Below are 144,179 nucleotides of genomic sequence, written 5' to 3' on the forward strand. Positions count from 1 at the left end.
TCACAGTGTGGAACATAAATGATGCATATGAACAGTCAACTCTACTGGGCTAATGAAAGCTGTTTAACATCAGGATGCTGAATACATTTTTAAGTCTGGGTTTCGCAAAGCAACCAGCAGTCGGGGGAGTGAATGCAGATTGAAATAAAACTTAACTGCAGACAACTGTTATCTTACAGAAGAACAGTGTGCTGCATGATCACATTTGCATTATCTTCTGTGGAATGATTTTTATCTGCAGATTTTTTCCTCACTACTAATACTAGTTATTTTTTCAGTGTCTTGTTACTCATTAGACATTTTGACACTAAGCAGAGTTCATGGCCTCAGCACAATTTAAGTTTCATGACTCAATTCATGGGTGTATTTTTTATTATGTACACAAAAGAGGGAAATTGTGTATGATATCAAACTGCATTACAAGTTCTGCATCACCTTTCCAACTGCTGGAAGTTTCCTCTGGTTGATTCTATAAGAATCCCAGGAAAGAGCTCACGTTGTTCCCAACTACATCCTGACGTACTTGGCCACTTAACAACTTAGGTTTCAAAACAGCAGTTCTTACTGATTTATTGATCTAAAGGTGGATTTTTGATACCTTCTTCCACGCGATGTAATAGTCAATAGCTCCAAAGTGGAGAGGACAGTGTCCCTGTGCTCTCACTTCTGATGAGAAGGTAGGGAAGGGAGATATCAGGCCTTTGGGGGACAGCACAAGGGACAGACCAGACGATGGTATAGTTCAACTTCCATTGTTTTTGTGAACTGTGCAGTTTTGTCTCTGTCAGGTCAGAACAAGCCCCCAAATAAGTAATTTCTGGCTGTGGGCATTGGTTTTGAAAACCAAGATGGAAATAGCAGATCTCTCCCCAGAAAAGGCCACACACTCACTTGCAAAAACTGGGGAGATGAGAAGACAGCACGGACTGATTGCAGTTGCTGTGGATTCCCATGTGTTCAGAAGCTCTTGCCAAGTCCCTGGCTAGCAATGCTCTCTCTTCATGCACTGCAAAGTGCATCCACACCAGGGCTCCACACAGACCTCCCCAAACTGCTTGTAACACACCCAGATCATGACAGGAAGATGTTTCCAGTGAAGAACACCTTTGCTAAAGCCAGAGCATCCCTGAGGAAGAGTTTGGTTCGAGGCATTCCCACCTTCTGCCAGGGAGATCAAAGCAGAGAGGATTGTGCCTCTGCTCCTCCCAGGATGTGAGACCCACCCTGCCTCCCATCCACATGGCGAGGGGCATGCTCCTGTACCGCAACTCTCGAGCCCCATAGCCTAGGAACAGCACACAGCCATTGCCAGCAGCAGGGCAGAGGCTCTGCATGGAGTGCACAAGGCCTCCCAGTGGAAGCTGCTCAGGCTTGCTCTGCCACAAAGTGGCTGGGCTTTCACCAGGCTGAGCTGCCACAGCACTTTGCTGACCAGGTGGCCACAGTGCATTCATTGCACTCTTGCTCATCTTGGTAGGGTAGAACCATGGTTCTACACAGAGACTAGCATGAAGATGTGTTTCTGCACAGAAGGAGGTATCGGGTGCAACTATACCAAGGTCGTAGCAAGCAGCAAAGGCTGGCAGGAGACCAGAGCCTCAAGACGTCAGGGCAGAGAGTGAGATGTGGAGGAGGCCAGGTCTGGGCTAATGAGAGATGGGGCACAGGCTGGACCAGGAGACATCCCCACCCTGGCAAAGCACTGCATGGCTGTACCCCTCCCACCAGACTGGCCCCATCAACCTCAGGTTGCAGCAGACACATGAGAAGGAAGGTGTGCTCAGCACCAGGAGGAGAAAGCATCACAGGTGGGGATAGCAATGCCAACTGCACTGTTTGTAATGAGAGACTAAGACTTTTTCTGCATTTTTCATAGTGTTATTTTCTTCTTTTATAATTAGATTAATAACAAGTGCCTCCAAGTCCCCTTGGGGGCCAGCACATGCCCCAGCTGCTGGCCCACCCCTGGTTTCACTGGCTTCTGGGGCACAGTGTTGTTGCCAGAGGCATGGCCTCTTGTGGGCTGAGGGAGCCTGGGAGCCATTGGCCCTCCTCTTTGGGGGACGCTGGGGCCACCCAGGTGAGCTGTCCCTGCCCTGGCCAGCAGTGGAGGGATCTGCCACCACCTGCTCCAGCTCCTCATGCGGCTCCTCCTGCTCCCTGGGGGGGGTGGGGGAAGGAGGTCCCACCAGGGAGGCTGCAGGACCAGGGGTGGCCACGGGGCTGTCTTCCTCCTCCTCGGTAGCATAGGAGTCCAGGAGGTCCAGCTGCTGGAGGATCTCACTGCACCAGTCTCTGGCAACATTGATGAGCTGGCACACGGATGTCACCATCAGGTTTTGCAGGAAGGGCTGCAGCTCCCAGACGAAGTCCTCCTCGTCAAGCCCATAGTGGCACAGATTTACTATGACGGTGCCCTGTGCCACAGCCACTTCCCACCAGTGGGCCCCATACGGTTCAGCCAGGGCAGCAAGGGCTCGAGGATCTCTGAGCAGTCCCAGAAAAGGACCACCCAGACCTTGGGCTGGAAGCCAGCCACCTAAGCCTTGGGCACTGGCCCTACAGCCCCCTGCTTGTCCTGGTGGCTGGCAACCAATGGATCTGAGGGGTGTTGAACAACCACCTCCAAAAAATTGTCCTCTAGCCACACGGAGTAAATGATGGTGTTGACAGCCTGCCTGCAAAGGGGACACTCTGGCTTCCTCTTTGCCCTCCACACAATGCACCCCAGGCAGAACTGGTGGAGACAGGGGGTGACATAAGCAACATCATCTTGAGTGTCGCGGCAGATGGGGCAGCTCCACTCTGCCTCCATGTCCATGTTTCCTTGTTGCAGCAGGCTGGTGAGAGCTGAGGACAAGGAGCTGCCCCCCCTTGCTGGCACTACAGCAGCTGGTGTCACATACTGCAAAATGAAGAGAGGCCATGGTCATTAGCTGTCCTGGGGAGGGAAGGGCAGGAAGAAATGCCCAGCTCCCTCAGGAAGGACACCCTCCTGGCCCTCTGTGGCTCAGGCTTTTCCCAAGCACTCCCCACCCAGTCAGGGCCAGGCATCGTCTATGGGGCCAGGACCTCCCCAGGCCTCATCGCCTGCCCCATGGCCACCCCGGGTGGATGTTACCCTGCACAGCTCACCTCCACTGCTGCAAGCATGCCCTGTGGTGCCCAGCTGCCTGAACCAGGAAGGACCGGGGGTAACACAGGCGATGGCTCCAAGGACAGGCACTGACAGCTGCCAATGGCAGCACCCAAAGCATGACCCAGCACCAGGAGAAGCCTCACTCAACCCTCCAGACCTCGCAGGCATGCTCAGCAGGAGTCCAGGCACAAGCCAGGCTGGGTCAGGCTCTGCCAGCACCCGAATACAAGCAGTGAGGGCCATGTGCTCACAGTCCATCACTCGGTGATGTCACCATCCGTGGCTTGGGCCGTCTGCTCCTATCGTGCTCACATGGGTAGCACTCTGGCTGGCACTGACACTCATGCCTCTGGACACACATCTGAGGCTACTGCCACGCCACTTTCTACTCCCTTCCCTCACCTTGTGTCTTCTGTTTGCCATCAGTGTTCCAGGCCAGTCACCAAGGCCTCAGCTGTGTCCTCCCACAGTCCCAACAGGTTGCTCTGGCCATGGCGCTCATCTCAGGCAGAGCTGAGTCAGAAGGTTATTTAACTCTAAAAGGTCTCACTAACCTCAACAACCCCACAGTAACTATTTCCAGAAAGCAGTATAGACCACAGCATATAAAAGAGAGCTTGTTTTTTAACCATTGCCCCCAAAATGTCTCAGGTCTTATGAAAATGAAAGAATTTAAAAGGTTTGTTTCTAGTTGAAGCTTTCTGTTCACACTTGGTGAGTTAATGGAGACTCAGCAGAAGGAAAGCTTTGCCATGATCAATGAAAAGGCATTAATAGCACCACTAACCCCTTACTCAGCAGGGCACTAGTGAAGACACCAGGAGAAATACCAATGTGAGAGAATCACATTCAAAAGCACTCTTTTTGAGCAGTGCACCTTGCACCCCACTCCCTGTTCAGAAGTGTACCTACAGCTGGCTGTGCATTTTAATCAGCAAGGATGTTCTAAGTTATAACTGACTTAAGCAGATAAAGTTTTCAAGGGGATAAAATTTCATGATAAGTCTCAAGTCAATCCCTCGCAGAAAATCTGGTGAAGCATGTGTAGGAATGAAGATACTTTCATTTTTGGTTGTTCTGATGCCTTCAGGCCCTGCCTGGAGCTATACTCTGCAGGACTTTCACCATGATGGGCAAGACCATCACAACCTTTTTTTACACCAATTACAGAGAGGTGGAGAATTCTACAGTAGCTTAATTATAGTGAGGTATTTCCTCATAATGTGTAAGGATAAGACAAGACCCAGCAACTAGTATAGGAAATCTCAAAACAACTATTCCACAATTTTTTCAGTTTTCAAAAAGTGAAGAATAAAGTGGGCTTTCTTGAAGGAACACTCTTTGTATTAAGGAAAATCTAAAATGCTAGGTTTATGTCTAGCTCCTGCACTACCTACCTAGTGAGACTGTACGGAACTACTGAGAAGTGGCTGTCAGAGTGCCGAGTATAACGTGATGTTACCGTATTTTTCAATTCATGCATAAGGCTAGATAACAAAACACCATAAGGAGGCTGATGAAATATGTAATCATTCCCGTATTCCTTGAACTTAGAAACTAGCCACTCTTCTACGGCTTGAACATGTTTGATTGCAAGCAGAAGTTGTCTAGAGATGACATAGCTGAAGCATGACAGTTGAGTGGAAGCCATCAGTAAACTTTATTGCCTAAGAAGCCAGGTTAGGAAGCTCAAAAGCAAAGGCACAGTTTGCACAGAAAATGGCCTGGATACGTCAGAGGCACAAATCTCACTTTCAGAGATTTGCAGAGAGCTGTTCACTACATGAAACTGATGCCCAAAAAGGTTTTCTCTGACTTTCTTTTCCTACTCATCATCCTCAAAAACTGAAATACTTAGGCAAATAAGAACAGCTACTTTTTGGGCATCTCAGATACACTTCAATGGAATATATGACTCCGTTCAGCTGCCAGTAAAGAAGCTCCTAGAGCCATTTGAGATGCCCTCAGGTACTGAACCTGGCCTCCAGCTGCTTCTCCAGAGGGCCATGTCATATCTGCCAGTATCATAAATACGTGAGCATTTTACGTAGCACTGAAGACGTATGTGTGGGTGTCTCAATCAAGCCTTGTACTGACATCATAAAAAAAGACTCAGAATACCAGCTTTCCACAGCCAAGCAGCTCTTAAAGTGCCTGCAGTTTATAATGTCCAAATTATGAACTAAAAATTTTCTAAATGTTTAAGCCTAGTGTCTTGCTCAGAAACTGTGGGCATGTAGCTTTGTCCTTAAGTCTGCTGCGGCTTAAGCCTGAAGTGGGGATGTGACTAAACCATGTCAAAGGCCATAAAAGCAACTGCACTGTTAGTTCGTAGCATCAGTGCTTCTACATAAAGAGAGTTCAGCATCACGATTAGGTGGATGTATGTTCTTACTCAACAGCTCCGGTGGCATCCTGCTCAATGCTGGAGCAGAGAATCACCCTTTAAGGAATCTCAGTCTTCACTGACTCTGTGATGCACGTAGCTGCCCTGAATCACCTCACTAAAGCAGGGAGTTTCCTTTCAGCCCATCAGTACTTAGCTTTGGCAACTGAAATGGTCACTTTAACAGGTCCCTTTGTTGGGATAAACCAAAGTACACCTTTAAGGATTACAGAAGAGCTTCCATGGCAAAAGCAGTGAGATAACACTCAATTTATATAGAATCTGGTAACAGATAAATAACCAAAGTGAAAAGACTGTTTACTGTAGCATCTTATTACATTACACATTTTAGATGACTATATGACAAGAAGAGAATTTTGGATCTCTGTGAGATCTGGCAGAGGAATTCATAGGCATCATATTTCAGTAATAGTAAAAATATTATGCACAATCAGGCATGAGTGTAGGAGGTTCTTTTGACTACAAGACAAGAGTATTTGAACACAGTATCATGTTAGAAAAATAAAGCTTCGAAGTCCTCTGTTGTGCTTTTGTTATGCCATCAAATTGCAAATACCAAGCACAGCAGAGCATCTGTCAGACCACAATTCTCAACTCAGAAACTGTGAAATATAAATAATTAACATACTTTTCCAAAAAATAAAGCTAGAATTTACCTCAAAATTATTTATGTCCTCAATTGAAATTGATATCTGAATGAGAATATCATCCTCTGAATGTAAGACAAGTAAGTTTTTCATAATTTAACATTTTAATTATGTAACTTAAACTGGAACATGTACATAAACAAGCTAACTCCCAAGTAATTTAGAGATTAATTTATTGCCCATTGATTTGTTACATACCAAGTTTTTTAGCTGATAAATTCCAGCAATTTAACAGGCTAAAAAGATTTCAGAATGGCATTAATAGAAAATAAAGAACAATTTAATACAACTGCAAAAACCTGTGTAAGTCATTATTTATGCAAAAATACCTTGTTCACAGTATATGTCCACTTAAACAGGTCTTATAAAATTAACATTTTGATCTGTTCTCAAGGAGAATGAGATACCTTAACCTGTGGTGTCTTCTAAAATGAAAAACAGGTTACATTATTTTCTTTAGTACGCAGACAAGTTGCTTATTCTCTCTACTTTGTCTATATTTAATATATGTAAGATTAAATATATCAGGCGTACATACATTTATACAAAAGAAAAACATTGCTTAAAAGCTGAACTGATTTAATGATCCTATACACTAAAAACAATTTTCAGTTTAACAGGATAATTAATTTATTTGTATCTCAGCCTGAAAACAAACCCAATACATACAGGCATTAGCACTAATGAGTGAAAGAAACTTTCAGTGCTTTCTACCAATTCCTACTGAAAAAGTGAAATTGATAATTCTAGAAAGGGAATTAATTTCAGGCTGCTCTCATGAACTATATAACACTGGAATAAAAAAAAAAATTGCAGAGATTTAATTTAGACAATGGTAAAACAGAAGATGATGCTGGAGTCTTATGAAAGCTAAAACTTCACCAAATAGAAATTACTGTGCAGAGCTGTTCAGAATGTTTGAATGACAGCAGCACTGAAAAAAACCAAACTCCTTTATATCCCTTTTGAAGGATATAAAACGTATTTTTACACTTCTCAGGAAATTTTATTTTTATATACATATTAAGCACTGACAAGGCAGTGCTTCTCATGGGACAGGAAAATCAGGACTAAGCACACACTCAGTCACAAGGTAGCAAATTACCAAGGATAATCTCCTTTTCCCAGAAAGTGTAAGACAAAAAAAACCCCAAAACAAACAGCTGGGAGTGTAGTAAGAGAGGACTGGAAAGAACCTTCTAGATCTTCAAGTTCCACCACCAACTGCTGTAAGCTTTATATCATACAGCTGTACTTCATCTTCAAGTTAGTTGGTGTTTTTCTCCAATCCTTTTCTTAGCAAGCTCTTCCAGTAATGTCCCTGGTGGAACAACTACAACTTTTCAACTTCCACCCTAAATTTCTTAATGGCCAATTCATGCCTAGTTTTTTTATATACATTTTCTATACTTCTTCTATATAAGGCTGTCCAAATCTTTTCTTTCTTCACTGATGACCTATCAAGAAAAAATTTTTTGAGCATTTGTTTTGCTGAACTGAGTAAGCAAAGCTCTTTCTGTCTTCCCATACAGCAGGCCCTATCCATTTTGATCCTTTTAGTATTACTTCTTTGTGCCTACTCTAGCTCCAATTTCTTTCTTGAAAAATGGATTATTACAACTATCTGTATTATTTCAAATAAAGAATTACCACAGCATTGATATTCCCCTGTACTGGAAATACACCCACAGTCCAGGTCACAATTTGCCTTTTCAGAGCTGTATCACACTGCCAATGCACAGACATCCTGTGACCAATTAGTATATTCCAATACTTCTCCTCTTTATTGCTTCCATTTAATGAGTCCTCAGCTGATAGGAGAAATTCTTGTCAGCAGTCTCCAAGTGCATAACCTTGCACATTATTCACCTGCATTACATTCGTTTTCCACTTCTCTAATAGGCAAGGTTGTAAAGTTCTTTCTTAATATTCCTTGCAAGTTCTAATTCAGCTTTCATTTAAGCAGTTTTTATTCCTGCTCTACCTTCTAAGACATTACTTTATTTGCTGATCAGGGTTTTTTTAATTCCTTTCTGTTCTTTTCTGTTCCTTGTAGGTGTTCATGTATTTCTAAAATCCTTCTTTAAGTAACTATCCATTTAGATCTGGCATTATTTCTGAAAGTCTTTTCCTGGCTTGGATATAAATTCTTGGTATTTTAAATAAAACTAACTTCAATTTCAGATATCCTCTCCATTCACATTCCTGAACAGTTCAGACTGGCTGAGTTATCACTGCAGTTTCTTTAGCTTATCTAAGCTCACTCTTCCAAGTCAAGCACTTTACTTGAAGACATACTTTGTTTGTGTTTCCATTTAATCTGAACTGCATCAACTTAATCAAAAACTCTGATCAAAATTTGCAATGACTGGCTTCACAGTAATGTCCTTATTATTTACCCAAACTAAATACAAAATAGTACAAAACCCTCTTCAAAGCATTGTGAATGTATTTTTACATGTCTGCTTAGTGTAAAACACTTGAGTTGGTCCTTGAAGATCCCTGAAATTCCCTTTCCTACGTGAGTTCCATAATCGACATACAATAAATTCTTTGAAGCTGTGCCACTGTGGAGAAAAAGAAACTGTACTTTTATCTTTAGCAGAGTAACTAGTGTGTTCTCCCAAGTTATGGGAAATGTGGGATGAATAAGCAAGTTGTAGACAGAAGTGACCTTAGGTCCCTTTTCTATATAAATACTTCCACTTCTAGTAATTAGTTCCCAAGAGGTGATAAACAGAACACATCTAATAAACTTCACAGATCTTACTCATCTGCAGAATGTGTCTTCTTTACGGCATTTTCTTTTATCTTACCTCAAGATTGCAGGATTCCTTCATCAGCAGGATTCTGAAGCACAGAGAGGATCCCTGCGTTTAACACAGTTCAGGATTCCATTCCAGGGAACAAGTGACCACAAGTTAAGAAAACAGTGTTAAGAAAACAGTATTAAGAATTATTTTATTAGATCTAGTCCTAAGTGACTTAAAAAATGTTTTCCCTAGCTCTAATACAGCCTATGACCATACACAGCAATTTTAGACTGATCTGATTGTTTTTCAAAAAGGAGCAAAAGGAAAGCAAATGATTCATTAACTCTGCATAGGCTTTAGATTTCTTACAGGAGTATGACAAGCTTTACAAATCAGATTCGGAAACTTAACTGAAAACATAAACCATTATCTTCAAGGGAAAGGGGGAGAAATGTCATTTTCTTACAACTGGTTTTGCAATAGTGTCCTGGTTTGGGCTGGGATAGAGTTAATTTTCTTCCTAGTAGCTGGTATAGTGCTGTTTTGGATTTAGGATGAGAATAATGTGATAACACACTGATGTTTTAGTTGTTGCTGTGCAGTGCTTACACTAAGTCAAGGACTTTCCAGCTTCTCATACTGCCCTGCCAGCAAGGCGGCTGGGGGTGCACAAGAAGCTGGGAGGGGACACAGCCAGGACAGCTGACCCAAACTGGCCAAAGGGATATTCCATACCATATGACGTCGTGCTGAACAAAAAATCTGGGGGTGGTTGGACAGGGGGGAACAGCCACTGCTCAGGAACTGGCTGGGCATTTTTTGGCAGGTGGTGAGCAATTGCATTGTGCATCACATGTTTTGTATATTCTTTTACCACTATTATTATTATTTTCCCTTCCTTTTCTGTCCTATTAATTTGTCTTTATCTCAACCCACTAGTTTTATCTTTTTTCCTGATTCTCTCCCCCACCCTACTGCAGGGGGAGTGAATGAATGGCTGTGTGGTGTTTAGCTGCCTGCCAGGTTAAACCACAACAAACAGCAAAAGCTCTTCAATGATAAGTTAAATTGAAAATCAGGGTATATTTTTGAAAGGACAATAAAATGCAAAAAGATTATTATCTCCATGCAGTGAAAAGTTATGCTTTATGGTTATTGTAATGCTTAGTGTTACCAAAGTTTTTCCAACAATGAATCCTATAGAAAAGGGTGAAACAGGCCAGTGTTGCTCATTGGGCTTATCCTAATACAATGCCAGTCAAGTATGCAAGCTGCTTAGAAAAAAAACAGGGAATGGCAACAATAAATTTCCTCCTGTGCTCAGTATCAAGTCCCAAAAGTTCTACCCAACATCTTCCGTTTTTTCACTCATTTCTCCTAATGCTCCCTCTCTGGCCATTTTCTAAGGTATTTTCCTCCAGCACAGATGATCAAATAATAGATATGCAGGTCTTGGAGATGACCCCAGCTGATGGGGACAGCCTAATGGGTCAAAGAACCAGGGATTATGGAACTCTGTTAATTCCTAGGATTGTCATTAGTGCACTATTGAATATCTGGAGAAAATGTATTTTTTTCTATTGGAGAAGATGTATTTTGGTAAAGAAAGGAACTCTACAAGAGTGAAAGTCAGGACATCCATTTTTCTGGGCAGCTACGGATTATCTTCTTCAGCTTCATCAACACTACTGTCAAGGAAAACAACGCCTCCCTGCTGTGGCTATTGCAATACACCACCACTTGTCAGAAGTGTTCATAGAGCACCTGTGAACTGGATATACTATACTTGTGCCATGGACATGAAAACGGTACATGCCACTGACTATGCACAAATCACTACACCACTGCAGTGTGTTTCAGTGTTCACTGATGCACTGCATACAGCCTTTGATACAGTCTTCCTGCTATACCTCCTTGTCTCAGAGCAGCAAGTCAAAAATACTCTCTGGTTTCTGATTTACTCTGTGTCAGTTTGGCACTGATCCTTGGACTGCTCACCACAAACACAAGGGGCTATCCCAGTAAAAAGAACAACATATATATTGGGCCCTGGATTAACGTCTGCACCAGGCTGTCATGTATCCCAAAGCCACAGCACAAGCAATATCCATTAACCTTCTTAGTGATCACTTTACTCACTCTTAAGCTTGCACAGGCCAGCTGCTCTGTCCTCATCCTGTGAAAGACAAACACTCTCTATAAGACAATAAATACAGCTAACCACACAGCTGAATGGCACATTCACCTTGCTTAATGAAATCAAATACACTGAACAAAATTCTCAAAATATAATCTTCTAGCCAGTAGCAAGGTTTTATTTTTCCTCATTGTATTTGCTGTTGCTGTGACATGAGTCATATGGCGGCTTTCATTTCTTTCCCCCAGTGCCACCTTCACTGCTATTTCTCCTTAAGCATGGGATGCCATTAAATCCAAATAGTCCAACCCTACATCTTACTTAAGCAGAAGCAAATGAGATTACAAAATTTTAAAAGAGTAAAATCTCTCTCCCCTAATAATTTCAATATTCTTTCATGTCAGAAGGTGAAGGCTTATATTAGCAGCCAGTTATTTTAACCTGTATTTTAGTTTCTCCATTCATGTCCCTATTTCTCTTGTTTCTATATGCCTTTACCAATTGAGTTTGCTAGAAAATGCCTTATAACCTGCAACTCTTTCTGACTGATAAACAGTGCTTTTTCTAAATAGTCCTTTCAGTTTAAATTTGAGCACACTGCACCACACCAGAAATTATTTCAAAATAACAATCTGCCTCTTCTACTTAAAGTTACTGTACAATCACGGTAAAACAAAACAGAATTTAATTATTGTGAGCATCCTACTTGTGAACTTCTTTATGTAGACCTTCCTTACTGGGTCTACATTAAGCAAGAAAAAGTAGCAATTAGTACAACATCTCACCAAATGTAATGATCACTAAAAAGACCCTAACAATCCTCTCCTCAAAAATAAAAACAACTGCTTTTCTAACCATGGAGTGGGAAAATGGTAAGACAGGAAAATGGTTCATCATAGCATAAGGTAATTTGCTGTTGGTTTTTTTTTTTAAAAAACACCACATCCGTACAATTATAGTCTTTAAGCACAAATAAGTATAAAGTAATTTAATTAGCTGAAATTACTGGAAAACGTAAGGCTCTCTGAATGAATATTGTTGTATTGTCACTTAAAACATTTGTATCACACTGGTGTTTAAAAACTTTTCACATGAATAGCACTGTAAATAGCAGGAACTGAATAAACATATACTCTCTCCCAAGAAAAAACAGACTAAATAATTCTACTGTTACAACGCAGTCTGTTAGAATAATAACAGGGTACCAAAGAGCAAAAACAAGCAAAAAATTCAAGCAAATGAGAGGATTGGAAAAAAAAAATGGTGGTAGTGCACTTCAGCATCCATGAGAGCCCAGATCTTATGGTGAGTCCTACATCGTCCAAAATAGCTACCTGATAACAAAACCTTGTCTTGACCTACAGGAAATGTGCATTGAAATGCAAGAAAAAGCACAGAAATTAGATATCATAAATGTAGGAGAAGCAGTGGAATGGAGGTTTCAGTGTTTCAAACCACTTCCACAGGCCAAAAAGTGGGCAGACTCTTAAGTTTTCCTCAGCAATCTTCCAGCCTTTCTTACATTCACATTACTTTAATAACTCCGGTCCCTTCCTGTGTTTGAAGCAGAGCAACTATTATTAGCAGATTGTCAGCTACGAGCACGTTAGCTCCTGCTCAATCAAGAGTATCATCACGAAAGGCCAAAACACTACTGAGGTGGAAACACAGCCCACCTAGTTGACCAGCTTTTATTCACTACCAAGGTACAGACGCTGACCAGCCAGGGGCCCACGACGCTGCCCTCCGCTCTCTGCTGCCCAGCCTCGGAGCAGTATCCCTGCCTTTTCTCCCGTGCAGCCCTGCATGATTTGCAGCAATTCCCCACAAAGGTTCACAAGTTTACTTCATTCCCCCTCCCCCCAATATTTCATTTAAAGCTTCCTCTTTGCTCTTGCTGCCTATCAACACAGTCGGGGAGTACTGATGACACCCTGCCCGGGTACTTGTGCTTGCTGGCGCTCCTCAGTCCCTCTGACGTCCCTGGCCCCGCTCTTGGACTGCAAGCTCTCTGGGTCAGGGCTTGTTCCTCGGGCGTGGAGGAATGTATGTTTTTGTCTCAGTTTCTACTGAAAAGTTTTCATTCGGCTCCGCGGGATTCACTACCGCGCCTCTTCACCCTTGTCACAGCTTGCCGCCGGGGCTGACCCCACCCCGGCTCCATCTCTGCCAGTCAGGAGACGAGAGGACGTGCCACCCTCAGGCCTCGGCACAGCGAAGGCTGGCGGGCCCGCTGCCCTCTTCCCCGGCCCCGCCGCCGGCGATGGGCCCGGCCTCCCGCGGGGACGAGGGACGCCGCAGCCGCTGAGAGGACTGGCCTGCCCCAGGGTGACTTCCACGGCCGGCCGGGCCGGGTCGAGCCGGGCAAGCGCCGCGCTAGCGGAGCGCTTTCCGCCGCCGTTTGTCTCCCGTCTCTTCCCGTTCGCAGGAGCAGCTGCTGCTGCGCAACCCCTTCCCCGCTCGCCCGCTCGCCCCAGTGGCGTCGCCTCCTCCTCTCAGCCTCGCACAGCGCGGCCCGGTAAGCGGAGTGGGGCCGGGGCGGGGGGGGAGGCGGCAGAGGGAGGCGCCGCCGCAGCCGCTCTTTGGGGCGAGCCGGGGCCTGGGCTGGGGCCCGCCGGGCAGCGGGGCGCTGAGGGCGCGGGGTGAGCGCTGAGGTGCGGACACCTGCCTGGATCTGGGGGGGGCGGCGGGGCTGCCCGTCCCGGGGCGAGCCCAGCGCCGGCCTGAGGGGGCGCCGAAGCGCGGCGGCGGCAGCCCCGACTTCTCGGAGTTAACTTAGCGGTGCCGCCGCCGGCTGTCAGCAGCGCCCGAAACGCGCCGGGAGCCCCCCGGCCTGCCGGGCAGCGCGGGGCTGCCAGCCCAGCCCGCCCCGCGCCGCTCGGGGGGCGGCGGCCGGGCCCGCCGCGGCCCCCTCCCGCCCAGCCGGAGGCGCGCCCGGGGCGGCGGTCGGTGCCCGGCTGCTGAGCGGGCTCGCACCGGCGCCGCTGCCCTGCGGCGGGGCCCAGGCGGGCGCAGGAGGTGTCCGGGCACCGGCGGGGGCGGCCGGGGGCTGCTGCTGCGGCTGTGCTGCCTGGTGACTTGCGATCAGGAGCTGGTGTTAAGCTGGGACGCGGGCACCGTATTCCTGCCTGTTTAGTCCTTTATTTTGTGCGACAGCTGATGTTTGTACATGCAGAGTATCAAACAGGCAGTATTGGTCTGCGGGTTCTCATGCAAGAAAGAGATTACGCACTGGTCCATGGTTTTCCATTGACCTGTTAGGTCTGTTCCCTGTCAAAGTGATTTAAACGCTCCACGTTCTCTGCTAGACCTGTTGACTTCAGCAGCACGCAGTAGGGTTTTTTAGCAAGTTAAGTAATACGTTGCAAGTCACATTATTTCCTATTTTTATGTTAACTGACTTTTAATTACATGGGCTACTCTTGCTACAAGAGAAAGAGTATCACACGCTGGCCACCCTCTCTCGTCAACCAGTGGTCCCTGACATGAAGCTGATCACACAACAATAGCTGAACTGGTAGAACAGTTCATAATCGAGCAGGTGCTGGCACAGAAGCAGATGGCATGGCTCTTCACGCGTCTTGCTGCTTTGCTGCTCTGGCAGCCTGGAGGCAGTTCTTTAAACATTCTTTTCTGTCTTCCCACCTAAGTGCTACTTATTGAGAAACACTGGTTAAGTATGCTTTTAAAAATGTCTCTGTAAGCAGAAATACTTTGGAGATCAGAAGCTAGCAGCAAGTTTTTATGGGTACCTGAATGCTTTCCCTTATTGTTTCTGTGTCCAGTGAAGCGTCAGTTCCTCCCTTTGCGGGAGCAGGAACTTCTGGTATGGACACTTGTTGGCTAGGACAGCTCATCTAGCTTCTCTCTGTCATAGTCCTTCAAAGCTGCCACTCATCTAATATTTTTTCAAGACTCACGGTAACTAATGCTCAAATTTCTGTGCCCTAATTTCTTGCTGCAACCTAATTATTGTTGCAGTCTTCATCACTGCAGTGTTCTGAAGGGATCACAGGTGACTTTTGAACAAAAAGGCATTGAGAACCACTTGTCCTGCTGTACTCATTTTCTTATTTTCATGCATTTGGGGATCAGGGGCAAGCTGGTTGAAAAGAAATTCTAGAGGAGGTTTTCAACAGAAATTTAGTTTTTTGTGTTTAGTTCTTCACTTTGAACATTTGAGAATGTTTTCTTGGGGTTTTGCTTCATGTTTTCTAGCAATCCTTTTGAAGAAGAAATGGCCAAAGCTTAATACATTATACAATTTGGATTGTATAAGAAACATAGATATAAATATCAAAGGGGACTTCCTACTAGTGTGAGGATGCCAGAAGGGAAAGCGTCCCATTCAAGGAGTGATGAATAAACAGGAAGCTGATGAGCTCTATACCATTCTCTGGCTGCGATGTGTGGTGCTTGATCCTTCACCTATTTTTGTTGTTTTCTTTGTGAGTAGTTCCACTAGCTTCCTGTGATGTTGCTCGTAGGTTTTCCAGACAGAGTTGGAGGAGGGGAAAAAATACAATTCCTGTTTCCTCTTTCCTTTACATATTGATGAGCAGGTATGAATCTGAAAATCTTAAGGATCTCATGCTGAAATTACTTAAAAATTGTTTGCTGCTGGGGAGTTGTTCTTTAATCTTCCAGTGTTTCCTGCCCTTATAAATGTACGAAACAACATTTTCAAATGGATCTAGTGAATTTTGTGTAAGTTTCCACCCTAGTAAGGCATTCTCCATTCTTTTTTTCCTTGAAAATGTACATAATCTGTCTAGTCTAATCAGTGCTGGTAAAACTTCATTTTGAGTTCTGCATCCAGATTTGAACACTTCTGTCCAAGGATAGCTGACCCATTTGAAAGATTTCACAAAATAGCAGTGACAGCTGGAGATCAAAAAAAGCATCATCTGTGAGGAAAGAGGGAAAGAACTGGATTTATTTAGCCCAAAGACAAGTTTGAAGGGGAGCTAATATAGAATAAGTATTTGAAGTTGTAAAATGTTCTTGCACGGAAGAAAAGGAACCATTTTGTTCTCTGTAGTCACAGCGAATAAGGGACATTGCAAGAAAATTCAGGTTAGATGTTAGGGGAAAAGTGAAAATAATAGAAGATAAGACGGTAATTAAATAGTTTGGGAAGGCTGTGAAATCTCCATCAAAGGTCTGTAAGAGAACATTAGGCAAATGGTTTTCAAGAAAGGAAACGGAGACTCTGACTTGGGAAGGAAGTCTTAGGACCCTCTGCTCCTGGCTTTTCTGGGACTGAATTGTAGAAAAACATTTAAAGGACATAAAACAAGACCCACAGAGGAGCATAGGCTTTTTAACACTCGGGTATGTCTACATACTATTTTGGAGGCAAACATGAGCTCTCACAAAGAACTGATCTGAAAGCAGTACAGCCACAACAAAATGGCCCAGTGCCAAGCTGAAAAGGCCCACTGAGAGTGACACTGTCTAATTTCTGAGTGCCAAATTGGAATCCTTTGTCTTTATGTTGGCATTTTTTGCTGAAAGACAAAGCAAGGAGAGAACAAGATGCCTTTTGATAGTTTTAGATGCAAAACAAGACAAATAAAAACTTATTAAAATATATCCAGAACACTATGGTTAAACTGCATTTCACTATTAAACCACTTCAAAATCCTGTGTTTGTATGCTTTTATTTGAGTTCCAGTTGAAGTTATGTGCAAATCAAAATAAAAATGAATGCTTATGTGACAAATCAGAAATGTCTCATTTGCTGTTTTCTAGCGTGGTACATGTAGAAACTTCTGTGGTGTGCTAGTGTGCATTTGTAGCGTTTTTTCTGTCCTCTGTAAGAACTGCAAAAGGCACATACATGCAGAATTTTAATAGACCTACAGGAATTTTCCTTTTTAAATTCTGCGAGGCCAGAAGAACACTTCAGCCTACTGTAATATAGCCTTAAAAAGTATTTGCACTTAGAGTTTGCACTTAGAGATGTTTTTTTCCATGTAGTTCACCATCAGCATTCTTGGTTACACAAAATACAATCTGTGCTGTGTGGGTTATTACATATATTATACATTTATTTCTCTTATGAAAGTGTATTTTTAAATGAAAGGTATATGCAGAACCAATAAGAAACTTTTAAAGTGTTTAACAAAAATAGAGCCTTTATTTTGGAGTAAAACAGTGCTTGCTTGTTAGATACTGTTCAGGTGAGGGGGATGTTTACATCACTTCAAATGCCAGTGATCCTTACAGAGCCCTTGTTTGCATGACTTGAATCTTGTCTTTTAAATATAGCAAGTGCATTTATCCATCAGTCCTTTTTCTGTTGGTTCAGAGGTCTATCAGCAATTGTTTTATACCTTGCTCCAGTAAGCATCATCAGCCTCAAATGAAGCAGCTGTTGAACAGATAGCAAAACAGCTTTTTCTATAACAATTAGCGTAACAAGAACAGAATGTGTACAAACGTGAATATATACCATTTGAATACACAGATACAGCATATAAGGTGTGCAAGATGTATATCACTTAACTGTAGTATGTTTCAAGAATGTATTTTAGTAGATGGGGATATGTCTGTACCTGAAAAGCACATCTGAGCTAGCTTTATGCACGAAGTCTTTCATTCTGTCCTGCTTGGTCTTAGATTTGAGGTTCTCACTGAGCTGTTGTAAGATTAAATTCATTCTAGAAGTGTGTTATGAAATTATGAAGAATAAATTAATTAGAACAGCTTTAAGGTGTTTGAGTGATACAAACAAATTCGTAACAGGTAATCATTCTTTCAATACCCTGTGAAGTCTAATGCTGCATTTGTCACAGCAAAGTGATACACGCTGCTTGTAAAAACCTTTCAGAGCCTGAATTTACTTTTAAGAAAAAACAAAAAAGTAATTCGTAGACAGGTCCAGCATTTTTATACATGGCACTTTCGAAATGTGACTGGTACAGGAAGTAGCAGCACTGACATAGCAAGGTTAATAAAAACTTGAGAGAGATTCTACTTAAGTCAAGGCATTTGAATCATCACATTTTTGTCATGAACAGGACAAATTTCCAGTGTAAATTATGCCTTTTCTCTAAGTGTCTCCTCCATGATCTTTTTCTTGGCTATCTTGACTTATGTTAAAATACAATAATGGAATCTTAAGAAAAATTCATTTTAATTTATTGTGACATTGCAAGAAAAGATTTAATGTTTGCCTTAATTTCACTCTCTAAGCTTAGTGTGGTTATTAAAAGCTGCATGTACACTTGAGCTAGGAGTCTAATGTATGCACGTTGTTTCTGTTCTTCCTTGTCAAACTGTATTTCGAACTCTTTACATATGTACAAGAAGTAGGAAATCTGCTTAAAGAAGACCTCAGATATAAATGAAAAAATATTAATAACCTCTGTGTGTGTGTTTCATACGTAGAAATGGGGAAAATGGAGAAAATGCAAAAGTCTGTACGGCTCAATAAGCCAAACTGCTCTTCAGACAGCCTATACTGAGGACCCCAGAGTTTCTTTAGTTAGTGAAAACTAAATAGAAATTAAATTGTTGAAATAATTGGAAAATCAGATGTTTGGACTATGAAAGGACAGAGATTGTTTCAACACTGGTTTTAAGGTTTATGCCCAGCTTCCCCGTCAGTCAGCGCTGTGCACGTTAGCACGGTGAGCAGGCATAACCCTAGCATAATACTTGAGTTGAGTGTGTAGATGTAAAAGATTTTCTTATTTTTTTCATGTAGCTAGCACAAGAAGCAGGTAGAAAGAAGAGTTGGAGGACATTTGGAGAAAGCATAGTGAAAAGGGAAGGCTTTAGAAACAGGTTAGAGAAGACCAGAGAGACATCAGAACGCAGCAAGACACAAAGAGGGAAAAATATTTGTCTTGTCCTTCTGGTTGTCTTAATTTAGGTCTCTGTTTTACAAGGAGGTTGATTCAGGTCTGTGAAAAGCTCTGTCGCACCAGTAGTACTGATCCTCCCACACAAATTAATTTAAGGGAGCAAGCTTCCAAAGGCACATTGAGAAAACAGTCTTTGTCTTCTGTGCTTTTATGTCAGCATTCACCTTTGTTATGTGGCATTGCATATATGTGTGTGTGTATTTAATGTGTAGGATAGCAGGGACTTATGGACGTATTCTGGGAAAACTGGAGTTCTCTTTTGTCTAAACATTGAGGAAGTTGGTTTATTTTTTTATTTGTTTTGTTGTTGTTGTTGCTTTCTAGTACTTTATGCAACCTGGAAATAAAAACAACTTTCTCTTTGCTATTTGAAATGTCTAGGTGGCATGCTATACAAGATCAGAGAATGTTTTTAAATAAAGTGTTAGTCTCCTCTATATTGAAGAGACTACTGATAGACTTCTGGGTCGCAAGAGAAAAGCATGTGTGGTTTCAACAGGTGAGTGAATTGTATGTTTTGTGATCTTTACAGATAGACATAGAGAGCTGAAGAATCACAAGTTGAAATGAGTAATCAAGAGGCTGATGTTCTACATTGCTGGAGATGTAGAAAATATATAGCAAATTCTGTCTGCCTTGCAAAATGTCCTGGAAAAGAACCATCCGAAGTAAGTATAGCATCTGGAAGGAGTTTGTAACTTTTTCTGGTGCCACTGGTTTAAAACAGAGGAGAACTATTAGATTTCCCTCACTTAGTAGTTAATCTCCTGTGGAGATAAGTACTAAAATATGGACAATTCTGTAGAGAGTAATGTAAGCAGTAACGCTAGCGAAGCCGAGTAGGCAGTGATCACCTTTATGTTCTGCGACATGAAGGCTGGTATTCATGATACATTTGTATATAGTGCATATAGTGTATATAGTGTATATAGTGTATATAGTATATAGTGTTATCATTTTTAATATAAAAATGGGTTCTGTTTTTGACAGTTTTAATGCAGTAAATTTTGTTTTAGTATCTCTTAACAGACAACTCTTTGTTTCTAAGGTGTATTTTAACTACTAATTTCCACTGCGGTAGTTAACTGTGTGTCAGATAGTCCTACATCAGAAACTTTTGCTCTTCATTTTGAAGAAGTGGGGGATGGTTTGTGCACAAAAATAGTTCATAAGATTAGCCTTCCCTGAAGGGGGGGGGGATGCCCTGCCAGGCTAAAATACCACTTAGTAATTTACATCATCTTTATTTTAAAAAAAACAGAAAAATAATCATACCAAATAAAACAATGACAGAGTATTTCCTGCTGCTTTATGGTGGCAGTTAGTAATCATAAAGAGTTAGAGTCTTTCCAAATATGCCCAGAAGACTGTGCTTACATCCTATGATCTTGAATAAAAGCAAAAAAGCCAATAGAAGGGAAGGTGTTGATCTTTTTTATTAAGGCACTAGAAATGCAACAACATTCTTTTGGCACTGGAGAAGGGTATAAGCAATAGAGGCAGAAACAAAGTTATTATTTTTTAAGATCCTGATATAATTACTGTTATTAATGAATCTCATTTTAATCACTCTGCTTACAGAGCTTGAGGTTCTGGAATATTTTTCATGCTTTATACTTGAGGAATTTTGTTTTGTGCATAGTTTGAAGTGGTATTTTTGGGGGGAGGTGGAAATTTCAACTCCTTTCATGGAAAAAATGTAGTGAAAAGAAGGAGGTATCTTTGTGCCCCATGGTGGAGCTTTTAATTGCTAGTGGAGATCTGCCATCATTGTGCACAAGACTGAAGTAGCTCCTTCTCTAATTATGTAGATAGCAGATAAAAAAATGTAATTTAACCCTACTTCCTGAGACACTGGGAGGCACAGATTGTACTATGAGGAGAAGAGTTATGTTTTCAGTATGTTGGCTTTCCCTGGTGAATTTTAGACCTTCAGTCAAAGACATAACTGAAATATGAGTAAAAGAGAAAAGTCTTAGAACAAATCTTAAAACCAAATGTTGAAGTTACGAATGCAGTGTAAACACTTTAAATCAGAATTATATCCAAGTTGAAGTACAGGTACTGTCCACAGATAGGAGGAAAATGATAGCATAGACATGGCAAACGGGTCTATCTGTCTGCTGTCATTACCTGGAGAATTTCTAAAAGCTTCTGTGTTCTGTGTATAGCCCCACTTTCAATTTTCAACATAAAGAAACTTTTATTCCCATGAGTTTCATAGCATAAGGGTCAGTGATTTTCCATATTCATAAATTTTAACAATTGATTTTAAGACTTTAACACTCACCAGAATTTCCTTATGTTTTTAGCCATCTTTATAATTTTACTGACATTCTAAACCATATTAAAAGATTTAATTACACTTGTATCACTTCTGTGCTGAAAGGTAGTTAGGTAACTTTTTATTTTAGTATCACTGAAATGCTGCGGTTTTTCAGATTTTGTTTTCTCTTCAGCTGGTCACATCATTACAGTAAAAACTCAAAAGTTGCTAGGAGTCCCTGGTTTCTCTGCTAGTTATTCTAAGCATTAGAAAATGAATTTAAAACTATTTGTGGCATAGTTCTGCAGTAGTGACCAGAGTCTTCATATAAACTAGAACTGAAATTTGCCTGTCTTTACTGGAAAAACGTGCCAGCTGATAGTGCTTCTGAAATCAATTTCCTAATATACTTGGAAGATCATCAATGGCATACTTTCTGTTCTTGTAAACAAAACAAAACCACCTCCAAATGACTCCATCTCCACAATGGAGTCTGTCCAATGTCCTTAGATTCAGAAATAGAGAGTTATTGACAGCATCTACCTGATTTTTAGCTTAAAGAATGCACCAACATCTTTGAGTTTTATCATTTGTTAATAAAATAGTTACTGAATTTGGGAAGCTGACTTCTGGCTATATTAAAACTAAAAAAGCTTACATGAATATTGAATGTAAATACAATAATTCTTTTTTTAACAGACATCACAACCTTCAGCTGCTGCTCAGGAGTCTTGCAATGTATGGCACGTGAACTTAGAAGCCATTCCAGAGTGGGTGAAATGTGTCATTGAAAAGGTAGATCTTTTTTTGCTTGCATCTTTGTAATTCAAAATGTGAAATAAGTAAGGGGAACAAATTTCAAGGGCACTTTTTTGCCAAGGTCCATGTATATTACAGAGGCTTTCTAACTGAGGGCATTTTTCTCAGTAACTTCTAACATTACCATTTACAGAGGCTTTTTACCCTGTTAAATGTTTTTTTATGTATGCACAAAACCTACAAGTGATACATTCTGTTCCTGCCCATTTATAGATGAATGTATTTATGTTTGTCCAAATAACTGTCATGGGCACCTCTGCATATTTTTTCCATGCTTAAAATTACATTAATTATCTAGGCTTCGGATTTTGGTTTGTCTTAATCATTATGTCTTGCGATACTAATGTATGTTGACAGTGACAGTAAGAAGCATGTTTCTGTGTAAAACTGGACTGGAGGTTTAAGAGATCAGTTGTTGGAATATGATGTGTTGTCTTTTATTTTTAATGTGCTGTTATGTCATATGCATAGAAATTAGTTACCTTCCTGCAAATTCAAAGGTCTGATGACAAGCCAATGTCATTGCTTTTGAGTTTTAACTGCCCATTTGAAATTACAAACCGTCTCATAACTTTCCTGTTGCACTGATTGCTTCAGTTGAGTGTTTTCTTCAAGTTATTTTAGGTCTAGGAGTTAATGTTGTTGCGTAGATACAATAAGCAGAAACAGTGCTTTTCTTTTGCCCTACAGTTTTTCTTTGATGAGTCTTTGATTTTGAGAGGCAAATGATACCTGCGTTCCTTTCAGTGTCTAAGTTTTACTATATTGCAAGTAACTTCTGATCTAAGCAAATCCACACTGAAAATGATACACAAAGAAAAAAACTGTTATGACTGTAAAACTAAGCATTCAAAAATTAAGAAAAATTGTTTCATCTTCCTTCATGGTTTTGCTCTATGTTTTATTTTGTTAAACATGAATTAAACTCTTTTTAAAATTAATCATCTCTTATACTTCAATAGTGCATGACAAATAGTGTATCTGTTTCAGAAGCATTAAGGGGGGGGGGGGGGCGATTAGGGGTGATAAGGTATTTCCCCACTTTACAGGATTGCCTGATCTTGAATGCCTGGTAAAAGAATGCAGTTTTTTACAGTACTTTGCATGTTATATTATTTCAGTAAAATTGGATTCAATATTGAAACTAATATTATTCGTTTCACCTTTAGCTGTAAATGGCCAGCCTTCTGCATCTGGAAGCCTAGAGGGTCAGGTTGACGACCTTGGAAATACAAAACCCATAGACAGCTCAGAAAAGGCTTAACATACTTACTCAAGATTGCAGAGGAGCAATGCTCCTCTGGTGGCAGAGGCAGAGAATGCAATTCTGAACACCTTCAATATCTTAGCATTCATTTTGTCCTTTAATATCCTGGGAACTCTTGCCTTGTTCACTTCTGACTTCTCTGGAAAGATCCTGTGGGTTTATGGATAAATGTGTGGGTTTTTTAAACAATTCTGACTTATTCCCAAATCCTACTGGCCTCTGAATAATTTTGTGATCATGTGTTATTTTCTTCTGTATGACTCCTAAATCAAAGGCTAAATCATTTTACATAAGCACAAAGTCTATTTGCAGGCTGTAAAAACCCACTGCTTCCCAGCCAGTTCTTTTTTGCCATCTGTCCCTGCTCTTAACAAATCTCATTGGGTTTCATGCACACATTAGTGTATAGATAATCTTCAATAATTTTAAATATCTAGCTAGTGCTGCTAGTGACCTTTATTGACTTGCATTTTCTTGTCCCCATCACTCATCACTTGTTTTAGCTTCTTTGGCTAACCCTTCCCACTTTTTCCTCTTTATGTAGTCCATCATTAAATCTGTATACCCTCAGCTCCTTTTCAGATCTTGCTGATTTTTCCCCTGCCACCTCCTCCACTAGTAGGCTGTTACTTCTTTTACTGAGTCAATGCTTCCACAGTCCATTGCCAAACTCATGCTAAATGAGTCCTGGACTCCCTTGTACTGCACCTCATCTCGTAGTCTCTGTGCACATAGGACATAGAATCAGAGAATCAGAGAATTGTTTAGGTTGGAAAAGACCTTTAAGTTCATGAAGTTCAGCCATTAATCTAGCACTGCCAAGTCCACCACTAAGCCATGTCCCTAAGCACCACATCTACCTGTTTTTTAAATACCTCCAGGGATAGAGATGTCCTTTTTCTTCCCCACTGTCCCTTGCGTTCCAATTTTTGCCAGGCTCCTAGTCTTCTTCCCTAACCTTCATGAATCACTCCTCCTCTCCATTTGGAGATCCAGGTTACTATTCCACAGTGCCTGAGTGCTATAAAGTCTCACTAAATGCACTAGAAAGTGCTTTTTGCTGTGTTTTAGTGCCTAGCCCATGGCATCTAGGAAATGCAGTGTGGGAGGCTTATAGCAAATCTCTGAACCCGCTTAATTCTTCTTGGGGAATGGCATATGCACATGTTGGTCAGCCTTATAAACTGAGAGAGACTGTGCATGTTCAAGGAATTTTCAGGGATTTGAAAGCCTTTGGTATATGTAAACTGAGATTTTTTTTTTCTCTAAGTTAAAAACATGTCCAGATTTAAACAGATTTTCATAGGTGCAATGAAAGGCACATCTTTGATACTTGGTGAAATTTTGAGGTTTTAACCCACAAGGCAGGCGTAAGTTTCTCAAAGAAGTGTTTCCAGAACTTTTTCTAGCATTGCATGTGAAAAATGACCTTTTTTCTGCACCTTTTTTTTTTTTCTGAAACTGCAAAACTGTTTTTTCTGAAATTTTCTGAAGGTTTCAATCAGACAAATATCAGTCATGGAATCATCTTCCCAAACTACCTTGGAAGGCATTTGCAGCTGAAAGCAATGCTTTAGCTAGAAACGTTGGGCAGCTTCTGTATTCATGGCTCAACCCCACTTTAGGCACACTAGTGAGTGATGTGTGACTGAAGTTGATAATGTTTCTCATCTGGGCTTTGATCCTACAAATGCTTGCATAACTGTAATCCTCAAAAATGTTTCTGCTGACAGATGAATATATTTACTGAAAATACTAATAGTTGTGCAAATATGTAGGAGTTTATAGATCTTTGATACATATTTTCTTTTGAAAAAGTGCCTTTAGGATTGAAATGAAATTCATAGAATTACAAATAATGAAAATAACTGTCTCCTTATAGATAGAGTATTAAAGATTTGTCATGGTATCTGCACACAGATTATGTTGTAATACTACATACACCAAAATAGAAGTACTATTTCAAGCTTTCATGGGGTAAGCAAAGTAAAAAGCTATAGTCTCTTTGTAAGAAATCTCCTTCCACTGTACTTAGTATGCAAGAAATGTATCAGCACTCAGAAGACTCAGCTGAGAAACTGTGCTTGCCAATTCCAGATTAACATGCTAAATTGATTTCACCGCTTTAAAGGATCTAATGTTTTCATTAGTTTTGCAACATTGTTCTATCTATGCACAAATTTTAAATGTTTCAAAGCCCCTACATTTTGAAATGTGTGTTCTAGATTTCTTAGAATTAGTTATCACTGCAGCAAGCAAAGTTTTGACCAGAACATTATTTATGGTGGATTTTCTTTCTGCTGTGAAGTCTCTTTTATTGTGTTTGAAAAACAAAATGTAAACCCTTTATTAAAGGAGAAAAGTAACTGTAGTAATGATTTCTTAATCATTTATTTACAATGAATGTGTTGGGTGTTTTTTTTTCTTGTCAATAGGCACAGTGGACAATTGGGAAACTGCACTGTCCGTTCTGTGAGGCCTGCTTAGGGGGCTTTAACTTTGTTTGCAACACAAAATGTTCCTGTGGACAGTTAGTAAATATACATTTCTGCAAAAGTCGGACTGATTATCAGCCAGCTTTCTCTGTTAAGTTGGAAAAATCATCAGGAAAACACTTACCTCTCCTCAAAATTCAGTCTGGTTTTAGCAAGGATACCTGCCATGAAGTGGTAACTGCAACTTTGGAAATCAAAAATCAAGGGCTTTTGTACATGGCCAGAAATAATAATGATTCTGGAAGATTAACAGAAGCACTTTGTCTAGAAGTAAGAGCTCCCAGATTTGAGATGAAAAGTAAAAAACTTCCCTTAAAGGCATTAAATCAAAAAAGAAATCTTTCTGCTTCCTGTCCCATGAATGATGCATGCACTGTAAAACCTTTTCACAGAAGATCACATAGTTTGGATTTAGATATCAGAGGGAGACTTGTTTTGTCACCTGCATTGTATGAAACTTGCAGTATGGGAACAATTTACCATGGCCAAAATGAAAATCCACTTGTTTACACACAAAGTGGTTTGCAATTGGAGTCCAATAGGAAAGATGGTGGTTCTTTTCAGGACCTCTTTAGTTCCAGTGGTGACAAACTACAAAAAAGGTTTCAAGTTACTTCCTTTACCACATTACTACATAGAGAAACAGAAAGTGAGTGTGATTTTGAAGCTACTGGACAATCTTCTGTGAGTGCCACTGCTGATGGGTCGCCTTTTGTGATGAACATTTCTTCATCTACAAATGCTGTAGAAGAGGAACAGTACACCACACCTGTTCATCTTGTGCAGCCTACGAGTATTTCCTTCAACCAAAAGCTGAATAAGAGAGAAAAAAATAAGTTGAAAAGCTTGAGGAGAAAACAAAGAAGGCGAGAACGGTGGCTACAGAAGCAAGTAGGTGTTTAAAATGAATTATGCTACTTTTTTTTGTAAAGTTTGACTTGCTTTTATAAATCATTCTGACTTTTTTGATGCTGTCTCTTAATACTGGTTTAACATGGTACTGTCTAGGGTCAGGTATCCTGCAAACAAGGATTTATGACCTCTTCCTAGATGTAGTTTTTCTAATTCAATCCAATCAGGTTTTTCCTGTGTAAAATCAAACCTTGGTGGGTATATATAACTAGTTTCTGTTGGTCTTCTTATTGTTTTGTGACGTAATAATAAATTCAAAGCGGGAAAAATACAGTAAAATTCAATCAGTATGTATAAAGGAAAACTAAACATTCAAATCTTCTAAATAAGAAGCATTTCAGAATTTCCTAACTTAAGTAATGGCATTTTGAGTTAACTTTACAGTTAAGAAAAAGTTATATTTTAAAAGATGTTTGCATTTATTATTTATTGTAACACAAATTTTTTTGCTTTGAGTAAAGAATTTATTGTTTCTATTTAAAATATTAGTCTTTAGTAGGCAAATATTTTATCTACAAATCTAACAGAAATGTTGCATATTCTTATCAATTATACAACCATGGCTTCCTTCTTCAAACCATCTAAAGCAGAACAGAATTAAAGACCATAGATGGTCATGCAGGTCTTTTTGTAGAGGGGGAGAAAGACCAGGAATGTATCTTAAAATGAATAACACAGGTTTTGTTTGGTCTGAAATTCAGTAGAAAAACTAATGATATGTATGCCTTTAAAAGAAAATACCTCATCATAAACTTCCTGCTACAAAATACTGTGTGGCCAGCAAGAGCGAACATACTATCTCTCATCAGAGTAGTATCTACTCAAGAAATCATTCCTGCTTTGGGGTAGGTATGTCATTGTGATAATCTCAGAATATTCCATAGATGAAGTGTAGTGACATATAAAGCTCATGTAAACCTTATTTCACAGATATTTTTTTAATGTGATAGCTTTACATTTTATAGCGGTCAAGTCTAATTTAATATTTATGCCTTATTGAGAAATACTAAGCTTATTTGAATGCACTATGCTTAGGTTAGTTATTAAATTGTTTTCACTGGTTTGCATTTAATGCAATAGGATATATAGGACCAATAGTTCATGGATAGATCTTCCATTAGTCCTTCGTACCTAAATGATTTTCACCCTTAATATTCTGCTGTCCTTATACTGACAGTTTCACTCTGCTCAGGCACCAAGTGACTTTGAGCTCTTTCCTACATACAGTCAACAGAGCCTTTAGAATATAGTACAGAACTGAAGCAAAGCAGTGAATTCAGGATCGAGAGAGAGATACATAGAGGCTATCTCTCTCAAGTAAATGTAAGAACCAGCTTGAAAATGTGATGGGACATTACGAGGCTTTTCAGTATGGCGTGCATATATTCTTTTGTGTTTGGAAAGGCTTTTGTTTTGTTTAAAGAAAGATTTAAATTGGCATTGTGATATTTTGAAAACTTGTTCTCATTTTGTAAAATGCTTCTCTGAAACTGACAGTAAAGAATCTTTCCAAGATCTGGACGTCTTAATATTGAATACTTGTTTTTTAGTAAGTCTAAAGATTCTTAGGTGTCCGAGTGACTAAGATGGCTTTAAAAATTCCAGGCCTCATTGTTTCTGTTAAATGAAGTGACGATGCAAAAGCACAGTATATATGAGCATATGCACAGTTGTGTCATCTGCAGTCTCTCCAGCCACTTCGATCTTTATTAGATGTTACTGTCAAGAATAAAATGTTGTACAAATTTTCAAAATCTGTGATACCTAAGAAAGGAAAATATACTTTCAGATCTTTCTCTTGTTAAACTATGCTTAACCAATTCCTACATTATTTTTAAGCAAATGATATACAGTTGTTAAATCTGGTACATCTAATCAGTAAGCATACGATTTACAAAGTACAAAAATGAAAAAATAAGTATGTAAAATAAATCATCAGGTTTCGAATAGTAGTTTTGATGGAAAGGTATTTTGGTTTTGCATTGATTTCTTTAACCTTGGTGAAAGTCTGTGATCGTGGCATGGAGTATTTAAATGGGCCTACTTCTCAGACTCTGTGTCAAGCAGCACGTATGGCTAGTGAAGTGGTGTTTCCCATCACTGTGGTATATTCCCAGGAAAATGTGGATCTAGAAAATCGCATCCTCTGTACAGTCTGACTTGTCACAAAAGGGGATGCTCCTCTGCCACGCACTCCTTTTTGTGGCTGCTCCTCTCTTGTGTGCCAGTCTAGGTACTCTCCCTTTTCTTACAGGTTTCACTTGCCGTCCTTTTTCTTCAGCATTCTGACACTCCTCCTTGCAAAAATGTGCATTTTGTTACAGTGGTACTTACAATAGGAAGCTGATCTGTGGTACTTTGTAACCATGATTTCCAGCATACTTAGCTCGTACGCTTAAGCAATCAGGTAATAAAATTTCACTAAGAGGAAAAAGCATAAACCTATGAATGGATGGAGTGGAAGAGTTTTGATAAATGACAAGGGGAAGTATTTAACTTAAGTAGTCTTTTAAGAAGTACTTTAGTGCAGCAGAATCCTCATGTGAGCTGAATCTCTTCTAAGCTCTCTCTGTTAAAGGTACTGTGCATCTCATTTTTATCTTTAATTAAAGCTTTTCTGGAGAGCAGTGCAAGAGAACAGATCTGTTCAGACTTCGGAATTTCTTTGTAAATGCATAGGCTGCTTCTCTAAGTTTATTCTGTAATGTGATAACTTTATGTGTCAAACGTTTTTTGTGCCATACAGTAAGCAAAAATGTGCCCATAAACGTTGTGTTGTGGCAGAATGCGCTCTATTATTAAGTTGAAGCATATATACCTTGGATTGTAAATAGGAGCGATTCTGTGAGCTCCTGACCTGCTCTTGCCCCCAGAGGCCTGCACTGACGCGGGCTCTGTGGTGTAGGTGTGGGACTGAGCTAGCCTGCTAACAGCAGAGGGACCCAAGCTTCCTCTGTCTGCTCTACGAGGGAAAGCTCTTAATGCCTGTGAGGGGAGATACTTGCATTTTGTGTGTGTGTGTGTGTGTACATGCACGTTTGTGTTCACAGGGGATTTTTAGATTCTGGCGTATTTTTAGGGTATGATAATAACTACTTAAGTCTAGGAATTGCCAATATTAATAATGGTTCTTGTTATTGCTATAGCTATATTTCTATTATAAATTCCCTTTTCTGTATATCTTGTTATGTGTTTGCATTGTTTGGTAATGTCTGAAGCTTGTAATAATTTTCTGAAAGATCTCAGAAACACCATTTGTGGTTCCTCCAGTTTTATTTCATTTGTCTTCACAGTCATTTTACATAGATGAAGACTATGTAGCCAGCTTCAAAACTGCAGGATCCTCTCGGAAATGATCCTGAACCGTTGGAAAAAATACTATTGCCCTTTTTACTTCATTTTATAATTTGACACATCACCAGTTCTTTTGTATCTTTTTTAAGACATGAAAGTTTTGTCTTACAAAGGTGACTGGTGGTCGCTTTCCATTAAGTGAGTTTGCTTTCATGCTCCCAGTGTTAATCTGAACTCGGGATACACAGGTGGGTGGAATACTGCATTGTTTATCCACACTGTCAGGTGCTGTTTTCTTGCCCTGCAACCTTGAGCTTTCAAGTCCATACTGGTGTTCTGTAGCAACTGATAGTCTTCTAGTAAAGGTGCTAGGCTTCAAAGGTTTAACTTGTGACCTAAGTTCACTTAATCTATGCTTGTCTCTTTTTCATGTGTACATTGGTTTATAATTCTTTTTCTTGTGCTGTCATGTTTGTATTTAAACTGTAAATCCTTCAGGTGTCTCATCATACGTTTATGTACTTGGATTTCAGTCACTCTTTCTATGATGAAACTTGTAACAAGAATTATCCTCAGACTGCTTATGGATTCGTCAACTAGCTGTTGGAGGGCTAAAAGCATTAGGTAGTGTTGGTACCAAAGTAAAGCAGGAAGAGAAGGAAGTGAAATGAAATCACAGCTGGAGGAGGCAAGCAGTAACTACAAGGTCTCAATTGTGACCTTTGTTAGGGACATATGAGGCCCTGGAGAAGTTGCTTAAAGTAAGGAAAGAGGAAAGAGAGGAAAAGGGGCAGCCCTACTCCCATACCCTGAGATCTGTACCAAAAGATAGTGGATTTAATATGAAGTAATATTCAGCTGCAGTGACTAACTAGCTGTGAATCCCCAGAATGAAGACTGAGGGATGCAATAGCGGGAGAGCATTTTGACTCTGTGCGGCTCATACTATATACACACCAGCTTTACAGAGTGACTGTAAGAGAAATGAAGATCAAATACTAATATAAACCCTTCCAACTTGGGAAAGGTGGGAACTCTGATTTCAGTGTTCAAAACCACTCCTGCTCTGGATAAGTTCTCAAAATAACATAGCAATTTTTAAGTTCTATACTTAACTGGTTAAACTTACATTTAAAGCACAATAAACTCTGAAATAAAGAAGACTGTAGTGCTTCTGTGTTAACGTGCAGTTGCAGAGTTCATGGTCCCTGGCCTGATACATTTATGATTTACTCTTTCTGAAATAGTTGTGTTGCACTGATGGTGCTATAGCATTAATGGTTTAAGAGCCATTGAGCAGCAAGGCTGCAGGGTGTTACATCTTATTTATGGGCGAAGAAGAAACACATGTTGTGTATATAAAGCCAAGAATTTATTCTTCATGCAACTGAAATCTTAAGAGTGTGATTATTGGTAGTCCAGATTTAATTGTTAAAGAAAAAAGAAAGAATAATATTGCCATTGAGACTGTTGTACGCACTCACTTGTTCCTCCCAGGTTCCTGTGGTTCTGCCCATGGCGCTGCACCTCGGGGTCTGCAGGCTGGCAGCGGACCTTGGGGTCTAGTGGTGACGGGTGCTACTGCTGCTTGCCAGCATCTGGAGTTCTTGCTGGGAGCAATATGATGTTCATGTTGATGGTTTCTTTTTCTTTACCCCAGAATCCACTTGAGGTCATGTTTGTGTGTTTGGTAACACACTTTCATGCTTTTGCTCTTTGTTCACTGCTCTGCAGCTTCATCCTACATCCAGATTGCCTTATGTGGTGCCTTTTATGTATGTAAGATACAGTTTCTTTGTTCCGTTCGTTACCCTTGAAACCAGTTCTGTCCAGGCCCAAGTCTGCATTTCTTTAACAGACCCCTGGGAAGTTGCCCATAGCTGTTGTGGTCTCCAGTGCCAACCCAGTGCCCCATCTCAGCTGACCCCGTGCCTGTACTCCTCCATGTTGCGTCCTGGATCTCCATTTCTCAACGCCTCTGCTGTCTTTAGCAGGCCTGTATTTCTTTACAGTACATCATTATATTAGAGTTGTAAGTCTCATTCTACATGGAATAACTGCTGCCAGTGGTTGTACCATACAAAGATAACAAAAGTAAAACAAATTAGCCACAGACATCTGGGCAGTTAGAGAAATTGCTGTCACAGCTAAACCAAGTAAAACCAAGCAGCAGGCAGGGCGAGGGAAGCTCAGCCAGAGCAGGCATGGCCAGCCTCAGCCCTGAGGCCTCGCAAGATCAGTACAAAGCTCGCGGCTGTTCCTGGCAGTAGCAATACTGCATTACAGGGCTACGTGGTTACAAGTAAGAAGCAGTACCTTTTTTAACTAGCTGATACAAGGAGGGGAGAAATTTCAGTTACTGCATGGTGACTTTTGTAACTGATTATAAACTGGATTAACAGGAAGGTATTACTAATGATGGATTCGTGCCCAAATGTATGACTTACCTTTGTTAAATTGCAGTTGTGGTTTCTGTGGAAGTTGTATCTGAGGGAAACAGCACGCAAAAGCTACTGGTTTCTGAGGTACATCTGGAGCTCCTGTTGCAAGCCTTTAAACCCCAACACTTTAAAGTTTAATTACTTTTAGCTGCAGTCTTTTCATGCTGTTATTTGTGATTACAGCTTTTGAGGGTGTTGTCTGCCCTGACATTTTCTACTGTTTGATATGTCTTTTACACAATTTGGTGTTAATAATAACCAGTAGGATAAACAGCCTTGCAAATTTGCGAGGGATTTGTCAAGAAGAAACTCTGCTTGCCTTTTGTCATGGATTGTATCGTAAACTACTTAATGCTTCACTCATATGTTGGAAAGGAGGGAAAATTCCTCAGGGAGCTATTGGATAAATACAATGTATCAGGATTGTCTCAGTGTATCTGTATGTGCTCTAAAATTTTTTTATGATCATCTTGAAGCCGGAATGTATAGACTAGAATATAGTGTAACTACACTGTCATAACATAGCTTTACTGAAGGCCAAAATAGCTGGCTGTGCTGTGAATAGATTCCTTCATTAAGTGAAAAATATATATATATATATGAATAAGCTTCTTGTCTGCACTTCCAGAATGTACAGATACTATAGAGTAATCTCAGCATAGCACAAGTCCATGAGCTGTTGTGTGTGCATTAAGAGCCCGTCTTGCAAAAGAGGGGATCATCTGCTACTTCATGTCTCAGGCCACCTTTGGTGGTTAGTATGCTAAGAAGAGGCAATGGTTTTCACAGACCTTTTTGTGCTTTTCCAGCATCCTTGGTAATGTGTAGTTTTTCTGAAGAGAGATGCACAAAGGCTCCAAATGCAGCCACCTCTACCTGAAATAGTAATGTTGTGCTCCTAGTACTACAACCCTAAGGATCAACAGCTGGGGTAATGTGCCATGCCACAGATAAGATCCTGATTCATCCTCGCAGACATTGTACCTTGTTGGACAAAAGCAACACAGGAAAGAAACTAAGCCCAGTGAAGTGAATTAAGTATTTTATTGTTGACTGTCTGCCAAAAATAGTGAGGTTTTTTAATAAATAACATACAGATCATTGCTGCTGTTCCAAGGTTATATTGATTGCTATTCCAATAAAATATTGACGAACAGCCTAGAACTATAGAAATAATGTACGCTTTTTTCTTGTATAAACTGTAAGTATTAGAAACTATTATTTTAGTTTTTCCAGAAGCCCACAGACAATTTAGATCATAACAATTTATGAGACTTGCTGTCCCTCAGCTAAGACAGTGGCCCTGTTCATGGAGGTAGGTTCAATGGTGTGCAGTTAGGTGCATCCCGTAATGTCAGTGTGGATTCTTATTACACAGACAGAGTGAAGAGCAGACTAAATTGCAGTTATATAAGATGACTCGTGGCAGATAAAACTCAAGTTCAACAATGGTATGAACAAGAATACAAGAGTACTTTCACATTTATGAGATTTGCTGTGTATTACCAGAAGGACCACAGCAAATACACAGTAAAGGGAGAGTTTAAGATGAGACTTTACATAAGAAATGAAACTATTCTTATGAATTTTACAGAATTTTGTGCCCCAGGCCTGTAGTCCTTCACTTCTACAAATTGTTACTGACTCAGTGACTAAGAACTTGAGTAAGTTTTATATTTCTAATTGGTTTTCATGGTACTAAACTATATGAGTACAGATAAACTGAGATAAATGCTGCTTGCGTGGAGATTTAAGTAGAGTGCAGGGCTTAGTTCTTCCAACTCAGAAATAATTTTCAGGAAAAAAGAAATTCCTAACATCTGCGAAAATGAAAGCTCCCCACCTTTTTTTTAAAGAACTATTTCTTCATGCTTTGTAGTGGTCAATGTATCTATGAATGTTTCTCATCCATGACCCCCTTTAAATTTTATGTTATCCAACTTCTAAGCATTTTTTTCCCCTCTTGTCTGCATTTGGGAGAAAATAATGCTATCTGAAAAGAATTTTTTTTTCATTACATTTCTTCAACTGTTTTAGGTAAAACTACATGCAGTCACTGAGAAGTAGAAGTCACTGTACTCATCAAAAAGGTGTCACACAAACAGGATAGAACAGAATACATTTCATACAAACTTACTGTTTCTGAACTTTATAAGCAATCAGTGATTCTAGTAGGAAATGGAAAAATTAAAGTAGCAAATTAGTGAAATGAATTATTATATGTAGTACTGCAAAATACTGAAGAGGTGTTGTATGGTAGCTGCATTTCAGAACTAAATGTAAGGAAAGTTGGCATCTACTGTTACAGCTGAAGAAGTTAGCAGTCTTTTGGGCATATCAACATCTTTTTCATGTCCAAAGTACAAGCTCATACCAATAAGTTAAATGAAACAAAAGTTTCCTGTGTTATGATCTAACACCCTTTTGGCTGTAAAGCTATAACAACATATATTTTTTAAAGCTAGCTATTGCCAAGATTTTATTTAGTACAGTGCTTTTCCTGATATCATGTGCTTCCCTAATGCTTTAAATCAACACCTAAACTAAAATGATTACACATCCAAAGGGAAATGTTTGCTTTATAGATGACTTAGCTAAAAATATGCATCAAGTTTAATACAATTTAGAATTATGAGGGATAGAATGTGGGGGGTTTTTTCCTTTCTTAATTTTCTATCAAGAGTGTATCTGCTTTTTGTGAAGATGCTAGAAATCTGTCAGTTCCCATTATTAGTAATTTGCAATCAAGTTTCTAATTAAAATTATTTCACCTTTCATTTGAGCATTAGGAGATTTGATGTGTTGTTTCTAAAGACTGGAGATTGGAGTATGAACAAAAAAATGTTTGGACATAGTGAACATGAAGAAAAGAAACATTCTGATTCAGTAATGATCTCACACTTTTGAAAATGCCATCAGTCAGAAAGAAACATATTCATTTTCATTAGGTAAGGCTTCCGCCCTGTATTCTTTATAAAAGAAATCCAACAGTTTGACAAAAGGTTAATCAAATCTTAATCTTTTGTAGCTCAAAAAGTTGAAAAATTTTAAATTATCTTATTTCCATATTTTGTATATCTCTTTCTTCCATGTACAGAGTGAGGAGAGGTTGCATTACTTTTGCCAATTAATTTTGTATGATTAGTAAAAGTATGTAGAGTCAACTAAATATTTGACATTATGAACACTTACTCAAAGAAATAAATCATTTGATGCTTCTCCCAACTTTTAATGGTATTTCATTTATATTTTGTTCAATAGCTTTTAAAACCCATTTTGAGTTTTGATTGTGATTTAGACTGTTTGCTAAAGTGCACTGCTAATACAGATTCTGAAGCAAATTGCAAATAATTAGCTAGCAGCTTGAGAACTAAAATGTGATCTTAGCTAAGGGAGACTGAGAGGAAGCAACTGGTGAAGAAAGATGATTCTCTAATTCTTCCATAAGTACAAAAAATTTAATTCAGGTTTGGTAAAAGCTGAATAGAAAATGAAGAAATGTCTAACAAAAAAATTGGGGTAAGAAAAAACAATTCCATGGAGTTTTTTTAACAGTAAAATTAGAAGATCCAAATAGATCTAATTTAGAATATCTCAGCTTCCATTTGCAGATTAAAATTAGTATGTCTCAGGAAGAGGAGAGCTAGAATTACAGTGCAACTCTGAAACGCACTTTACTGGAAAAACAGAATTCCAACTGTATGCTTACTCCACTATTATTCTTGTCATACTAGTTTTCATGCAAAGCAATCCATGGGTTAAGAAAATAAGTGATAGAAAGCTATTTAATTCATAAGAAACAGAGCAAAGGACATTCATTAAAACATGAAAAATGGCTTGACTGCAGAATGAAGGAACAAAAAACATTAAATAGTGAAAGAAACCGTGCAATGTGGAGTGTTACATTCAGTGGGCTCCCTGAATTGGAAAGAGTATATGATTTTGGAGCATTCTGACTGTTTTCCAATTGGATATAGCAGAAGGTTTGTTTTAAAAAAAAAAAAAAAAAAAAGACTTGTATGATTACGCCAGAGATTCTGGAAAAAGGTAAAAACTGAGTGCCAGTCATTCATATGGAAACAAACTTACCTTCTTCCTTTTTGTGTGTTTCCTCAAGATTTTTTACCCTCTTTGTTAATTTCAGCCACAATTTATGGTGTGGGAAGTTTTATCTTCAGATCACTCTTCGTATTTAGGAAATTTTAGGAAGGTAGGTAAACACAGGAGACTTTTAAATGCTCTAATGTGGGAAATGCTATACATGAACTTTGCAAAAGGAAAAAACACCAGTCATAAAACAAAAATCTGTAGAAACCAAGCCCCATGGTAGCAGACCTGCCAGCACTGGCACATCCAGAAGCAACATGTCCTAGATAGGACCTGCTGTTCTTCAGTCAGATAATTTGCTTGTATTCCTCAAGTCTGATGCATACCAAATATACTTAACTTATAATACCTGTTAAGATCACAGAGTCTTAATCTTGCACCTTACAGAAGCAGATGATATTAGGTAGATTCTTCCCTGTTAGCAGCAGTGTTGGCAGATTTTCTATGGTTTAGAGAACTACTTGTTTGTTTTATCAACAACATTGGAAAGGTAGGATTCTAGAATAGCAAAGAGAAAATATAGCATTGCATATGGACAATTGCATATGTTTTTTATTATTTCCAGTTTTTCCAGGTGTTAAGCAGGTTCAGTGTTCAATCTCACTTGCTACAAAACAGGCAAGATTGCATGAAAAGATACGTAAAGAGATTGTTTGAAGATTAGATGCAGGCAGACCTGGTAGTTCCTCTTGGCTGCATAATGACACTGCTTGTACTCTTAAGTAGTACTCTGCCTTGAGGTGGGTCCAAAATCCAGACTCAAATGAGAATGTTAATTATGTTAACAGTAAAGAGGAATACTGATTTTAGTATACTAGCAAACTGAATTTTGGTTTTATGCATTAGAAAAAGTGCTGAACAGAAACATTTCTTCTGGATGATCAAATCTCTTCTACAGGGAACTACTAAACTGAAAAGCAGAACACCATTTTTGTAGTTGCTGTGGCAATATGTTGTTTCGCTCTGCAGCACAGCACAACAGACCAATCTGGTTTCTAAAAGTAAGCTGTTCTAGGAGGATGTAAATAATGCATTAGAATTATTAGGTGAATCTTTCTGGATTGAAATCTGTTAATCTGTGGAATATATCCATATTTAGAATAGCATTAACCACTGTGTGGATGTCTGTCTTTTGGATTTCTTTTATTCTAAAAGTATCCCAGTTCCCTTTAGCTTAAGTATAAATGTAGCATTGATTAGTGCATTGAAACTATTTTTATACAAATGTGTGAGCAGTACTGAATTTTAGAGACATATGCTGAAAAGTACAATATGTGGCCCACCACAGTGGGGACAGAATATGATGAGGATCTCCCAGGATTAACTTCATCCACTATTAGTAAAATATATTTTCACTTTTTAATACAGAGCTGTGGTAGGAGGTGGTTGCTCAGCCGTAGCACTGAGATGGGCTCCCAGTTGTTCTTCTCACGTTCTGTAGATGAAACTTCTGTAAAACCTGTCCTGGGCAATAGCAGTGGAAGATCTTACTGAATTTTATCTCTAGCAGCACATTATATGAATTCTCTGTTTCACTTTATCTATACCACCATTTCATTCAATGTACAAAGATACATTTTCTCTTGCTTTTGACACAGATTTTGTTCAGGATTTTGCATCTCAACAAATCTAGTGATCTGGTTAGATGGGATTCAGAGTATCTGTTTATCTGTCCTAAGTTTCTTTACCTAATCTTCTCCTTGTGCTCTTGGCAGCAGTTTGTGTCTTTTTGCCCTTCCATGCGCTACACATGATACCATCTCAAAAGGCTTTGGACCACTGCGGTTGATTTTTGAGGTCCCATGTGTGTTTTCTCATCCTCTTATCTTCAGTTTCTTACCTGCGCTTTAAGACAAGTTTTTTTCCTACTTGTCTTCCATCAGCCTTCTGTCATTTTTCAAATATGGGTGTGCATGTTTTGTGGGAACAGACTCACTGTATTTTTGCATGCAGTATGCTTTGTATCATCATTTATTACAGGTAGAGTTCAATTGTTCAAGTAATTCTTCGTGAAAAGCAGGCAGAAATGGGGATTTTGAGCATAGTGGAAGAAAGCAATTCTTACACCTCAAAATGGGTACTGTAAAAAGTGTTAGTCAGTCTTTTCCTAGCCATATAGATGATGTACAGAATGTGCACTGAAATGGTGCATTTTAGTGCCATAGGTATTGAAACCTCCGCAGCAAGACCCCTCAACTAGTAAACTATGGCCCAAATGTAGCTCACATGTCACCTTCTGCACTCCTCTGTGCCCCAGATACTAGTTTGTAAGGGGTTCTTTGTGGAGAGGGGAGAGACCTGGTACAGACAGAGCTAGCTGGAAGTTCACTGTCAAACTGTGAATCTGGAGTCCAAGAGTGAGACTGCTTAGCCTAAGAAAGTAGAGGAAATACAGTGCTTTTTTCTTCAGCTGTCTCTTGTCATGCTGCTGCTGTGTTGGATAGGACTTCAGCTGGAGGTGGTAGAAGAAAACAAAGGCAGTGGAGCTGGAGTGCAAGTGCGTGTACCTTCCCTGCTTCTACTGTGCTTTGTTTTGAAGCTGGACTATGAAGAAGAAAGAGGAGTGGGGTGAAGTGGAGCAGGGTCACCAGAGGCTAACTTCTTACATACACACAAGTGAAATCTAAGAAGTAGAAAATAAAAGCAAAGAGTGGTGCCTGTCAACTCACTCTTACATTTCGATGTTGAAGAAAGAGGCCAGGAACTTGTGGGGGGATGTGGAACACAGGATGGAGAGTGTCTTTCATTCACTTGGCTCTATGTTTCTACTTTTAAGAAAGAGTTAAGTTAAGACATAGTAGTAAAAAGCAAATTGCAGCCATTTCCATCGTTTATCCAAGAACATCCTTTGTATTTTCCTATGATCTTAAGAATTTCTCTAAGGAAGCCCCCCTAGTTCAGTGTAGAGCAATAATGTTGAACTTCTTTGTGTTTATGAAATTTTTGTGTTTAGTGTCAAATTTATTCAGAAAAACCCAGTGGTTTGTCAAAATTTTGTTTCAACAAAAGTGCAAACTTCTAATCAATGCCAATAGCTCACCTTTCCTGATTTAGAGCCTGTTGGTGCAAGATCCATCTTCTATGAGACTTTCTTCTGGAAGCTCACTAGGAGTTCAAGGTACCTGCTACTTTACAGGATGATTCTTTTGACAAGCTTACTAACCAAGCTAGATTTTTGGCACAAGGCAGAGCAAAAGGTATGATACTCGTACTGTCCTGAATCTTGTGCCCTTCTGCAGGGTTTCTGCTAGCGACTTTAGGCTGTCTGAAGAATGCTGGCCTGTCAGAATGGTGGACTGGCATAGTGGATTTGTGACTGAACCAGAACTTTTCAGGAATTGTGTTTTGCTTTTGCCAGGCATAAGCAGCAAGGGAAGTATGACTCGCCATGTCAGTGATATGCTATTGCAACATAGTTTTATGAATGACTTTCTGGGCAATTTGCACAGTTCTTTGTTCAAAATACCAACATAGTCAGAAACACATGGCAATGCCAAAATGTACCAGTATATAATTATCTTTTTAGTTTAAATGATAGTGTGAGTGGGCAACGCAGGCAGTGGTTACACGTTACAGTGGGTGAAAAGGAATCCCCATACAATTCTGTCCGCAACTGTCTACTTCTCTTGTCTCATCTGACTCAACAGTGCTGTGATTCAGAGAGGGAAAAAAAGGCAAAAACTAAATAGTTCTTTATTGATTTTTCTGCCGCATAAGCTCATGCTGGGTTCAGTAGGTTGCTGCAGTCAGCATAAGAGTATAGTTGGAACTGTGTGGTTGGAGGTAAAGAAATGTTAACTGATAGATCACCTGAGTTATAACATGAAAGCATGGCTTTATATGTATTATTTTTGCTAACTATTCATTTGTTTCATATTCTAACAATCCTGCTAGAAGATGTGCCGATGTTAGAGTTTTAGTCATTTGCAGTCATACTGTTTCCTATCAGCGAATCATCTTCACTTGATGGATGTTTCTTATGATGACTATAACAATGTAATTATTCTCAGTGGAAATGTTTAAGGCATTATCCAGAACTGATTTACTGTGAACGGAATTAAGTTGAGGGCTAGTGCATAATCACAGTGCATTGATACCCCTCACTCTATAACGTGAATATAAAACCTGATCCATCTTTTATCTTCATAAATTTTTAAGATGGGCTTTTGTATCTGCTTTGGAGCTTTTGCAGCCTTACATATTTAATGTGTTTAATAATCCATCCTTAAATCATGAATTATTATAACCTAGCATGTCCACTGATACATTGCTTTACAGTGTAGTCAGGGAGTTTATATTTTGGCTCTATAGCATTTTTATACTGCTATAGAAATTGCTGGGTTTAGGGTTTCTTTTGAGAAGGACTACTTTTTCAGCAGCAGAATCTGAAACATTATTAACAAAATTAAGAACTCTGAAAGTAAATGTTCTCCTATGTGATATACAAAATCTTAAAATATTGGGGGGGGGGGGGGGGGGGAGGCTGGGATATGGAGGACCAGTACCGTGAAAAGAAGCATGTATTGATTCTTAATTAATTAAGATCAGCTTCAGTAACTATGCAGTACCATTTATGTGGGGGAATTTGTAAGAGATATTAATACAAATATTTATTTAATTCTGAATGGGCACATCTGAGACACCAGTTCCAGCTGTCTGTTCCACTTCTGTAAAGAAAAGTAATTGACAGCGATCATTTTACAGAGCACTTCTTAGGCACTAAGAACAGCCTGCCCATCTAGTTATGTACAACCATCTTTCCACAAGGCATATTCTTGGGTTAAAAATGGGTGTGGTAATTAATAGCAAAAGTACAATGCAAGCTATGTGTCTGGTGATTCTAGTGTTTCCTAAGACACTAACATATCTAATCCTGTGAGGTACATTTCAATTTCTACCCAGTAATGCAAGAACAACGAGTAAGAGCATCCTATGTAGTAATTGTGCCTGAGTGACCTGCATGCTGATGACATTGGATAACCAAAGTCTGAAGATGTACCCTGAGGTTGAACTTAGTCCTCAGTTGATTCTAGGAAAGACAGATTTTCACTCTCATATTTGGCTCCTTACTTCTGTGCTAAATGTAGCCTGAGTGGACATGGTAGTACCTCATAAGCATAGTTACGATTAACTACTCTCTACAAGTATTTTTAAAACTAATCTGAAATTACAGAAGTTATTCTATATTTATCATTTGATAGCAGAAAAAAATGTCCAGCCATGTTTTAGAGAACTTCAGTCAGTGGCATTTTAATTTTATTTCTGCAGAAAAATTTCAATGCCATGTTGGAATTTCTGAAAACAAAAAATATGCTCTGAAAAAGAGAATGTGTTCTGGGAGTACTAGCATAGCTTTAGCTATTGCACTGCCTCATTAATAACAATTACATTACATAGTAGCATGCTGTACTCTTGTATTCTGTCAAGCAATGAGAGTGTTTTTCTTGCTGTTGTTTTCTTCTTAGGAATAAAAGATTTCCAAAACATGGTCCACTACAGTAAGTGCATTGATAATTTAGCAAAAGATACTCAGCAAACTTATTTCAATGTTGCAGAGTTGCCATAAAATATTGCTCTAGCAATAATGCCAAATTATAATGATGCCAAGTATGTGGATACCAACAACTACACGATTGAAAGTAAAATGTTCGCCAGTATATTAAGGCTAATTCTTGTGCTTGATTCATTCTTTCTATACAGAGGACTTGGTTTAGCTTAGGTTCATCATACTGCATTAGACATTCCTTCCAAAGCCTATAAAAATTATTTCATACTCTTTTTTCCAGTAGTGTTGTTTTGGAAAAGACTGCTCTGTATCTAAACAACAGCCATCATCACAGATTATTTGTAGCCCACAAGTTATATTACTTCTTGAGGTACATAAGCTTGCTTATGCTAGTCACAAATTGGAAGAAAGGACATCGCATTCTGGAAAGACAGAAATGAACTTAAATGTAGAAATGTACCAGTGTACATTGTGCAGTCACCCTAAATACACAGGGATGGTGCCTAAAAGCATAAGAACTGTAGGAGCTCCCCATAAAAACTGCTATACTGTTTGTTTTAAATATTGCTAAATTCAAACTAAACCATTTGGTGTGTAAGCCACATTTTGTTTAGTGTGTAGCTTTTCTGTAGAAGTGATTTGTAGCATTTTCAATGAAAGCTTTAGGAGGTAGAGTATCCTAGCATCTTTATTTGTTTCAGAGAACTTCAGAAGTATTAGATGCTTTTCAGTGTAGGTAAACTCAATAATCCCTGCCTCAAGGGCATGCAGTTTACTTTCAGTGATGATTCGGTGGAAGAAAACAGCCAACTAGAAGGGTGAAGATCAGCTGAAGTAAAGAATAAAAATTGGAGAAATAAAATTAAATGCTCAACAACACCTTGTATATGAAGAAGCACATGACCAACTGCATTTAGTTAACAAAATTAGAAATAAATAGTGTATTCTTTACTCATTGTGGCTGAAACAGATGCTATGGAGAATAATGGTTAGATGGTTCACGGAGGTTACAGTGGGAGAAAAAGTTTTTAGAGACTTGTGGGAGAAAAAAGACATGCTATGGTGAGGCTAGAAACACTGCCAGACCAAGGGCTGTGAGATAAGATAGATTAGGTGTGCTAATTCAAATTTAAATTTGATCTCATGCAAAACTAAGCATGTCGCATTTTCCAGGCAAAGATTTTTCTTTGACAATACTGAGCACAGCATAGGTACTTCATCTGGAGCACTAGGAATCCTGGGGTATTTCAAGGGATGGAAATGACAAAAAACCCAAGTAAAATGGATTCTCCAGCCATGCTGAAAAGGCACTTTGATTGTTGCACATATAACCATTCTGGATCTGGGCTGGCCAGTGCTGAACTCTTGTCCAGCAAGCCTGTCTCAGGGAGCAAGATGCAGGTGTTTCTGAGTTCCTTTGCTGTCCTCTGCAGCATCACAGGATGATTAGCGTGAGTGCACTGAGAGCTACATGCAAGTTGATTCCATGGTTTGCACCATCAAGAAAGAGCATGATACAGGACCATCTGAGAGCTTCTGTATGAATCAACCTGAATCCAGGCAGGGTCACTCGGGTGTCTTCACCATACATTGCCATTTCTGGGTTCATCATGCAGACGCATTTGAACTAACATTGCAGAGAAGTGTTTCTGATGTGCTAAATTTATTTCTTCACACTGTATAAAAGTGGCTAGACTGCTCATTTATCTAACTGACACTGAAAACTTAAGATCAGCTTTCGTGTGATTCCGGATCTGTCCAATGAGACCTGCTAGGTATAAACAACTGTGCAAAGAACCAGTTGTCTTTGCGTTGATGACAGTTAATCACAACCCGAACGGATGTCCCAGAAACAGATAGTTGCCCATGCAGAATGCAAGGTTGGTCCATATCAGAATGGCAGCAGACAGTGGCTAGTGATTTCTCACAAGATATTTCCAGTGTTACAAAAGGTTAAATTTCAAGAAGCAATATGTTTGCTTTGCAGGGCATTTGGGATATTCTTGGTTTCTTACATGACCATCTTAACCAATTGCAAGAATTTTCTTTTATGTATAAATATTTATGTATATATGTAAACATATGCCTGGTGCAAACCACAAATCATCTCTGGTTTGAAAGATCATAATCTTATGAAGTATTTTTCTCAGTTAAGTTAAAAGCTGCTGCATTGATTGTGGTATTATGGAGCAGTTTGAATTATTAATTTAGTTTCATTTGGAAGGTGAAATAGTTTCTAATTGATTATGTTATAAAAGATGATATATGCTTTCACAGAGCTGTTATCTGCATTTTAAAGACATTAATGAATATTTAATGTTGAGTATGCATAAATTAGTACGCTCGAAAACAAAGCATAATCTGAAACTAAAAATACATACTTGACAAAAGGTCAGTTCTGTGAAACCAGTCTTTTATAAAACTCAGAAGTACATAAAAGGCTCTAATTCAGGTAATAGATTTCAAGTTTTAAGAGGTGAGTTGTTTGCTGGCTAACTTGCAAATTGCTTTGGAATAAGTAGTTTTGTATGAAGTTTTAACTAATTGACAAATAACCTTTGTCAAGGTAGGTAAAACTGATTCACACTTTACAGTAGCTGTCTAGAAACGCAATTTCTGTTGGTAACTTACATTTGTCTTGCTGTACTGAAAACTGAGGTTAAAACAGGTATGCTCAAACCTGGGAGAGCAGAGGTAATTCTTGTGTTCTCTGAAGACTTTTCCTGGATTTTGGACCAGAATATCTTGATGCCTTGTAAAAATTGTTCCAATTTTTAACTGAAATAAGTTATAGTTGTTTTATGAATCGTGTTAGCCTTTGGATTCTGAGAAGAATTGCAGCTCTGTTACAAGGAACTATATTAGTTTGCCATATGGCAATTATAATGTGTACAGCTGCATATTTTTCTGTGAAATCAATAATTGAGGGTTTTTTCCCATTATAAAGTTCAGGATCTTGACCTGTAATCTCATTTGATGCAAGAGCTAAGTGGTGGTATCTGTTCTGTAAATGAATGTAAGGACAAAAATGAGACACCAGCATCTGTTTCAAGTTAGTGTGTGTACCTTTTAAACTTCTGGAAGATTCTCCTTTTGAAATACAAGCCTAGAAAAGTGTATCATTCAGATTGTCAGATTATATGCTTTTCTTGTAAACACAGAAAATTAAATGTTCTTCTTGTGAAAAATAAGAGCAAAGTCATATGCTAAAGAAACCTTTTGTCAAAGGCAATGTCTGAGGTCCTTTCTTTTCAAAGTATCATTCCTACCATGGCACAGGTAGGAAAGATTTACTTTTATACCATTGGATTTGTAGGCACTTAGAAAGTCACCAAGCATTGGAAGTCTACCATACCTAGAGATGAGGTAGGCAGAATGTTTTGGCATTAATTTCTCAGATTCTGTGTTGATAGGTCATCTTTGTACTCACAGGAGTAACCTAATGACTAGATTTGGTGCCAGGAAGAAATTTTTCACACAGGTTGAACTGTTGAAAGCAGGTGTGTGGTACAGACCACTGGACAAGTTCATAGTTTCCTTCCTAATATTATTTGTCATTGTTTTCCTTCCTCTTAGTTTACCAGGTTGTCATTTTTGCTTTTGGCTTTTGGTACAAATCTAAAACTTGTTTCAGGATGTTGGAATGGGGTTTAGGATCTGTGGCTGTGGAGAAGGCAGTCTGTGGACCTCCTGTCCTATTACTTACAATTTTAGAATACTGGTCTTGGTGATCCAGAGAGTCTTTCGGTCCTATTTTGTGTAATTCTAAGACCTTTTAGTCACTGCAGGTCGTATTTCTACCCTGCACTAGTTTGAATAGATCTAAGCCAGGCACTTAGACATACTGGGTACATTTATAATTGCTGAAAGAGGGCCAAGAAGTCATCCTCAGACCTGAAGCATGGTGGCCCTGGTCCTGTCACTCTGCTTAGAGCTCACTCCCCCCAGAGCATACTAGTTGTATCCATCCTGCAAATGACTTGTCTCTGTGTCAGAGCCCCAGATGGTGCCCTGCAAAGTGGCTATATATGCTACAGCATACCAGCATGGTAATTTTTGCAGCATGATACTATGAGTAGGTATTGCATGTCTAAAAGTAGGTCCTGAGCATATGAGATTTGGGATGCAAAACCTGAAGTTGTATAAAGATAGATGTGTCATTCTCCTCTTTCCCGTATACCACAGTTACTCCTGGAAATTTTTTTTATTTTGTTAACTATTCTTGATTACTATCTGTTCCCCTACCTGCAAGATAATGCTGGCATAATTAATATATGTATTCAGAATGCAGTGTTTCTAAGCACTTGTCACATGTCTAAGATACAGTATCGTTTCATAGAATCATAGAATGGCTTGTGTTGGGAGGGACCTTAAAGATCATCTAGTTCCAACCCCTCTGCCATGGGCAGGGACACCTTCCACTAGATCAGGTTGCACAAAGCCTCATCCAACCTGGCCTTGAATGTTTCCAGGAATGGGACATCCACAGCATTTCTGGGCAACCTGTTGCAGTATTTCACCACCCTCCTTGTAAAAAATTTCTTTCTTATATCTAGTCTAAATCTACCTTCCTTCCATTTAAAATCATTACCCCTCATCCTGTCGCTACAGTCCCTGATAAAGTGTCCCTCCCCATCTTTCCTGTAGACCCCCTTCAAGTACTGGAAGGCTGCTATGTGGTCTCCCCGGAGCCTTCTCTTCTGCAGGCTGAACAATCCCAACTCTCTCAGCCTTTCCTCATAGCAGAGGTGTTCCATCCCTTTCATCATTTTTGTGGCCCTCCTCTGGACCCGCTCCAACAGGTTCATGTTTTTCTTATACTGGGGGCCCCAGAGCTGGATGCAGTGCTCCAGGTGGGGTCTCAAGAGAGCAGAGTGGAGGGACAGAATCACCTCCCTCGACCTGCTGGCCACGCTGCTTTTGATGCAGCCCAGGATATGATTGTGTCATGGTTTAACCCAGCAGGCAGCTAAACACCACACAGCCATTCGCTCACACCCCTGCAGTGGGATGGGGGAGAGAATCAGGAAAAAGGTAAAACTCATGGTTTGAGATAAAGACAATTTAATAGGACAGAAAAGGAAGGGAAAAGAATAATAGTGATAAAAGAATGTATAAAACAAGCTGATGCCCAGCCAGTTCCCAAGCAGCGGCTGTGCCCCCCTGGCCAACTACCCCCAGATTTTTTGTTCAGCATGATGTTGTATGGTATGGAATATCCCTTTGGCCAGTTTGGGTCAGCTGCCCTGGCTGTGTCCTTTCCCAGCTCACTGGCAGGGCAGTATGAGAAGCTGAAAAATCCTTGACTTAGTGTAAGTACTGCGCAGCAATGACTAAAACATCAGTTTATTATCAACATTATTCTCATCCTAAATCCAAAACACAGCACTATACCAGCTACTAGGAAGAAAATTAACTCTGTCCCAGCCAAAACCAGGACAATATCCGCCCTTTATTCTATACCATCTATGTCATGCCCGGGTCCCACACTTTCCAATACATCCCATTCAATCACCACCACCTTTCCTGTCTTTTGGTATATACACACAGATATCATTCCTGTGCGGAGGACTCCAGAGCTGAATGCAATACTCCAGGTGGGGTCTCACCAAAGCAGAGTAGAGGGGCAGGAGGCAGTTGGCTTTCTGGGCTGCGAGTGCACATTGTCAGCTCATGTCAAGCTTTTCATCCACCACTACCCCCAAGTCCTTCTCCGCAGGGCTGCTCTCAATCCATTGTCCACCCAGCCTGTATCCATGTTTGAGTTTGCCCCAATCTTGCACTTGGGCTTGTTGAACTTCAAGAGATTCTCACGGGCCCACCTCTCTAGCCTGTCAAGGCCCCTCTGGACGGCATTCCTTCCCTCTAGAGTATCAACCGCACCACTCGGCTTGATGTCATCTGCAAACTTGCTGATAGTGCACTCAATCCCACTGTCCACGTCCCCAGCAAAGACATGAAATAATACTGGTCCCAGTATGGACCCCTGAGGGACCCCAGTCATCACTGGTCTCCACCCGCACATCAAGCCGTTGACCGCAACTCTTTGAGTGCAACCATCCAGCCAATTCCTTATCCACCAAATGGTCCATCTGTCAAATCCGTGTCTCTCAATTTTAGAGACAAGGATGTTATGTGGGACAGTATCAAATGCTTTGACCTTTTCAGAACTCGTAATAACTTAGAAGTAATATTTTGATTTTACAAATTAAACTAATTTTGCATTTTTCAATTAACTTTCTTAGATGCTGTCTAATATTTTCAACAGCTAATGTGAATGTTGTCTGTTGGCATCTTTATGCTGGCGTTTTATATTGATTATGTAAAGTTTTATCCAGTAAGCTTGTGTATTTTGAAATGGGAGGACACATTGTGTGAAATGAGATGTTATATGGACTTCGTTTTTGTTTAGCAAACTAATACTCAGTTGTTGTATAGTTTCAACTACCCTGAATATTGTTTTAGAAATACTTGGAAATAATAAAACATTCTTTATACTCAGGAGTTAATACATGCTCCTTTCTACCACTTACAAAAATTACATTTGTAGTGTATAGTATGTCATTTCAGTCTGCCTTTCCCTGGATGTGGAAGTACAGTTTAACTCTGTAGTTCTCTACTGCAGCTGTTCAAATTTTGTGGAAAAGAATAGTTTTTACAATTTCTTCTCATTTTTAAAGGTGGATGATTATGCTTGTGAGATACTGAATTAAGAACAGCATTTAGGGGGCTTATGATGACGTTTTGTATAAAAATTATAGGAGTAAGATCTAACTGGATTTTATTACATTTTAGTATTGGTTTGGGTTTGTTACAAGATCTTTTAAAATATTTTAAAGCACTTAATATGAAGTGGTCTCTTCTGGCATTTAAAAATAGCTGTTGAAACTCGAAGTTTACATACAGTAATGTAAGGAGTAGTGTGAATGCGCTGTGATTGCAGGCTGAAGAACTATTAAAAACTAGGGTACATCATTTACTTTAGTACACTGAGCAAAATTTATAATGCTTTCTTATACTCTTTAATTGTATAATAATTCTCCACAATTACGCAACAGGTGACTTGGGTTTTGTTTGATTTTTTTTTCTTTTTTAAAGAAAATTATTTTGTGATCTGTATGCCTCTTTATTCCTGACAAGAGACAGTCTTTGGAAGAATAATTAGACACTTACTTAGTAATATCTGCTCAGTACCTTCAGGGCTCTGGTGGGCTGACCCCAGGCAACTGCCAAACACCCACCCAACCTCTTGTTCACTCCTGTCTTCTGCAGGGTCGGGGGGAAATAGAAGGAAGGCAAGAAGACTCATGGATCGAGATAGTGACAGTTTAATAGGGAAAGTAAAAGCTGTGTGTGCAAGCAAAGCAAAAAGAGGAATTTATTCACTCTTTCCAGTCAGTAGGCAGACGTCCAGCTGCTTCCTGGGAAGCAGGGCCTCAGCACGCATAATGGTTGCTTGCACAGAGAAATGTCATAACCACAAATGTCCCACCTTCCTCCTCATCTCCCTGAGGATATACTCCTGAGTGTGACATCCTGTCGTATGGGTCAGCTGTCTTGTCTATATCCATTCCTAACCTCAAGCCCACTCCTACTTGGAGTGGCAGGGAGAAAGGAAGCATCGACACTGCGCAAGCACTGTTCAGCAACAGCCAAAACTCTGGTGTGTTATCAGCATTGTTTTGGCCACAAATACAAAGCACAGTGACATACAGACTGCTATGAAGAAATTTCCTTGTTTCTGTCATTGGTAGTTGTTTCTTGACACAGCTTCGTGCTTTTCTCTGCATTTTCTTCCCAGCAGCATCTCCAATTCCCAGCTGAGTCCATTTCATTGCCGTTTCATACCCCAAGTATCCACTAAATGATCTGTGGTTAAGTGAATGAAGTTGACAGTGATGGACTTCAGACCTAAGACTGCACTCAGGCTTAAGAAGGGCAGAGTTTGCATCACTGAGTTTTTCTTTCAGGTTGTCTCCACCAGTTAAATTTTATTACTTTTGAAGGTTTCTCTGCAGAATGAAGGCTAAGAACTTCTTTTTACTAACAAAATGTTGGGTGCTAGAGGATTTGAATTTGTCACGTGCACACTAAGTATTTGTGCTGGTCGTACCCTTCACAAAGGTTTTATGTCAGATCTTCTGCTTGAGGGCTTTAGCTTGCATCCTTTAAGACCCAAAATAAAGTCCTAGCCTCCCATTGAATGCACTGTGAAAGCCATAAAATGAAAAGTACGTAGCCTAACAAGTTTTATTCTTTTTAAGAGAGGCAGGTCTTTGAACAATATAAAAATGAGCTTTGCTGCTCCAAACATGCCCTGCTTTTGCTTGAAGAACTGACATAAATAATACATCTAAGAACGATCACAGTTTATCAGCTACAAACTTATATTAAGCAGGCAAGCAACCCAGCACAATCAAACTAAATGGCATTGGTTCACTTTGTCTGCTTCACTGTATTGGGTCTTTTGTATTTGCCTTTGTTATGTTTCCTCATTAGAAAAGACTTTTTCCGTTCTGCTAAACTAGGACATAGGATGCTGCCCACATTAAGGAAATTAAAATTAGTAGCTGACATCGGAAAGTTTCCAAGACCTCACTTGAGAGTCCTGAATTATGCGGGATGCTCTTGTGCAAGATCTGACCTCTGCTGAAGCCTAGTAAGATTATTTTGATAGTTTCCCTCACTGTTCTACTAGATGCAAAGTAGGAAGTAATGTCCTTTCTTACTGTCAGTACAGGTAATTAAAAATAAAACCATCTTTAAGTAACATGTTAATAGTAGTGGGCAGTATTAGAAATCAATTGAATTTTTCAAAAAGGGAGTATATATTCTGATATCAAACTAGAATACAGTGCTTTGCCATGAAAATAATTTGCAATTCATATTGCATCATTTAGAGCAATAAGTCTGAAATAACCCTTTCTGATGTTCCTTTTTCCCTTGTGTATATTTTGAACTGTTCTTCACATGAAAACATTGTAAGCTATGTGTTCCAGTTTTGTTTATATTTCTACAAATTTCCAAACTCTTTTATGCCTTCTTAGTGTCAGTCTTGCAAGGACTTTCAGGCTGTCAGCAGTGAAATTTTTGAGATGCCTTGTCTACTGGTGATGAATTGTTTTGTATGTTGGCTAGCATAGTCAGATCCAAGTATTCATTTTGTAATATATCTAAGTTGGGTCAAATGCGTGAAGTATAGGGCAGTGTGTTCACTTCTGTAAATCCAGGTATCTTGAGACGTTTAATGAATGTATATGGCAGTTTTGCTGCATGAGCAGTTAAGCTTTTTAGGTAAGGTATGCTTGTGCTAAGATAAATTCAAAAGCTTGAGATCCATTTTAGATATGAGAAGATGATCATGTTTAAGGTTTTTTTTTTTCTGGACTACTTTTTGAAAAATTTTAACCCTGAAACAGGAATCTTGCCTGCATCTAAGGATCACAAATAGTATTTTATGGTAACGTTGCTTTTGTTGAAAGATAAATAACTGCTAAGACTTACTCTCTGCTTCCATTTATATCATAAAATTAGTAGCTACAACCTGTACATTTATAAATTTCATCTTTTTGTGTAGTAGTACTAAATGAGTGCATGCTATACTGCTGTAATAAACTTCTACTAGCCTGCTTAGTCTTCTTATTTAATGCTGCAGAACAAAATCCTAGACCTGTCCAGGTGACTTTAATGGGACATCAGTTTCATACTATTGTTTACCAATGCACCAAAAGTACTGAGGCTTTAAAATGCATTGTTATAATTACAGAAGATTTTGTGCATGTTATAGATTTATACTTGCTGTTTGGTGGAGTTAAATCACTTTGTTTCCTGTAGTCTCATCCAATATTGTATTTCAGTTTTTAAATAAAAGAAATTAATTCTGTCCTATTAACTTATTTCCTTCATATCCTCTTCAGTCATGAAAGACAGGGCCCAGCAAGATTTTGGAATTAGTGAAGAATCCCAATGGACATCATTGTCTCTACTTCTTAACTATGAAAATGTTCATATGTAAAATGGCTCTGAAGTGGATTCTTCCTGTAAGAGGTTGTCCTAACATCTGAGTATGATTTCTTTGATTAGCTCTAAGAAGTACTGTTTGACTGAAGCAGTATATTCCCAGTAAATTCAGTAACAAAAAAAAAAAACAGTGTGAAGCTTATTCCATTATTCCAAGTGTACTTTTTTTTAACTTAGTCTTTATTTGGCTGCTGGTTCTGTTTGACTAGTGAATTCTCCAGATACTGGCTAATTGGTTAATTGAATATCAAAATTATTTGCTTTCATTCTCTGCCTGTGTGTGCTCAATGTTGCAGCCAGAAGTATGAGCGCTGTTTTCAAATTCTAGTTATTATTATTCTATAAGCAGCTGGGAGAAGTCTCACAATCACTAGCCCTTGTTCTTGTGGGGCACTTCAACTTACCAGATGCCTGCTGGACATACAATACAGTGGAGAGGAAACAGTCTAGGAAGTTCCTGGAGGGTGTGGAAGAGAACTTCCTGACACAGCTGGGGAGGGAGCCAACTAGGGAGGGTGCCCTGCTGGACCTCTCATTTGTGAACAGAGAAGGACTGGTGGGCAACGTGACAGTTGGAGGCCGTCTTGGGGATAGCGATCATGAAATGATAAGAGTTTTTGATTCTTGGAGAAGTAAAGAGGGGGGTCAGCAGAATGGTTACCTTGGACTTCTGGAGGGCAGAGTTTGGCCTGTTCAGGAGCCTGGATGAGAGAGTCTCTCGGAAGGCTGTCCTGAAGGGCAGAGGAGTCCAGGAAGGCTGGACATTCTTCAAGCAGGAAATTCTGAAGGTGCAGGAGCAGGCCATCCTCATGTGCCAAAGATGAGCAGGTAGGGAAGAAGACTGGCCTGGCTGAACAGAGAGCTTTGGCTGGAACTCTGGAATAAAAGGAGAGTTTACGACCTTTGGGAGAAGCAGCAGGCAAGTCAAGAGGACTACAAGGATGTCATGAGGTTATGCAGGGAGAAGATTAGAAGGGGCAAAGCCCAGCTGGAACTTCAACTGGCTACTGCTGTGAAAGACAACAAAAAATGTTTTTATAAATACGTTAGCAGCAAAAGGAGAGCTAAGGAGAATGTCCATTCGTTACTGGATGCAGAGGGAAACATAGTAACAGAGGACAAGGAAGAGGCTGAGGAACTTAATGCCTTCTTTGCCTCAGTCTTTTATGGTCAGACCAGTTGTTCTTGGGGTACCCAGCCCCCTGAGCTGGAAGACAGGGACGGGGAGCAGAATGAAGCCCCCATAATCCAAGGGGAAATGGTTAGTGACCTGCTGCAGCACGTAGGAACACACAAGTCTATGGGGCCAGATGGGATCCACCCAAGGGTACCAAGGGAGCTGGTGGAAGTGCTCACCAAGCCACTCTGCATCATCTGTCAGCAGTCCTGGTCAACCGGGGAGGTCCCAGATGACTGGAGGTTAGCAAATGTGACGTGCATCTACAAGAAGGGCTGGAAGGAGGATCTGGGGAACTACAGACCTGTGAGCCTGACCTGGGTGCCGGGGAAGGTTATGGAGCAGATCATCCTGAGTGCCATTATGCGGCATATATGGAACGACCAGGGGATCAGGCTCAGGGAGCATGGGTTTATGAAAGGCAGGTCCTGCTTGACCAATCTGATCTCCTTCTGTGCCCAGGTGACCTACTCAGTGGATGAAGGAAAGGCTGTGGATGTTGTCTACTTGGACTTTACTAAGGCCTTTGACACCATTTCCCACAGCAGTCTCCTGGAGAACCTGGCTGCTCATGGCTTGGACTGGTGTACTCTTTGCTGGGTAACAAACTGGCTGGATGGCCAGGCCCAGAGAATTGTGGTGAATGGAGTTAAATCCAGTTGGCGGCCGGTCACAAGTGGTGTTCCCCAAGGCTCAGTACTGGGGCCAGTTCTGTTTAATGTCTTTATCAATGATCTGGATGAGGGGATCGAGTGCACCGTCAGTAAGTTTGCAGATGACACCAAGCTGGGCGGGAGTGTTAATCTGCTGGAGGGTGGGAAGGCTCTACAGAGGGATCTGGACAGGCTGGATTGATGGGCTGAGGCCAACTGTATGAGGTTCAAAAAAGCCAAGTGCCAGGTCCTGCACTTGGGTCACAACAACCCCATGCAACGCTACAGGCTTGGGGAGGAGTGTCTGGAGAGCTGTCTGGCAGAAAAGGACCTGGGGGTATTGGTCAACAGCCGCCTGAACATGAGCCAGCAGTGTGCCCAGGTGGCCAAGAGGGCCAATGGCATCCTGGCTTGTATCAGAAATAGCGTGGCCAGCAGGACTAGGGAGGTGATAGTGCCCCTGTACGTGGCACTGGTGAGGCTGCGCCTTGAATACTGTGTTCAGTTTTGGTCCCCTCACTCCAAGAAGGACATGGAGGTGCTGGAGCGTGTCCAGAGAAGGGCAATGAAGCTGGGGAAGGGTCTAGAGAACAGGTCATATGAAGAGCGGGTGAGGGATCTGAGGTTGTTTAGCCTGGAGAAGAGAAGGCTGAGGGGAGACCTTATTGCTCTCTACAGCTACCTGAAAGGAGGTTGTAGTGAGGTGGGCGTCGGTCTCTTCTCCCAAGTAACAAGCACTAGGACAAGAGGAAATGTCCTCATGTTGGGCCAAGGGAAGTTTAGGTTGGATATTAGGAAAAACTTCTTCACTGAAAGGGGAGTCAGGCACTGGAACAGGCTGCCCAGGGAAGTGGTTGAGTCTCCATCCCTGGAGGTATTTAAAAGATGGGTAGATGTGGTGCTTAGGGCCATGGTTTAGTGGTGGACTTGGCAGTGCTAGGTTAATGGCTGGACCTGATGATCTTAAGAGTCTTTTCCAACCTAAACGATTCTACGATTCTGTGATTATTTTGTATCATCAGCTGTATTTTCTTGGAGTGCTAAAATTATGTTTGAACATTTCCTTCTTATTATTTTTTTAGCAGTTTCAGATAGCCGGACACTACAGCTGTGCTTGACAATTTGTTGCTTTCTTTATTCTTAATTAGAAAATTGTGTTCCCTGTATGTTCTAGTTGACCATAATTTTCTGTAACTCTTAGGGAGGTCAGTAAGTGAAATGGGATCTCGTGAATACCCTTGTAAAGGACCTTTGAGAAGACTGACCTAACCAATCTGAATGATAGCTTCAGCAAAAGCTGATGAAGATTTCTATGGCAATTTAATTAGCTATAGAGATTGTCACTATTTTAGGACTGAATTTGTCCATTGAGGTTTTTCTAACCTTTTCATAGGTGATTTTTTGTTACTCACTGTCATTTACCAAAATATTTTTGTTCTTTTTGTTAGGAAGCTTTATCATTTTATTTGTGCATGTAAGCAAAGTGGGAAGGAAGAATGTTAGTTGGAGCTCTGTGTGGAGATGAACATAGATTAAATGTATTCGCCACATAAAATTACCAAGGAGTTGGAATTCTTCAATTACAACAGAACGTGTAGCCTCGGTTTCTGGACATGATGTGATTAAAATACTGTAATACAGTTTCTGTTACACTGTAATTACAAGGTTTGAAGTACATTTTATTCTTACGAAGACATTATTTTATCAAAAGAATAATTTGTAGGTAAAAATGAAAACACAAAGAGCATTTGTTTACAGATCCCTTCATGAATGAAATATATTGCTGTTTTATATTTTGCTAATAATGGAAAGATAAATTCCAGGTTAGTGTGCAGTATGAATGTAAATGTTTCAAGAAAGACACAATATACACCTGAATGAAAGAAAACCCATGGTAGCAGAATCATAACTTATTGCTAGGCACATGTTGTGGTTTAACCTCAGCTGGCAACTAAGCCCCACACAGCTGCCTGCTCACTCCGCCGCCATGGGATGGGGGAGAGAATCAGAAGAGTGAAAGTGAGAAAACTCATGGGTTGAGATAAAGACAGTTTAATATGTAGAGCAAAAGCCGCTTATGCAAGCAGAGCAAAACAAGGAATTCATTCACTCCTTCCCATCAGCAGGCTGGTGTTCAGCCATCTCCAGGAAAGCAGGGCTCCATCACACGTAGCGGTTACTTGGGAAGACAAACGCCATCACTCCAAATGTCCCCCTCTTCCTTCTTCTTCCCCCAGCTTTATATGCTGAGCATGACGTCATATGGTATGGAATAGCCCTTTGGTCAGTTGGGATCAGCTGTCCTGGCTGTGTCCCCTCCCAACTTCTTGTGCACCCCCAGCCTGCTCACTGGTGGGGTGGTGCAAGGAGCAGAAAAGGCCTTGACTCTGTGTAAGCACTGCTCAGCAGTAATAGAAACATCCCTGTGTTATCAACACTGCTTTCAGCACAGATCCAGCAAATAGCCCCATACAAGCTACTATGAAGAAAATTAACTCTATAGTAGCTGAAACCAGCACAGCACATTTTCTCAAAAATAAAGAAACATTTGTTTCCACTGTCCTACACAGCTAATCAGAATGTAGATTAATTTTGTTAAAGCAAGAAGACCAACTCAGCTCCACCCTCCCACCAAAAAAGTAGTCTTTTTTTGTTGCAACAGCAGTGCTCCATGGTGGCCCTTCCCCTGACGTGTCTTTGCATCTCACATCCCCTCTGAAGAGAGAGACCTGTCTTGAGGCAGGTCCCTTGTCCCATAGCCTCTGAGTCACAGAAGACAAATTATGTTCAGTCAACATCAGCTTGTAGCAGTGGATCTTGTTAAGAGTGAAACTGTGATGTTACAAGCAACGGATCACAGTTTAGTAACTGACAGTGAGGCTTCCTCTGGAAGATTGTTGTCCAAGATGTTCTAAGCAAGGAGAAGTCTAATTCTACCTCCTAAACAACATCTGTATCAGAGTACCCTGAAATGCTGAGCAGAAGATAGGTTTTATTATTTCCTCATCCAGCTCATTCTTTGCAAAACTTTTTGTGCCACTTCTATGTCATCTAGCAGGACTTGTCAAAAGATCTTGCCATCAGTCTGCTGCTTAAAATTCAGAAAGCTTCAATTTCTGGAATGTCTAGATCCTTTGTAAGGTTTATATTTTAAACAAGTTATTGCAAAGGAAATGGTGTTTGAGAAGTGATGGTTAAGGGTAAATGGTCTGGGATTTTTTTATCCATATGCTCTCTCTTAGATAGTTACTGATTACTTTGAGGTTGCTTTCTTTTTGCTACTAATCCTATTTATAGTCAGTTATAGACTTTAGCACCATAATTCTTAAATCGTTCTATTGGTGAGTATGTTGCACCAACATTAATAGTTGCATCCTACTTTTTTAATCCAGGCAGAGAAATATGAAATAGCAGATGTGCAGCTCAATTTTTCTATTTCAGCATCCTGTCATTCCAAAGAAAGCTTTAAACTCTCTGATTTTGGGGGGGGGGGTGGATTTTCATATTCGGTTTCTAAGAAGGTTTGTGAGAGACTTCACTAGAAGGAAAATCTGCAGTATTGAACTATAGCAGAGAGAAAAGATTGAAATTGTCAGAGGTTGTTATTCAGACCCTCAAGGCTTTTGTAGGAAGGCTCACAAGAAATGTTGCCACCCTAAAATTTAAAATGGTCTTACTGTCTTCATAAATAACTTCTAGGGAAAATGAAGTAGGATGCAATATGCTGCTTATACAACACAGAAAATTAATGTCTTGCATAAAATAAAGTCTGAATGTTGTAATACCTGTTTAGGAAATGTAGTTTGCTCTGTAAGAAAGGAAATGTTTACGGAAGTGTATATGAAATTACTAATTATTAACAGAAATATGCATGCATGTATAAAGGTTTTTCACTTATACTGAGAAAGAATAAGCAATAATTTCTGCTCTGTTTATCAGACAGAAGAGATTTGGATAACAGCAGCTTAAATCAAGTATGTGGAAAGAGGATTTATTTAGGTATCAGTATACTGACAGCTGACCCTTTGAAGCCCTCCATGTTCAGCACTTTCAGACTGAGGCATCTAATAGATAAATTTCAGGAAAACAAGCTTTTGCACAGTTTGGATGACTTTGGATATGACTGAATAAAATACCAAGGAAAGAATGTAGTACTTATTGCTGACAGCTGCCATCACAGAACCATAATTTATGATAAAACTTCTGATAAACTTTCTGATAAAATTTCATAAAGAATAAGAGTTGAGGAGAGATTGTTTAATCAAATTGAGCATCTAGATATTATTTGTCAGAAAAGCAATATATGGAACAGTTGGATTGCATTTTGTTACTACGGAACTACCTGGATTTTTTTTAAACAGCACAGGATCAAACTTCAATGTCACTCTCCAAAGGCTGCATAAAAAGAAGAAATAAAAGGGACTTTTTTTTTTATTGCTACATGAAGACATCTGAAATACTTTTATATTTTGATGGTTTATTGTTTTAATTTTGCATTACAATGTCTACTTGTAGATGGATTACAAACCAGAAGTTTTACTGAGTCGGAGTGACTATGTAATCAAAATGGAGAAACAGATCTTGCTTCTTGTTGTTGTTGATGACTCCCAGAGTCTTAACCTTAAATCATTTTTTCTTTTCAAAGTGTCATTTACAGCTTTACAGAAAATCTTCAGAAAGGCAATACAAGTTCTGTAGGAAATTAGACAGATTTGGACTTCTTGCAAATGTGTAGTAATGGAAAATCTACCATAATTTTCCTGATTTTTTTTGAAGTAAAAGCATATATTCATGTATTTCAGTGATTTATTTGTTTGCTTTTTAAGGAAAAAGTGTATATGATTTTTTCAAGTCATCCCAGAACTGCATAAGAAATGAATTCAAAGATTGAGTTATGATGAAGTTGGGATTATTCAGCAGTGATCTCACTGGGTATAACAAATTGAGCAACAGTGATGAAATCTGATTACCTTTCCCCTAAGTTTCTCAGACATATTCTTCTTTGAAACCCTTTGCTTGTCATTATTTTCCTACAGTGTAAGTGAATGCTGTACTTTAAACACTGTTTAGAGATGGAGTCTATTTATGTAATCAATAATTAAATAGAGTTTAAGAAACTCGGCCAAGACACTTTAAATAGGTGGTCTGATTGTTCTGAGCAAGATGATCACCCAGTTGCTCCATCCCTATAAGGAAGCTTTGGGAAACTGGGACAATCATTTAGTTGTCTAAATATAGTTTTAGGTTCCTAATTTTAGGGCAACTTATTTTAAAGCAATTCATCTCAGTAGGTGAATCCGTATTTTACTGTAATATGTCACAAACTATGCCTTCATTGGGGAAACAGAGGGTACTTGCAGATTCGTAAGTCTAGGGTGTCCTGTGTGTATCTTGATTTTGGGGTGAGAGATAGGCATGTCCCAGCCCAATGAAAAGGACACTGTGGGCACCCAGCCCAGATGGAAGGATGTCACATTTGGCAGGTGCCCAGCTGAAGGGTCTGGGTTGGGCATGCCATAATATGCATCCAGGTGAAAACAGATAGAGGCACATTTAATTTATATGGGTTAAAGACCTCTTTTGAGTCATAGTTGTGGTGATTATTACCTAAATTCTCTTCTATCTGATGAATAAAAGGCAAGAACTTTTTCACTTCTGCCCCAGCCTATGTTGGAAATCTGTGTTATTGTATTAGTAAAATTTGAGTGATCATGTAGCCACCACAATTAATGACTGAAGGGAAGGTCATGCCTATGTAATACTACAAAGGAATTTGTGTAAAATTTATTTAAAGATGTTTTTGAAACAGCCTGTGATGAGAGGCTTCAGCAAACCCATCTTTCTGTCCAGAACAGTAGTATGCCTTCTATAACCATACCTAGCAGCCCGAAGCTCTGTGTAACTCTCATTGTGTTGACCTTTTGATAACTGTTAGCAGACAAGTCTATGCAGTTGCTGTAGACTGTATGAGCAGAGAACACTAACTTGGAGCTGGCAAATCCCAGGAAAAATGAGGCTTTGGTAGGAAACTTAAAATCTGTGTTGATGTTTATAAATGATGATATTTATAAAGCTGTATTCCAGAAGTGGAGATACATTGAGTTATAAACAGTTTGTAAATGCTCTTCAGAAGAGGAGTGGATCTTCATCTCTGGCCAGCACTCTTCCCATGTTGTCTACTCCACTTTCTGCTGTAGAGTGCTGGAGAAGAGACCTATTTTAATAAGAGTGGGTGTTCTGCACAAAAGGGCCTTTTTTATGCTGTTAACTCAGATTGTGTCATGCATCACTGTAATTTGCTATAGATCTATGCTGAGTGACAAGAAGAATTTCAGATGCATTGTTTGATATACTATGACTATATTTATTCAAAGCTGCCAAAATACAGCACATTCTTTTACAGACATTTTGCTATGAGCATTTTCCCTAACAGAGTAATAGTATATACTCTCATGCAAAGCCTAGAAGTAGAATGAAAAAATAAATGCAATCAATTGTCTGTTATTTCAGTGCTGCAAATCTTTGTTAAAATTAAAAGATATGCTATTTTTACAGATATAACATTAATATTTCAACAGAAATATTTTCTTGATTCTCTAGCTCTTTGTGTATGTGAATTGACAGGACTCTGTCTTTTTGCCATGTACCAGAACAATTACTAGTTTGTACCAGAGAGCAGCTGTACTTTCTTTGTAGTAGAGAGGAGGACTCTTCAGATGTAGATAGAAACTGCTTTGATCTAACTAACAGAAGGCAGTCTTTGTGCTTGCAGCTTGTTTACTTCTTCAGGACTATAATTTAACCTTTCAGTCCAAATATGTCTGTAAACCTCAGCAGTATGTTTAGCACACGTGTTACTGACAGTTCTACATCATTTCAGTTTCCAAAATGCAAAGGAGATCTCTAATACCAAAAGGAGGAACAATACTCTCCTTTTTTTCCCTACAACTTCTGTAAAAGAAAGAAGTTGTAAAAAAAGAAAATGTTTTCTCTGCATGGAATTCATACCAGAAGGGCCAACACAATCTTTTATCTGTTATTTAGGCATTGCATAAAGGCTCTAGGAGATTCATAGATGTTTCTGCAGGCCTCTGCGAATGAATTTTCCTCCTCTTTGTTTGAAATACTGGTTTCAATAAAGATGAATGATTATTAATATTTGCTTTATTATTAGGTGTAGTGACACTAGTAGCTGTGCCTGGGTGCTCTACTCTGCATGTTTATTTTTGGCGTGAAGCTTTGTTTGCCAACTTAGCTATAATGCTCACATCATTCTCTTAAATGCCTGAATAAATAATGTGTGTTTTGTTAAATGCAAAATCAAAATAAAAATTAAGACAGGCGTGTAACATGGCACTTATTTCTTACATACTAGTTTAGCGATGGGTATAAATATTAAAGCATTAAGATGATTGTGATTCAAGTACTTTGAGTAATATTTGTTCCAGTGGCCTATCTCTGAATTCATCTTCATACTTAAATTATTTTAATGGGAATAATACTTTCTGATAAGTCAATGAAGTAGTTGCCATTATCTTCAAGAGATCATCATAAAAGCTGTGTTTACACATGTTTCTTAAACAATAAATATGATTCTTCTAAGAGAAATCTCCAAGAGGGTAATAACTAGAGCTGCCAGTTTAGATGTGTATTCCAAAAACATAAAGGCTCAATTACTCCATAGAAGGAACTGCAGAGATTAACCAAATTGCATAACAAAAAATGCTTAAATAATTTCAAATTCATCATAACAAGAAACTGAAATATATTATATTAGATGCTTGGAAAGAAAGGGGACATATGCGTAATACCCATGTACAACATCTTCAATTCTGTGTGGCCTGTTTCAACCTGATTAAAACAGTATGAATACAATAATACAATGAGTACAGTAATACAATAAAATAGTCATTATTCTAGTTCTGTGAAGTGTGTACAGGAATAAAAAGATATTAGATCGTTCTCCTTTATCTGTTTTTCTGAGTTTTGTTTTCCACTTCTTCCACAAAGTAAACCTTTCTCTCCTGATATAAATAAGATTAAAGATCTGCTGAAGTAAAAATATTTCAGTGAGACAAATTGGTTAACTTGCCACGTATCAAGGCATTTTATAAATTTGTTTTTCTTAAGGTACTCTAGTTATGTCCTCAAATTGTCATTTTACTTAAAAGAAATCATATTAACAATGCATTTAACTAGTATGAAATAATGTTTGTCATTAACAGGCTACTGATGTTATTACAGTTTTGTAACTCTCAATGAATCTCTAACCAGAAGTTTAAAAAATGCTGTAAGTAATGTTCTTTAATTAATTTGTTAATTAATGAAGTGTGTAAAAAAGACATGGTTCCTTGAACAATCAGATTAAATAAATATACCCTGTAAAACTTTAAATTCATTCTGAGTAAGGCATGTTTTTTATTGTTTCTTTGTAATAGTTTTAGGTCTATGAAAGTCAGATATTGTCAGATTGCCTTGATATTTTTTGAGTATAACTGCTTCTCCAGAGAAGAAAAATGCAGGCTGAACCTACTTAGACTCCAGTGAAATGTCCATGTACAAGGATGGGCTTTATGTTCCGTAGAGCGCTGAATTAATCCAGCCATTTCAGTGCTAGTACTGTCTCTTAGTTAACTTCTGTCTGCAGCTGGGCTGCAATAGCTATACACTGATAAATAGCCTCCTGTAGGCTTTGCACTCAGTGTCTTATACCTGCTCCATTAACTTACAGGCCATGAGATTAGCTATTTTGAAAGAATAGTCCACATATGTAGCCTGTAAGTGGTGGAGAGTTTGTCACAATGATAATCCGTTTGAATTGTTATTGTTCTCACTTCAAATTATTTTCAGTTTGAACTGTTAATTGCATCTGTAAGATGTGGCTTCTTATTATTCCTTTTTATGGTAGACTGTAAAAAATCAAGTTGATTGAATTCCTTTGCCTTCTGTTGTAGGATGTATTTTAGGCTTTTATATGTTTTTGTTGTGCCCTCTCTGGTTTTCAATGTAAATTTTAAATTGTAGATGTTCAAACTTGGGTATGTTATTCTAGAAGAGATCTCAGTAACAACCTGTACAGAACTTCAGGAAAGCCTTTAAAAGCAGTCTATGTAGGCAGCAAGAGAAGAAATTCCTTTTGGGCAAGCACAAGCTATATTCTTCCAATGGTTTTCTATATCCACATTTACCCTGTGGTTATGAAGGTGTCTGTCCTGGCATTCAGTACTTGAAGAATCTTTTGGCCTTACAAGGCTCCATAGAATTGGCAGATTTTTCATTTCCCTGTATCTTCCATTGGTGAGCTCTTCCATTAAGCTCTGATGATAATGTGAATGGCCTCATCAAAGGGACAACATCACATGGGTTTAATGAAATGCCTAATTCCTTGGCTCTGGACACTTGACTTCTTGCTTACTAGTCATAAGGAATAGTTTCCAGTACAGCTGCTCCAGACAGTGTTTGTAAGCACTGAAGCAAGGCCCTGTGTCCGTGCATATCAGTTGTCTTATCCCAGGTGTTTCCATCTAGGACCAAAAAAATTGTCTCCTTTCCTATCTCCTTCTTTATGCTTCAACAATATCTTCAAGCTAACTTTTCCAGGCCAGCATATGAGAAGACATATTTATCTTTCAGGGCACACAACACAATGTCTTTTAACTCTTGAGAAGAGTAGTGAATTCAGAACAATTCTCCAAGATTTGTTGACTCTACACAGCCTGTGAGCACCTTTAAACCTTCCTCCAAATGGTGTCTTACTGCACCTGAACAAAAGAAAACGGTACTCACGTTAGGGTTCATAACTAACAAGCATCATTTGCTTTCAATAAGCATCTCATCTTCAGGCTATTGGCTCACTGTTTTCATCTTCTAGTATCTTTTCTGTATGCTATCCAATTTTTCTGCATACATTTTAATTTGTGGCTTGAAACCTTCAGACTTGAACCTTCTAATGACTTACCAGTGATTTGTGCAAAGGCAGTCACCTAGTCAAGTTCAAACAGCACTGTGCAGAGCTTCACGAGTTTATCATAGCTGAGTAGGTTGGCGATAGTACAAAGTCACAGTAGGCAAGTACAAGAAATTTTAATGCATATTAGAGAAAATAAATTCAGATAACCAGACAAGTTGTGATGAGTTGCACTCGTGAAGTGCTCAGATTCTAAAATAATAGATTGGATAATTACCTTAGCCAGGAGTATGATAAACTCATAGAGTTATTGACCTGGCTCTGTTTGTAGTATGTGTAATGTTTGGATACAGTAAACACTGAAAACTTGATACTTAATTTTCTCAGCTATGGCCTATGCATAATAATTCAGCAAACTTTAACTAGGTAAGAAATTTAACTTGCCTGTGTTGTTCACTATGAGGTCATTCAGGATTAGGAAAAGATTGTAGTAATACTGTTGTAGCCATCATTACATAAAGATAGAAACAATTTGAGATTGATAGGGACAAGTTAGTATGTGTACATATATTTGATCAAACAAAACAAATAAACCATATTTGATTAGGCAAACTGCTAGAGTATGGAAAAGCAAAGTTTGGAGGGTCAAAAAGTTTTTTCAAGTCTGAAAAGCAGTAGCCTGCACCAATAAACGTGACCTCAAAACAATTTTTGACAACTCAAATAGAGAGGGAAAGGGAATTAGTGGGAAGCAGGAGGATAGGTAATTTATTTTCTCTGGAACATGGAAGAGGCTAACTAGAGGATAGAGTACAAATATCTGTTGAGAATATTCTGATTTTCACTTTAATTGTTTATTCATTTATTGTTGTCTCTTTAGAGCCCCATATACAAAAAGTATAGGTGTCCTGTCAGTAGTTGCCTTAGAAGCCTTAGTCTGCAAAGCACTTAATCACACTAGATGAACAACTCCACTGCCTAAAGCTACTTCTAAATGATACAGAATAATAAAAAAATAAAGCACACTGTTAGCTTTAAACAAAAGTTCTCTAGAAGAAGGATGAAGAAAATGTCCTTCAGTTGTTTCCCCTTGAGCAATGTATCCAACCCAAATGCAGCAGAGAGGGTCTGAACGCAGGACATGGCAGTATGTAGCTCCAGAGAGTTGCTTACGCTGCTTTGCTCTGCTTTGAAGTTTTTGGCTTGCCTTTGGATTTTTCTGAAATGTTGTATGGGGAGAAATTTAGCATGCAGGGCGTTCAGACTGAATTATTGATTTGTACAGATATTTAAGCCATGGGCATTGGCACCTCTGCCCTATTATGATTTATATGTTTCAAGCTTAGGTTTGCCAGACACCTGAAAATATGTCCTTTTGCATTCATCATACCCATCAACCAAAACAGAGTGCTCAAAGGCATATAAACCCCGGTGGACATTATGGCCTGATTTGGAAGAACTTCTGCTAGTTTAGCTAGTAAAGATTTTTGGTAGAGTTTTTCCTACATTTTAAAATTGGACTTGAATTTGTTTTCTGAGTTTGCTTTTGGAACTCCATGAAATGTGACCAATTTAGTCGGCAGAAATTAGGCTACATAAATTCTGTTCAAAGCAACAAAGCACCTGCAGACTTTCGCATAGTGATGGCACTCATTTCAGTCTCTCTACTCAATCTAGCTGTCAATTTTTATGAAATTTTCAGGAAGCCAGTATACCTGAGGTCACAACCCTTGTGTCAGATTTGGTTACAATTGGTTCAAAAGCTGTTGTGGGACAACCTGACAGATGGATAGACATGGCACTGCCATAAGCTGCATTTCTGTTGGAAATCAGGCTAAAGCCACTGATCATTTTTCTCCGGCAGCAACCAACAAGTATTTATTTATTTTTGATCCATTTCTGTACAAAACAGGATCTATATTCATTCTTTCAAACTTTTTCAGACCTGAGGTGTATGATTCTGATTATATAGTATAACTGAAGGCTTAAAATCTATTTTAGAGCTGCAAATCATTGTAGATTTATTTACGTACGGCTTATGAATAGCGTGGAACAGATTACAGAGAGGCAGCTTCCAAGAGAACAAAGGAGAACATACACACTGCACTCTTTCAAAATACGAGGTATGCGAATGTGCAGCAGGTGAGGTCTTCCTCCTGGTTTGTAAGGGTGAAAATGTGGCTTCATGAGCTTCCCACACCACTGTTCCCCTTTTGAGGTACTGTTCGAGGCACTGTTCATGTAAGAGAACAGTGAAGGAGTTGCCTCCGCAAAGAAACTACAGTTTTATCCACTTTTACATTAAGCATAGAAGGACAGAAATAATTTTTTCCCCTCTTAACCAGTCTATATAACATCTAATGGAATATGTATTCTGATCACCACATAGGTCAGTATCTTTTAGTGAGGAATTACTGAAAAAGATTATCATTGTCCAGTGGAGCATGTAGCCACTGTTACAAGTGCAGTCTGGAATGGGATCTCCACAGTTTTATGGCAAGGATAACTTTTCTTATTCTAGAGAACTTTTGGATGTATTTTGTGGGCCACACACTAATAATACATCTGCATTGTTTCCCAAGTCTCCATTCCACAGGCTCTCCATCACTCTTGCACAATTTTCTGCACTGTCTTGTGCTATTTAATGCCCAGCCATTTCACAGTGCACATTACTACATGGCCTTTCTCAATTTTGTCTGTACTGTAATTCTGCAAGAACAACATTCTGGTTTATGCTTGGAAAGCTCTCAAACACCAAAGCTCTGGCTCTAGTTGGAACATGTAGGCATTGCTTAATTGCAGACAAAAAATAATGCCTGTTTAAATTACTGTGCATTAGCTTCTTGCATAAGGAAGTTGTTCTGATTTTAGTATTGCAGTACTAAATGATGCCATGTGCATGCCATAGGTCTTCTGAGAAGGGGCGCAAAGCTGTAGAAAAGACAGCTCTTCCTTTGATCCACTAAGCAAATTACTCTTAACTAGAGTCTAGTTCGCACATTAGAATAATTTTGATATCTTTCTAATTGCAATTGGCTCTCAGATTCTCCTGTCTGTGCATCTTACTGTGATTACAAATGTATCTCAGAACCAGCCATTACCCTTGAGTCCTCAGCCATTTTGCCTCTAGCTCCCTCATTTACTTAACTGGCTCATGCAAGATGTTTCACTTCTAGCCAATGAGACAAGCAGCTCCTCTGTACACATTGTATATTTCCATTCTGATCAGTGCTCATCAAAACCAAAAGTCAGCAAAAGCTTGTGTCCCCCCCAGCCCTTCTTTTGATTTTGTGCTAGCTTTTAATTATAATTTTGTCCTTACATAGAATCATACGATCGTAGAATCATTTAGGTTGGAAAAGACCTTTAAGATCATTGAGTCCAACCGTTAACCTAGCACTGCCAAGTCCACATGGCTGGGTTGGAGGGGGTTCTTATTGTCACAATGTATTAGTGTTTCCTAATCTCTGCAGAAGTCATCTCTGTTATGTATTAAGCTCAGACTACTTTCCTTGCTTTCTCTGCCAAATTGTTTTCCACTTTTTGTCAAAGAAATGGTATTATGAGGCTTCCTTCATTCTGAAATTACCTAGCTGTAATCAACTCTCAATTACCTTTTGCCATTCTGTTCTGATGCAGGTTGTCTGTGCTGTAAGTGTAGAGACAGTCTGGGTTAAACAGTGTTATTGATTAGTTGTAATATAGTGCTGCTTTAACACTCTTTCCTACAGCATGGAGCTAGAAGTAATAGTCCCAGTTGTTACTGTCTGGGAGCAGCTTCTGTAGATGCTAGAGAAGCGAGAAGCTAGTCCCAGCTAGACACTGGCTGCTTGACAGTACAGCCTAGTTGTCCCTGCAGCAAATTACAGTACACACTGAAGTTTTCTGAGCCCACCTCAAGTCTGGCATGGAGAAAATCAAGCTGGAGTAATAAGTGCTGAGGTAAGTACTACAAGAGCCATGCAGTTATTAACGCTTAGGATTGCACAAGAGCTTACATTTGGACACAGTGCTAAACCCAAACTGTCTCCACACATTTGTGGAGAGGCCAGAATTTATAAACCCTCTTGGCACCTGGTGTTCTGGAAAGTGCGATGCGAAGGCTGAGCTGCACTAGCAGGACGAGTGCTTATCCAGAACTGATAAATTCTGAGTAAATACTTCTGCTCTGTTTTTTTAAATGCATTCCACAGTACCCATACTGTTAGGGCTTACTCATTATTTGCAGTGTTCTGTATCCCAGGTAGAAGAGGACTGACTATAATGAGAGACAACAGAAATCCAAACCAGTAAGCCGTACACGTAATCATCTCTGAAACAGACCTAGAGACTCCCATCTCTACAGTATGCACAAAATAACAATTGTCATTAATATATGGTATACCAGTATCAGGCAGTGGTTGTGTGCCATGTCCTATGAGTGTCAAAAGTGGCCTGTGTAATATAAGGCTAGTGGGTATGCAAATTAGATGCAAATCAAGCAGGTGCTCTAGCACAGAGTAGTACTGATTGGGTAGAAGTGCATCAACAGGTATACTTAATGTCAAGAATGGATGTCTGGAAGGCCTTGCAGGATTAGCATTGCAGGACTAGCAAAGAGGTAGGTACAGAGCAGTAGTTGAGCAAGGGGCATGAGGGTATTAAGTATGGATACTGGAGCTTGCAAGAAGTTACTGATACTACGAGGCAGCTTAGAATTGAGACACTTAAACTGAGATCAATAGGCAAGGATTGGGAGTTTAGAACAAGGGGCATGAGAAAAGAATTTTGACACTCAGCAGTGTCTGACACCCTCCTCTGCCTTGGTTCTTTCCTGGTGGGTCCCTTGGATATTGGGCTATGTTGAGGTCTGTTAGCTGTGAAACAGACAGAATGGGTAGAGGAGCTAGAGCAAAGTCAGTGTCTCTGGTGTGGCTCCCATAGAGATGAAATAAGATTTTTTTCTTTAAGCCAAAAACCCTGGATGTCATTAGTATAAGATCTTCAGATTAAATGGAAAGGTGTAGTCATGTTACAAGAGCAAAGCAGGAACCTGGCAATATACACAAGTTGTTACACTCATATGACATGGACACCATTTGGGAAGTTCAACTATGTCCCCCTACAAATATATCAATGCAGGAAATTCGGAGCATATGTGCTGGCAAAAACAAGCAGTTATGAAAGATGTTAGGGGTTCCTAGACTTCCTACTCTAAGGTTTAGATTCTGCATTGTAGTAGCGAAGTTGTGGCTTCTTTCAAACTGTGAGTCATTATTCTTGCTGAAACATGCCCTTCCCAAATTACCTTTCAAGGCAGGACAATCCACACGTTATTTTTAGAGATTTTTGTTTTGTTTTGCCTTTCTTGGCACAGTAACCAGGTATTTTGGTAATAAAGTTACAAATGAATTGTTAAAATCTGTTTTAAAAGAAGAAATCTGATCATAGTACAGTTTTACTCAGCCTTTTTGGTTTTGTTATTTCCTTCTTTTACTGTCTCATATGATTTTCCTTCTCCTTTCCCACAGAGTGCTTGTTGTGACATTCCTGTCTTATCAGTATCTTTCATCACCTCGTTAAAAGTAACCTGTATTAAAAATTAAGAATACCACCAGTGTGTACCAACTTCCTAAGTGTTACTTAAAGTCATCTTCCTGCTGATTGGTTTATCCAAAATAGTTATGAGCTGAGCTGTGAAAAGATGTTTTCTTTTTCTTTTTCTTCTTACAGACTGCAAATGATAACCTGCATGCAGACGATGAGCATGAACTCAGAGGAGATAAAGAAAGCTATCTCTGTGCAGTGTGCCTGGATGTTTATTTCAATCCTTACATGTGCTATCCATGCCGCCACATCTTTTGTGAACCTTGCTTAAGGATGCTTGCCAAAGACAATCCAGCCAGCACTCCATGTCCACTGTGTCGCACTACAATTGCCAGAGTCTTTTTCCAAGCAGGTATAAAAATGGAAGTTTTTACAATACAGAAAAATATTTGTAGCTTTCCTTCCTGTATTTCTGGCCTGAATAAATATGTAGTTAAAAGTATAGTAAAACCTTGATAACCAAATATAGTCATAAAAGGAAGAAAGGCAGAAATAATAATATGCAATGGGCCAAATCCGAAACGCATGCAGAACAAATTTGGTGATGTTAAGCCACCGTGAGGTTTCCTCTGCATTTAATTCTTCCTAGGACTATTCCATGCAGGCTTTCTTCAGTGGTAACAAATTATTCTGGATGCATATTTTAAAACTTTTTGATTTTTGAAGTGAGGTTCTGATATTTTTCATTTCTTTGGTTTCCTCTTGCTAAATAATCACAAACTCCAAATATGATAAACATTTTCTCAAAATATCCTACCAGAACAGCATTTTTAAAATTACTAACTTAATGACAAAAAAAAATGCTCTTTTCTTGGTTTTGCAGCTTTAATTTAGCTACAAGTGAAAATAAAGGCTGGCAGAACTATAGAATCCTCCTAACTAATCTTGTTTTTAAATTCTCCCTTCCTGGCCTCTTACACCCTCATCTCTAGTGTTCCTGACTTTTAGCAGTAGGAAAACATGGTGGGTAAGGGGTGTTTGATGTCAGAATGGGTACAGGGATAGAAGAGGGCAAGTAGTGCTGTAGATGAGATACCTGGAACAGCATGAGTCATTCTTTTATGCCTGGAGCTTAAAAAGGTAAATTCAAGCACCATAGATAAAATTGCACTATGATATCTGGAGCTAGACCCTTTACAGCCCTTAAAACTGTGTATAGACAGGTCACAAAGTAATGGACATGACTCAGCCATGCAGGAGTGTTTGTTTATTTTTGCATGCTGCAGAGATCTTGCAGCGATTCTCTTTAAACTGGGAGAGTGCTGTGATGATGACAGGTTGGGGATGCAGATTAAAGTATGATTTCACATTGATCAGAAGAGCTGCCCAGCTTCTATTTCTGGTTGTGCACAGACTCTTCCTCTGCACAGGCACAACTTTGCATAATTTGATGGCAGACCAGTTCAAGGAACTGACTGGGCTAAATAAGAACTCACTTGGATGGGAAGGAGGCCTTTTTCAGACAAACTCATTGCCCCAGGATGGTTCACTGGGGAGCTGCTGGTGGCCAGGGATAGAGACTGACTATGTCAGCACTGCAGCAGACAAAATGGATGGAAAGCTGCAGCCTGAGCACTCTCAGCACCCTGCCTGGCTGGTGTAAGGAGGTTTCAAGCTGTTCTCATTTCATTTGCTTAATGCTTGATGCTCCTTTGAATTTGATGTACAGATGAAATGTGTTTCACCAATAGAGAATTACTTTCAGTTGGTTTAGGGCTATTTAAATTTAAAAATAAAGCTAGTTAACAGATTTGCTGCAGTAAAATACTACTGGGAGAACACAAAGAGAGCCTATGGATACTTGGTAAAATGTATTTGCAAAACTTTTCAACGCATTTAAGATACCGTTATTTAAGTGAAATATTACCAGGATAATTTGTAGCCTTTGAGTACTTAATATAGAATGTGTAAAAATACCTGCTGGGAGGGAATGAAGAAGAGAGAGCTGGACTCTTCCTAGTGGTGCCCACTGACAGGACAACAGGCAGTGGGCACAAATTGAAATACATGGAATTCCATCTGAACACAAGAAAACACTACTTTCTTGTGAGGGTGGTCAAACAAGTTGCTCAGAGAGTCTGTGGAGTCTTCATCTGTGGAGATACTCAAAACCCAACCAGACATGCTCCTGGGCAACCTGCTGTAGCTGACCCTGCATGAGAAAGGTGGGTTGGACTAGATGATCTCAAGACATACCTTCCAACCTAACCCATTCTGTGAAAATATTAAAAAGGTATGTAGGTTTTTTGAGGAAAAGGATTTGTGTAGCTAAAGTGTAAATACAGCGTCATAAATATGTAAATAGAGAGTCTACTGTAAATAGAGAGCCATAACAGTATATGAGATGTGTTTAGTATTAACAACTTCAGATGACAAAAATCCATATGACCTTACAGCAGCTATTTGTATATTGCTATTCAGTATATAGCAATATATGCTTGACTTAGGAATATATTTGAAAAAAGATACACTAAATTTACTTTGTTTTATTATACATGTATTAAAAAAAATATTTTGTAATTTCCCAGTGGATAACATATTGAGCAGCTTTTAAATCAACTAAGAAATATTGATAATGATATCATATCCTTAGAGAAATTAGTAAAGTTAACACATTAAGGAAGATGGATGGTCCCAGACCAATGTAAAGGGTAGTAAATATTTTTTTTTACTCAGGAGATTTATTAAGCCTTTTAAAAGTTATGCTAAAGTCACTGCTGCTATAGGTTTGTGCAACCAGAAAGGCAAAGTTGCTACCATTCTTTACATATTTCTCTAATGCTACAGCTGGGATGTCTTATTTCCCTTATTAATTTATTCTGGTTACCTTCTGCAGCTTTCCTTTTGTATAACTGCATTTTATTTTACAAGTATATCTCAAAAAAAATATTTAAGGATATATTCAGAAGTTCAATTTTTAGCTTGTACGGTTTTGTAAGCTGAACATAACTGCAACAGAAGGGCGCGTGTAACGTCAAAAAAAGATGAAGGCTAACAGGTCCATCATCCACTAATTATGAAGAAAAAGAGTGCGTAACGCAGAGCTACCAGTCCAGATGTGTCCTACGAGGGTACTTCCTCTGGCCTGTTGCCTTGAGCAAGTGAGCCTTTTCCACTGGTTCCCTTGAGAGTGAGTTCCAGTCCAGATAGGTTGCTCTGATGGGTGTCCTTCATGCATTTCCAGCTTTCTTAAAAGCCGTTCTCCCATCAGAATAAACACATCTGGTCAGATGATAGGGTGCCCAGGATACACCTAAGACAACAGCTTTGGATCTGAGTGCAGCAACCCACTTCAAGTAACTCTGTCTTTTAAATGCCTCTCCTATCAGGGATCAGGGGAAAGAGTGAGCCAGGGATTGGCTTCTATGCTTCCATTCATATAAAGTTTAATTTATGTTAAGTGTTTCCAAGAAGGGCCAGATCTGTCACTCATGTACAATAAGTCCACCACTTTGGAGAAACACAGATTCAGTCTAGTGATTGTACACAGGAGGTCCAGGCACGTGGCAGGGAAGGGGTCACATACATACAGAAAGACAGGTGGCCTAGCGAGCCTGAAGGGATCTTTCATTAAAAGCCTAACCAAGCAACCTTTTAAAAGCCAGTGTTGTCACCACTGCCTTTTGAAAAACAGGAATTAGATGTCTCACCAGCGATTTCAGTGTTTAAATTTAGATAATAAAGTTGAAAGAACTGAGTGGGTTTTTGTAGCCTGTATAAGGAAACTAAAATACTCTCTGTTGATGCTGTGAGAGGCAAGCAGAGTCTCATCAGAGGCTATTTCTCTGAATCCGAATAGTACTTAATCCAAATATGTTCAGTAGCATATAAAGCTCTTATATAAAAATTAAAAAACCACTAGTGAAAAATACACAGCTTGTTTCTTTTACATTTAGGAGAGAAAATGACCTCTTTCCCTTCACTGACAGAGGTTTATGTGTGCAGTAGTGCCATTCTCACATAACGAGACAGAAGGATTTGGAGATTTCTGTACTCTGCATGTGTTGTGTAGCCTCATTCCACCTGCATTCTGACACGGTGAAATACAGCATAATTTTTAGAATAAGATCAGCATTTTTTTTTTTTCTTCAAATCTGCTAATGCCTTCTTCTTACATAGAAAAAGCTACTGCAACCAAAGGGCATTTGGAATTTTTTCTTCTTTCTGAAGCCTGTTCACAAAAAGCTTAACTTTCTCAAATTTTCCAGAGAAAAAGATTTGATCCTTTCATAAAATATTGATTATTGAAAAAGTATGTACAATTCTAATGAACCAGGTAAAGTAATAATATGTAAGACTTTTCGAAGATCTGTGAAGGGCCTTTTCTTTCTTTTAAGATACAGAAGGAGTTATGGTAGCGGCTGCTATTATTAGTATTTACCTGGAGCCGTGGTGGTTTGAAGGGCCAAAATGGGGGGTTTTGAAGTTTTCCCTGTTAACTGCTATCTGGCAGCTGTGTTATCAGCAGATCACTTCTTTGCTGTGGTAGGAAAATATGGTTATTTTAAAATGGTTTTCCATTGTTGTATTGCTATGGATAGGTTAGTTTTGACAGTTTTGAGTTGCAGTCTATGTACATCATTCCCTGTATTATATCCCAAGAAGCTGATGATATCTTGAGATTAATAAGTTATGTCAACTCTTGCAATGTGTCATTAATCATTGTACAAATATGTTCTTAATTTTTGTTAATCTACACCATTTAAAAATTCTCAAAAAAAATTTTCTGACTCTTCCCCTCTTCTTCCATTACTGACTGTTACCGAGTGATGGTGTTAAACAAAAAACAATATGAACTGAGAATTAATACCACAGTCAGTTTGATAGATGTCATTTTCATTCATAGAGGTCATCATAGTTTTGTAAGTTAAATAGCCTGATTCCTGAGGGAATTGGCTGATGTAGTTGCCAAGCCACTCTCCATGATATTTGAAAAGTCCTGGCAGTCAGGTGAAGTCCCTGGGGACTGGAAAAAGGGAAATATTGCACCCATTTTTAAAATGGGTAGAAAGGAGGACCCTGGGAACTACCAACCTGTCAGCCTCACCTCTGTGCCTGGGAAGTCCATGGAACAGATCCTCCTAGAAGCCATGCTAAGGCACATGGAGGACAGGGAGGTGATTCGAGACAGCCAGCAGGGCTTCACCAAGGGCAAGTCCTGCCTGACCAACCTAGTGGCCTTCTATGATGGAGTGACTACATCAGTGGACGAGGGAAGAGCTATGGATGTCATCTATCTGGACTTGTGTAATGCCTTTGACACAGTCCCTCACAACATCCTCCTCTCTAAATTGGAGAGAGATGGATTTGATGGGTGGACTGTTCGGTGGATAAGGAATTGGCTGGATGGTCGCACTGAGGATTGAGTGCACCCTCAGCACGTTTGCAGATGACACCAAACTGAGTGGTGCAGTTGGCATTCCTGAGGGACGGGATGCCATCCAGAGGGACCTGGACAAGCTGGAGAAATGGGCCTGTGTGAACTTCATGAGGTTCAACAAGGACAAGTGCAAGATTCTGGACCTGGTTCTGGGCAACCCCCGGTACAGGCTGGGGGATGAAGGGATTGAGAGCAGCCCTGAGGAGAAGGACTTGGGGGTACTGGTGGATGAAAAGCTGGACATGAGCTGGCAATGTGCGCTCGCAGCCCAGAAAGCCAACTATCTCCTGGGCTGGATCAAAAGAAGGGTGGCCAGCAGGGCGAGGGAGGTGATTCTGCCCCTCTACTCTGCTCTGGTGAGACCCCACCTGAAGTACTGCATCCAGCTCTGGGGTCCTCAGCACAGGAAGGACATGGACCCATTGGAGCGGGTCCAGAGGAGGGCCACAAAAATGATGAGAGGGATGGAGCACCTCTCCTATGAGGAAAGGCTGAAAGAGCTGGGGCTGTTCAGCCTGGAGAAGAGAAGGCTGTGGGAAGACCTTATTGCGGCCTTTCAATACATAAAGGGGGCTTATATGAAAGATGGGGACAGACTTTTTAGTAGGGCCTGTTGCAATAGGACAAGGGGTAATGGTTTTAAACTAAAAGAGGGTAGATTTAGACTAGATATACGGAAGAAATTTTTTACGATGAGGGTGGTGAAGCACTGGAACTGGTTCCCCAGAGAGGTGGTAGATGCCCCATCCTTGGAAACATTCAAGGCCAGGCTGGATGGGGCTCTGAGTAACCTGATCTAGTTGTAGATGTCCCTACCAGTTGCAGGGGGGATGGAATAGGTGACCTTTAAAGGTCCCTTCCAACCCAAAGGATTATATGATTCTATGATTATGTACTTCATTTTGCTAGAATTTGACGTCATCTTTCCTAAATGCTTTTTTTCAGAGGAACAGAACCAAAACAGCATGTTCAAAACTTGTTTGTGCTATATCTGGAAATGCTTGAGTTTATGTGATTTTAAGAGATGTTAGAATCAGAAAAAGGATTACACAGTACATAAGGCATTTTTATTTTGTAGTATAAACCTATGCAAAGTATTGCTATATTTACAGCATTGATGTACACATTCTTTCCCATTAATTATTGTAGAACTGAACAACTCTACCAAATCTTTTTTCCCTACGGAATATTTGAAGTTGAAAGAAAATTTTCAAAAATCAAATTCTGCAAAATGGCCTCTACCAAGCTGCAAGAAAGCCTTCAGAGTTTTTGATGGTAAGTTTTTTAATTTTTCCCTAAACTTCACTCAGCCTTGAGTATAATATTTGAAAATATGTCTCTAGGTAATACATGCCATAGCAAATCAGAGAAGGATGATTATTAAAGTAGAGCTGAGTTAAATTCTCCTGGGTGACTCATACACAATGGTCTGAATCTAAAGATAAACTGCAAATTGTAAAAAGACAATTTGTGTGTTTACCTTTTTATTTATTCTTAAATCTTTAATTTTGTGCACATTATCAGGATAATTGTATGTTGTTTCCTGTTTGGAAAAATTTGTGTCTGCATAGTGGTATGAAGAAAATTACTCTAGGGAAAAAGTTACTCGTTCTGAGTGTGGTCAATAAAGACCTCTCCAAAACAAATCAGAATCAGTCTTTTATGAAAGAAGTCATATAAAAAAGTTGGAATAATATCATATATATTATTCCGCATTGCTTGTTCTATACATATGTATTGGAGTAAAGGGTGTGGGTTTTAGCTTTGTTTTCTGCTTATTATATGAAGAAAGCTTAGTCCTCTTGTTGCTACTTTAACACTTGAACATTTTCATTGTTATTAACTGGTTGTTAACTGAAAAACATTTAAGTTAGACCGCTGAAATGTGGGATTCATTGTTTACCCGTATTTCCATGTTTTCAGTCTAACAGCCTTTCTTCACCAGGCCTCATCTACATCTACCTACATTGTTACTTTCTGTAGTGCTGTTTTCCTAGCAGATATATTTCTCCTGTTTTTAAGAACGATATAGATTGCTTTTAAAAGTATGTGGAAAAAATAAAACAGGACATCCTTTTTATATTCCTTTTGTGAGTCTACCCAGGCCTTTCTACAGGTCAAATTTGATAAATTCTGGTCCTCCACTTATAAAACTGTGTCACACAAGGTCATGATTTGATACTGAAAATAACAGAAAATGCTCCTAGCTATCAAAAATGAGCAGACTTGAGAAGTCTGAGGACTGGTAGATCATCTTTGGTATTACTCAGAGGGAAAGCTGTTGGCAGGAAAAACAGAGATTAATATTTCTTTTTCTCTAACAGCAGCTTATGTAGTGTGAATGTTGATGCTGAGCTTACTGGTTTACTGTAATACACTACTTCATGTATGTGACATAGTTCATATGTGTTCCATAGTGTCGCATGAATTATGTCTTTCATAAATATGAATATGAAGCTACCAGGCTGAGCTTTGTACAAAATATAAATAATTAAAAGTAAAAGGAAGATCTGGAGAGGTCACACAGCTTCAGTATTGTGCTACCTGAAAATTGGGCATGTCGTTCCACAAATGTAATTCAGAATGCTGGATTTACATGTCTCCAAAGGATAGCCTAAAAGTCCCACACTGAATGGGAATCTGATTAGATCTAGTTAATAGGAAATCCAAACCACATACCTGTCTGAAACTTTGTCTTTGCCTTTTTAAATACAAGTGTCACTGCCATGTCTCTCTCTTCCGACTTTTTATTTGAATAAAAGCTACTTCAGGGTTTGAGTCAGTTCAAAACACAAGCGTATAATGTTTTCTTCCTGGACAACTTTTCTGGGCTTACATCTAAATGGTGCTTGGCAGTATATGAAGTTCCATATTTGGTTTTCCTAAATTTGCTTATGTTCCCTGCCTCAGGAGGCTCCCAGGGACTTTACAGGCATAGAAGACGGAGCGTACTGGCAGCAAAAGACTTCTGACACCGTAACAGATGCCCTCGAAATGCAAAGAGATCACTGAGAGCAGTAGGGGAAAAGAGGCTACTTAGATTAATTTTTTTTAGTTAAAAAGGTAACAGTCTAATAAGAGAGTTGCAGAAGGCAAAATATAAAGAATGGGAAGAACAGAGTGGGTCCATGAGTAGAGTGACTGGAGTGAAAAGGGATATGATTACAGTGGTTAGAGAGTGATGAAAATCTGCAGTTTTGAATGTGAGAATAACTGCCTCCTTATAAGACAATACTGCATTGTCAAAGAAGAAATTCTGTGGCCCTGTTAGAAATGCATGTGCTCTTTTGTCTAGTTCATATTCAGCAGGTTCAGTGGTCACCAAGAATCTAGCAGCTCTTTTCAAACTTCATATGATTCCAGTTTTCCATATGACAAAACCTCTTCCACAATATTGTTTTAATACTCCAGACATAAAAATGGTAAACTTTGAACAGTAAACCACTCGTTAGAGATGCTAGACCTGATAAAATCAGACCTCGGAATTAGATTGGGATGCAAGGAGAGAAAGATGGCTGTTGAGAAGCCTAGATTATATAGAAGATTTATCAGTATGAACTAATTTAGACTTTCTGAACATTGCAGGACTGCTAGATAAAATCAAGCATCTTTTCTTTTTCCTTACTTTTTTTCCTGAACTGGTTCACTGAGCCAAACAGATATTGTAATCAATATGTGAGTCTTCTTTCATATGAGAATTTCCATGAGGAATGTAAAATTATCTTCTAACTAAAAAAACGCCAAACATATGTAGCTTTTGAGGTTTTATACAAAAAGTAAGAAACCTCAGCACTGTAGCTTTCAAGCTGATGAAAATTGCTCCGGAGTAGTTTGCCCTTATACTGCACTGTATTTTTTTCCAATTAAAATCATTAACAGAATTCCCATTTGTTTCATAAACATTGCATATGCCATTGCTCTGCATATGGTATGCTCTGTTTGGTCAAGGATAGGTTAATGATAAAATGGAAATCTTGCTCAAGCATGAAGGCCAATCTTCTTTTAGGATTCAGATTTTTAATACATGTGAAAGTCAACAAGCTAATTGTAAATATCCATCTAAAATGTCTTCTGTTTTATATAAGATAAAGATATTACGTTAGGTATTGTTTTGAGTATTGGTAACGTTTAAAAAAGGTAATTGCACAATAGAAATAACATCCCAAATAATGGTTTCCTTAAACAGATTTAAAAATAAATAAATAGTGTAGTTTGAATGGATAGTTAAATAGCAAATGTGCTTGAATGGATCCTGTTATCATATATTTATAGTTTAATAACATCATAAGTGTAGCCTTTGCATGCTATTAAATCGGAGTTGCATTCTATAAACACCGTACAGTCACAGAAAGTTCACAAACTAAGGGTAAGTCTCCTAAAGTAATTTGATACCAGAAGTGTGGACTAAAAGAAGTGATAAATATCATTTAAATTGAAAATACGATACTTAACTTGACAGTGACTTTGGTGTAGTCAAGTGCAGGAATTAAAAAAATAGACTGAGACAGTGCACTGGGCCTAAAAGGGTTATTTCAAAAGCTTTTGCATAAATCTGTGATAGAAATACATAGAAGAGACCAGAGATACAGGATACAGTAATCAAGATAGTGATGATAATGCTGTAAAAGGGTGCTAGCTGTCTGCATGTAGAGAAAGATTGTAGATATGCCTGAAAGTAAGTACATAGCTAGGTGTTCAGAATGAGAGAAGGGGATTATGAAACCTCTGAGTTACAGCTGTTGGTGACTATTTCAAGATATGATTATTCCTAGGCTACTTGGAAATTCCCTCCAACTGTTTCTATGCTAACGTTTTTATTTAAAATATGATGATTAAATTGAAAGTGGAAAAAGCTATTTAGAAATAGAGTAATTCTTTTTATCTGTTTTTTTTAAATGCTTAATCTACAAAACATTTCCCCAATGTTGCATACAATGAGATCTGTGCTAATTCTTTACTGATCTCATCTGTTTAGTGACTTAATAAATAGCTATTGACTTCTGCATCAGTCAAGGATTGCAAGATACAGTGTTTTCAATGCCTGCTAATACCAGTGGAAATTCCCACCACCTCAGTAGGTCACATCTGCCATGTCCTTTTATGCAATCATTCTCTAGAGAAAAGGGTGCGCAATTTCCTACATGTTAAAAAAAAAAGAAATGTTGTGAAAGCTTTTAGTAATACCTGTTGATAAATTTTTGTATCTCTTTCTTTAAAATTGGGGTAGAACACTTTAAAATCTACTTTCTTGAGTCAAGATTCTTGTTATCGTGATTTCAGTTAGATAGGCAATAAAGGAAGAGTGTTAACAGACGTGAAAATTTACAGCTATAAAATTACCTCAACTAGGTTTTAAGTTCATACTTCTCTGTTTAAAAAGAAGAAAAAAGTGGTAGTGGTTTTCAAGTTTCTGATGCTGTGATCTGCTGAGAAGAGAAACAAGACAGGTGTTACTGAAAATAGAAGGTGCAGCATTGATTCTAGCTATAAAGAGTAGTGCTGGAGTATAAGAAGTCTCTCAGAATAATCCTTATATTGAGCTATTTTTCCCAAGTCCTACTCTTCCATCCTTCCTTATTGCACTTTTTTTCCTCAGTTAATTTCCTTACTTCTTCATTTCTTTATTTTAAGTTATTTGTTCCTTTGTCGTACTACTCACGACTGCAGTTGTGGGACCATGCAATGCTTCTTCACCAGAAGGCTTTCCTTTTTCAGCCAGGATCCATCTGCACACATGCATTTCTCACAAGATGCATTTACAGTCTACAGTATTCTCAGTAAGTGGATTTTCTGCCTCAAGGAGACACACATTACTGGGAAGTGTTGTCTTTGAGCATGTGTTATGCCTATAGTACATTAAGACAGAAAACAGAATCCAAGCACTGCTGGTTGAGCGTGTCTTCGGTCAGCTGGCAACTTTGTCATTTTGCTGATTTGTCAGCACTTAGACCCTAACACTTGCACCATTTTTGCTTGCCCACAAGTCCTTTCAGCTCCAACAGGTCACTGGTAAGAAAAACAAAACTGATTTCTTAATGCCAAGGTCCCACTTGGGTCCCATAGAGCAGCTGTGCTCTGACTAGCCTTCAAGGCTTCACTTCTGCACCTCACCAAGCAGAAGTGAATCTGAAAGAAAAACAAAATAAAATGGAAGGGGAACTTTAAGGTACAAAGGTCAGTGTCACAGAGATTTCTTAAGCTTCAGCCCTGTTAGCGCTGCCACTTTCTGTCTCTGCTGTTTTGCCAACAGCGTCACTACAAAGCACTGTGTAAGTTTCAATAGCCTTGTTTATCTTTTAAGCTGTTTCGCAGAGGCTGTTCTTTAGAGACTTCTTAGGATTGCTTGTTCCTATTTAACTGTGGTATTATAAGACTGCTGTACCAGGAATATTGATAGCTATAACTACGCAACACCATGGCAAAAAAGTATACTGTAGCCTTTCCCCATGTATTTCTTGATATGTCCCTGAATAGATGTTAAGATTGGCATCTTTAGTTCTGCTTATGGAACCAAGTGTTCGTTCTAGCTGGTAAGACAAACTAAGAACATTTTAGACCTCTTATACAACCATGGTCCCACAGCTGTACTGAAGGGACCCAAATGAACTTGTAGGGGAGTTAGAGGTATTGTGCTTTTCACCCGGCAGCTTACAAATTCCAAAAGTCTTTTGAGAAGGTTCTTTTCTGAAGATGCTTGAAAAAACATAGCTGTGTTCAGGATAAGAGGGAAAGTCCTCTCATCCATTAATAGCTGGTTAAAAGATACCAAACAAAGGACAGAAATAAATGATTAATTTTTCTCACTGAAGGGAGATTAGCAGTCTTGTCCTAGATGGCTATATGGTACAGTTTGCACTATCCAGCATATTCATTACTAGAAATGAAGGTGGTAACATTTGCTTACAGTACTGAAATATTCGGAATAATAAAAATGAAAGCCAAGTGCAAGCAGTGGCAGAAGACTGTCATGGTCCTCAGTGATCTTCAGCAATGTTTACCTTGTCTCCCTTTCATCACAAAAAGAGGCAGTAAACTGGAAGGGTACAGAGAAGATAAATAAGAATGTCAGTTTTCAATTCCTTCCTGATGAGGAATATGTAAATAGACTAGAATGCTTCAGCCAAAACAAGAGATGATTACAGAGGGAGGATGATAGAGGTAATTAAAATCATGACAGGCATGGCAGAAGTGAATGTGCTGCTGTTATTCACTGTCTCATAATAAAAGAACTAGAGGACATTAAATAAAATTATCATTACCCCAGAGCATGAGTTCAAATAATGGCAGATTCTTGGAAGAAAAATGGAGTAAAGTGTATTAAACTCAAAGATACCACATTTACCTGCGGAGATCCTTGAACTGCAGGTCCCTGGGAGCTGAGAGAGAATACCAGGAAAGTATTGCAAAATGCTTGCCCTGTTCTTATATTCTTTCCTTGCTATTCACCAATTCCTCATTCTTTGACCTTGTCAGAGAAAGAATGATAGGGTAGGAAGACCTTTAGTCTACTCTTAGTATGCCTGTTCTTGTGAGATATCCTGCAGTTTGATTACAATGGTATCTTCCATTACATTTTTAACTTAGGCATTGTAAAAGGATTTTATGTATTTATCAAATAAGATTACATAAATATTTATTATTTGCCCTCTAAAGACAATTGAGGACAATACATAATCCTGGTTAAACCACTCTAGGTAAACTTTGAATTGCTAGCTTTTTGAAGCGGTAGTCTTTCGTCACAGAATCTGTTTATCGCATAAAATATCTTTGTCTTATTTTTTTATGTTTTGTCTAAGATTCTTCTGAGACTAGTTCAGGTTATGACGGGTCTCTGTGAACACGTGGAAGCAAAGATGCATTCTGTCTTCATCACTGGCAGGAATTAGCAAGTATCTTTCTATGCATTTTAGTGGAAGTGGGGAATGATCCTTGCCAGCTATGCCAAACAGAATGGCAAAAAGATAGATTGTGACCACTGAGCAATGACCAGTAAAATTGGTTATATTCCTAATTAGTTGTGAACTGATTATGTTTTGCAAAGGTTATGTCGGACGTGCTTCCCCAGCACACTCCCCCATCCACTTAGCACTGAAATATACTGCATAGGAGAGCAGTTCAGTTCTACTGAACTAGCCCCTAAATGTCTCAGCTCTGCTGGTGGAAATACATCTTACCTTGAAAGTTAAGTTTGCCTGGTGTTCAGTCCTTTGATTCAATGCCTCGTAGAAATCCCATTTACTATAAGAATAACAAAGAATTTTTGGCTGAGAATAGGTTGTTGCAATATCAGTTGGCTTCATCAGTATCAATGAGTTAATAGAGAATAAAGTAGGACAAACAAGTACATTGTTTCTGCTACCTAACATGCCTGTGATTTCTGTTTCGTACATCTGTACCAGTGACATAGATAGATCCACGCCATTCCAAAATTTGGACATGGACACGAGTTCAGTTTGATCCTAGAGCACTTATTGGGTAGAAAACTGCTAAGATTTCTGGAGGAATATGGTACTTGCATAGCATAATTATGAAAAGTGAAGCATTCTGGGGGCAAGGCAGAGTTTTGGAGACCCTTAAAAGTGAAAACAAAAGCTGAAATTTGAATTTGATGAATGACAAAAGTGGAAGCGTAAAAGCACTCAAGGTGATGTGTAAGAATAATAATCAAGAAAATGTGATCATATTTTTATTAAATCAGAGCCAGATTAAGCATACCTTCTCAAAGAAGCAAGAAATGAACAAACAGCAGAGTAAACTCAGGAGACTTTTGGTGAATATCTTAGCTGAGTAGATAAAGATGGATGTTTGCAATGCTATCAGAAAAAGTCAGAGATAACCACCATTACATATTTAATAAAGGATTAAAGGAAGGATTTTTTTAAGAGTTCATAAACATATTTTTTTTATTTTAAATAGCTTCTTTCTTGATAACTTTTCTTTACGAAAATTTATTTTTGATTTTCTGTTGGACATATATGATCCTTTTCAGACAACTCTTTCTGTAAAACCTTGGTCAGCTTCCTAAAAACTGGTTAAGTAATGTCAGCATCAGAAAACTTTCAGTTCAGAAAAACTGCCAGCTTTCTCAAGATATGGTCTTGTGCTTTATATTTTTCATTCTCTGGAGGAATTAATATTTCTTTTGTTTGCTCAGATGGGAAGTAGGAATTTTTGAACTTGATGTTAACTGAAGCTGAATATGAATTTGTTCGAAGACAATGGCATGGCTCCAAGATAGGTCATTCACCAGTTTCTCTGGAGGAATTATGGGATTCATGTTGCCAGACAGCTGATTTGCAAATAAATTAAATGCTTTGTGTAGACATACACGGCCTTGTCTTGTAGAGGGGTGTGGTGAGACCCTGGCATGCCTATCTTGTGTATTCCCTCTGACCTTTGCTGTCAGACTGACCCTGTCTTAATACAAGTAGAGCCAATTCATGAATTTATTTTTAAAAAAGTATTTGCATTACTATTATCTTACGGTGTTCCACTAAAATTGGCTTAAAACATTAAAGACTTAAGCACTGAAAGGCTTGTGGACAGCAGTGTATAACAAAACTCTGCAAAATTTTTCTTAAATTATCTTTAGTATTAACTTTTTTAACAAAATATAGCAATCATGCAAGTCAAGAAATAAGCATCTAAAAAGAATTGAGCAGTATGCCAAGTAGCATTCACACTAGAGACAAGCATCAGTATGAGATCCTTTTTAATGGTATTTATACTTATTCAGTCATCTTGAGCTATTATGCTAAGCCTACCTATAAATATCAATAGCTTTTGCCTCTACATATTTTGTACAGTAGCAGTCCAAACAAATGGAGCCTGAAGGGGTGTAAGTAGTTAGGGAGGAGTTGTAGGGAAGAATGAAACTAGAGGGAGATGATGCCATTACAGCAATGTGACACAAAAGGGTGAAGGCTCTTACGATGATAATTTAGCAAGAGTTGCTGACAGCTGAAATGTAGTATTTGATCAGCTGGGGAGATGACAAATGTAAAGAAAACATAAACTTGCAAATGATTTTCAGAAAAGTTCAGTGATAAAAAGCGGGAATAACAGAAGAGGGTGTTGATGACAACTAGCGTTCGAGACCATGAGTAAGAGATTTAGTGAAGAGACAGTGAAAGAGAAGTGGAAAATAGATAAAAAATTAATAAGAAAATTAATAGAGTCAGAATATTCTGAATACTTTTTAAAATTAATTTTTCATATAGATTATTGGTGCACATACCACAGAAAGTTAAATACTTCAGGTTGCTGTTTGAGATTTCCTGGTTTTTGCTGTGTGCACTGTCATGGCAAGGAGAGAAGTTGTCCACAAGTTAAATTCACTGTTAAGATACAATTTATCTACATGCAAATGTGAACGGAAGTGATTAGAAATCCCCATCTTAAAGGCAAATGTATGAAAATTACCATAACTGTAATATGTATGTCATCAATATACATGTAGAAAACTTACCTTTAAAATTAAAGGAAGACATTTTATGGTCTAGAATGTATGCAAACTGTGCATTTAGATCCATGACATGATCTCACAGGGAAACCATGCAGCTTCATTTCTTGGTATGAGTCATCAAGACTATATGGTATGGTGAAGAGGAGGGCAGTTAAAGAAGCCAATGTTTCATTTATTCACAGAGCTAGTTTGCACCCTGAAAAACAAGGATATGCATTTCAGTTACTGTATATTATTTTTATTTCATCTGTATATTATTTTTATTTCATCACCCTTAATTGAATTTTGAAATAAAGTGGTTGTAAAGTAGGAGAGTAGGTTTTGCTATAAATCATTTTAAAAAGCTGTTATATGATGTTCTGCTTGATTGGTACTAGTGTGTTATGGTTTAGGGGAAGAAGGAAAAAGGAAACAAATAATTCACTTGATTACTTAAAAAAAATCTGTTTACAGACTGACTATCAGAATTCCTTCATGGTTTCCACAGTCAAATGACTTTTACGTTGTGAAATGTGAGATTAATTACTCCTGTTTTAGTATGCACCCCAGCACTTAAACTAGTCAATTAGCTTATAATTGTGAGTATTGATAATTATAGAATAATCACAGATGTTTGGACAGAGTATGTTTTCTAAGCTCATTCTGCCCTCCCACAGTCCTCTTGATTCATTTACTTCCAGGGAAATAAACAGTCCAAGATAGAAAACACAAGTTGTTCTAGTTTTGCTTTGGATTTGTGAGAGGGACTGGGCACAGTAGTCATTGAATATTTCTCCGAAAATTGCTAAAGAGATATATTTAATAAATTTAATAAACGTATTTAATAAATAGCAAAAATGTTAGTTATGCAAAATACTCAATGTAAAATGTGTATGCATGCATTCTTTATGGATTTTGTCATTCATTTTTAAAGCTTTCTCTTGTTTTCTTTTCCAATAACCCGATTCTTTGATAAGATATACTAGCTAGCTTTATGGTTTGTGTTTTAATCAATAAAAGCTGAATTAGTCTATAAAATAGCAAGAGGTAACTGCCTTCACACATTTTTATTTGCTTATTTACTTAATATTCAGAATGTCATTGTTAATTTATGTCAGGGGCACTATATTTCATATTTTATATTTTATATTTTAGTCTTAGAATTCAAACTAATGGTAGGAACATGCAAAAAACTTCAGTTATAAATAATGCTCACTGAAATCCAGTGAGCTGTATTTGAATGGAAAAAAATCTCATCTTCATTTCCTATTCAGAGTGAAACTGTCAGATCTCTTTGTCAAGTGTAAATATTTGTAATTTTGATTAAATAAAATTTACAGTATTTCACAGAGGAAAAACCTCCAAATGAGTAGTTGCCTCCTCTCTGTCCTGAAGGCCTGAGAGGTGTTAATTGCAGTGATTAACAATAAGGTCCAAAGAAATGCTGAATTCAAGTATGGCTTTTATATACTGATGTGTAGCATATAACCTTAAATGTTGGGCTTGTTTTGGTTACATATCTCTGTAGAAAAAGTCAGAGAACAGCTACAAAAAAAAAGGAATAGATGATCATATTTATAATCTTGAAAATAATATGGAAAGTTAGAGCAGTATGAAATGAATATTTGTAAGAACTGTAACTGCTACAAGAACTTCTATGAATTATTTCAGGGGGTTTTTTTCTTCTTTTACTTGCTATGAGATTTCTCATTCATTTGTGGATATTCTGTTCCCAGATCCATGCAGGATTTATAAAGTTTTAAGAGAGTAGAGATGGTTCTTAGATATCCGTGCCAATAGTTACACTGATACTGATCAGCAAGCAGCATTATTTGCCTGGTGGTTGATTTTGTAGGACTGCAGTTTTTATAAGCTTTTTGCTTCAACAGATGACATGTATGTATGTCAGTGGCATTACCACATTTTGGGACTTCTGTATAGTTTTGTCTGTAGCATGGTGTTCTTTTTCTTCTGTCAAGTGCCTTATGAAAGTCACAAAACAAAAAGCTAGTTGTAACAGTTAAGAACAGTGGTTCCTAACGACTCTGCCTTATAAAAAGGAGTGCTCCTTATGCAATTAAATCTTGTGTCGCACATGAAAGGCTTCAGGACATGGCTTTTTCAGATATTCACAGTAATCAGTTGCTTTTCTAGACCCTCTGCAGACTGTGTTCTTTGACATTTTGAAAAGCAGTCACTGTGTATTCCCTGCTAAATTGCCTGCATGCTGCTGATATGTTCATGTACAGAAGGATTCTGTATCGTATGCACAGTGAGTTCAATAAATTGAATTTTATGCATGTGCAAATAAGTGCTTACACACAATTTACCTCTCTGGGACTGTCTCAGATTTCAACATTTAAACCAAAAGCCCTACAAAAGTCCTATAGCTAGTAAGACAGACATCATAGTGAATATAAAAATGGTTTCAGATAAGGATTATGTCCAGCTTAAGTACATTTTACATCCAGGTTTTCTAAAGCCCAACTGCTAGCAGAAAGTAGGACTTGGATTTTGGGGATGGAAAAGGAATGGAGAGATGTTTAGGCCGTCATGTCAGTTTAGTCACACATGGATATAAGGTGCTGGCAGCCAGTGAGTGCCCACAGGTGAAGTCAGAAGGGCAAGAGCAGAGAAGTATTCAAAGAGAGCAGAGAGAAAGTGAGAGGAAGGCAGGAGTAGCATAGTGAGGGAGGTTTGGGAAGATGATTGGACTTAGCAGTGAGAAAGGCCTTGAAAGGTGATGGTAGAAGTTTTAGCATGGGAAAGCTGGAGGTTCTGGTGTGCATCCTGGGGCAAGAGGAGTCTGGAATTTCAGGACTCACTCTAGAAAAAATGAGGTTTTGACTTCTGAGACAAGAGGTGTGTGGAGCTGAAATACCCGAGGCAGGAGGGTAGGGAGGTTTAAGCTTTTCACGCAGGAGGAGGAGAAAAGCTAAAACTATTCATCTGAGAAGGATGGTGATTGGGTTGAGTGGCCTTGGTTTGGGGAAAGAACTGAATGCTTTGGGGACTTGAGTTTGGTGGAGGGCCTGAGACTGAGTTAGAGCTTGGAACATGAGATCGGGAGTCAACGGGACATGCTTGCAGGCATTCACATAGGATAAGTGCCATCCTTTCACAAACCTCTCTAGCAATACATGCTTTTTTCTTTTTTGGAAATACAGATTTCATAGCTCATTTTAACTAGCAAATTTTGCAATCTTTAGCTATTTTCTTAGCATAACCAGAATCTGATGCTGCGTGATGTGCATATGGGAGAAGGCTGGTGTTTATGCAAGAAGTTTCGGATGATACCTTGTTTGTGAAAGCAGTATAAAAGCACTGTATCCTTGAAAAAAGTACAGAATGGTATGAAATTTTTGCCCATTTCTCCACGATGTCATCAGGTCTTCAGGTGACAACAAATTGGAGGACCGATTGGTAGACTCAGTGGCGGGGCTGCTATTCAGAGAGACCAAGACAGGCTGGCGAAATGGGCTGAAACAGTAAAGCAGGTGCTTCAGCAGATAAAGTCCCTTTCAGCAGGGCACATTAAAAGAAAACCAGACCAATGTAGAAGGTGGAAAATATGGTGTAAAAGAGCATCTAGCAAACTACATTGGATTGTTGTTGGAATCCCACAGCGATCTGTGTAGTTCAGAACATTCATATGTGATTTGGAAAAGTGATACATATAAAGCTGCTAAAGTTTATTAGTGATACTAAATTATTCAGGTCACTGATGATAGTAACTATGAGCTTGACAGCTAACAGTTCTCTTGATCAGCAACCTCAAGGAGGCAACAGAATGCACTCTCATCAGGTCTGCGAGGACAACAAATTGGAGGATGGGTTGATAGACTCAGCAGCAGGGCTGCCATTCAGAGAGACCTAAACAGGCTGGAGAAGTGTGCTGAAAGGAACCTTGTGAAATTCAGCAAGGACAAATGCTGAGTCCTGCACCTGGGAAGGATGAGCCCCTGGCAATGAGATGGGTTGGGCACTGACAGCCTGGGGAGCAGCTCTCTGGAAACGACCTGGGCGTCCTGACGGAGAGCAAGCTGCATATGAGCTGGCAGTGTGCCCTGGCAGCAAAGAAGGCCAACAGCATCCTGGGCTTTATGAACAGGAGCATGATGTATGAACAGCAGTAGATAAGGGAAGTTTTTATCCCCTGCTACTCAGCAGACCACATCTAAAATACTGCTATTTTGCAATACCCCCCCAAGTACAGGAAAGACAGAAGCAAATTGGAGCAAGTTTAGCAGAGGGAGATTCTGATGCTCAGGGGCCTGGAGCACCTGACCTGTGAGGAGAGGCTGAGGGAAATGGCTTTTTCAGTCTGGAGAAGGGTAGGCTTTGGGAAGGATCTTCAGGCAGGCTTACCATACCTATAAGGAGACCACCAAGAGGACAGATGAGCTGTTCACAGTGGTGCATGACAGGAGGATGAGTGATAACAGATATGGGAGGTTCAGACTGCAAGTAAGAAAAACGCTTTCACTGTGAGGACAGTCAAGTGGTGGAGCAGTTGCCCACAGAGGCTATGCAGTCTCCATAATGAATACATAATATTCACTATGATGAGCTGTAGATTAACTATTGCCACTTAAAAAACGAGATCTGGGTAATACTGTGATTAGTTTTCTGAAAACATTCAATGCACAGCCATAGTCAAAAGGTAAGCAGGAATTATTAGAATCATAACAAAATGGAAAACATTATGTCATTGTCTAGATTTGTGGTGATCCCACATCTCCAGTTTTGCATGTAATTTTAGATTACATCATCTCAAAAAAGGATAAAGCAGAGTGAAGCATAATGCAGAAAGGATGATCTGAAGTATGGAAGCTTTTCCATACGAAGGAAATTTACAAGTTTTTTGTTTGCGAAGGATATTACAGAAGACAGATACAAGAGGTCCGTAAAATTATGAATGGCATAAATACGTTTTAGGAAAGATTATAGCAATTATATCAGCCACAGCAATTATATCAGCCATAATAGATAGGGCAAAACATTTGGCACTGAGGGGCAGATGTCCACATTTGCATTTTAGGGAACAGGAGCAACTTACTTCCAATCCCAAGGGCTGAATGCCCATTAGTGGTTGAAGCATATTACTGGAACACATCAGAGCTTATGGAGCTCATCTTCTGGTTCAGTTTCACCTGAAAGGAAATCAATTTATTTGCTCTAAGACTACTCCACCAAGGGACACAAAGCACAGTAACTGGAGACAATATGAGATCTCGTTCAAAAGTATGCACAGGCACATGAAAGGAAAGAAAACCCTGTCAATGCCATTTTAACACATTGTTCTGAGCACAGCTTCCAAAGCACTGGGGTCCTAAGCTACTGGTTGCTGCAAGGGCACATATGGGAAGGTGTCAGGCTGTACTTGCCTTTTTTCTTACCGTCTTTCAGTAGCTCTGTCTATCTGCTGCAGCTCATAATCAGAAAGAAGAGACTGCGTCAAAGTGACCTTGGTACATCTGATTACCTAAGAACACTTGTTCTTAGGTAATTTAATTTTACATGAGCACTTATAATGTAAATGGCTATTATAGCTTGCATATTATTCATCTGGGCACATTTTTAGAGTAAAATTTTCCATCTCATATCTTATATTCTTTGGTCATAGCAAGATGAGGTCAGTAAATTTATAAAATTGGGAGAGTATTTTAAATTGTTTGTAGTCTTATTTTGAATATTGCTAGTACCTCAACAGGAGGTTGCAAAAACTTTGGCAGGGACACATGCAACAGATGTGCCTATTGATGCTCTGGTGAAAATCCTTTTTGATTTGCACGCTTTGGTGGGTATGAAAGTGTGATTTGCACACAACATTGTTTTTGTTATCTAGTAACAGGTTTCCACTAACAGTCTGCCAGACTCCACTGGCACTGTGCATGCATATTCATGTGATTTGAGTGGAAGTTCTTGTTCAGAGCATAGCAACACCAGCATGCACAAAAAAGTTAAGTAAAATATATGTTTTAACAAATACATGCCTGTGCAGAAATTATTTAGGGACTGCATTCATCAAATAAGATAGGGTTTCTTTTTAAAAAGGAAGCAAATACATTAGAAGTGATTTGAAGCTCCCTCAGCTCTTCTGTTTCATAATTCAAACCCCTACTCCATGTTGCTGTACAGCTCTCAGTTTTTATTTGCAAATGGCTAGAATCAGACGCAGAGACATGGCTTATTTCCACTCTAGCTTATTAAAGACAGTAGTCACAGTATGGATCATGGAGTCTGCAGTAACCTTTGTGCATGAAAATACAGTGTTTCTAAATCTGATCCTTGGTTTCAGTACTGTATATAAGTTTATTTTGTAATATACTTCAGGGAAAAGAAACAGTTCTCGTTGTTTGTTAGCCTCTCTTAAGTCCTAGAATTCAGTTTACATAATAGTTGTACTATTGACATTTTCAGCTGAAGCTTAATCAATTTACAGACGGTAAAAAAGAGAGTATTTCAGCAGCGGAATTTAAATCTTTTCCGCATAACTGGATGTCAATTTTCAGTAGCCTTACTCACACTCAGGGAAGCCACAGGGATCTCGTATACATACCTTCAATACAGCACCAACAATTTTTCTATGTCTTTTTATAGGAAGAACAATTAGAGAATAGCCAGTTTCCTGTACTGAAACTGCTGTTCTTGAATGTGGAGTGATTACATTACAAAGTCTAATCTGTGATAAGCTCAGTGCAGGTTTGCTTAAGGTGAGTTGCACAGACATACAAATCAAGGATAAGATTTGTCCAGATCTTCTAGAAGGTGATGACTACCAAGTCAAAACTAATGTAACTTCGTGTTGGCATAATTCCTTGATTATCCCTGTTGATCCAAAACCAGCCTCTAGCATTTTGTAAGTATAGAAATAAATAAAAAGAAAGCACGGATAGCAGTCTTGACTAAGACCCTCCAGAGAGGATAATATACACGAAAATTCATGTGTACAAGGCAAAGTGAAAGATATAGCATTAGTGATAAAATTTAATGCCATTGGCAAATTAAATTTAAAAAGTAGAGCATAACAACGTAAATCTAGGTTTCTATTTGACTATAGTGTTTCAAAAGTGTTAGAGAAGAAATTAAGAAAAATACAGGTTTGAAATTGAGGTAAGTTTTTAAATGAGCATTTTTCAAGTAAATTACATCTTGGCAGAAAGATATTTAAAGAAGACTAACATTTTTCAGAATTTTGTTACTGAATTACTAATGTTATTTTTCAATTGAAAAATTATTTTTCAGTATTTTTCAGTTATCAAAAGATACTGTTTAACTGTTTAATTTTAAATTAACATATTCTAAAGCATAACATAAAGAACAAGGAGGTCCAGATCATACTTTAAGCAGATATTCAGCATCTTTAAGCAGATGTTTAGTTCATGCACTTGCATAAAAAATTGTTGTGTTATAATCTAAAACTCTTTACAAGTAAATCCCTGGAATTTTTTACTTTTTTTTCCTAGAGTCAGTATAGTATATTTAGCTGTGAGGCAAATCTTAGCCCCCTTGGAGTCACTGAAAACCATCATAAAACATCATCGCTCTCTTGACTAGCATGAAGATTTCATGTATAGTCTCCAAAATAAGATAAATAACGTTAGACAGATTCTGATGTATACAGATCTAGAAACTTTGTATCTGTACATGACAAACTGATCCAAATTGTCATTAAAAATAAACAAATAAAAAAGAAATGCACTGATGTCATGACGTCTGACCATGAGTGATTCTCCAAAGGAAGAATTTCTGTGTCTCAGTAGTCTAGTCAAATTTCTAAATAAAGCAGTCATTAAATGAACAGAGGAGGACCAGTTTACATTTGTAATTTGGAGTCAAAAGGTGTCTGATGAACTATCTTTAAAAGGATACCAAAGAGAGAAAGTACTTTTCTTTGGAAGGTATGGAAACAATTGTGCTATAAAAGTTCTGGGAAAAATATTAATTTAGAAAAAAAAATGCAAAGAAACAGTCGATATCCACCACTAAAAAGGAAAAATATTGAAATTCCAGCAAAGTTCTGTATTAGAACACTTTTTAAAAATATATTTCTCAATTATCTTGAATAATGTTTGAGAATGTTAAAATGAAAATTACTGGCATGTGAACACCAATTATACACAATTATTTATATTAGTCAAAAACAGAAGACTGCGGAACTTCGAGGAGGTTTAATTAAGCTGGACTAGAAGGCAGCACAGTAGTAGATTAAAACAGGAATGCACGCGGAGGCACACTGGTGTGCAGTGGTGCACACTGAAGGGGACACTTTGCAGTGCTGCCCCCAGCCCCTTTGCTGTGCCGCAACCTGCTCTCTAACACAGCTGCACAGACACTTCTCTAACCTCCTATCTTGACATATGCAAGAACTATGCTCCTGTAGTACTTCTCTTGCTACATAGGGAAGTCAGGGGAGGAATGAAGAGGAAGGACCTTTTGGCAGGACCTCACACTCAGGCCATTCTTGGAGTCACAGGATTTTTACTTCCACTTGAAAGGCTGTATTTGCATCTGCCTATATATTTTTAATGTATTATCGGCATACAAACAGTAATTTAAAAATTTAATTTTAATCTGGTATGTATCATATAGACACATAATATTAAAGCAAGCAGGATTTATTTAGAAGAGTGTTTTGAAAAAAAATTCAAATGCTAGAAATAGGAATTCAAATGTAATTGCGCTGTTGAACTATGTGTGTACACATACAGATGTGTCTCGATTACTGAAGAATTCAGATGAGTAGACTTCAGGAATCCAGAGATTAATTACTCAAGAGATTAATTACAGTATATGAAGCCTTTCACTTGTAAATCACTGAAATCAAATTCAGTGGAAGAAGGCACCGAATGAGAGGTGTTCGTAGGTCTGGATAACATACACTGATAGGATTACTTTACTATAGTAGAGAGTGCCAAATACAAACAAACGTACGTATTATTTCCCAGACATGGAAGACAGGGTTACTTTTTAAGTCTTTCAAAATCAAGTCCACAAAGACCTTCTTGTCCAACAAAGTGAGGAAACCTAGCAGTGAGGTGTGAGATTTCCTGCTTCCATTTGTTTTGTAAATAAATGGGGGAAGGAGGGTTAACTTTTTCTTTTAACTCAATCTGGTTGCTTTTCTAAAGATTTTTACCTCCTGGTCTGTTTTTCAGCAGGTTTTCAAAGACGCTCACATACTGTAACAAGGAGGCATTTCCCACATGCTGCTCACAGGATGGACTACATGGACTTTGAGGATGATAGCCGTGGATGGCGGTTTGATATGGACATGGTGATAATCTACATTTATTCAGTCAACTGGGTAATAGGATTTATTGTGTTCTGTTTTCTTTGTTATTTCTTTTTCCCTTTTTAGTCTGTAGTAATCACAGTTAAGGCAAACAGCAGTCATGAACCACAATAACGTGAATAGAAAAAACTTGAAGAAGGCAAAACGTTTGTTTGCTATTGTGGTTTTATCATTCAGAATTGTAATAGACTGCATCAAGCATGCTGCGAGGCTATTTGATACTTGGGCTGTGTGTGACAAAGTACTTGAGTTTGGTTCCAAATATAATGTGAAATCCAGATCATACTTCATTCAGTCAGAGTTTTGCCTTGATTTTGCTGGGAACAGGATTTATCCCTAATGTCTAAAATAATTACTCTGTAGAAATATAGAATACTGCTTGTTCTTAGGGGAGTTCTGTGCACTAAAACAGAATATGATCCACAGAGCCATTTTGGGGTTCAACTCTATGTTGACACACTTTGCTCGCTCATTTGGTGCTTCAATTCCTCATACATAAAAGCAATAAAGATGCTTCCCATTTATAGTCAGATCTTTTGGGAAAAGGAGATTATAAGCACTTCAGTGCTGCACCATGCATTACATAGACATTCATCTGAGCTATTTCAATGGTATAATCCAAATCCTGGAAAATTTTGACAATTGATAGACCTGTCAGCATTTTACTGTGGAGATGTGCTGTACTCAGTGCCTGAAGTTTTGAGCCTATTAACCAAAAAGAAATGTGACTGTACAGTGTGCTGACAGTTCATCTTTTCAGCAAATGGCAGTCAGGAGTCAGCTGACAACCCCAACTTCTGCACATTAAAGGGGCCATTTTTGTGCAGATTCCCAGAGCAGCACTGTGCCTTTTTTTACCTGTCCAGATCAGTGTGTTTGGATCCAGCAAGACACCTAACGGAGGCCAAGCAGCAGGCCTGCTGGCTAGGATGCCATGAGACACTAACCCCAGTAAATATTGGAGAAAGACGCTTACACTGGAGAAAGAAGCATTCTCCAGTGTAAAAAAACAGTGACATTATTAAATTGCTGTAACAATTTGAGGATACTCTCAAATGTGGGCTCACCAGGACTATGTGTCTCCAGGGAGATCATATACGAGGGCACAGTATTGATTTGCACCTTTCGTGTGAAACAATTTAAAGCACTTTATAGCTATTCCATATATAGATTGCTGAGTTACAGTACCAAACTGCAGCCAGTTCAGCAATCATTCCATACTTGCTGTTTTACACTGTATTTTCAAATGAAAGTGAAAGAGCATCTATTAAATTATAAAAAGGGTATTACAAAATATTGCGGAAACCAAGTGCTGAAGAATGGTACAAGGTAGTTCAGGGGCTTACTTTTCAGGAAGGTACAAGGAAGTGTTTATTTCTAAGGGCATGACCCTGCAAAGTACACTGTGGTTTCATCTGGAAAAGCATGCGAGTGTATGTATGCAGTTCCTCTAGTATCAGGATTTGTGTGGGAGACCTGTGGTTTTTCAGTAGGTGGTGTACTCCCCTGTTCTAGCAGAGAACAAGGAGAAATGTGCTGTGGAAGGTGCCATCTGCCAAATGAATGGAATGAATGCAGGGGTTTTATTAAGCGTGTGCTTATGTGTCTTTACTGGAGCAGGGTCAGTCTCTTATAGGCTATAAAGTGATAAGGACCAGAAACTTCCATTTAATCTGAAAAACAGCAGTAAATCAGCAACTAATATTTAGTTTTCTTACAGGCTGCATAAAATAATCTCTTTGAGAATTTATGTGTAGAATTAAAAATTACAAGTCTAACTACACTGATTGGACTGAATAACTTTTGCCATCTTTTTTTTAATATATGCAAATTTAAGGAGATATAATAATTGAAATTCACCATCACCACATAGTCATGGTTGTGACAAATCCATTTTCTGTAATTACTGTATATCTAGTTACTTTGTCTCTACCTAAAGGTGATGGGTTCTATTACTGGTAGCATTAGGCCTAACGTTTTAAAAGCTTTAAGGTTGTATTAAAGCACTTGGTGAATTTCCCTCTTTATTGATAGAAACAAGTATTCTAAAAGCTAGGGGTTTTAGGTCATAGGCTCATGTTTTGCTACATGCAGATGTGTAGGTCTGTATGCTGAAATATTATCAATAATTTTAAACGTTTGTTGTGTCTATGCCAGGACTGGGATTCTAACTGCAATTTTTGTTTGTCTCTCCAATCTTATCAATTTACTGCTCTTATCTTAACAAAGAGAGGGACTGATTCACCTGTTAAGCCAAAATTGCTTCTACCTTTTGATCTCAGAAAATACTAAAATAAAACGATGTCATGAAAAATTACTTTAGCTTAGCTGACATAGTCTGAAATTCCAGTAAAAATGTAACTTAAAATTATTTAACCAGGATATCTGATAAAGCAATATCCTTAAGTGACTATTCCAAAATATATTGAGACATAAGAAACATAATACAGGTACTAACTAAATATATAAGAAAGTGTTACTTACATAATTTTTAATAGCATGTTACCATGGTTTTATTCTGAAAAAGGCAACAAAGGAGAGTAAAAAATCCAATGTAATATTGGGCCCTTTTGTACATTTACAGGAAGAATTGATGGCTGAGGGTGGCTGCATTTTCCTAAATTTAATAGGAGTGACAATTTTGTATGACATTTCTAACTGTGTAACTCTACCTTTCTTCAAGGCCTAAACAATAAACTCTTTCTTGGGCTATATCATTTTACTTTATATTGGTTGTTATTAATTCCAGGGGACAAATAATTTTAAAAAATTACAAATGTACATAATGAAGACTATTGCAACTCTGAGATACATCCTCCATAGGAAAACACCTAAAAGGCTAGAGTGGAGGTACTTTTTTTTGTCCTTTATTACTTTTTTGAGATACATACTTTTGTAAAAATACAATGACAATTCGAAGGCTCAAATTTGTTTTTCCTTGAAGCCTGGCTGTAAAATGCTGTTGATATCTGTGGGAGCAAGATCAGGTCCTTTGTAAGCAATTTTCTGGTTAAATTGATCCTGCTCTGCAAGCTTGTCTTTCTTATCTACAATAGTATTAAAATGTTTGCAATAAAATTTGAGTTGTTTGTAATATTTTGCAGTCCTTTCACTAGATTTTGCTTGGTGGAATTAAATTTTAATATTTTTTTCACTCAATGTCTTGTTTGTTATCCTGTCTATTCTGTTTCTGTTTCGGGTGCAGCTAGAGTTTGTTGAATTTTTTACTACTGTGATTAACTCTTTTCATACTAGCAGCCTTTTATTTGTTTCAGTACCTTCCAGGAAACAGTCAGTTTTTGTCAGAAATCATCTTGGGACAAGGTGTGAATCTTAACATATTGTGACAACAAAGAGTACTCAGTGCTGGTGCTGTTAGTCCAGACTGATTAACTGTTGAAGGCAGCAGAAATCCAGGACAAGACTAAGTTTGGCTTTGACAGGCAAAGGGACTTTGTTTACAGTCAGAAGTGTATGAGTTTCTTCCCTAGCAGTGGGTATGTTTGTAGCTCTCCTACCTGCCAAAGTTCCAGTCATCTTGCTTCCCTCACACAATTAAAATAAAATTCCCAAGCAATAGCTGCACAGGGAGTAGCTGCAGTGAAGCACAACGGATTCTTTCACAGCTGTGTACCTGCCCAGAGAAGCTGAGATTTAAGTTAAGCCTTTACCAGTACACTACATACACACCTGAAATATTTACCGTATGTCAACAATAGCATTACCACAGTTACTGATATTGAGTTGGAAAGGGATGATGAAGAAGCAGAGTTTCGGTTTATTTCATCATTTTTAGAGAAAAGTAGTGGTGGTAACATGAACTTCTGGGAGGAAGAGTAGCTATTCTATCTATCATGTGACAACTGTCTTGATGGTGTGTAGTGTTGCTTTTGTGGATGTGTTTTCATCATCTTTTTTCTTGGCAATCCTGACCACTTCATAACTGTGGGATGCACACTCCCCTCTGGGGAATTGCAGGTCTGTACAAGGGGAGTCGCAGGTGGATGGAGAAGACGAAGGTACGACATAGAATCATAGAATCGTTAAGGTTGGAAAAGACTCTTAAGATCATCGAGTCCAACCGTTAACCTATCACTGCCAAGTCCATCACTATACCATGTCCTCGAGCACCACATCTATCCGTTCTTTAAATACCTCCAGGGATGGAGACTCAACCACTTCCCTGGGCAGCCTAGTCCAATGCCTGACTACCCTTTCCAGTGAAGAAGTTTTTCCTAATATCCAACCTAAACCTCCCCTGGCGCAGCTTGAGCCCCTTTCCTCTCGTCCTATCACTTGTTACTAGGGAGAAGAGGCCAACCCCCTACATCAAGAGCATTCTGCTGGTGTTCAGCCCCGCACCCAGGCACATGCTGAGAGAAAGGAGGCGAGATATGCTGTGGATTGCTCTGGGCTAGATGTGGAACAAGAAAACAAGCTCTCCTTAGATATACCCTTTATTTAGCACAAAGTGCTAAGAGAGACAGTAATAGCAGACGGTGAGGTGGATTTAAAACCGACTGAACAGCCAAGCTCAGAGGGTTTTGATCAGTGGCACAAAGTCTACCTGGAGGCAAGTAACTAGTGTTGTACCCCAGGGGTCAAAACTGAGTCCTATCCTGTTCATCATCTTCATTAATGATCTGGATGATGGGGCAGAGCATACCCTGAGAAAGCTGCAGAGGACAAAGCTGGGAGGCGTGGCTGATACACCAGAGGGTTGTGCTGCTGTCCAGTGGGACCTTGGCAGGCTGGAGAAATGGACTGAAAGGAACCTCATGTGGTTCAACAAGGAGAAATGCAAAGTCTCGTGCCTGGAAACAGCCCCATGCCCCAGTACATGCTCGGGGTCACCCAGCTGGAAAGCAGCTCTGCAGAAAAGAACCTGGGGGACTTGGTGGACACCAAGTTGAACACAAGCCAGCAAGGCACCTTTGCGTCAGGAAGGCTAATGGTATCCTGAGCTGCATTAGGCAGACTGGCCAGCAGGTCAAGGGAGGTGATCCTTCCTCTCTACTCAGCACAGGTGAGGCCACACCTGCAGTGCTGTGTCCAGCTTTGGACTCTCCTGTACAACAGAGATACAGTGCTACTAGAGAGTCCAGCAAAGGGCCACTAAGATGATTAAGGGGCTGGAGCATCTCTTATATGAGTGATCCTGTGAAGTCATCACACAAGACTTACCAGGTTGAGGACCAGAAAAAGTGGGTCCTTCAATAATGGGCAAGTAAACCAGACAGTGCTGAGTAGAACATCATGGTTTCCCTTAACAACACAAGGCAGTACAATGCTGGAAGAACTTGGCCCACATTTATGTCTGTTTCTGTTCTTTTCTATATATGTATCTGTAATTCTCTGGCTGGAATAATTCATTGTAATTTTTTTTCTCTCAGTGGTATCTTGAGTCAATAAAACCAATCTCTGTTTGGGTACCAGAGGTACCAAACTTCAAGGGGTTATCTTTCCTCCTACTTACTGAAATCCATCTTTGTTGCAGTCCTCTAATGGTAAAGTTCAGAAGAGTACCAAGGAAAGAATCACAAGAAATCTAGTTGTATCATTCCAGTATGAGTCCTCATACTGTCAGAAATAGATATTCAGAATTTATTATTTAAACTTTTTATTATTTTTATTATTTTACTTTAAATATTATTTTAAATATTATTTAATATTAATTTTTATTTAAAATATTATTTTATTATTTTATTATTATTATTTAAATTTTAAAGTCTAAAATCTGATTTTTTACAGGTAAAGGTTTGAATTCAAATTTCCAAAAGCACCTCCTAATTTTGGGTGCCTCAGTTTGGCTTTCCCAACATGATACCTTCCTTCTAAAGGGACCTGATGCAGAACTGAAGATCACCTTTCTCCCAAACAGGTTCTTTAGGATTTTTTATGTTGGGAGCCAAAGCCTGATAAACCTTAAATACACCTATTTATGATGGACTTCAGCAGTGATCCAGATCCCAGCAGAATCAATGGGAGCCGTCATTGTAAAGATCTAGTTTCTCATATATATCTGCAACTGGATTTTTGTCCTACAATCTTTTTCCATTACTGTAAAAGATATTCTGATGAAATCTCTGAAATGAGTTTTCAGAATTTCTTGTGGCACAAGCAAGTTCAAATTTTGTATTTACTTTTTAATGTATTTACATTTGATTACCCTGTGACTGAAAGTAAACTAAACCTCCAGTGTCTTAGACATATTAGGATTTCTTTGTTGCTGTGCTGTAATCCTGGAATATATACTGTCAAAATGAACTTAATAAAATAACTTAATTAAAAATAAGTTAAAAATAGCTTAATCTATTTCATTTTCCATCAAACGTTTTCTTTGGTTGAAATATTTCTACATTTCTGGTAAGGCATTAAAATGTATTTATTTGAAAGTACTTTCCAGTGTTATGCTGTGGAAGTTTAACTGTAAAATGTAATCTTTAATTTAGGACATTTCACTTTTCGTTTGATTATATTTTTACAAAGTGATTTCTTATTTAAAAAAATGTTCTTAAAAGAAGACTGAAGGTATGTGTAATTCCGTATTGTGATTTCACTAAAATTATTTTATTACAGACAGATCCTACAGGACAGACTTCATCTCTGATATACACTGGAGGCAATGCACTGAATAAGCTAACACATTTGATCTGAGGAATGCTTCTGGGCAAGTCAGCAGATTGACACTGTAGAACAAGAAGCTCAGGGCTCGCTTCTCAAGGAAAGGCTCTCAGCAGGACAGTTACGTAGGAGACCAAATGGCTTTCCTTGCCCTTTGAATGCTGTGCAGGGCACTCTCTACTTATTCAGATACACAGTCTCCACTGGCACTTTAGGGTCAGCTTTTGTCCTTTATTGCACAGGTGTCCCATGCAAGTCCTTGGGAGTTATTCAGGGCACCTGATGGCAGACATTGATTTTCCTTTTCTTCTTCATTAAAACATTCCGGAATATTGCCAGTTTTCTTAAGGTCTTTTGCTTGACCTGTGACTGCTGAACTCTACCCAAAGCAGGCAGGATGATGTGCTATTGTTTTTCATTACTTTTTGCCCTTTGGGGCTGCTCTTCCATTTCAGTTAGTTGATGTGCTGAGGCACGACATACCCACCTGAAACTCTGAACTTATACCCAGGTAAGAACCTGTGACCTAATTTATTTTACAGCCTTTAATGAAAATTGTGGCAAATGTAAACAGAAGGAAAATATATACCCTGCCAAAGAAGTGCACAAAACACTTTGTAACACTAGATATAAACAAAACCCCCAAGATCTTTTCAAAGTGACTTCTGGGTCCCTGTATAGAAGTTCTCTGTGAAGGATTCCAGGAGCCAGAGCATGGTTGGTTCTTGCAAGAAACCAACCATGAAAGTGTAAAGTAGCAGATAAGCAAAGGACAGCAAAGCAGCTGCCAGGGAGGTACTGGATAGCAGTACTGGGTAGCAGTGGCAGGTACTGGATGCCTTTCAGCCTGGCCTAGAAAAAGGAAGGTCAGTGTTAATGGCACAAAGCTATTTTACTGACGACTGCCTAGAAAACAGCTGACTATTCCCTCAGCTTTGTTTGATGCTGGTAGGAAATGTGAACGGGAACACAAGACGGGCTTATGAACCTATTAGCTCGTCATATCTGTGAAGATGAAAGCCCTCAAGTTCCTGGCTCAGCTTGCCTGGACCTGGTTTCCTAAGGGCTCTCAGAGACGTAAGGCCTTTATACATTAATCCTTGGATGTGAAAGCATGCTCCTTCATTCAGGATTGCTCATGATACCTGGAAAATTGTTACTACTGAAAAAAGCCCCACAGAATTGTTTGAAATTTCAAATACATCTGTTAGCACTTCCTTTAATATTGTAGGAGCAGTCAGTACCCTGTGTGTACTTAACTAAGTAGTTTTTGCATTTGAAAAATCTTCTAGACCTCAGTACTACAGCATATCCTAACCAGACACTCCTCTACAGCCATCAGCAATGCTGCCTTCCCTCAGCGACATTTTTTAATGTCCATTCTACTTTATAATGGAAAGGCTCCTTCAGCTTCATGCCCTCAACATCTCAATACTAATTTACAAGTGAAATAAAACTGTTCCCATGATTTCTAGATTGATGTTACACAAGCGATACATATCACTATGATACTGTATTAGTGATGGCTTATTTAAAATTGCAGTTTGGTTTTAGGATGAGAAAACTGCAGTAATTATATTCTGACTTTTCACTAACATAATTTTAACTTAATAATAATCTGTTTCATTTTCCATCAAACATTTTCAACATTCCATTGAAATATTTCTACATTTCTGGTAAGGCATTAAAATGTAATCAGGCAATCGCTTAAAATATACTCCATATGTAATCTTTTATCCTCAAACAAGACAATGAAGCAGAAAAAGTAAATGCCACCAATAAAAAGATCATGGTAAGTCATTTGATATTGATACAAGCATTAAAAATTAATTATTTTAAATCTTTTTTACTCTGTCATAAAGAAATTAGTATTAAAATGCTAATTATGTAATGTACTCCACTGTTTCTGAGCTGGAGAATGGAATTCAGACTGAGCAGAAGGGAAGTCTCATGTAGCCTCACTGTATTACCTGTATAAAATAAAGGATGTTAGACATTGACATAAAAATCCAGATTACCATCCTATTCGATGAAAAGTGAAAAATAATACTTTAAAAGATTCTATGTAATCCTAGTCTCCCTAAAATAATCCCTGGTTTGGGAGTGTTAACTCTTCATATAATTAGGTTGCTACCCAAGAAATATTGTTTAGACTTACAATCAAAGTGTGAAAATAACTGAAATTCACAAAAGCCTGTCCTTAATCCATACAGATTATAAATCCTTGGGGATGTACATGATTCTAGAATTCATTACCAGTCATAGCATGGCATCTGATGGTGCCTGAAAGACAACACGTTCCAATTAGAAACATATGAGGTAAGAATGTGTTTGCCTTGCAGATGGCTCTAGCTAGCTAATGTATGCATTTCAGCTGTCAGAAGTTAAACTAGTTCTAAAATAATTTGCATTAGACTTCAGGGGAGAAAGAATATGCTAATTTTCTTTTATACCTAATCAAGCAGAGAATGTTTGCAAGAAGTTAATGTTACAGGCAATTTATAGGCCTGTCTGGTTCCATCTTAAAGAACTGGACCCCACTTTTTATGCTTTTAAAGACTTGTGAATTAAATGAACATAGAAGTTAATAATTAGCTGTATGGTCACAGATTTTTCCAATGCATATAGTGCAATTTTACATGGAGAGCAATTGCATGACCTACAAAATTGTCTGATAGTTTTGTATTATACTCACCTAGGAGTTAAAGCTCCCAAACTCATTTTTAGTTGTCATCTAGACTGTGACTTAAATTCTAAACTACAAAAAATGACATAATGGCATTAAATTACCAAGTTGTACTGGTATTTTTCTTTAATTCTGCTTGAGACAGGAATATAGTGTAATGATAACAATAGTATAAATTGAGATACCCTTCTCTTTCCTTATCTATTATTCCTAAAGTGCCTTATTTTCAGAGTGATTTACAGGTCAAATTCTCATTATTTTTAATCTCTAAAAACAAGTTCTTCAGAACTTCCATTTTCCCTGCAGAGTCTAGTAGTAACAATGCTCAATGTGCAAAGCACTTAGTGCTTCTCAAAGGAAAGGGACTTTTGTAAGCACAAGGTGATATCTAAATGCAAATGTTACCATGTTAATCCAACAGGTTAACACATATTTTGGCAACAGTAACTAAACTATCGTTATTATCATAATTTAAATCAAAGGGCGGCAAAATTATACATTTGTAGCTTGTGTAGATACTAACTAAATTCTGTATTGACTTAAAAAAAAACTAGTTTAGCATGTAGTGCTTTACAGGAAGTTTAGCATTAAAAGTTTTTCAGGATTTGTCTGTGACCCACTGGTAAGAAGGAGATTTCTGGAAGATTCTCGCCAGCATCCACATACTGCTTAGCTAAGTACCCTCAGCAGGAAAAGGAGAAAATGTCTAAACCTTTAAATAGTGCAGATAGCAAGTTGCTTCAGGCAACAAAATATAAATGGCAATTTGATTTATTAAACATTTTTCTGTTTATTTACTCACAAGAAAGATGAGTTTATTTCACACCTAAGCTTTTTAACAAATACAAGTAAAGCAATCCAGCATGTATTGCACAAACCTGACTCAAGAAACCTTCACATTGTCAGCATAATCAGTGATCAGCAATGTGATCATAGCAGTCATACAACTTTTTTTGTACAAAAGGATGCTCGTAAAGACTGTTGAGCTGTGTATTTGAAAAACACTATAGGCATAATTCAGCATTATAATAGAAAAACAGTGCAATTGTGATATATGGTGAATAGAAAAAAATCTTTTTAAATTTATTGAAATGACTCAATTTTTTAGACATTCATAATGGGTAGATTTCAAAAGCAGTGTAACAAATTATTTCAAACGTAATGAATGGTATTATATTTTTAAAAAAAATCTTCAAGTGTAACAACCACTGCGATTCATTTGTGTTTCTTCCTGAAAGGTAAAGCAGTGAGTCCAACCACTGCACAGTAACCAAGTCACAGTGCACCTAAAATCAAGGACTTGAAGGAGACAAGGTCAAGTCCTAGAAAAGAGCATCTTCCAAACAGGTAAGGATGAAGTCCTGATTCAGCAATGAAAGTTGTCCACCAGCCCCTTATTTTTAACTTACTGTTATAGACAAATCCAGTCTCTCACTAGTCCTTTTTCTGTACTGCTGCAACAGCCATACTGCAACTGAAATTGCTGTGCTCTACTCCACTTTTAGTGCAGGAATCCTCACATGGACTAGAGCCAGCATAGCTGGCTGTATGCAGTACTGCTTGGCATTAGGAAATGATACAGATGGCAGGGAGCGTGGTCAGATGACACTGCAAACTGCCCGCGCACTGCCAGAACAGCCTCTAGGTGACTGTTACAAAAGCAGAAATTGAGTGGCTGCATCTCTCCAAATACTTATCCTTTATTGCCAGGAGTGAACTATAACGTAGAATGAATTAGGCCTATACTCTCCGAAGGTCCTGGACACCTAACTCCCCTTAGAATAGCAGTATTTGTTACGTATAATGATACATGTGCTTATCACTGATCACAGTAATCTTTTTCTACAGTTTACTGGCCAGAGCACGTCCAGGAAAAGGGTTTCAACATATCCTGTTAGAACCAAAACTTCCCTTGTGCACAGCAAATGCCTTAAGCACTCAGTGATTATGTAGGCATGTGAGGGGGCAGCAACACTTTACTGTCAAGTGAAAGACAGATACTGTATTACTGTTGGACTCGATGATCTTAAAGGTCTCTTCCAACCTAAATGATTCTGATTTTATCTGAATTTAAATACATTATTAAGAGCACAAGATGGATTTTCTAAGTTCCTATTTCACAGAAGTTTAATCTTTAAGTTACATCCTTTAGTCAGGGGTATATGGGAAAAGGGCAAAAGAGGCAAATGCTAGTCTTGGATACACCTTTCATGTTTTAGGGGCTGTTTCCCCCAGTCACCATATGACTATTGTGAATCCCATTCTCCGGCATCTAATCTTCTCTTTTCTAAATAGAAGGAATTCTATCTAAGTCCTATTTTGAATTTCAGTTCCCTTGGTAAATGCTTAACTTGAAGATCTGAGTAGTTTGATACCTTGAGCCATTTTTAATCATGATCCTTCATGAATTCAGGTCCTAGAAAACAACTTTTGTTTGTACTTCCAAAAAAAAAAAAAAAATCAGTGTTTTGAAAGCAGCAACAGCTTGATGAGGCTACTTTCAGTACATTCTGTGAGGTCCTGTAAAAATGAAATAGAGTTTAAATGCAGCTATAACTACTGTCTCTGTAAAACCTTTTAATATTTAATTAATGGAATAGAATATACGAATATGTTTACTAGGGTTTTTTTATATGTTGGTACATATAGAGAAAAGGTATGATTATAGTACTAACCATATTAAAACCACAGTATATCAAAGTAAATCATAGAATCATAGAATCGTTTAAGCTGGAAAAGACCTTTAAGATCAAGTCAAACCATTAACCTAGCACTGCAAAGTCCACCACGAAACCATGTCCCTAAGCACTACATCTACACATCTTTTAAATAACAAATTCAGTCCTAAAATAGTGACAATCTCTATAGCTAATTAAATTGCCATAGAAATCTTCATCAGCTTTTGCTGAAGCTATCATTCAGATTGGTTAGGTCAGTCTTCTCAAAGGTCCTTTACAAGGGTATTCACGAGATCCCATTTCACTTACTGACCTCCCTAAGAGTTACAGAAAGTTATGGTCAACTAGAACATACAGGGAACACAATTTTCTAATTAAGAATAAAGAAAGCAACAAATTGTCAAGCACAGCTGTAGTGTCCGGCTATCTGAAACTGCTAAAAAAATAATAAGAAGGAAATGTTCAAACATAATTTTAGCACTCCAAGAAAATACAGCTGATGATACAAAATAATCACAGAATCGTAGAATCGTTTAGGTTGGAAAAGACTCTTAAGATCATCAGGTCCAGCCATTAACCTAGCACTGCCAAGTCCACCACTAAACCATGGCCCTAAGCACCACATCTACCCATCTTTTAAATACCTCCAGGGATGGAGACTCAACCACTTCCCTGGGCAGCCTGTTCCAGTGCCTGACTCCCCTTTCAGTGAAGAAGTTTTTCCTAATATCCAACCTAAACTTCCCTTGGCCCAACATGAGGACATTTCCTCTTGTCCTAGTGCTTGTTACTTGGGAGAAGAGACCGACCCCCACCTCACTACAACCTCCTTTCAGGTAGCTGTAGAGAGCAATAAGGTCTCCCCTCAGCCTTCTCTTCTCCAGGCTAAACAACCCCAGATCCCTCACCCGCTCTTCATATGACCTGTTCTCTAGACCCTTCCCCAGCTTCATTGCCCTTCTCTGGACACGCTCCAGCACCTCCATGTCCTTCTTGGAGTGAGGGGACCAAAACTGAACACAGTATTCAAGGTGCAGCCTCACCAGTGCCACGTACAGGGGCACTATCACCTCCCTAGTCCTGCTGGCCACGCTATTTCTGATACAAGCCAGGATGCCATTGGCCCTCTTGGCCACCTGGGCACACTGCTGGCTCATGTTCAGGCGGCTGTTGACCAATACCCCCAGGTCCTTTTCTGCCAGACAGCTCTCCAGACACTCCTCCCCAAGCCTGTAGCGTTGCATGGGGTTGTTGTGACCCAAGTGCAGGACCTGGCACTTGGCTTTTTTGAACCTCATACAGTTGGCCTCAGCCCATCAATCCAGCCTGTCCAGATCCCTCTGTAGAGCCTTCCCACCCTCCAGCAGATTAACACTCCCGCCCAGCTTGGTGTCATCTGCAAACTTACTGACGGTGCACTCGATCCCCTCATCCAGATCATTGATAAAGACATTAAACAGAACTGGCCCCAGTACTGAGCCTTGGGGAACACCACTTGTGACCGGCCGCCAACTGGATTTAACTCCATTCACCACAATTCTCTGGGCCTGGCCATCCAGCCAGTTTGTTACCCAGCAAAGAGTACACCAGTCCAAGCCATGAGCAGCCAGGTTCTCCAGGAGACTGCTGTGGGAAATGGTGTCAAAGGCCTTAGTAAAGTCCAAGTAGACAACATCCACAGCCTTTCCTTCATCCACTGAGTAGGTCACCTGGGCACAGAAAGAGATCAGATTGGTCAAGCAGGACCTGCCTTTCATAAACCCATGCTCCCTGAGCCTGATCCCCTGGTCGTTCCATATATGCCGCATAATGGCACTCAGGATGATCTGCTCCATAACCTTCCCCGGCACCCAGGTCAGGCTCACAGGTCTGTAGTTCCCCAGATCCTCCTTCCAGCCCTTCTTGTAGATGCACGTCACATTTGCTAACCTCCAGTCATCTGGGACCTCCCCGGTTGACCAGGACTGCTGACAGATGATGCAGAGTGGCTTGGTGAGCACTTCCACCAGCTCCCTCGGTACCCTTGGGTGGATCCCATCTGGCCCCATAGACTTGTGTGTTCCTACGTGCTGCAGCAGGTCACTAGCCATTTCCCCTTGGATTATGGGGGCTTCATTCTGCTCCCCGTCCCTGTCTTCCAGCTCAGGGAGCTGGGTACCCCAAGAACAACTGGTCTGACCATAAAAGACTGAGGCAAAGAAGGCATTAAGTTCCTCAGCCTCTTCCTTGTCCTCTGTTACTATGTTTCCCTCTGCATCCAGTAACGGATGGACATTCTCCTTAGCTCTCCTTTTGCTGCTAATGTATTTATAAAAACATTTTTTGTTGTCTTTCACAGCAGTAGCCAGTTGAAGTTCCAGCTGGGCTTTGCCCCTTCTAATCTTCTCCCTGCATAACCTCATGACATCCTTGTAGTCCTCTTGACTTGCCTGCTGCTTCTCCCAAAGGTCGTAAACTCTCCTTTTATTCCAGAGTTCCAGCCAAAGCTCTCTGTTCAGCCAGGCCAGTCTTCTTTCCTACCTGCCCATCTTTGGCACATAAGATGGCCTGCTCCTGCACCTTCAGAATTTCCTGCTTGAAGAATGTCCAGCCTTCCTGGACTCCTCTGCCCTTCAGGACAGCCTTCCGAGGGACTCTCTCAACCAGGCTCCTGAACAGGCCAAACTCTGCCCTCCAGAAGTCCAAGGTAACCATTCTGATGACCCCCTCCTTACTTGTCCAAGAATCGAAAACTGTCATTTTATGATCGCTATGCCCAAGACGGCCTCCAACTGTCACGTTGCCCACCAGTCCTTCTCTGTTCACAAATGAGAGGTCCAGCAGGGCGCCCTCCCTAGTTGGCTCCCTCCCCAGCTGTGTCAGGAAGTTCTCTTCCACACCCTCCAGGAACTTCCTAGACTGTTTCCTCTCCACTGTATTGTATGTCCAGCAGGCATCTGGTAAGTTGAAGTGCCCCACAAGAACAAGGGCTAGTGATTGTGAGACTTCTCCCAGCTACTTATAGAATACTTATAGAATACCTTATTAGAACTCTGGAGATACTTCTCTTTTAAATAGTCATAAGGAAAAAGATTGGGGTGATGAGTGGATTGAGAGCAGCCCTGCGGAGAAGGACTTGGGGGTGCTGGTGGATGACAAGCTGGACTTGAGCCCACAAGGTGCACTCGCAGCCCAGAAAGCCAATTGCATTCTGGGCTGCTTCAAAAGAAGCATGGCCAGCAGGTCGAGGGAGGTGATTCTGCCCCTCTACTCTGCTCTGGTGAGACCCCACCTGGAGCGCTGCGTCCAGCTCTGGGGTCCTCAGCACAGGAAGGATATGGACCTGTTGGAGCGGGTCCAGAGGAGGGCCACAAAAATGATCAGAGGGCTGGAGCACCTCTGGTGTGAGGAAAGGCTGAGAGTTGGCGTTGTTCAGCCTGGAGAAAAGGTGGCTCTGGGAGGACCTTATTGCAGCCTTTCAATACTTAAATAGGGCTTCTAAGAAAGATGGGGACAGACTTTTTAGCAGGGCCTGTCGCAATAGGACAAGGGGTAATGGTTTTAAACAGAAAGAGGGTAATTTTAGGTTAGATATAAGAGCATAATTTTAGGTTAGATATCAAGGTAATTTAATGTTAGATATAAGGAAGAAATTCTTTACTGTGAGGGTGGTGAGACACTGGAACAGGCTGCCCAGACAAGCTGTGGATGCCCAATTCCTGGAAGTGTTCAAGGCCAGGTTGGATGGGGCCTGATCTTTAAGGCCCCTTCCAACCCAAACCCAAACCATTCTATGATCTATGATCTATTGGAAAAAATGTTTTCCCTTTCTATGTCAATTTATACCAGTTGTCTAAGCATCCTCCCACAACCATTACTATAACCTATATAAGCATTGTTATGATTGTATTGGTTATTTTTATACTGGAAACCACCAGATTTCTCATTTAATTGTATAGGTAAATATATTTCTAATTTAATATTATAAAGAAATTCATACATGCTACCACTTTCAAGTAGTGGACTTGAAATTGAGTGAAATTTTCTTCAGTATTTAAGCAAGAATACAAAAAAATGGTTTAATAAAGCCACCAGCAGAAGTCAGTTACTGAATATCTGAACATTGTTTCTCAAGTTTTTAAAAACCTTTTTAAAAAATAAGACAATACATTTCTTTTGTCAGATAATGGATGAATGCAAAAAATGTTCAGTATTTATTTCAAAGGAATGTTTATAACAATGAAACTTTTCAACTTTAATGGAAAGAAAAAGCGAAATAACACTTAACATAACTGTGCTGAGCATTCATTAAGAAATTGGTGTTTGACATTACCAGTTTATAGGAGATGCAGTTTTTAGGTACTGTATTAGCCTCGATGCTGTTTACCACAGTCAGAGTCAGAGTTTTGCAGTCCTTGCTGAGAGCCATGGGGAACATGTGCAAAACCTACTCTCTCAACATTCCGAGTTGTCATGAGTGTTCATTTTCTGGGAAATGTGACAAATCTTTCCTGCTATACCAGGCACAGCATTTACTGATGGTTTTTTAACTGTGCTTTCTTCAACGGGTTGTGGCAAATTCAAAAAGTGTTATAATAAAGTAATATAGATATATGTATTACAAAAAATATAATAAAAATAATTATATTAACTACTGATCATTTAAACAACTTAAATGTTAATCTGATTGTATGGTAACTCTGGTATATTTAATAAACACTTTAAACCCCAGTTTTTTATTATAACCTATAATTTTGATAAATAATCCAAACTTCATGGATGACAAAAACCATGATTGTGGAATTCCTGTTTGTTCAAGTTTTGTAGAATTAACTATTGATTACCAGATCTCTACTTTCAATCTCATGCAGATGAGTTGAAGCTAAAAGTTAAGCTTCAACTTAACTACTACTGCTTTTTGCTAGAGATTTCTTTCACGCCAGTTACACACAGTGCTGTTTTAAGACTTTGGCCCTCAAATCCACAGCTTAAATGAAGATCTTAACAGTAGTCCTACATCTCCTATCTGTTCCTTCAGAAATACCATTAACACACTCTGCAGTGAGTGCCAAGTCTTGGCATAGGGTGCATGCAAGCATGTAATGCCCAGGAGCTTTTCAAAGATTAAAAACTGCTGCTGATCCACAGACTGAGAACAGTACACATATTGTGCAAAGTGAATATGATGATCGATGATTCTAATAGAAGAAAGTAATCAGTGAGTTTGAATAGTATGACAACGAGAGGAGAGAGGGAGAAACGCAAAAAAGAGTAATTTAATTTTTATTTTCTGTGCGAGGAGAAAGAGTTTAAATATGATGTGGTGATAAGGAGGAAGTCAATATGGGATTCAAAGAGGGAGAATAGCCTGGCTTGACCTGTATACATGTATCAGGGAGCCCATCAGAGAGCCCCAGCCCGCTGTTCTCATGAGTCATTTAAAGTAATGTGGGGGCTGTATTAGCTTTGGACAGGCTGTGAATAAGATGACTCTTTCCTCCACCAACATGCCTGCTGCAGCAGGATCAATAAGCAAAGGTAAGGAAGACATTAATTAGTCCACTTTTATTATCCATCAAAAGCTGCTTGTGCTAGGAGTAGGTCCAACAGAAAAAAGGTTACATTTTTTTCATTGGCTTTTCAAAGAGAGAAAAAATGAGAATAAAGCAATTCACACAGCTGTTTGGAAATAAAGAGGCATAGCCAGTGAACCTATGGGAGGACAGTGAAAGAAAAGATTTAGAAGGAAAATGAGGAACTTTTCTCACTGAACTTTGAGGCATCTACTTTCATCAGAAATTAGATCATCATTGCATTATCTTGAGCTCACCATTGTGAAATGCTAATAGTGTTTCTAGGTTTTGTTCTGTGGCTTTGACCTGATTTCCTTCATACTTTCTCAAAACAAAGCCATCTACTCCCAAGAGAATTTTTGAAACCTTTATAGACATGGCATTATAAATTACTTTGGCAAAATTACAAATAAAAGGTTTTAGCTAATGTGAATGCTTTGAGACAGACTTTTTTGTGCTTTTCAGCACCATTCATAGGAGCATGTGACCCTTTTTCTGGCTTATGGAATTTAGATCTGTGAAAAAGGTTTCAACTACCTTCACTTTTGACACCATTCTTAGGATCAAAAGTATGTATGTGACAGGTGCTTATCGCAGAATGTCAAGTAGACTTCTCTGTCCTATTCTGGAAGAGACTAAAACATATTTGGTATTGCATCTATGACTAAGTGACTTCTCCGTCCCTCTGTACAGTCAGTTTAAAAACTATACACCATATTCTGCATTTCCTGTCTATGAAGCAATAAATATTCTAATTAAAAGACATCATTGCAAGTTTGCAAGGTGAAACATATGATTGATAGAAATAAAATACAGCATTTTATTCACAGTCTTCTGGGTGTAAGAAAAATTGAACAAAATGCAAGACAGTCAGTATTAGAACATGCCATAAACTGTTCATTTAAGTGCAAAAATGTAGATGACGAATAATGCCTCACGTCTTGAGTGTTTTGTATGTCTTTGACTAGAGGAGGACTGCTTTCCAGACTGTTAAAAGGATTTTACTCACTCTCTTAAACTGCCTGTAAGTAAATTGCATTCTTTTAGCTTTTTCTTCTGCATTTCAAACTTGGGACAGGGGCATAGTTTATTGGTATGAAAATAAGAAGAATATATTTCAGCCTGTAAGGTTTATGAATAGATGGCATAAATATCTTACAGAGAAGACCTTTAAGTTAGTATTGCAATTATAGAAAGAATTCCTTGGGTCAGCATCCGTCCCTTCTCATAAGTAAATAGTGTTCTGAAAGAAACAGCTTTATTCAAGCATCACTGAGAACAACATAAAAAACCCTGAGGGGCTGTATTCATGTCTGTAAAGAATAAAATCTGATGTGGGATTTTTCAGATCTGCCCAAGTAAATCAGGACTTAAAATCCACATATCCCACTTTAATCTCAGCTATGTCAAAGCTGAGGGTCTTCTGATAACAATATGATCTTAGCTGTCTTTAAAGCCTTCTTTTTGGTATTGAAGTTATTTTAAATTAATTCCAACTTTTGGAACCATGGAAAACCCAGTACAACAAAAGTTCTGCCACTGGTACCTGGAGGAGACAGAGTGATACAATCTTTGCTCTCTCCAGATGTTTATGGATGTTTATGAGATGTTTATTGTTAAAGGAGCAGCAGCTGCCCGAGCATTCACACACCGCTTGGGGAGTCGCACACACACCACCTGAGACTTTAACTGCTAGGACCGGAGTCCCTTCGCATGGGCACCTCCACCAAGCCGACGGGTGCCCCGAAAGGCTAAGAAAGAAAAGGAGACAGATGGTGACAGTGCCAGGATGTATCAGTAGACCTACACCCTGCAAAAATAATTTTGTCACAGACTGTGAGGGTAAAGACAGGACTTTATCAGAAAGGCTTTTGTCCCTTGAAAGCCTTGTATGCTATAGCCAAAGCCTCTGTACGTTAAATCAACTTCTCTACAAAGGGGCTGGAATTTCAAAACAGGGTTTCACCTCCTTAAGAGTCTTACCTACCTCCTTCATTTTCATGTCCCTTCAGAAACCCATCTCTACATGCCTGAAGGAGTGATCGCCCCAAAATGATCAGCTGTGAATAATCTGTGAAGCAGTTTGTATCTGAGGAAACATTACCATATTCATAAAGTAGTAGTTCTATGGACTTACAGTGTTGGATACTTGGAAGCTGTCACAGATCTTTCCTGCCTTTTCTCAGCTGCACTCTGGTAAAGTTCCCATAAATTAATGTCCTAATATTTTGTATTTTGTGTATTATATAGCTTTATTTGCATTATTCAAACTCCCAGTAAACTGGATGGTTAAAAGATGACCATAAAAAACAAGTCTCTGAGAGAAATAAATAGTCCCATTCTCATATATGACAGTTCTATAAATGTACACATTTAAATGCCTATTTCAAAATTACTTTGAATTCTAAGGTTGCAAAAGCATTAGTAATAAAACTATTCAATTTTTGGTTTAGTATGAATTTTTATTCATTGGAAAAGTGAGTTGAAATTGCTTGGAGCTACCTTCTTAAATAACTTCCAGATTGAACATGTACATTTTGCATGCAAATAAGACTGAGAGATTGTGGCTACAAATAGCTATACTTAATTTGAATATGCAAAAATAGTATTTGCATGTGTGAACTTTACTAGAAGACAAGTAAAAGAGTTTAAAAAACAGGCTTGATATCTGTGTTTTCTAATCTTCTGCAGGATGGCAGGAATATTTATCAAACTAAAGACACATAGGAATATCAGGAAATGAACAAATTTGAAAACTGATGGAGGAAAAAAGGGAAAAGAATCAAATTATAATCCAGTATATTCTCATAATTCAGCAATCAATCAGATCAGACTTCATGGAAGGAAAGCTTCACAAGCGTGAGTAATAACAATAATCATATCACAACTTACATTAGCCAAGCATTTCTTAATGGCAAGTTGGTAGACCTTGCTTTCCTTCAGTTACAGTCCTTGATTTTTTACTGAGTCTCCTACAGTTCTGTGCCCTGGTTCTGCATCTGGATGAAGTCCAAATTCTATTCCTGCTACCTGAGGAAATCTGGAAGTTAAGAAGACACGTATTGGGTAGGAAAAAGGAATAAATCAAATTAATGAACCATTCAGAACAATGCAGTAAGAGCCAGACTCAGAGCAAAAAAGACATTGCTCTTAAAATAACAAGATTAATAAGAACATACTTGCACCAAATATCCTACAATTATAAGGGTATTTGAGGCAGCAGCTGTTACTTTTCTTGCCAACAGTCCAGAACTGATCATTTATTTTCAGACACTACCAAATGAAAGGTATCTAAGTTTTTATTCCAGTTTTTATATTTGTGTAATACAGTAATAATATTAGAAATGTTTCTTGTAGAGAAGTAATCATCATACTTTGTACAAGTATGACACAAGGTTTATGATATCATTATCAGGATTAAGTGAAACTGTGTGAAACATTTTAAGTGTCTAATACAACTAATATTTTCACACACAGGTAGAACAGACTGGATGATCACTCTACAGACTTTCCATCAAGAGCTGGGTATCTGTAAAATGCCTTTTAAAAAGCTTCCAATAGTTGTTTCCCTGGAATTCTGACTACTAGCAACAGGGAGGATTGCAAAAAGATCATCCATAGTAAAATCCTCTGCTGGGTATACTCAGTTTAAACAAAGGGTATATACAAAATCATAACAGAAAATAATGACATTTCCAGTAGGATTTTTCTTCTGCAAACATTTGGCTAAATAATACATTTTCTTGTTGAAAGATCTGACGTTAACTGTGGTTTTAGGTTATCCTAAATAAGAAGGAATGTGTGTTAAAGAGGTGTTCAAATAACAGTGAGGTAGGAGTCAATATGGCAAAGATGTATACACATACTGAACATTATGTACAATAAACAGAAAATTAAACAAACATGTTGATTTAATGACTTCTATAGCTAGAGGTGTGTTGTTTGTTTTTTTAAAATATTGCATACATGGGTAGATGGAGAAGCCAAATATCAATCATAATCCCTCCATCATAAAATAATGATAAAGCCAACTTAAAACCAAAGCCAGCTGTGCACCAGGTAAAATAGTGATTAAAAAAAACCAAAACAAACAAACAAACAAAAAACAGTATAAAAAGAGTAATTATTAGCTAGGAAGAACAGGAAAATGGACATAGCACACCACCAAAATTGGTTGTGTATGAAGACTTGTAGAAGCTTTCATTTTTTAAATAGTTTGGTAGCATTTTGATTTAAAGCATATTTGGCAAAACCAATTGCTCTGCAGATTTAGTAAGATCAAGGTTTTCTATGTGGGAAATGTGTTCCCAGATTGCTTCTTATTTGATTGAGGAGTGGAAATAATTGCAAAAATATGTTGCTTTCAAGATTACAACCAGGATTTCACCCAAGTTACTTTGTCTCATTACAGTACTGCTGTACTTTAACTAAGCATTATTCTTCACTCTTACCGTATTTGCTCTACAAACACAATATGCTTGATCCTGCCTTGGATACCGTATGCTTTAAAAGACAAAAAAACACCCCACAGAGACAGAGAACGTACAGAAAAGTAGATTTTTTAAGTAATGGGAATCACCATTACATTCTAACCTATATATACCAAATTTAAAATTATTTCTCATAAGACTATGTGTTCATATATGCAACCAGTATGTATGTTATTGTACTTCAATCATAACCTGAAGCAGTTAGCTTATGTGATTAGTTCACGTTAACATGCTGATATTTTCAGTACATATATTGATATATGAAGCATTAAGATTTACTTTTACAATTTTTTTGCTAATTTTATGTTCCTAATTTCTTCAGAGGTTTCTATTCCTCTAATACAACTATCTTTGAATGCTTTCTTTTGTGTTACAAATCCTTGACTTCTGGGTTTGTTCTTATTCAGATATTTTGGAAGGGCTGCTCCAAATGAAATAATTAAGACAAATTTCCAAGGTTAAATACTACCATATTCAAAACATTCTGGGTTACCAAAAACGTTTTAAATGATGACTTGAAGTAGCTTGCGCTACATCAGCATAAGCACCTTCTAGTATTGCATTAGCTATAGGATTTCCTAGACTGCTTTCTGCTCCTCCCACTGTATTTATACAACCATCTAGTTCTCTATCAGCTGGACAAATATGTCTAAAAGATGTCTAAAAATCTAAAATATTTTACTTCTAAAAGATGCTGAATAATAAGATCCCCAGGTACTTATTTACAACAAACATTCCTTAATTCTAGAAATCTGTTTCAAAAACCAGATTTTTTTTATAATTTTCAGTAGAAAAAGAAAAACATGAAAAATGTGTATTACCCCTTCAGTCCCATAAATCTGAACAGATGTATAAAATATCATTTGTTCTGGCCTTAATTAATACCAACACTTCTAAAGCCACCTAGCTTCCACTCTACATCCACATTTACGAGAAGTTTAACAATATCAACAAAGCTACAAAATACATCTCTGGAGTGTATGTAAGCAGGGGGAATTCCAGTCTAGCATTTCTTCTTACTATATCTGATATAAATTATTTGCAGATAATGACAGTGGACAGCAGAAGTGATCAAGACCTGCTGTAAGATGATAAATCCGAGACATTTCCACAAGAGTAATAAATACAGTTCTACCCATCATTGTCCTTAGGAAGAAAGCTTGACTGGACTGCAAGAGATGACTCTGCAGGTGACTGAATTAGGGGCGTTTGTTCTCACGCAGGGCATGAATTCGCAAATGCAAAGGATATCTGGGATTTTACTTGTGAGTTTTGAAAAGTCAAAATTACCATTTTTTGTTGCATGTTGCCTTTGCACAGGGGAAGGTGAAAGGATTCAAATGATGGTGCTAAATCCTATAAGGAGACTGAGAAGAATTTAGCCAGAACTTGAGAGTACGTGATAACAGCTGATAACCATGTACATCAAATTAACAGGTTGTAGTTTGTTACTTAAAGCCAGTCTTGGAACCATCATCACGCATGTGCATTTCCTGAGTAATTTTTTTAACTGTTCTCCGAGTTAAATGTTCAAAACAAATATGCCTGTGGTCAGCAACTGAAACATTTCTGCAGTTTAAAGACAGTTAAGATCAGGGATTGCAATCAACTTCACAGTCAACCTAAATTTAACAGTCTCAAAGTTTTACTGTAATATGTGCTAGTTTTTAGCACCTCTTGTGAATACCAATGATCTAATTAAAATTGTCTTGTGATCTCCAGAGTCCCCTCAGGAGCAGAGAATATAGCAGATGCCATGCTACTACAGCACAGCAAAGACTGCTTTATAGGAATGTACCTCTGATTGATTGTAAATGGTATCAGTGCTGCATATCAGAGAAAATAGCTTATTTAAATTTAATATTTTGTCAGAAATATTTTATCTGCAGTAGGAATGCACTATGCAACTCAACAGCAATAACCACATAAGGGATTTAAGTATAAAGCGCTAGGGGTTGGAGTGTTACAGTAGTATTACTAATAAATACCTATAAAAAAGGAAATTCTTATGGATGGTGATCTTTCAATTAGAAAGTCCAGGCAGCCATAAAACAGACCATTACTGAATGCTGCATTCTTTCACTCTGCCATTGTTTCTAACTGTTGAATGAGTAATAAGGATAAATTCTTATTAATCCATATACCATTCATATAATTCATATGCCACATAATTCATATACTATTACCAACTAATTCTCTCAAGAATTCAGGAAGTAACACACAAAGGGATGTCAATGGTACTGTTTTTCACTATGAGCTTTCCTATATTCTGCAGATGCAGTAACATTTTAGGATTGAACTGGATAAATGACAAGATTTCTAAATGCCATTTTCATAGGTGAGCTTAAAACTAAGTTTTATAAAGTGATGTCTTTTAATAGTAATCAACTCATGGATGCACTAGAGTAACCTTCCATTAAAAATTAAATTGAAACAATTAAAAAAAAAATAGGCCACATTCCTCTGTGGTCTAAGTTTACTGAAGGCAGTCGAGTTGTATCAGGAAGAAGTATGGATCTCCTTTCAAGATAAAAGAGCAAACTAATTTAAAAATTCCTGTTAAAAATAAATCTAAACTGTATTTATAAAAGCAGGAGAATCCCATGACCGCAGTGTAAACATAGTATAATTAATTGCATCTACAATAATACAGAATATAGGACACAGAGCACTTACAGCTTCCCACCCCCTAAGTTCACACTCAGATATGGAGTCAGGATGCAGTCATGGTAAAGCTCTACATTCAGGAATATGGAGATGCTTCCTCACCCAATATTTTTGATATGGCCATTGAAAACCATTGCTTTTTAATAAATTCCAACCTAAATTAGCTGTTTATTTTTTAAATAAATCATTAAGAAAATCACGCCCACCTGAAGGTTCTGAATATACTCACTGATCACTGATTTTATACATAAATCTTTTTCTGGCTTTCCCAGAGTGTCAGTTCTTTAAAAATTATACTGAAAGAGTGAACCGAAGTTCCTTCTTTTTTTTTTTTTTTTGAGAAATTTCTAAAATCAGACTTTTTCCCTAATGCATGTTTCGTTAATCTTTTTTATTTCGTAATCATTTTCATGGCCAACTAGTATCAGATCTACTCCGTGGATATTCTGCACAAGTCTGACACTTCATTTGTGTCATAAAATGTGATAAGTTCTGCTCCTTCTGCTTTAAGTTTTGCAGGTATTTCATTAGCTGCTTTGATATAATCTGTATAGTTTAGGTTAATTTGTTTATAGTAGTGAAGGTATCTAGCCTGTTAACCCTATTTTTATACTACTCCATTTAACTATTTTTTTTTGACGGTGCTGTGACCTAACGGTTCCAAAGTAAATCTGTCGTATACATTGCAGACAAAACCTGGAAAACTGCATTTGCTGTACATAGTCTTCCAGAATACCCAATGCCAAAATAAAATCCATGGTTTCCTAAATCTAAGTTCAGAAAGTAATTTTTAAAGTTATTTTTAGCCAAGTGCCGCTTTTGTGTATCATTTACCATGAGCTAGAGATTGAGGAAACATACATTTCACCTTGTCCTTAAAATAAACTCAATAGGGGGACTTAGTCCATCTATCCTTTATCGCAAAAAAAGCTGGATCAATTTCATTTATTTTTGCAGCTATTCTAGATAGACGCAATTGTAAAGGACACTTTTGTGCATCTATTATTTTCAATTCACAAGTTATCTAAGTTAAAACAACCATAAATCATCCATATGGGAGCATTTTTTTATGAAGGCTCAAGAAAAAAAGTTTACATTTGATGCCCAGCCAGGTAGCTGAGGTAAAAAAAATCTTTCTCAGATTAGTATGATACTATTTTCTGTATTGAACATGAAATAATATGAAGGAAAGAAAAAAATCATTCTCAGTAGCCTACAAAAAACATTAAACAGTACAACAGTAGGCATAAGAAATACTAGCCACAGTATTCTCAAATCTGTGTATGTTACAGAATCCTACATAAAGGCAGCACTAAGTGGGCTTTCGGTTCAATTCCTGGACCTACTACTACGGGTGCAGTCCCTGATAAGGTCTCTCTTAAATGAATTATCCTAGAGGGTTCTGGATGCTACGCTGCTTCTGCAGAGGACTTAATTGCTAAGGGCAAAATCCCACATACTTATTAAACTTGAAATAAAGCTACCATGAGCAGAAGGATATGAAAGTGACTGTTAGTATGTACACAGGAAGATTTTTATGGATATAACCACTTATGGTACTTCTTTTTGAAAAATATGATCTTTTCATGTTTCGTGCTGTATGCATTCTTGTTTTGGAGTATATGTAAAACAAAAGCAGAAAACCAAATTTGATTATAAGGAATTAAATTTACTTCTTAAAAGTTAACTAGCCTCTGAGCTTTGCAAAAGAGTAACCAAAAATAGTAAGGACTGAAAAAAGACTAGCTGACCTCATCCTTCCACCCAACTAAATCCATGGCTGAAAGGACAGATATGTTTGGAAACACAAAGCAAAACAAACAAACAAACAAACAAATCTATAAAGAGAAAGAATCATCTACTTGATGTATTTTTGCTTTCCCTTTTTGGCTCATAAGAAGCCTTGTGCTGGCTTAGGAACCCTAACAGAGCTTTATCTTACTTATATGGGTAGTTGCCAAACAAACTAGCTGCTGTTTCATAATTTCCTGGGTTACCGTGCTGCTGTTTTCAATAGCCAGTTTTGTTGTCTACTAGTTCCAAAACTATTTGTCACAGTCTTGTTTGGGAGTCTAAACACTTGCTGCCCACATCAAAAGCAAAGTCTTCAACTCTTCAACTAAGAGTCAATTACTCTGTTTATTAAACAATAGTTCTTTACAAAACCACTCTTTGTATGGTTTGCCTGTTAATTCGAAGTAGATTGTAGGCCAAACCAAAAATCTTACATAGACTTAAATGGTCTTGGATTTACTTCTCCCCTGAAGTAATGGTCCCATAGTTGCTACAAGTAGCACTTAGATTAGAGATGAACTGTTTTCTTTTTTGAAGAAGTTACTGTTGACTGGTGATTTTATATATGGCCCCATACTTCTGGGCTTAGATTTTCCTTTTATTTCCTTTTATTTCTGCAATCTTAGAGGAAAACTTTGACTCTTCATTCATTCCTGAAGAGGATATTCCACTTGTAGAGAGGAGTTTTGGGGAAGAGCCTGCAAAAATGCATGCCCCTACACCCTCTGTATCCTATGAAGCTGGGCTCTGCAGAGCACAGACATAGGTACAGCTCTAACAGGGACGGGAACAGCCACAAAGATGCTGCCACTATACAAATTGTGTGTTTGTCCTGCTGTGACAAGGGCTATGCTGAGGCTTGCAGAGCACTACTTAAGCCACTGGATCTAAACAAGGTCTTTCTACCCATCACATCAAGAATTTAGGCTGTGTCAACAATGCAAAGACCACAGGTTGCATTAAAGGTAAGAACACAAGGTCCTGCCTGAGACAACTTATAATGAAAACACTGCAGATGACCACCCACAACTGGGAATAAACCAACAAACCACAGGTATTATGAAATTCAACTTACTTTAGATTTATTTACCAAAGACTGCAAATGGGCAGCACATTTAAAATAGGAATCATGTGTTTTCCTTTTTTTGCTACACATACAGCTGATGGATTTAAGCAGTCTCCACTAAAAATAACAAGTGGATTCAGGGAATCAAACTTTTTATATCTGTTGCAAGTCTACAAGGAAATAAAAACCAAAACCCAGGCCCACTTGACACACTCGTGTTGCTGTTCATCCATACTTGTAGCTTCCTTTTCATTCCTGAATTAGTAAAGTTTTTGTTTGGCATTTCCTCAAAATAATTGAAAATATTTACAAATAAAACAGATGAACAATGCTTAGAACATTCCATTCTTTTTCAAATGTCAATAGCAGGTGTTCTCTGAATAGAAAGGGATGGAAAAATAGAAAAAGGCTACAGGCAAAATGTGGACTTGCTCTTTTTCTGTGTGCCACTGACTGGTGTTTTCTCATTCTGACCTTCACTCCTAAATAACTGCTCTCTTACTGCTTTCCATTTCACTTTATTTCATCATCCATAAGCATTCTCTTTTGCTGTTCAGCTTTTTCCACCCTGTTTCTTCATGTTAGTATATGTTTCCCTTTTTCTCATCCTTAGTTTTTCCCCACTTCTTCATTACCCTTACCTTTAAAAGCTGTAAAAATTTCTGAAATATTTAATAGCACTGATACTGCTGTCATTAAATCACTTCCCTAGTGCTCTGTTGGGAAGAGCATTTCCAGTAACAGAATGTTAAGAAATGTTGCTTCCAGCAGTACTGAATTTGAAAAGTGGAAAAGATGCTGAAGTAGTGGCAAATACAGTGGAAGAAAGTATCTGTCTCATGAACTGACAAACTTCCATGAAATGACAAAAACTTTCATAAGACTGGGGAAGGCTGTGAAAGCAGAAGTTTTTACCTCCTGTAGGAATATTTGTAAGTTAATATTTCTTATGAAGCTGACATGGTATTTTTGTAATTCCAAAAAGTCACAGAAGAATAGAGTTGAAAAGGACTTTGAGGAGTCTATAATCCAATTTCCCTCCCAACGGGTGATTAACAACACGTGTAATTTCTGGAAGAAGATTATCTATACTTTTCTTAAAAACCCTCAATTAAAGTCGCCTGTGGAAAACTAATCTATCCCTTCACTATTATTAACATTAGAAAGAATTTTCAGTCTAACCTGAATACTCTTGCTGAAATTATTTACACATTTCTATGATGCCGGGAAAAAAGATTATTCCTTTCTTTATGCTATAGCAGTTTGTGTACTTGAGAACTGCTGTTTTCCCTCAGTCATCCACTTCCAGTACTTTCAAATTCCACAGAGTTCATGTTCTCTAGCCCACCTTATAATTTTTTTCTCCCTCCCCCTTCTCTCCAAGTGGCCCAAATCTTGCTTGAAGTGCAAGGCACCAGACTGGATAGGTCTTTACCAACTGGTAAAGTGAAGACTGAGTAAATATTAAGTGGAATTATTATTTCATCTATCTTGCTAGCTGCAATGCTAATTCTACCTCCTGGTATGATACGGGGTTTTCTTACTAATAGCTTCATCTTCACGTCAACAACAAAAACGGCTAGATCCTGTGCTGCAGGGTTCTACCTACCCCAATCTTACATTTGTACGGTGGACAGCTTCTGCCACAGTGCAGTATCTTACACATTGCCTTACATGATTTCACAACATTTTTAAAGATGTTATCTCCAATTTGTCAGGATCACAATGAATTCTCATCTGTCTGAGTTTCAGCCGCTATCCCTTTCATATTCATGTCATCTAATAGAATAATCATATTCCCAATAGTGTCATCTGGGGGCTGTGGGAAACACTGAACAGAGCTGGACTCTCAGCAGGCATCTGCTGAACCCCATGCATGTTAACCCCATGTTAAGAGTAACCCACTGATTACACCTTGAGCTGTTGTTCAAACTATTTCATCCTCCTTTAGCTTTGGCATTCCCCAGGGAGAAGGGGAAGAAATATTATATAAGCAGATATTAATCCATAGTATATATATTCTATATATATGTAGCATGTATTCCATAGGATTTCTTCAACCCCCTGCAGTTACTTGTGGAGAGCAAAGGCAGGACTAGAGATCTGGCCCTCTAAGTCTACCATATAGTGTAGTCTGTATCTACATATGAAATTTTATGTAATTTTTAAAGCTCATTTGTATAATAAATCTTACCATCTCATCATGAGATTTAGCCTGTGCAGAGTAAGTTTTTCATTTTGCTCATATTGGAAGATCTGACATGCTAACTTCAAAACTATAGTTCCACTTGTCATTTAGAAGCACAGAATACAAAACTGTTCTTTGATCACACAGAAAAAACAGATGGGAATGTGGACAACAGAGAAATGAGTGAGAAATGAAATGGGAAAAATAAGGCCAAAATATAGAGTAGAAGGATAATACGAGACTAGAAGAACAAACAGAAGATGAAAACAGGCCAATTAAAAAAAACATACAGCTAAACCATGAAGAAATTAAAGCAAAAAAACAATAGGACAAAGATAAAAAGGACAGAAAAAAGAAAATGCAAGAACAAAAATGCAAATCCAGGAAACAACATTGAAAGCAAGCACTTATTTCTTTGCCTCTATACAATAATTCAGTCCTACTTTTTTAGAAGAGTAGTCATACATTCTCAAATCTTTAGCTCTTCACTGGCAGCACAACAGCCTCATATGGGATTTTAAAAACATATTTCAAGACAAGGATGTGCTATATCTTTCTGAATCTCTGCAGGTCCTCCCACATGCTGTGTCCTTTTCTCAAGCTAAGTGAGATTCATTAAAACTTAAGCTGCTTTGCTTTTTTCCCTTTGAAATACATTGTCAGAAACATTGGTCTTGGTGACTATTTCTCCCTAAGCCCTCCCTCTTCAGAATTTGTGATCATGTTTGATCATTGTTTGACTCTTACAAAGCTACTTATTTCACTATCATGCAAAACCCAAGTAAGAATTATTAGAACGGGTTCTTCTTCTTTGCATTGTTAAAGGACCAGCAGCTGCCCGAGCATTCGCACACCATCCAGGGAGTTGCACACACACCACCCGAGACTTTAACTGCTAGGACAGGAGCCCCTTCGCAGTGGGCAGCTCCACTGAGCCGACGGGTGCCCCTTTTCGACTGCTTGCTCACACACACTCACCCTCGGGTGCCTTCTCTCCCTCAGGTTTGCCCCTAGGTTTCCCCACAGCAGAGTCTCCGACACCACGTGCGCCAGGTGAATTTATTGAGTGGTACAGTGGTGAAGAGCAGCTTAAGCTGGGTGCATCCAGGGATGGACGCCGAACAAAGAAATCCCTGGGCAATTATACCCTTACAATCTAAGTTCCCCTCCCCTCATGATACAGTTAGGTCCAATAGTAATATTTGGGTCTGGGGTCTTCTTGTTCCTCATTGGATCCTTCCTCACTCTCCAGGCAGGACATTCTTTTTCTTATCTTGAATAGTTGCAGCTTCTGCCAATGGTTTCGGCTACCTTATCTTCCTGGTTTGCACCGGCTTCAGGGCCTCCCTTCATGTAGCTAAGCAAGAGTTCAGCATATGGCCAGCGTATCTAGGTGAAAGTTCACAGCTTGCAGTCTAAGGCTTCAACAGGTCTTTGGATTCTTATTAGAGCTAGAAAGTGACTTCTACAACACTGTCATCTGCAAAGCAGAAAGGAGGAAGAAGAATTAGAGGAGGTGCAATTTGCCAGCCAGAGCCTTCATCCTGATGTTTCTCAGGTTCCAAGCAATGCAGCTGCCACCACAAGCAGAAGCCCACTTCTCTTATTTATGAATCTCTCCATTGCCTCCATAACCAACCAACAAGGTAACACTGCAAGCCTACAGCAGGAAAACAGCACAACCACACCACAATAAGGATTACTAAACCTTCTGCACAGGTAAAGAGGGAAAATTAAAGCAATCTTCAGCTCACTACAGTTTGCAGAAATGTGCATATAATAAAAATCCAAAAGTGGAAATCCCAGACAGGATCTTCTGAGAAGCCACCATTCTACCATTCTAAAATACCCGGGGGAAAAAAAAAATCTTTCATTTGCTTTCATATGGATAATTGTATGCTCTTTTTTGGTTGATTTTCATAATCTATTTTTCATATTCTTAAATTCCCTAGTTTATTCAGTTCTAGTTTTCCTTAAAACTCTCCCTGCTTTCAGTGAATGTCCTTGGAATAACATCAGGCAGCACCATCATTCTTAAACCTTTTCTAGATTTTAAAAAAGATAATGTAATAATTAAAGATCAGGAAAGCAAAACGGAAGGTCCTCATTACTGTCCTTGTATGTCACACATGCACAGCCAGATTCTCAGAAGTGCACAGCATTCATCAAGAACAATTACAGTTTTTGTTTGCTTTGTTTTGAGTTGAAAATGATACACACAAAATTAAAAAAAAAAAAAGTTAATTTAGTAGGTTGAGGAGCTTGGTGAAAAGCAGGTTGATAACTGATTAAGGACAAGTACAACAAAGGCACTTGGCAGTATATGTTTCTATTAAGAATGACTTGATATCAGTGGAGTTACTCAAAGCAGAAAGGCTAAAAAGCTTGTAAGGCAGAATGAGAGCTCAGGTTTCCCCACTGAAATCACTGATCATTTGATTCAACCCATACTGCATTTTCATGTAAAAATGAACTGTGCTGCACTTGCCATGTACCAAAAGTAGATTAGGTCATTGTTTGTGGTGTGCTGTAACGACACTTATATGGAAACCACATCATTTTCAGTGTGATTTAAGCTTTCATCTAAAGAAAATATGAAAATGTGGTTATTAAAATAATCTTTCAAATGTGAAAATGTATTGAACCTGCAGAGTAACCGTTCAGATGATGGCTCTTAAGAGGATGTGATCTATTTCTGTCCATTTCAATAAAACATTAATTCCTAAGTGAAGTAATGATAATTTAAAAAAAAATCAATGTTGTATCTCTTCCGACCATTTAACAGAAGTGTGCAACAACAGAATAACTGAAATTGAAGTCAAAGTTTGCATTGTAGGGCTACAATATCTCTTTCAATCATGTAGCTAGTGAGTAGTTACCAGGACAGGCAGAAGAGTGGAGATATAAAGCAGCCAGTAAAGGCTTTTTCACAAAGGCTAAATTCAGATGGCAAACAGAAGAGGTTTCAGAGTACTGCCACCTCCAAAGAGTTTGCTAATTTTGACTTGTATTCTCATCTTCTTATAACACAAACAGAATTTTGTCAAACTGACTAAGCCTGTATGTCCAGTCTGATTTAGTTTCCAGATTTTCATTAGGTCACTCTCTCTGAGAGTTATATTTGGATTATTCCTTGTAACAGCATAATTCTAGTGCTGTATTTACATTAGATACAGTAGTGAAGTTTTACTATCCTCAACTTGCTTTTGAAATCTGAAAATATTTGTTCTTCTTTAAATGTTATTGGACCTTTGCTTTTTAAAATCTCTAAAGAGAACAGCTGAAATATAAATAAATAAAAAAAAAATTAAATTAAATAAAAATAATGAAATAAAAATGAAAATGAAATAAAAAATGAAATAAAAATAATCTTTCTTTAAAAAAGTGTATACATGTAGCCTACTAGCAAGATTCCTCTCATTGGTATAGTCTATGCTGCTTGCTATTCCATGTCTGAGCACCTGAACCCTATGACTAGGAGACAGTATAGACACAGTGGCAAACCATTTCTCATACTGACTAAACCAGAAATTTTGTATAGGACTTTTATTTCTAGTAGCCACATGGGTCTACAGAACAACGATGGACATGATAATGACTACGAATTTTGCCATCTATTCCACTTCTATAAAGCATATGAGTTTTTAAAACATTCCTGAAGATGTAGTGGAAGGCCTCTGTATTGGTCCAGGCATTTTTCCTATGGGAGTAAGGGGGATGAAGGTTATTTGGTTTCGGTATTTATGCATTATTCTCAGATTCTCAAAAGATTGTACTTTTTTTGAATTAAGTATATGTTCCCTGAATAGACAGAGGACTGCAGTTTATACATTTAATATAAAAACACAAACCCCACATATTTCTCCTATGCATCCATCAAGCAGTCTCCAAACCACTACATGCCAAACATTGCATTTTCTAAGTAGCAAAGCACTGATACATCGATAGACATTAATTTCTTAAACATCCATTTGGCTAGAGCTGTATTCTCTCGCTCCTCTGTCTCACAGATCCTCACAAATCCATGGTGTTTTTGTTTCCATAGCTGTTCCTATTCTACTTTTAATAATAACAATATTTTACTTTAAGAGTTTAATCTTCACCATTCCATAAATAATGTACAGATTTATTATGTGTAAGACTTTCTTCTAATATTTTACCACCCAGCCGTTTATGAAATTGGTCATGGGACTTGTTATTCATAAGAAATTTAAATAATATCATAAAACTTAACTTTTAATTGTTAGTTCTCATAAGTATTTTTAAGTTATTTAGTTTTATGTGCTTTATGACCTTAAAGATTTTTTTTTTGCTTTTTTGCAGACATTTACAGGAAGATTTATCAGTGGTCTTTTTCATCTTCCATTCATTGTGTGACTTTGTTTTTATGCCAGATTTTCTATCACAAAAAGATAATGGTAAGGCAAATTTGTATTTATTTATTGCAATCATTCTGTATTCTATTACTACACTAGAGCTAAAGGTAAATTATTCCATTGATACTTTCATAATGAGAAACTGATGTTAGCCTTGTTCTTTTCAGTTTCTTGCAGTTTGAAGATTTGTTATGCTTACGTTTATTTTTTAAAGTAGGTATTTGGTTTTTTTCTCATAGTAACAGAAGTGCTGATGGCATTAGCATTATTTTAGTAATGGTATTATATTTAAAAAAGAATACATTCATAGAGGTGAAAGCAAAAAATATTTGGTTGTATCTTCCGTTTTCTTAGATTTCCTTGTCATTAAATCCTATATTGTGCTGGGAAAATCTGGCTAAATTTTAAAGAGTTAGTTGTCTAGCCATCTGAGTGCTCCCACAGGTATTTTTATATAAATTCATGTTGGAATTACATATGTAAATACACGTTGTAAAGGAAATAGAGAAGGTGGGAACATGTCCTGGATTATCTGATTTAGAATTTCTTTCATTCTCTGATTTAAGGAATACAATAGTGGTTAAAGTGCCAAAAATCTCACTGCAATAATCTCTAGCATCCTCAGGGCATGACTTCAGTGTCGCAGTCTTTTGCAACACTTAGACTGAAAGCAAGTAAAGCAGACTAACCCATTTTGACATTTTTGCTAGCATAAGCATGTTGTTTCATGCATTCATAACCAGGAGCAAAATGCCTATACTGGGCTGATAGCTACAGATGGACTCACTATTGACTGCATTTTTTTAAAACTTCCAGTGTCTGCAAGAAGAATAAGCCTCTTCTTCAGCATCTCCACTGCTAATACACTGTGTGGGCATTAGTTTCCTAGGTAAACTTGGAAATTGTTGAGACCAACACAGCAGAACTTAGAAAAATGTTCCTGTTTTCTTTACAATCCCATCTAATACATTACTAGTCTTTGCTGAACTGTGGCTATAAATTTCACAGGACAGGGATGTCTTTGCTTTGTGGGGTATCTACGCAAATTATTTTTAGACATTTTAAAAAAAGACTCAATTACTGTATTCAGAGTCAAAAATGCTGTATTGACTTCTAAAGTGACTATTTTTTTTATATATATCTTCATATTAGGCTAACAGACACTAAAAATGTACTAGTGTTCAATCTTTGCTACAAAATTATTTGACTTGGTAAGCCCTGCACTGAGCACAGACTGCAGAGAAGGGGTGCAGGGAGCTGACACCGCTGGAGGATCTCTGAAGTCAGGAAGGCTAACACCTTGGATACATAAAAACTTATTTATGGAATCAAGCCAGAATAGTGCCTCCTGTGGCACTCCTTTACCTAACTTCCCAGCCTGTAGGAAATGATTAATAAAAAAGAAATGGCCACTGAAGCTGTGATTCTCAAATGCATTATTACGTTGTTATTTTTGAGGGTTAAACAGTTTTACTCCATAGGAAGCCTGGTACAAAAATCGAGTACTTTACCTCCAGACACTGATCTGACCCTACATTTCCAGGCAATAAATTTGTGCTCTGTTTAAAATATACCATTTTTACTTAGAAAGACAGACAGTTCACTTCCTTTAAAAAAATATTTTAAAGAAATGTGAAAAGATCTCTGTTGTTATTCTTAAGTTCTCATTTTCAGTCTAACTTTGAAACTTATATTTTATTCTTCTGTCCTAAGGAGATCATGCAGAATTACTTTCCTTTATTTTCTTCAGTACCTGTTTCTGGGTTTCCTCTTCTCTCTCTGTATCTCTTTCTACAGAAATGGCCTTTTTTGCCCTCTGTATTCCTTTGCCTCTTTTTACCTTTTTTTTTTTTCTCCAAAGACATCTCCTCACATTTCTCAGCTAATCAGTGTCTCTTTCATAACTTATCTAGTCCATTACATTCTACTCACCCTTGGGAAATATTACCAGAAGCCAACAACCAGAGAAATAAACAGATTAGACAAAGATTACAACAAAATGGAACAAGAGAGACCCCTGAGTAAAAAGTTCATCTCTGTTTTTTAGAATTACGATATAGGCTAGGTATATCAAAGGCTACATATTTACTTTTATTTCACTATAAATTGTGGAGTTGCTGAAGAATTTGACTATGTAATGGGCCAAGTACTCTTTGAACTTATTTCAAGGTCACCTACCCATGGTCTTGAAAGGGTGCTGCAGGAGGGAGCAATGATCCCCTGCTTGTTGTAACCCATTAAACATCAGGAGACAAAGCTAGAATAAGGCCATCTATGACAGGAACTCTAGTTCAGACAGGAGGAAAGAATCATGTCTCTCTCTTTTCAGGAAAGTGTTGCAGCATATATACCTCTGCTTTCTTAAGAGAGCGTTTTGTTTCCTGGTGGTCTATATTTTCAAACTGAGTCTTATTGCTCCCCCTGCCCACCTTGCGACAGCATTTGGTGGCTTAGCTTGGAGGTCTTCCCCCCAGCCCGAGAACTGGGGTGCCTACAAAAATCATTGTTTCTTATGCATCCCAGACTGACTTGTTCCCTGTCACTCCTGCTTCTCCAACCTAACCCTGCGGTGCCTTCAAATTTATCATGTTGCATGATGATTTCAGAGGTCAGCTGGAAGAATTATGAAAACATGTGGTCTTACAAATTACGGAAAGAATCACCAAATCCACTTCCAAATGTGGAGATAGTGAAGATACAAAGAATCAGGAGTGAACACACTGTAGCTTACTATGACCTCAAAACTGTTCCAGATGTTAGCTGAAGGGCAAAACTCAGCTGTGACTCAGCCTTATACAGGGCAGATATATCACCAGGAACTAAGTTCTAACCATTTTTAAAAGCCAATGGGACTTTTGGCATTGACTTCAGGGGACCAGAACTCCAGCCAAGACAAGTAACGTACAAGCAAACATGCTGCACTCTTTGATAGGTTTATTGTTGTTGGGGGTGGTTTTAGTATTAGTATTAGTATTAGTATTAGTATTAGTATTAGTATTAGTATTAGTATTTTGGTATTAGTATTTTAGTATTTTAGTATTATTTCATTATTGCTGTTACAGTAGCTCTTAATAAGACCAGAAATAGACTGAAATAAGACTAGAACATAGGATTAAATGATACATGACCAACGATTAAAACACTAGCATTAATGTGGCTTAGTACTATGTTTTAATTTCCCTTTACAAATATATATGTTTTGTTCTATATAGATGTGAGGAGAAAATGTGTTCATTTTGCCAATATTAAAATATTTTCCTTGTCATTAGGTAATGGTCTCTCTGTACATGGAAGCAATATGGTGTCCTGGCTCAAAGCTTGTGTTCATGCAGCACCAAATTCAAGCATTTATTTCCAATGAGCAATAGAATTGTTTATACAAAAAAAAAAAAAAAAAAAAAAAAAAGTAGAGTTCTTAAAATAGCACTTGCAAACTGCAAGTTCTTGCTGCTCTGGATGCGGAAGAGCTAGTAGTATGTTTACAACAGTAACATTATAATTGCAAGGTCATTTTAGTTTTACCTAGAGTGATGACAGTGCTTGCAAGTGCTGCAAACCCATCAACAGTAACACACATCCAGTAGCTTTCATTTCTGGGAAAATAGCAGGACATGTCTGAAAAGAGTTTCAAAGTAGACTAATAGGCAACGTCCAGACTCAGACAGATACCAGGATGTCTGTGTTACAGTAACGCTCAGCACAGCCTGAAAAGAGGCCCTCAACCTGCCAAAGTGCCATCCCTGGCATATTCAAGCTCCTTGGCAAGACTGGGTTTCTGTGTGCAATGCATTTGGCGTTCCCTTGGTATCAAGAACACAAAAAACTTTCATTTAATGTCATGAAGAAACATAATTATGCCAGAAGTGAGCTAAACAGCCATAGCTACCTGGCTACAGAAGGGAGCAGGACCGGCCCTGGGGCGGCCGCTGGCCGCGGCCCCGCTCGCCCCGGGCAGCGCGGTCCCCGGGGGGCCCCGGGGAAAGCGGGGCAGACACGGCGCCGGCACAGCCCCACGGCCCGCCGCCCCCGCGGGGCTGCTGCCCACGCCCCGGGGGGAGCGTGAGCGTCAGCCTGGCGAGCGGCACCTGCCCTGTCGTGCTCAGGCACGGAGGAAACAATTTCTCCAATGATTATTATGTACAACGGACAAAGGCAATCTACAGTGTAGTTGCACCACACCCGCCAAACATTTTTCTTAGAGCCCCCAAATAAGATGTTTTTTAGTGAAAGAAAACAAATTTGAGCGGTGAACCAAGCCTTCGTTAAATCGAAAAGCATTTTCTAAGTAAGCTTCTGGAAGATCAGCATCAACTTCGGCAAGAGCTGGCCGGTCGACGTGCTACCGCCGGCCGGGAAACCGCCCCGCCGGCCCGTGGCGGCTCCCGCTGCGGCCGCGGCCGGCGGCAGGGAAGGCGCTGCCCGGCCCCTCCCCGGGGCAGGCAGCGGGAGGGCGCCGCGCTTCGCCCCGGCGCTCACCCGCCTCCCGCGGCGGCCGCGGCGGGGCGGCGGGGCGCGGGGGGCGGCCGCCGCGGGCTCTCCCGCCCTGTGGGGGCGGCGCGCTGTTGACGGCGTCAGCCCGCCGGGCCCCGCCGCCCCACCGGCCCCTCCGAGCGGCTCCCGGCGGCCACCCCGGCGAGACGCGGAGCGGCGCGGCGGGGCGGGCTCCCCCGGTGGGAGCACCGGGCGGGTTTGGGCGGCCGCTGGATGGGAGCCCCTCTCCGCCGGGCACGGCCGCGCTCGCCCCCGCCGCCGGCTGCGGGAAGGAGGACGGCAGAGCATGCCGCCCGCGGGGCGGTTCCGCAGGGACTGACATGCTGCTGAAGGAGGGCAGGCGCCAGCCCCTCCGCCTTTCCCCGCGGTAGCGGAGGCGATGCTGCAGGGCGCTCCCCGGGCTCTCCCGCAGGCGCCAGGCTATCCCCCACAGCAGCCGCGCTCGCTGCCGTGAGCGGCGCGGTCCCGGCCGGGCCGAGGCGACCAGCGGCGCGGGCCCGCGCCCCTCCGCGGGGCGGCGGCGGCGGCGGCGGCGGCGGGGTGGAAGGCGCTGCCCGCGCCCGCGGGGCCCCGCGCGGCGGGCGGCTCCGCGCGGCGGATGCGTGTGCATGAGCGCTGCACCGAGCGGGCGCAGGAAGCGCCCCCGCTCCGCCGCCTCCATCTTCCAGGGCAGCAAGACCTCGCCGCACGGCCGCGACAGTGAACGCCGGGGCAGCGGCTCCGAGAGCGCCTACCAGACCCAGAGAGCCCTGGAGGACTGCAAGATGGTGGGTAGTGCAAACGGGCTTGCCTTAGTTTTTGTCTTTTCCGAGTGTTCTCGTCGCTGGCGGCGGTGCCGCTCCTCCCGCCAGCTTGCCTATTCCCATCACGTGCAGTTGCACTATTTTTAAAACTGCAGTCCCCGTCGGGGGTGCTGCCCTGTAGCCTAACTCCTACCGCTCCGAAGGCGGGAGAGGGGAGGGAAGCCGAGACCGGGGGGGAGCCGGCTGGGTACTGCGGGGCGGTCAGGGCAGGGACCGGAGCCGGGAGCCTGGTCCCGCAGGAGCCCTCTCCCCATACACGCCGCCTTCGCGCCGCTGCCAAGCACCTGGAGTTGCTTTTTTGCTAGATCCGGCCACATCTGTCCCCGGATTTGCACTCACTGAAGCCTAAATAGGTAAATAGTTGCCTCCACTGCATCACTGCACTCTCTGCTTGCTGTCTTGTGCAGCAAGCACATGCCTGCCCTAAAATCCTTCTGAAACAGGACTCGGAATTTGAGGCCTTGAAATTCTGTCTCTGACATACGTGGTACCTGTTTCCAGGCTCCCCAGAGTAGCTGGTTGCAATTGTACAACCTCAGATCAAGCACCTGCAGCCCTGTTATTTTTGGACTGGCACATTATGGCATGACACTGTTCTCCATTCATGTTCAAAATGTTTGGATCCGAACCCTTTCCTCCAAACTAGCGCCATATACCCCATATCCAGCTGCTTGAGCTACAGTCAGCTGGATACTGGGCCCCAAAATTGCTCCTCTACCCAATAACAGAAATAGAAAACAATGAAGTCGCTGCTACTTTACTTGAAAAATCTGGATCTTGCTAAAGCTCTGTCCAGTAGCATTGGAAATGGACCTGCTACTTCTGTTCTGCTGGATTCTGGCAGTTTTTTCCCTCTAATACTGCAAATTGTGCTGGCCGGTATCCACTCTGATACTTCAAAATTGGGAGCAAGTCCCAGTGCACCAAGGAACAAAAGCTGCCCCAGTAGCTCTATAAATATACCCAACAAGTGGATCCTACTGGGTCCTGCCTTTTTTCTCATTCCCACCAGCATAATGTGGTTAGTTAAACAGAAGTGCTAGCTTTGTAGAATTCATTGATTGGAAATAAAATAAGATTTACAGATGGTTTGTCAAGATGCAGTAAGATTCAGGAATTAAAACCAACGTGGTTTTTTTCTTGTTCTCTGTCTCGATGCTGCAACATCAGTGTGGTTTTGTTTTCCGTGGCAATGTTGAGGTGGCTGAATGTGTCCTCTGTTTAGACAAGGGTTGTCAGGTGAGAACTGGCAAAATGTGTCTGGTGCAACCGGTTACCAGTTGCAGGATGAGATGCTTTTGTCTTTTTCGTAATGCAGAGTAATTACTGTGTGACACAACTGTCAGACAATTTTTTTTCTCTCCATTGCTTTCGTGCATTGTCTTAAGCTATGGAATGAGAGAGTTGAAGGCAGGTTTAGCAAATGTTGTGCCTGGGGCTTTGTTTGGTGTGTGCTTTTGGTTTTGTCTGGGGTTTGGGGGTGCGAGGGTGCAGATGTACTGGAATGCATTGGGGTTGTTTTGCTGCTCCAGAAGCCTATTTGCTACTCTTACAATGACATTTGAGAAAGCATGGCCAAAAAACAGGTCCCAGTACTAGTTCTCAGCTATACAGAGTAATTACAGTGGGATGCATGAAGAGTCAGAATGTAACACTGCAGGAAAAGCGGCTCATTCATTTTCCGACTACGAGAATTTGAGGGCTTGACTTTAAAATTTGGTAGATCTGATAGAATCCAGGTTTTTAGCATGCTTGTATGTTGGAATATGTTGAACTCCTGGTGGTAATGATGGCTGCAGAATTATAAGCAGTTACTCTTGTCTGTTTTTATGTAGTTTGGAAATTGAGGTCAAATTAGCAAAACACAGATAAATAAATACTCTGTTCTCTTACTCCCTGCCTTCCACCCCCTCCACCATGTGCAGCAAATGGTCTGATGTGCTTTCTTGCAGAAGACAGCAAATGCTTCATTTCCTTAAAATATAATACCACGTACGTGATCAGTGGAACCAAACAATCTTTCCATCACTGTAAAAGTTACCCATTTATCCAATAGCATCCATGTGTATCTGCTGGATATTAGATTTCTGTAAAGGTTGAAGTGTTTATTTACTTCTTTGTTTTCCCCACACAGACATTGGAAGAAGTGCTTTCTAGAATCCTAACTGGAAAGTGCCTATCTGGTACATCTTCTCAGCCAATAACTTCAGATCAATTTTAAATCTGAAATCTGGGTTAGATGACAGTGGCCGAACAGAAATCATGACAAAATAAATTAGCAAAATCACCAGTGTAAAACCAGTTGCCACATTCCAATCCCTAAATGTGCTGTTAATCAGGAAGCGGGAGGAGCAAAGGCAATAATTTCTGGAGATATTTTTGTCTTTTATGATAGCAAAAAATAACCTCATGCTACTAGTAAAACAGCTTTTTTTTTGTCTGCTTAATATTTAAGACTAATAACTCAAACACTTTCAGAGATTAAAAGCAGAAACACTACTTTCCTGCAAATGAACATTTATAGCTCACAGAAGAGGCAGCTGTCATGGAGGCCCTAGTCATTTACTAAATCTTGGGCACTTGATCCTGTATGCCATGAAATTGGGAGCAGCAGGAACAAGCCCTAGATTGGGCATATTTTTTAAAAACTTGATTTTTTTTATCAGTGTAGTTACATGTCTTATGTAAATAAATCCTCTTTTTTTTTCAGCTTGTCCAGGAGTTCAACACCCAGGTGGCTCTGTATCGGGAGCTGGTGATTTCCATTGGGGATGTCTCAGTGACCTGTCCATCTCTGCATGCAGAAATGCACAAAACTCGAACCCGAGGATGTGAGATGGCCTATCAGGCCCATCAAAAACTAGCAGCAATTTCTGGGTAGGAGTCTATGTATGTTTAATTAAAGTTGTACTCATATGCACATCTTTGCTAAATACTACATTATGGAAACTTTCAGCAAAAGTATTAAGTCGTGTTCCTGTTTTAGGCATAGGGATGTATGACCGCAAATTCTACAGAATGCTCATATCCTTATGATAGTGCCATTTTGGGTCAAATCCTGGTCCCCTTACCACGATGGTGTCCTACTGATTTCACTGGATGCTTTTATATAAGATGAACAGGATTTTACTCCGTGTCACTAGACAACGTAAAAGGATCAAGGGAGTAGCCTTGCCTTTCAAGGGTGAAAGAGCAATAGCTTTCTGCGCAGTCCTTCATTAGGTATACCTAATTGAACAGTAAGAGACAAGTAGCTCAAGTCGACTGGAGAGCTAACAAAATTAGATGAAAAAACAATTAGGTGAAAATTATTTAAGGGGAGTATAATAATAATACAAATATTATTGTGAAAAGACAAATATTATTGTATATTTAAGGGGAGTATAATAATAATACAAATATTATCATGAAAACTTCTGTTTACATTCTACATGTTATTAAATCCTTATTTCTGTTGAAATGAGGGTTGAAGCTTTGCCAGCATATAATGTGTTTGTTCATTCATTCTTTGCTATTACATTATGTACATTCCTTTCCACGGTGACAGAGTGTATCATCACATACTTGAGACTATGCCTCAGTACAAGACAAAGCACGATAAGTATCTGTGTCTTACAAAATGGGAATTTATGCTGCTTGCACAAAGTCTAATTATTTGTGGGTTTTTCACAGTATGGTGACAGAGGCATTTGTATTAACACACATACCTCCCGAGTCGTGTCTCTCTCTGACTATGCTTTGTCAGGACTTTCCGCACCTGCCTCATCCACCATGAACCATTGTGTACCACTGGAAAAAAACTTTCTTGTTTTGCAGCTCTGCCTAATCCCCGTTGAAGTTCTTTCGTCACTTTAATGTATTTGAGAAATCTGTCATAGGTTTAGTATGTAAGGGAAGACCACACTAACAAACTAAACAGAAGAAGACACTGGTTGGTCATTCGAGTAGATCTGTCAACATTTTCAGATGTGATTTTGTGCAAAGACTCTTAAGTTGATACTGCAACCTCTGATTTGTTCCTCAAACAAAATACGTGCTTTTAACTTACTAAAGTCTGTGAGAATTTAAAAAAAAAAACAACCAACCAACCAAAAGGTACAGTTCTTTTTAACCAGTGTATGCTACCTCAACATGGTAGGACTGAAAATGTGAAAGCAGCCAGTAGTGAAATTGATCTTGTGCACTTTCAGACTAAAAAGGGAGACTAACAGCAGAACCAAAATAATACATCTGAATAGCAGAACATAACTTGGATTTTTTTTATCTTTCCCCCCACTCCTCCCCGATGAAAAAAAGCATCGATACATGCTCATTTATAAGTATGGAGTTTTTTTAAGTAATCATTTCACAGCTGGGAGTCTGTCATATACACAAAGATGTCCTGAAGGTTGCGCAGTTGCTGTGCGATTGACATTTAGCTAATCTAAAACTGTTTTAAATAACTGTGATAATAATGTGATATCCATAACAACTGGTAGGTGTTAGAAACCCTCTGGAAATTACTTGTTTGGTTTGACAGACATTTTACAAGATGTGCTTCACATCCCCACCCTCCTACAGCTGAGGAAAGCCATATGAGCCAACTTAACTTGTTTGGTGTATCTCTGAGGAAGGATGGGAGATGAAGGTGCAGCAAGGATTCAGTGTAGAAAAGAAATAGAAGGAGAGGAGTAACAAATAATCTCAGAGGTTCAGTCTTTAATTCAGCAAGAAGTGCAATGTAGTGCATATGGCATAGGATCTGGACCAGGAACCTAATTTGGTAGGAAGAAAAAGTATCGGGAAGAAAAATACTTAGGGACATGAATGTGTTAAATTATCCTCAGTATAAAATAGTAAGGAGGGTAGTGTATTGCTCAGAAGCCACTGGTAGTCAGCAGATGGGACAAAGGCTCATTTAGTTCAAAATGCACAGCACTGCACTATGCAAACTTCTGGGTAGCACAACCAATTCCATCTTCCAAAGCTTGTTAAAGAAAGCCTATTGCTTTCCCACCCACAGAGTATAAAAGCAATTAGCTAATTATGTTACTAGACTGTAAAATTTCATTACCTATCGGCATTCTATTAGTTAAGGCTATCAGTAATGTTCAGTTAGTCTCTAAGTGACCTGAGCTGTTGCAGGGCACTCTGAGTTTCTTTCAAGAAGTTGGCATCACTGTCTAGGACAACATTAAGTTCATTAATCCTGTTTGTGCTGATGTCTTCCTTGGAAAATTAGCAGGCAGCTTCATTTTATGCTTCCTGTTTGAATAAATCAGGATTTGAGACTCTTAAACATGCTCCTGATTCAGGCAGCTAGGAGAGACACCCATTTCTCTTCCTCACTCACGTGTTCTACAAGACTAGGAAAGGTAACAAAGAGGAGAGGTGCAGAGACTTGGAAGGAAAGAAACAGGAACAGATCCACTAGTGCTGAGAAAGGCAGCTCTGGAAGAAAAATTTTGGAATTGTGGGAAGGGAAAAAAATGCTAAAGTGGAGATAATGCATTACGTACTGAAACAGGATAGAAGTCATGAGGAGGAAAAAACTTTGATCGTGGGCGTATCAGTTCTGGAATATTAGATGGACAGCGGTGTAATATGAACAAGAAGAGAAGACTGCAGTTGTAGCTGTACAAAAAGTATACACTGATAGCTATCAAAAGGAGATTCAGCTAGGGAAATGGAGGAAGTGAAAGCCATGCTTACGTTTTAAAAACTGAAAGAAATTAAAACAAAGGAGATGATGACAAAGATAAGACAGTAGCAAGGAAACACAAAACCTTGTGAAGTCTGCACTGGATTAGTCCAGATCACCCCATCTGGCTCAAATCTGACAGCTGCCGGTAGGAGATGTTTCGTAAAAAAGCATAGAAAAACAGGCTGGGTGTAAAATGATGCCTTCCCTCATATACTAGCCACTACCCAGCAATCAGTAGTTTAGGGGTTTCCTGAGCCAAAGGCTGCACCTGATCGATTTGTATTTGACTAATACAAGTTCTCACAGAAGGTTTGAGAATGCCTAATGACATCTTTACACTGTGGTGTGTTTAAAAATGTGTGTTTAAAAATCAATTTACAAAAAAAAAATATTATTGAGAAAGGAAACTTCAAATTCTATCTCCAACTTAATAGGGCCTCGTAGCTATTACATCCGCTTCTTAACTTGCTCTCTTATGTACTTTCCTTGTAGAAATAGGTGAAATTTTATCAAAGAGCAGATGCATGCCTGAGTTTACCAACACTATCATAGCTTTCAGAGAATAAAGATTAGAAATAAAAATAATTTAAATTGAAATATCCTAGTTCTAGTTGATGATCTTTTAGGAATGCAAGTCAAAGTAAACTCTTCTTTCAGTGTTGGTTTTCTGAGGACTTCAGGTCAATTCCTGCTCACCATACTAGTACTAAAAATTCTTAGTGATTTTTAATGAACTGTCTTCTGAAGGAAGTGAGTAAGGTTTGGTCCTTTCATTACATTTTCTGCTGTATTAATTTATCAGAAATTAATACAGATAATTAATATCTCAGATTAATTACACTGTGCACCCTTCCAGTGTCAGATGTCATGGTCAAAACTGGAGAAAGTAAAGCAGCAAGAAAATGAGTCAGCATTATTTTCTTCCAAAAGAAAAGAAAGGCAAAATACTTGTAGCAATAGGAAGATGGGAAAAAAAAATGCCTATCTCCGTTTTGGAAGGGGGTCTGTTTTATGGGATGATAAAGACTGGTTATATTTTAGAAGTCATCAAATAGAGAGCCAGCTTTATAGGTGAAGTACACTAAGTCGGGGACGTAAGCGGAAAGATAACTCAGAACTGTATTTTAAGATACACGTCTGCACAACTGTATACACACTTTTGTAAACGTCCCTTGCACATTCTCAAGCACTTGATATGCTTACATAATGCAAGTACTTCTGTGTGCGCTTGGCAGACTGAAACCAGAACTGGCACTCTCTCTGTGACAGTCTGATATATATGTTGACAGTGGCTTTTTTTTTTGCATGAAATGAAACTGCGTGAGGAGCTATGGAGTGTATGGCAATGTACATCTGTGTGAACATAGCTTTGAAAGTGGTTGTCCTCTGTTATTCAGACTGGTGTTGCAAAGTCCTGAATCTAAGGAGGAATAAACCCATACACCAGTACAGGTTCGGGGCCAGCCACCTGGAAAGCAGCTTTGCAGAAAAGGACCTGGGGGGTTCTAGTGAACACCAAGTCGAACATGAGCTAGCACTGTGCCCTTGTGGCAAAGAGGGCCAATAGCCTCCTATGCTACATTAGGAAGCGTTGCCAGCAGGTTGAGGGAGTTGATACTTCCCTGCTACTCAGCACTGTTGACGCCATATCTGGAGTACTGTGTCCAGTTCTGGGCTCCCTAGTAGAAAAGACAGAGGGATGTACCAGAGTGGGTCTAGTCAGTAGCCATGAAGATGGTTAAGAGCATGCAATATCTGACATACAAGGAGAGGCTGACAGACCTGGGATTGTTTAGCTTGGAGAAGAGAAGGCTTGGAAGGGGATCTTATCAATGTGTATAAAAAATACGTGATGGGATAGTGTAAAGAAGACACAGACAGATTCTTCTCAGTGGTATCCAGTGATAGGACAGCAGGCACAAATTGAAATACAGAAAATTTGATTTAAACATTTTTAAAATCCCTTTTTTACTGCAAGGTTGGTAGAATATTGGAACAGGTGCCCCGAGAGGCTGTGGAGTCTCCATCCTTGGAGATACTCAGAACTCAACTGGATGGACATGGTGCTTAGTAACCTGCTCTAGCTGACACTGCTTTGAGCAGCAGGGTTGGACTAGATTCATTTTAGATGTCCCTTCCAGCCTGTGACAAAAGTCACTGTAAATCTTCTCATTGGGAAAATTCCAAGATAAACTTTCCTTATTTGACATTGAGGTGCATCTGTTACTTTATAAAACAGTTGTTAATGTAACTTGCCCTACGTTCAGGAGAAGTTAAGGAAGTAGACCTAAAAATCACATCCTGATTGCATTCCTGTCTTTATTGCAGTGCACAAAAATGTCACCATAGTATTGCTTTAAGTACGTAGTTTTAGGTAATTTCTACTTTTGCTTTCCTTTGCAATCTACAGTAGATTTCTGATGTTTTTAATAAGTAATAGAGGGTAATTTCTCAGACCTAATTAACATTAGATCAGTTCCTAAGGTTGTGTTAAAACATTCTATTGACACCCAATTGTAGCCAAATTTTTATTAAACTATCTGAATTTTCCCCAGACTGTGACACTTTAAAATTATTATCTGCTTTCTAAAGCACACAAGCAAACAAAAAAGACTGCTCCAGAATATTTTACAAGTTAGTAGAGAAGGAGACTTCAGGCTTATAACTTAATGAAAGCTGCATTAAGACAGACATAACAGAAACCGTTTTAACTGTTTAACTTCAGACGTTAAATAAAGCACTGTTGGCAAGCAGTATAGCTGAGCAGAAATAAAACATAGCAACACTTAGCTCAACAGGGAAGAATTTTTATAATCATGAATCAAAAACAAGGTAATGCCAGCAGACAGAGCAACAAACTAGAGCTCTGCCCAAGCTAGGTACCAGTAAAGCAGCATGTATGGAGATCTCTGCGCTCCCTAGATGTCTTTACAGTCACTGCCATTGTCCTCCTGTAAGCGTATGTGTCAGAGGTGGGGAGAGTGGTGTTAATGTTGATCCCTGGAGTTCTGAATTACAGGCACTGCCTCTGTATCCTACCTCAGTTACAGTTAGCATTGTTTGAACAGCCCCATGAAAGTTAAGAATAAGGTAAGTGCTTCACAGAGGTTGCACCATGATAGCCAGAATGTGGCCTGATGAGAGTATAATCAAATATTAAGAATAATGTGGTGACATGTAAGAAAACAAAGCAAGCAGTCAGTATTCACTGCAAGAATCAAGACTGTTATATATGATAATACCAACAGCGTAATGCCCCCTGAATTCATACAGGGTTTTTTTGCCAAAATATTGCAGATATTTAAAACAGTAAGACCTTAAAAATCTGACCTTAAAAATCCTATTAAGTAAGTACAAAATGTTGAGATTCTCTGCTTCTGAAAACTGTTGGAAATATAAAACTTCCCATTTGCACTCACAGGCATATAGTAAAACCATCTCAGTAAGTTGTTCCAATCTGGCAGGCCAGACCCCATAATTCTTACAATCAATCATTAAATAGTACCTTACTCAGCAAGTTGTCATGATTACTTAATTGGGACTGTCCAAAATGAGAAAAGTCAGAGAGATCTTTGTTTCCCTCCAAAGAAAAGCTTTCAGGATCTGGAGCAAGTTCATTATTGAGCATTCTTACGGTATAAAGTCTCATTTTCCCTCAACCTTTACATTCAGCTTCTGTAAACATTTACTGTAACTTTCTTAAATGCTTACAATTTGCTTGTGATTTTGAGCATACCAAATTCTAGGGGAAAACTCTGACTGTGTTTGTTCCACTTCGTTTGGAATACCTTCACTGATTTCTCAGTCATGAAGTAATTCCAGACTTACTACTGTGTATCACAGACTATACCTGTTCCAGTGACTCAAATCCCATTTTTGACTAATGGGAGTTGGTCTGCATGGGAATGTTTTGGGAAGTAAGCTCAGATACGGATATTTTGTGAACATATCATTTATGGACAAACCAGCGCACAATAGTGCAGCAAGTATACCATAGCTGACTCCTTTCTCAAGAGGATAAGATGCACATACATTGTTCTCACTAGATTCCTTTGCAAAAATTTCTCTAATTATACAAGCCGTGTGCATCTAAAATGGTGGAAAGGGACATTGAAAAGCTAAGACCATTTTCTGTGGAACTGAGTTAAGGTAGGTTCTGTTGTTGAGAATAAAATCTGTTTACTCAATTTAAGTTGCAAGTTGAAAAAGAAATCATTTAAGTCAATACCTCATGTTCTAATAGGCGAATTCAGAAAGCAAGTAATGGAGGAGAAAACAAGGTTACTTACTAAAGCTAGAGTTCTCAAAATAGCTCTGCAGACTCTCTTTTCCTCTGTACCTTTGTCTTTGAAACTGTGCTCTAACAGGCAGTTGGGACTTGAAGATACAAGGTATTAATATCTCCCTTTATAGATCTTTATTTCATAACTGGAGGCCAGATTTAGTAAAGGGCAAACATACCTAAAATTGAATTTAGCATTTACTTCTCTATGTCCAAAACAGCAATTCTGAAAAGCCTGAAAGTTCTACATCTGCAGTGACAGAGTGTAAC

The 144,179-nt window shown here is 39.0% G+C and overlaps 2 protein-coding genes, 1 long non-coding RNA gene and 1 pseudogene across 3 annotated transcripts in view; 2 read left to right on the plus strand and 2 right to left on the minus strand.

The window, feature by feature from the left end:
* Window positions 1-1,802: 1,802 nt before the first annotated feature.
* LOC148055579 (uncharacterized) lies at window positions 1,803-2,821 on the minus strand (annotated as a pseudogene).
* Window positions 2,822-13,032: 10,211 nt separating this feature from the next.
* Window positions 13,033-97,443, plus strand: RNF180 (ring finger protein 180). Its single transcript, XM_087759865.1, has 7 exons — window positions 13,033-13,601; window positions 19,490-19,625; window positions 21,923-22,018; window positions 25,745-26,695; window positions 69,534-69,759; window positions 75,937-76,062; window positions 94,393-97,443. The coding sequence occupies exons 2-7, from the start codon at window positions 19,524-19,526 to the stop codon at window positions 94,593-94,595; spliced, it is 1,704 nt and encodes a 567-aa protein (XP_087615991.1). The 5' UTR covers window positions 13,033-13,601; window positions 19,490-19,523; the 3' UTR covers window positions 94,596-97,443.
* A 27,876-nt stretch (window positions 97,444-125,319) lies between these two features.
* LOC148055580 (uncharacterized) lies at window positions 125,320-133,992 on the minus strand. Its single transcript, XR_015705248.1, has 2 exons — window positions 133,932-133,992; window positions 125,320-125,754 (listed from the first exon to the last, which is right to left on the minus strand). It is a non-coding gene; the product is annotated as an uncharacterized LOC148055580 (long non-coding RNA).
* Window positions 133,672-144,179, plus strand: part of RGS7BP (regulator of G protein signaling 7 binding protein) — a 41,843-nt gene continuing 31,335 nt past the window's right edge. The window contains exons 1-2 of the mRNA XM_087759867.1: window positions 133,672-133,908; window positions 136,655-136,821. Coding sequence (XP_087615993.1) covers window positions 133,750-133,908; window positions 136,655-136,821 — 326 coding nt within the window. The 5' untranslated portion in view covers window positions 133,672-133,749. The remainder of the gene's footprint in view (window positions 133,909-136,654; window positions 136,822-144,179) is intronic.

Source organism: Nipponia nippon, unplaced genomic scaffold (assembly GCF_047370975.1).
Source record: "Nipponia nippon isolate SJK-2023a ecotype South Korea unplaced genomic scaffold, ASM4737097v1 scaffold_20, whole genome shotgun sequence".
NCBI classification, from domain to species: domain Eukaryota; kingdom Metazoa; phylum Chordata; class Aves; order Pelecaniformes; family Threskiornithidae; genus Nipponia; species Nipponia nippon.

Excerpts from the sequence above, each read along its gene's own strand:
- RNF180 (XM_087759865.1), top strand. The coding sequence starts at position 19,524 with ATGAGTAATCAAGAGGCTGATGTTCTACATTGCTGGAGATGTAGAAAA. Across the intron at positions 22,019-25,744 it reads TGAAATGTGTCATTGAAAAG|GCACAGTGGACAATTGGGAA; the intron begins GTAGATCTTTTT and ends TCTTGTCAATAG. Across the intron at positions 69,760-75,936 it reads CAGAGTCTTTTTCCAAGCAG|AACTGAACAACTCTACCAAA; the intron begins GTATAAAAATGG and ends TAATTATTGTAG.